The sequence below is a fragment of the Calypte anna genome, chromosome 7, assembly GCF_003957555.1.
Source record: "Calypte anna isolate BGI_N300 chromosome 7, bCalAnn1_v1.p, whole genome shotgun sequence".
NCBI lineage: Eukaryota > Metazoa > Chordata > Aves > Apodiformes > Trochilidae > Calypte > Calypte anna.
Genome location: NC_044253.1, coordinates 11,699,162 through 11,821,057, shown reverse-complemented (window position 1 = coordinate 11,821,057; position 121,896 = coordinate 11,699,162). Strand labels below are relative to the sequence as shown.

The 121,896-nt window shown below is 44.7% G+C and overlaps 5 protein-coding genes across 9 annotated transcripts; 2 read left to right on the top strand and 3 right to left on the bottom strand.

Moving 5' to 3' along the window:
* Positions 1–1,309: 1,309 nt before the first annotated feature.
* NIFK (nucleolar protein interacting with the FHA domain of MKI67) lies at positions 1,310–7,522 on the bottom strand. The gene is made up of 6 exons (XM_030454112.1): positions 7,342–7,522; positions 7,122–7,247; positions 6,151–6,259; positions 4,616–4,827; positions 3,193–3,273; positions 1,310–1,892 (listed from the first exon to the last, which is right to left on the bottom strand). Exons 1-6 carry the CDS (start codon positions 7,486–7,488, stop codon positions 1,716–1,718), a joined length of 852 nt encoding a protein of 283 aa, XP_030309972.1. The 5' UTR covers positions 7,489–7,522; the 3' UTR covers positions 1,310–1,715.
* Positions 7,523–7,696: 174 nt separating this feature from the next.
* On the top strand, positions 7,697–15,691 carry TSN (translin). The gene is made up of 6 exons (XM_030454113.1): positions 7,697–7,946; positions 8,068–8,161; positions 12,134–12,230; positions 13,013–13,128; positions 13,790–13,869; positions 14,187–15,691. Exons 1-6 carry the CDS (start codon positions 7,881–7,883, stop codon positions 14,421–14,423), a joined length of 690 nt encoding a protein of 229 aa, XP_030309973.1. The 5' UTR covers positions 7,697–7,880; the 3' UTR covers positions 14,424–15,691.
* A 6,878-nt stretch (positions 15,692–22,569) lies between these two features.
* LOC103531362 (kalirin) lies at positions 22,570–67,137 on the bottom strand. 3 transcript variants are annotated; one of them, XM_030454539.1, is made up of 8 exons: positions 66,963–67,137; positions 37,748–37,866; positions 34,409–36,125; positions 29,047–29,221; positions 27,940–28,144; positions 26,900–27,522; positions 25,123–25,268; positions 22,570–24,274 (listed from the first exon to the last, which is right to left on the bottom strand). In XM_030454539.1, exons 3-8 carry the CDS (start codon positions 35,965–35,967, stop codon positions 23,479–23,481), a joined length of 3,504 nt encoding a protein of 1,167 aa, XP_030310399.1. In that variant the 5' UTR covers positions 35,968–36,125; positions 37,748–37,866; positions 66,963–67,137; the 3' UTR covers positions 22,570–23,478. The 3 variants fall into 3 exon arrangements, with proteins under 3 accessions (XP_030310399.1, XP_030310400.1, XP_030310398.1); XM_030454540.1 differs by having other exon boundaries at positions 36,098–36,125; positions 66,963–67,041; XM_030454538.1 differs by having other exon boundaries at positions 66,959–67,018.
* A 4,591-nt stretch (positions 67,138–71,728) lies between these two features.
* On the bottom strand, positions 71,729–90,040 carry IQCB1 (IQ motif containing B1). Of its 2 annotated transcripts, none has more exons than XM_030454499.1 (14): positions 89,935–90,040; positions 89,287–89,575; positions 88,306–88,468; positions 86,510–86,639; positions 84,209–84,302; positions 83,056–83,155; positions 82,770–82,942; positions 80,297–80,409; positions 79,074–79,183; positions 75,329–75,471; positions 74,765–74,913; positions 74,063–74,191; positions 73,544–73,700; positions 71,729–72,483 (listed from the first exon to the last, which is right to left on the bottom strand). In XM_030454499.1, exons 2-14 carry the CDS (start codon positions 89,402–89,404, stop codon positions 72,254–72,256), a joined length of 1,809 nt encoding a protein of 602 aa, XP_030310359.1. In that variant the 5' UTR covers positions 89,405–89,575; positions 89,935–90,040; the 3' UTR covers positions 71,729–72,253. The 2 variants fall into 2 exon arrangements, with proteins under 2 accessions (XP_030310359.1, XP_030310360.1); XM_030454500.1 differs by lacking the exon at positions 89,935–90,040 and adding an exon at positions 89,844–89,895.
* A 303-nt stretch (positions 90,041–90,343) lies between these two features.
* EAF2 (ELL associated factor 2) lies at positions 90,344–103,379 on the top strand. Of its 2 annotated transcripts, none has more exons than XM_030454433.1 (6): positions 90,344–90,531; positions 92,768–92,862; positions 93,508–93,644; positions 94,357–94,502; positions 97,826–98,092; positions 102,538–103,379. In XM_030454433.1, the coding sequence occupies exons 1-6, from the start codon at positions 90,429–90,431 to the stop codon at positions 102,582–102,584; spliced, it is 795 nt and encodes a 264-aa protein (XP_030310293.1). In that variant the 5' UTR covers positions 90,344–90,428; the 3' UTR covers positions 102,585–103,379. The 2 variants fall into 2 exon arrangements, with proteins under 2 accessions (XP_030310293.1, XP_030310294.1); XM_030454434.1 differs by lacking the exon at positions 90,344–90,531 and adding an exon at positions 91,111–91,515.
* The last annotated feature ends 18,517 nt before the right edge of the window (positions 103,380–121,896 follow it).

Below are 121,896 nucleotides of genomic sequence, written 5' to 3'. Positions count from 1 at the left end.
TTTATACCTCAACACTGCTACTGGAAAGGCAAGGACTGTTGGTGACCATTGGGCTGGTCAACAGATATCCCCAGAATGCCAAAGACAAGCGTTTGGTACAGACGCACTCATCCAAGTGTTGTTCAGAGCAACAAAGGAGATTGATCTCAGTCACCAAGAGAATGTCATTATAATCACATGATTATTCAAGTGATCAGGCCAGATAGGGCAGAATTAGCCAGGCAAATAATGGTTTAGATTTCTTCTGCCAGGAGTCCAAGTCTTTAACCAAGCACCTACCTGAGCAGTTGGGTTTTTTTACCTGGGCTTTCCCCCGAAATCTGCCAAGTCTGACCTACAGCCAACAGTCCAGCAGTGTAGAGTGCAACTGGAATTTCTGCAGGTCTCAGATTTGCAATATAAACCTAATTCTAATTACACAGTCGAACTGCATTGTCAAACAGGACAGGTAACTGCAGTCAGTTGTAACAGATCACAATAAATAAATAAATAAATGGATGTAAAACAGTTACACTTAGTTCTCTGAACTCACACTACTGGGGACAAAACCCTGCCTGCCCATCTCTGGCTCACCCTCCCAGAGGCCCACGACACCACTGTGATGTGAAGCAGACCCCTGTTTCACACTGCCAGAGAAACTAAAATACAGAGTTCAGGTGCTGCAGGGCCCAAAGGACAACAGAACTCCTGATGCAGCCCATATTGCTCTGATTGCTGGTGCATCTTCTCCAAGAGCTTTACTCAGTCTGAGAACAGCTGAGAGCTGATCTTCACAGTTCACTAACAAGTCCCTCTGAAGGCAGCCACAAAGGTCCTTGAGTGCTTTCTGACCCAGACAGTAGCATGTTAATGGCACACAAAGCCCCAGAGGATCAGCAAGTTACCTTCACTTGTTCAGTGCAGAAGTAAAGCAGTGTGTCAGTAACCTGCACACTGGGGGACCTCTGCAGAGGGAACCACCTTTTACACACAATGTGTGAGGAATGAAAGCACTGCTGTGACTGCAGCTAAGCCACCAGCCAGCACAAGGGTCACCCCTTGTCCTCAACAGCAGTGTATGCCCTCAAACATAAATGTTTTGCCTGTACAGGGAAAGGAACAGGGAAACTGAATGCAATACTCAATTCTGCCTTTGCTCCATGAAGTGCAGGCAGAGTTTCACCAATCACTAACAGAGATAAAACTCAAGGTATGTCATCCTGAGGGAAAATTCCCTCTATTAGTGGGAATTTCCCACAAATTCATATGAGAGAATTCATATGAAACACAGACATCCAGTTAAATAACAGAACCACTACCAAGAGCCAACTCAGTTGAAAAATGTTTTGGTTTTTTTATAGCCCATCATTAATTATGAATGTGATAAGAGCCCACATGAGCAAGCTCTGAATGGTCAGCCTCATAACTTCTTTCTAAACAGTGAGCACTAAAGACAAGTTACAGAAATAACTGAAGGTTCTGGCATAGCTGTAGTTGTGTCACAACTGTGGCACTTGTGAGCACAAGTCAAGAATATCTTCAAAGGAAGACAAGACAACAGGTCCCCTGATGGCTACACAGGAGGGGAAGCATTTGTGAACAGACTCCTTGCCTAGAAAGGACTGAAAAAGTCCAACCAAGATGAACAGGGCCAGGGCAGCAGAACCACTAGAAGCTCCACTTTGCCAGTTTTTGAGTTGAGGAGATACCTGGCTACAGTCATCACAATTTTAAGTCTATTTCTGTTTCTTCTGGTTTGGTCTTTTCCTTGGTTGCTTCTTTGGCCTCTGCACAGCATTCTTAACACTGGCAGGGGGCAGTCTCAGAGTTATTTCTTTGTCTTCTGGGTCATCATCCACCTGGGAAGCTTTCCGGCGCTCGAGCACTGTTGGAGTACAGACTGGAGTAGGATCCTGAAGAGATGAGAAAAACACAGCTCACTGCCAAGCACCTGCCATATCAAGCTGTCACTGCTCCCTGGGGTACCACAAGGCACAGCAGGCCAGCTCTGCTTCAGAACTTCCACGCTAGGGAAAACTGTTGCCTTTCTATAACTGTATTTCTGTAGGCAGTATTGCTCTAGACAGAAGTGTCAACTTCAAAAAGATGTATGTAAACTAAGGTACATTTTAAAACATATCATTATGTCCATGTTTTCTAAACTTTGTACTTCCTGATTCAAAGCACCAAAAAAGCCAAGAAGAAACAAATCAGGAAAAAAAATGGAGACTGGAGAATGGAGACTGTGGAAATGCCACATTGAAGCCCACAGCAGAGCTGAAACATTCCAACTTCATTATTGAAGTTCCCAGAACTCAGCTGACTGAATGGATGAGTTATCCTGTCTTCCTCACAGCCAGCCCTGTCCCAATTAGCACAAGTAAAAATCCAGTAATATTAAAAAAAGAGAAACAAACTCAAACTCACAACAGTGATGAAAAAAACAAAAAAAGTCAACACCTGTCAGACTCTCCAGACTGTCAGTGTCCAAACCTTAGTCCTGAGGACCTGAGCTTTCCTTTGATCCTACTGCTAGTTTTAGCTTCATTAGTGTGCAAAATACTGGAATATCAAACCTGAAGAGCCCGAGGGAGGAGGGGCAGCACAGTATGTAAATGGAGACAGAGCACCAGATTCTGTTCACTTGAACTCACACTACACTCAACTTTCTGTCAATACAGGCTGGTGCTGTAACACAGCACAGACCAACAGAGGGACCCCAGCACAGAGGTGATTTCACATTGGTTTGAAGAACAGATGCAGGTGGTGTTTAGGTGACTGTCCCCAAGCAGAGATGCAGGAGGTGGATAGGTGACTGTTCCCAAGCAGAGATGTAGCAGCTGGATAAGTGACTGTCCCCAAGCACCCTGTGTTTCCCCAGTCCCCAGTCAGTGTTGAGCAGCAGAGACTGACAGCAGACACAGAGCAGCCTGGACACACCTCAGGACAAGCACCACGTTACAAGATGCTGAGTGACAGCTTTTGCTGCCAAACACTCCCACAGGAGAAAGAACTTGAAAGGCTACAACCACCCTCCCCCATTCAGGAGTGTTAATCCATCTCAAAGGAGCTACTTTCAGCACAAAAATCTCTCAAGCAAATATTATTCAGATTTCCAGGTGGTGAAATTAATGCAAAGAAACCAGATGCAGAGCTGAACCATCTGCCCCCCTTGCAAATGGTGGGGCATGGTGCTGGGCTGCTCAGTCTTACCTGGCTGTTCAAAGAAATGTTCAGTTTTGATTTCTTGGATGTTTTAATTTTTTTTCTCTTTATGGCAAGCTCCTGTGCAGCCTAGGAAGCAAGACAGATGAATCACCACAAACTTCCTTCTGTGAAGACACAAATCACTTACAATCCATAAGTTTCTTTGCTTCCTAACTACACCATTTTTGCCACAGCAATTAGGTTTCAATTAATAAATCACAGGTCACAGAGGTGATCTGGTTGGAACAAAACCACTCAAAGCAATGCAGTAAAAGCTGTTACTGTGCATTAAAAAAAAAACCAAAAACTGCACTGAACAACTTTGCTTAAAATTCAAGTACTGCACACAAGCACTCTGCAAACCAGCAACACTTGCTAGGACCTGGGGGTGATGGTTGACAAGAAGCTTGAGAGCCCAGAAAGGCTACCACATCCTGGGCTGCATGAAAATAAGCATGTCCAACTGGTCAAGGGAGGTGATTGCCTCCTTCTGCTCTCATGAGACTCCACCTGGAGTACTGTGTCCAGTTCTGGAGCCCCCAACACAAGAAGGACATGGAGCTCTTGGAGCAAGACAAGATAAGGAGGGCCACAAAGATGACCAAGGGCTGGGGAAGGCAGGCTGAGGCAGCTGGGGTTCTTCAGTCTGCAGAAGAGAAGGCTCCAGGGAAACCTTATAGCAGCCTTCCAGTAGCTGAAGGGGGCCTACAAGAAAGCTGGGGAAGGATTTTTCAGGACATGCAGTGATAGAACAACAGGTAATGCCCCAAAACTACAAGTGGGAAGATGCAGAGTAGACATTAGGAAGAAATTCTTCACTATGAGGGTGGTGAGACATTGGCACAGGCTGCTCAGAGACTGCAGCTGCCCTCTCCCTGGAAGTGTTCAAGGTCAGGCTGGACGTGGCTGTCAGCAACCTGGTCTAATGGGAGGTGTCCCTGCCCATGCAGAGGGGTTGGAACTGGATGATCTTTAAGGTCCCCTCCAAACCAAACCATTTTGTGATTCTGTGAACATGCTTGGTCAGCTGAGGTGAGGTCCAGGGACAGAAGCTCCAGTCTTGGGAGCTGCCTTCACATACCCACCCTGCCAAAGCCTCACACAGGGCTGGTGGGCAAAATCCCCATTGCTGTTCTGTGATCCACAGACAAATGAGAAAACTACAGCCTGCCCAGCTGTTTATACCAACAGAAGAGAACGAGTGTCTTGACTCTGCTGTTACTTATTCCCTTCTCTGAAAGCAAACTCACACATATATCCAGCAGAACCTTGCAACCACACCACACTCATTTCCAGGAGCTCCTCTCCAGTTCTTACCACAAGGAAGTCTCCCTGGTGCTACCATTGCCACACAAATCTCATGACCTATTTAGCACAACCTTACAAAGAAGTTTAGCTCAAAACACCCATCAAACCACGTCAGACTTACAAATCCTGGGAAGTCATACTCAAGCCCCCTTTCAGCCAGCCTCTTCCGCAGGAGTTTCTCCTTCCGCAGCAGCCGCTGCGTCATCTTCGCCTTCTGGAGGAGGGACCTCACCTGGTTGTACCTCCTGACTGCTGGCTGAGAAGGCTTCAGAAATATTCTGTTACTGTTTTTGAAGAGGTCTTCATGGACCCTTTCAGGAGGTATGACCTGACCTGTATCACAAATACACAGGACATCAAGTTATAGCAGAGCTGCACTTCTCACCGAGCAGTGCTCAGTTCCCGCTGCAGCGCAGCTGGAGCACCAGAACATTTTATGAACACAGCAGATGGAAAGGAACTGAACACTCAGATAGTAAGGGGATTGGTAATGGATGGATTGAAGAAAATAAAAGAGCACTCTTTCAGTCAGACACTTATTTTTCAAAAGCTGATGCCTATATAGCTCACAGTCCTTGACAAAGTGAGTGTTGCTATCACCCTGTATGAGAAACTTGCTAATTTCATTAACCTTTTTATCCATAAAGTCCCCTACATCTACCTGCACAGACAGCAGCTGCAACAGTTGCAAACGACAGAGAATTTCCACATTAAAGGAACTGTTTCCACAGCAAACCCACTGTTCCCTGAGATTTCATGTCACACCTGAACATGAAGCTGAACATGAGCCAGCAGTGTGCCCAGGAGGCCAAGAAGGCCAATGGCATCCTGGCCTGTATCAGGAACAGCGTGGCCAGCAGGTCCAGGGAAGTGATTCTGCCCCTGTACTCAGCCTTGGTGAGGCCACAGCTTGAGTCCTGTGTCCAGTTCTGGGCCCCTCAGTTTAGGAAGGAGATTGAGGTCCTGGAGCAGGTCCAAAGGAGGGCAACCAGGCTGCTGAAGGGACTCGAGCACAGACCCTATGAGGAGAGGCTGAGGGAGCTGGGGCTGTTTACCCTGGAGAAGAGGAGGCTCAGGGGAGACCTCATTGCTGTCTACAACTCCCTGAAAGGAGGGTGTAGCCAGGTGGGGGTTGGGCTCTTTTCCCAGGCAACTCTCAGCAAGACAAGAGGGCACGGTCTCAAGTTGTGCCAGGGGAAGTTCAGGTTAGATATTAGAAAGAATTTCTTTATGGAGAGGGTGATCAAGCATTGGAATGGGCTGCCCAGGGAAGTAGTGGATTCTCCAACCCTGGAGATATTTAAAAAGAGACTGGATGTGGCACTCAGTGCCATGGCCTGGTAACTGCAGCGGGAGTGGATCAAGGGTTGGACTTGATGATCTCTGAGGTCCCTTCCAACCCAACCTCCCAACCCAGTCATGACTCTATGACCATTACACAACAAGCACTGTCAGTCTAGAAGAAAACCTGCAAGAGCAAAACAAAAGGGTGCTAGAACATTCTTGACATGAACTGAAGCCTACAGAAAATCCTTCTGGGACAAAACTTCATTTAAATAAAGCCAAGATCCTCTAAAACAGTCCAAAAATGGAACATAAATAACTATGAATTTCCTCTGCCAGTTAAGAAGATTTACTCCTTCATCTTATACTTACACTTGAGCAGTCTTTCAGAAAACAAGTAGTTGTTCATTGTGTCTGCAACAATCTTAGCCACATCATCAGATGCAAACTCTATGAATCCATATCCTTTTGTAGCTCCAGTCTGCAAGTAACAACAGAAAGAAACCTGAAATGATGCTTCTATACCTGAGCAGCTAAACTAAAACTATTTTATGCTGCCAGAGCCAACTCCCAGCTAAACAGAAATCACTTAATAAAATTCAGTGAAATCATGAAAAGCACCATATTTAGTCCTAAACTGGTAAGATGTTTTTGGTCAATATATACTTGAACATGCAACAAAATGCTCACCAAGACCTGCTTGTTAAAAAAAGCTGCCCTGCAGAGCTGCTGTTCTGCTATTGTTACCAACTGTATACAGCAGTACTACAGTGCAATGATAAATCCAGAATAAGTTAAATTTATTGACAACAATGCAACAAGAAAGCTAAAACAAAGTACTTTCATTGACATTTCATGTTCTACCTCAAATCAATGTATTCTGGAGACACTTCTTATTTAATTACGGAAAAAAGCTGTGCTACGCTAACTGTCGCTTGTTTGCAGTCATAAAAACAAGGAGTGTTTTGAGTTGCAGGGACCTTTAAAGCCCCTCCAGCGCTACCCGAGACAACGCTCGGTTCAGAAATATTATTTTCAGGAGAGGCCGCTATGCGTGGTGCCCCCCGCTGCCCACTCATGAAACTGCAACACCACTTCTCCACGTGGAGTGGCCCGAAGGCGGCAGGCAGACGGGAAGGACGCACGCAGCTGCTGCAGATGCCGCTGCAGAAAAGGAGTAAACTCCCTGAATTCATCGTTTCGGCACCCTGCGCAAGGAGGAATTCTCAGCGGCTCAAAGCGATCGCGGGGCTCAGCCACCGGGGCCGCCTGCAGACACACGGCCGCGCCTGAGGAACGCCCGGGCGGTGCGGGCAGGAAAGCTGCGAACGGCGCCGCGTTACCTTCTTACTCCTGGAGAGCCGGAGCCGCGTCACCTTCCCGAACTGCTCGAAGTACTCGCGGAGCTGCGGCTCGCAGAGCCCCCGCGGGAGGTGCCCCACATACACCACGCCCGGCGTCAGCTCCTCCTGCAGCGGGCACAGAGCAGGCGGTAAGGAAGGGCCCAGAGCACACAGTCAGGCCCGGCCCGCTCCACCCCGGCCGCCACAGGGCCCGGCTCACCTTGGCTGCCCGGTTGTTGCGTACTCGCTGCACCTTCTGCTGGAACTCGCGTTGCAGCCGCGGCTCCAGGGCCAGCAACGAGCCCGGTGTGGGTGTTGGGGCGGGCGCCGCCGCCGCCGCGGCCTCCATCGCCTCAGCCGCCGCCATACTGCACACCCCGCCGCCGCCGGAAGTGCGTCACTGCCCTCGCACGCGGTGTCTCGCGGCAGCGAGGACGCGCAGGCGCAGAGCAGCGGGGCGCTGTCTCCTAGCAACGGGGCGCGGCGCTGCACGCGCTCTACCCCCTCCCAACCCGCAGCGCGTCGCGTAGCAACGCGGAGCCGTCACCCAGCGGCCACCACCCCGGGAACAGCCCCGCCGCACCGGGAGGGCCGCCCCGGAGCCTAGGACCAGCAGCTCGCCACGGACACCCGCCCCCGCCGCCCTCCCGTGGCTCCTCCGGCCTGTCAGGCAGTGCGCGGGGCAGTCCCCGCGCCGGCGGAGCCGAAGGCCCCCGTGGTTGCGGGAGGCCCCAGAGGCGGGAGGCGGCGGCGGGCACCATGTCGGTGAGCGAGATGTTCGTCGCGCTGCAGGGCGTCCTCACCGCCGACCAGGACATCCGCGAGGTGGGACCAGGACCGGACCAGACCGGACCGGGTTGGGCTGGGCTGGGCTGGGCTGGGCTGGGCGGGACGGAGCGGGGGCTGTCCTGTCTTGTCCTGATGCGGGCCTGTCCCGTCCCCGCAGGAGATCCGGAAGGAGGTGCAGGCGCTGGAGCAGACGGCCCGGGAGATCCTGACGCTGCTGCAGGGCGTGCACCAGGGAGCCGGCTTCCAGGACAGTGAGTCCCGACCCGCTGCCTTCCCCGGGGCCGTGGGGAGGAGCCGTCCGGGGGGAGCGGGCAGCGCCTCGGGGCCGCGGGTCCCTCCCACACGGGCCCTTTCCCGGGGGTCAGTCGGACCTGGGCGCTCCGGGCTGGCCTGGGTGGGTGTTCAGAGGCTGCTGGGGGGTTTCAAACGTTGTCGGTAGAAAAGCTGCTGTTCGTCCTCGGGGAACACTGTTCTCTCCTCTTCTTCCCTCCCCAGCACGGAGTTTCACCGTCTCGGTGTTGAGGAGTGTGTTCATTATATAGGTGCTCAGTTTCTGGGTTGTTGAATTGGCTCAGAGGTTTCCCTCCAAGTGGGCATGCACGTAGACTTTAATATTCTGATAATTTTACCATCACTTGTTGGACGTTTCTACCTGTATCCACACCCTCACCTCTTTACCACCCCCCCAAAAGCTGTGACAGTGTTCTGGATGGTGTGGGGAGGAAGGAGTTGAGTGTTTGGTATGAGACTGACGGTGTGTGTCTGTGTAACATATGCTTTATGTTGCAAATCATAAAGGGAATTTGCAAAGGCTGATAAAGCAGGAGCTCTGGTTGATTTATGTTTGAGTGGCAACTGGAATCGTTCTGCTGTTTCTGAGGTTCAGGGTGTAACCAGCCTCATTCCTTGCTCTCAATCCATATTTAAGGTGTTTGACATAATGTTTTTAGGCCAATCTGTTTCCTCCAGGTCATGAGAACAGCACTGGCCTGCATCTGGCTCACTGTCTTTTCATTTGATTTTTAAATCCAGGAGAGAGCTGTTCCTGGAACTTGCAGAGTCTGAGATTTGGAATAGCTTAAAAAAAAAAAAAAAAAAAAAAAGTTGATTTTATAATTCTTGTAATACCAAGGATAATTAATACATGCTTAATACATGCTAATAGGTTAGGAGTTAACTCATGGTAATAGACCTGTCAGTTTGTCACCAATTACAAGCATAATAAGGGAAGACAATAAAGGTGTAGATTAATAAAGAATTACAGCAGAGTACAATAGAGCTAATTAACAGAAGGATTGCTGGGGGGATAAATAGCACTTGTCAGATGTCACATACTTAGGCTGCAGATTGATCATGGTTGTGGTTCAGCAGTGTAGTGTGCTGCAGTAGCTCCTTGGCTTTACTGCAGCATCTTGTTTGAGTCTGTACCACATTTTCATTGAGAAATTACAATGATTCTTCCTCAGTAGATTAAAAAGGGCTAAATGATGATTCTTGTAACCATTAGAGGATTACTCATTGCAGCAGGGTTCTCGCTAGACTTTGCAGCATAGAGATTTTTTTTTTAAGCCTTATATTTATTTTATTCCAAGCTGTGAGAAAGACTGCTTACACTAATAATAAAAAATATTCAGCTGTTAAAATTTTAAATGCTAAATAAATTAATAACTAGCAAAAAACAAAAAATTCCATTAATTACTACAAGTTCCCAGGTGACAGAGCAGCTAATGTTGCTCGGTGATGTGGTGGTGTTGCTGGGGATGGTTTGGGCTGACACTGCTGCTGACAGAAGCTGTGCTGCTGCTGCTGCTGCTTGTGGTGCCCCCTCCCTCACCCAGCAGACCTGGGAGCAGAGTTACTTTCTCCCACAGTCTCCTGATTGTAATTATTCTTGCATCATCAGTTGAGGCAGAGTGCTGAACACTCAAGGGGACAAGAGAGCCAGTGAAACAGGGCAAGGGTTTGCAGCAGGCTGAGCAATCCATCCTGCCAAGGAGAAGAAGAAGGTTGTGGGGTGGTGTGAGCTCTGGTAACAGAACTGTGGGGTAGCTGGGGGTTTGATGTGCCAGTCCATGGTATTTCAAATGTCATCATGCCCAACGCCTTCCCACTGTTCACTGACAACACCTCTTGGCCAAGCTCTCCCTGCAGGGCCGCCACCTGCCCACAGACAGCAGCAGCTTCATGGAGCTGCTTCCCTGTGCTCCCTCCCTGCACCCAGCATGAGATGGTTCAGCTGTGGGATGAGCACTTTCAGCCTTTATTCAGCTGTGAGCAAGGGAAGGAAAAGCAGCAAATCCTCATGCAGCAATCTCCAGAACAGGGTCAGAGGATCTTTCTTCCTTCCCTCTGCTCCCTGTCCCAAATGGAGTTTGAGAACTGCTCAGAAAGCCACTCAGGGCAGCACAGGTGCAGCCTGCAGGCAGCTGAGGTGTCTGGGTGCCAGGCAGGGTCTCTGGAGGCTGAAGGTCAGCTTTGTCTTTGCTCATGAAGCAAGTTTAGCAAAACATTAGTGGTGATACACAAGGATGCACAAGGACAGTTTGAAGTTGGGAGGTTATGTCGGTATCACTGGGTACTGATGTCTGAAACTTTACAGTAAAAATTGTTTTTTTCAATCACAGATTCTTTTGGCAGAAGGCCAAATGCAGATGTATTCCTCACTGTGTCCCCAGCTGCCACGAGACAGTTTACACAACTGACACAGAGACCATAATTTGAGAATGGTGTTGGAAGGGCAACCAACAGTGAGCTTCACACATTTCTTTCATCCTGGCTGCCACATGGAGCACTGTCACCTTCTGCTGTCTGAAGCTTTTGTTTTTAAGTGCCCCTTCTTTTTTTTAATATAAATGATGTTTTCTTAATTGAAAGGAGTTTTTTAAACACACTCCAGTGACTCCTAGTAGGGCTTGTTTGATAAAAATCGTTCATCATAGCTTTCAGATTTAGCTTCTATGGGTCTTGTTTAAATAACCCAAGATTGTATAAATCAAGATGCAGGAGAGCTGTCGGGTTGATCTTCTGCCTTCCCTGTGCTGTGATCAGGATTTCTGAGAAGGCTGCAGTTAAGTAGTGGTTTTGTTTCTGCCAGGCCCTGGTGCAGTGTTGGTACATAAACAGGAGACCATTGCAGGGGCTCAAACCCTTCAAATGCATCCCTTGAAAGCAGGAAATGCAGTTTCCTGAAGGGATGTTGCATCTCATCTAACCTAACTGACAGAAAAGAAAAAAACCAGAAGATTTTGAAACAGAGAAAGAAGTTTCTTTTCCTTTGTACAAGTCTCTTAGTGGTGCTGCTCAGTGTGTGTGCTTTCTTTGGGTCCAGCTGCTGTGCACAGTGCTCTGCTGTTGCTTGTCAACTTTTTTTTGTTGCTTCTTCTTTGAACTGCTGCATTAGGGCACTCTCCAGTGCATGCTGTTTCTCTCTTTCTCTCCATGTAACACCTGTGCAACCCAGCTGACCACTCTGGACTCTCACTCTGTCCACACAGTTACAACTCAGCCCTGTGGTCAGCTCAAGACCACATGTGCCACCCCCAGCCCTGCCACTCCTGAGCACTGGTTCCTGGGCAGGCTCGTGGCATGGGGCTGTGACTGTGTCACTGCTGGTGCTGGCTCCCTCCCTTGCCCCCATGATCTGTTGCCATAGTCTCAGATCCTCAAATGAAGTTGTTTCTCTGCTACCTCAGATGAGGTCTTGCATTCAACGCCTTTTTCAGCTTTTCTGCATCTCTGTTTCTCACCTCTCCTTCAGCACTGCTTGTGTGTCACCCTGTTCCATGTCATCAGGTTCCTATTCTCACTGGTTTGACCATAGCCAGACACCACATCCACTCTCTCTTCCTCCCTGTTTGATTCCCTGTTGCCTCCTGCTCTGTAGGCTGTGTGACATTTCCAGTGTTTTCTTCTGCCAGTGTCCATTAGAGGATGGGCAGCAGGTATGTAGCAGCAGGGATTAGTCATGATTCTTAAATCCCACTGGGGCATCCTGTCTCAAGATCAAAACCATGGACTAGGGCAGATGAGACAGGAGTACTTCTCCTCTACCAGGGGTATTTCACTACATGTGTGACCCCTGTTGCAACACTGAGTATTTCTGAGGTTGGCTCAAATGCCAGTGCACTCTCTGGGGTAACAGAGGAGTGCTCTCTACTCTGGAAAACTGTTTACAACCCCCTCTTCTCTGTCAGGTACTGAATGTTGCACTGTTTCTTTTTCAGTACCAAAGAAATGTCAGAAGGCTCGTGAACACTTTGGTACAGTGAGGACACAGATGGAATCTCTGAAGACCAAGTTTCCTGCTGATCAGTATTACAGGTGTGCAGATCACACACAGCCAGATGTGGATATGGGAACAGTCTGTGTGTATTTGGCATCATTACTTTGAGGGAATGATTTAAAGATTTATGGGACCAATGCTGCTTTCTGTTTGAAAAGTATATTGTGGTAGAGAAGTGTGAGGTTTTTATCAGCACAAATAAAAAGGGTTTTGCTCTGATTTTAACTTTTCACTAAAAATGTTCAGCATTTAATTCTCTTTCCTAGAAAAAAGGAAGTTTGAGAAATTGATGTTTTATTGGACCTATCCTTGTTTCTGCAGGCAGAACATTTGCTGCTCCATTAATTTCAGTTAAGTTGTTAGATTTGGGGCATTTCTGAAAACAGCTCAAAATCCATCATGAAATGTCTGTGTGATACTGCAGGCACTAAATGAAGTTGTCACCTTGGCATTTTTTTTTGCCGCCAGAAGGGGACAGTGTCTAGCAAGAACATTTCAAAGAACGAGAACGTTGTCAGCTCAGATCTGCTGAGGGCAGGAGGGAGGGAAGGATGTGGTTGTCTGGAGGGCAGGACAACCGGAAAAACAGCCGGTGAGCTGAGCAGGTTTGTGAGGTGTCCAGCGTAGGATCCTGGGGGTGAAGTTCTGGCGTGCCAGGGGGTGACTTTAAGCTACTGGTGTTTTGATAAGCCAAAAAATACTGCAGAGTGCAAAGGTGGAAAACATGTAAACTGCAGATATGTAAAAAGCTTGTTGCCTGACTCTTCAGTAATAGATGTTACTTATTTATACCTGGAACTGGTGGTGTTCTCTTCAACAGATTCCATGAGCACTGGCGGTTTGTGCTGCAGCGTCTGGTGTTCCTGGCAGCATTTGTTGTCTACTTGGAGTCAGAAACCTTAGTGACCCGAGAAGCTGTAGCAGAAATACTTGGGAGTAAGTTAATGCTGGAACTGACAAGAAAAAGCTTATGATGAGTTTAGACACTGTAGCTTTCAGAGGGAAAAGGGCAACAGCAGAACTTTATTTCTTCCCCCAGAAATCCAAAATGTATTTTTGGTATCTGATATCGCTGTATAAAGAGTAAATTATTTTAGAAGGTGGAAATCAGTAAACCAATATGAGCAAAAGGATTTATTCATGAGTAAGTTCTTCATCAATGAAGCTTGTTTGCTCAAATTGCCTAAATTTACCAACAGGATAATACGAAGATGAGAACTTATTTCTATCAGTTTTGTGTGGAAAATATCTATTTTTTTATGCTGTAAGTGAACTCCGTCCTCCCAGAGCAAAGGATTGGAAAACAATAAATAGGAAAATATTTTTATAAAAAAGGACTACAGAACCCCTTCCTATATATTAATGTAAATTAAATTATTCTGATTATAACCTATTGCATGACCAGTTGAGGCCCTACGAGATGCTAAATCAAAATGCTGAGAAGAGGCAGTAATTACATCACATACAGGAAAGGGCTGACTTCTATTTTGTAATAATATTTCATAAATGTATTATTTCAAATTATCTCCAGTAAACAAATACAATTTCAGCTCTCTGGTTTTGCTGCTGTTCCATACCCCTCTGGTTTTTATCTTAGTCGAAGCTGATCGGGAGCGGGGCTTTCACCTGGACATTGAGGACTACCTGTCTGGGGTGTTAACTCTCGCCAGTGAGCTGGTAAGAAGCCATCCATGCATTGGATTAAAACAGACCTTAAAAATAAGTAATGTGTTTTCTAACTTTCCCAAATTTTTGCTGGAACACCTTGATCTTAACTTCTAGCAAACCGCCTCTCAGTATGCCAGAGCTGCTCCTCACTGGCAAAATTTTAATATTTAAACTATTCCCTTGATTGACAATCAAGGTCAACAAAAAGGTAGAGCTAAGTATACATAATCTGACTGCCTGGAACAAAACTGGCAATGTGACTGATGGGAGTAGTGACCTGGTTTGGGTGGGTTCCTCTGCTGATGTTGTCCCTCTCTCTCTCTCAGGCCAGGCTGGCAGTGAACAGTGTCACAGCTGGGGATTACTCGCGCCCTCTCCGCATCTCAACTTTTATCAACGAGCTGGATTCCGGCTTCCGCCTCCTCAACCTGAAGAATGACTCCCTGAGGAAACGTTACGACGGCCTGAAATATGATGTCAAGAAAATAGAGGAAGTGGTTTATGACTTGTCGATCAGAGGACTCAATAAGGAGGCGACAGTTGGAGTGGGCGGAGAGAAATGAAGGATGCTCAGTTTCACAGCATCATCGATTACCTCAGATGGTTGCCAATTGAGGAGGCACGCTAGCCACGCCTTCCTACAGTAGTTTAGAAGAACTGCAGCTGAAAGCTGCTCTCTATTTTCTTACCGGTGTTGTAGTACGGGTGTTAGATTTCAAAATGTTTTGTAAAATCATGTCTAGATTAGGGCAGGCGGCTGTTTCCAGTGGAATTCCTCTGTCAAAACATGGTGCTGTTCTGTGCACAGCAGCAGCAGTCGTCAGATTCTCATTAGTTCTGTAGTGCTGTGTCACTGCCCTGGCAGTGATATGCTCCCCCTGTCCCTCCTCACACACCCTCAGTGCAGATACACCTGATGGTGGTTTAGAAACCACAGTGTGTAAATATATGGGGTTTTTTTTTAAGACACAGATTTTTGCCTTTTTGTTTCTTAAATTTTCACTTATGTCAGTAAGTTGAACAGACCTGCATAACTGTTTATTAACAAGAGCTTTTTTTGTCTTCTCCTAATGTGTCCCCCTTAATGGACAAACTAGTGAAAATATTATTGGGAGTTTCTCCATTGGAACTGGTGTATTGCACCCGGGCACATCTCGCTCTTGCTCTCTCTCTTGTGTTTTTTCCTTTCCTCCAGGATTTCAGTTGCCAGGGAAAGCCAGGCTTTCTCAAACATCTGCTTTCACTGGCTGGTATTTGTTTACTGACATGAGTAAGTGCTGATCATTTGCCTTGAGTACTTGCTGTAACCAATTTTATTATTATTTTTTTAAACTACCAACATTTCCAAATAGAGAAATGGTAACTGGTAAACTGAAGGTAATGTCCAAGTTTTAACAACTTACATAGGTCACAACTGTTTCTGTGTGCTGGGATTAAAAAAAAAAAAAAAACCACCAAAACTTCATGTAGTAAAATGTTTGTATCTTCAGAAAAGGGGAAATTCCTGGTTTCAGATACTTTGCATGTAAAATGTTTGCAAACACCAACAGCCTCTTTCATTGTTGTGAATGGACAGACTCGTACCTCCTGGGGCATTTGTTCTCTTGTCCTAAATGACTTGGGAGTTTTGCTGTTCTTCCCCTGGTGGTGCAGAAGGGGTAAGGAGAAGAACAAACTTCTTCAGGAGGATTAACAGAGTCACATTTACATTTGTTGGTGTCTCATTTTGTTAGCAAAGATCTCCCACTGTTTCAGTTCAGGTTTTGTTTATTGGAAGAAAATAGTTTCTTGGTTTTTTTGGCCAATAAAATCTGTTCTTCGGTTTTGTTCATTTGGTAATTCTGCCTATTGTCTGTTGTTGTTTGCTGCCCTTCCTGGGAGCCTGCACTGAAATACCTTCATTTAAGCTCTGCCTTCAGTTGTACCTGGACTGTAACAGAATTCCTCACTGGCCGTGCTGCTCAGTGGCCCACCCTGGCCCGCTGGCAAGTGGTGCTCAATGGAGCCACCAACAGATTTCATAGACTTTTTAAAAATTAATTTTGACCTATTTCACTAAAACATGAGACGTGTGAAGGAGTTTCTCATTACCAAGTCAGTCTTTTATGTTTCTCCTCATCCTGCATAGTATTGTGTGTCACATAACGCAGGGAGATGGCAATACCCATCCTTCACAGCTACAGAAAATGAAGGTGTGACTTCCTGGGCCCCATGGCAGTGAGAGCAGCTTTCAAAGTAGTTCTTGCTCTATGCTACTGTTTGCTTCCTTCTCACTTTAACTCTGTGGAGGTGGGAGGAAGGAAGGAGCTTAAGCCAATCCCACTGCCAAAACCAGAGACTCATGAACCAACACCCAATGGCTCTGAGACACAGCTGTGCAAACCAAGGTCATGCAGGAAATGCGTAGGAGCAGGGGAATTAGAGAAAGGTTTTCTGAGCATCAGTCCAAGTGTCCCATGGTTTGGAGGACTCCTGGCATGCGGGACTGGGATGTGAGGCCACGTGGCAGGGCAGGTATCTGGTTGCAGGACAGGTGTTTGTTAAGGCTTTGAACTGGCGTGTGTCCCAGGTTCTCGGGTTGCATTTGGTCACGTAAAAGGTCTGCTTCCTGACGTGGGATCCCACGTGCCTAACGCAGCTTTTCAGGTTTTTTTTCCCCTCATTCTGCCAGCTCTTGCATTTTACATGGTTTCTGAGAGCTGATGACAATAGAATAGTGCTGTGCAGAGGTGCAGATACTCAGGGAGGGACAACTGGAAGAACAAGTCTCTTACATAGGGCTCACAAAGTCTGCAAGGTGTGGGATCATTCTGTCTGGGGCTTCAGAGTACTTGAGAAAGATGATACTCCAGTGTTGTATTCCTGGAGGTTAGTGAGCAAACACTTTGTTCCTTCCTGTCCCTATGATTTGGAGAGCCCAGCATCTTTCTCTGAAAAGGCATCCTTCCTGAGAGCCAGGGTGCACAGTGCCCTCCCGAATGAGATCTGGGGAAGCGAAAAGAAAACCTCAAACCTTGTCCCTAGGCTGCAGCAGGGAAAGCCAAGGACTTTCTTTTTGTGGCTTCCTCCATGCAGAGGTAGCCTGTAGGACTTGGTGGCCTTGATTGTGAATCTGCACATTATTCTGGTCCTAAATGGTAAATTGTGTTTCCATCCCAGAGCTGGGAGCAGAGGGAGGTGAGACCCAGAAGTCTGGGGGGGGGGGGTCTCTCTTCTCTGACTTTTCCCATTCCCAGCGGGAAACAGCAGTGAGGGAAGGAGCTCTGAGGACTGCACAAGCTCGGTGGCTCACGATGAATCAGATGCACTTGAACACTGAACAAATAACTCCTGTTGGGACTGAATGGAGTGCACAGCGTGTGCTGGCAGCTGGGAGGGAGTGAGTCAGCTCAGGAGCTCTGGAGAGTCTGACTCAACAGCCAGCACAGCCATTCTCTGAGCCACTTCAGCCTCAAGTATGTCCCAGGCAGCACTTTCTTGGATGTCTTTGTATTCACTCCCTGGTGTGGGCTTTCCCCCCCATCTTGACGTCGTTTCTGTGGGTTTTTTTATTTCACTATAAAGGGCACTTAAATAGTTGATTAGTTGCTCTTTATTTATAGCACAGCCTGTTCAACCCCCGCAGATCAATAAGAGTGCTGACCTGAAACCATTTGGGAAATAGGGGCGAGCAGAGCTCTGCAGCACAGGATGCAGAGCAGACCTTGGGCCTGGCTGTTGAACTGGGCTCTGTCTGATGGAATTGATTAACTGCAGCCCAAGACCAGCAACCTCTTTACACTGGCACTTGTTAAAGGACACGTTATCACCTCCAGGCTGCCCTTTTCTAGTGCCAGCACACGTCTTTGTGCAGTGAACTGGATCAAGGAGCTGACTTAGCTGAAACAATCTGTATTTTTCAGTAGTGTTTGCTTCAGTCCAATTCACTGCACAGCCCCTCACACACTGTGCCAGTGTGAGGGAAGCTTCTTCCTCTCCCTGCAGTGCCAGCTTTACAGCTTTCCCTCAGCTGTAACACTACGTGGTACATTGATTTTTTTTGCAGCAGTTTAACTGCTTCCAGTTCTGTTAGGATTGCCAAGGGTAATTTTCTCTTTGGGTAAATAACTTGCCTTCATTGTGCAAAGTGATGACTTGTGTGCTACGGAGCCTCACTCATATCTTTCAGCTGATAAGGTCATTACACACCAAGGCAATTAACAAGAGCAGAAAGGGGATGACTCCTGGGGTCTGTGCATGAAGATTGACCCGTTACTCACCAGCAGTTCACCTTCCCTCATTAAGTGCTGACTGTACTAAAGTGTGTGCAGAGGCTGTTCAGAGAGCCTCCTGCCTGCTGAATTTGTGGAGGCTCATTAAGCAAGTGTGAGATTTTGAAGGGAATGGTCCTTTCTGGTATCCAGCTCCTGTACACATGCTGGAGGTCAGGCATGAATTACCTGAGGATGAGTAATTCCTCCTCTTCCAGGTTTCTCTGCCTGTTTATGGTCACTTCAAACTGTGGCACGTCTGGCTTGTACCCTCATCATCACTGGAGGGTTGCTGTGACCAAGGGGAAAATGGCTGTCCTAAACCCAGCCCCTTCTTGACACAGGGGGGAATACACTCTTTGTCTGACTGCTTTTTCCTCTGCACATTAACACTAGAGGTGTGCAAACAACTAACCTGCTTCTGTCAGGGAAAATAAAAGTGCCTGAGCCCTGCAAGGGCTCCATCTGCTCCCCAGGAACTCTTCTGGCTCACATCCTGGTTGGGAGAGCTGTGAGGCTGCTTCTGGGTCTTCACCTGAACCCTGTGCAGCTCCAGTGCCCATGACAGCCTGCTGAAGCCTTCAACAGGGATTGCAGAAGGCCTCAAAGGAAGAAAAAGCCTGGGATTTCAGCCTTTGTGGAACAGTCCAGGGCTATACAGGCCTTGTGCTCTTCACATGTTTTGGTTACTCCAGGCATCAGTCATGGCACGTGCTCTGTGACTTTTTTGTGACCTCCAGGCTTCCCACCCTCAGCTGCCAGCACTTTCCACACCACCTAGAGACGTTTGATGCAGATCCTCTCAAGGATGTGACTCTCGCACTGCAAAGGAGGATCCTGCACTAGGAAGGTTCAAAACCATGTGGTTCCTGAGAGGGTTCCTTTGCCTGCTCCTACACACAGCACCTTCTGTGGGAAGGCTGTTTGCAGCCTGGGTCTCATCTGCAGTTGAGATCATTTCTCAGGGCTGCCTGTGCTGCTGGACACTGCACTGGGGAAGGATATGAGCTGGGAAGTTACAAATTACCACTACATTCAGCCCTGCTAATGGACCTACAGCCCAACACCAGCTTCTCAACTTTTCCCAGCTCTGTAGCTGCTCCCAGTCAAGCCTGGCCAGAGAACTGTGCTGGAGGATGATCCACTTCTGTTCCCATTCCTCATTAGGGTTCTTCATTCCCTGTTCCAGAGGCCCCTCTGTGTTCCTATCACTCAACTTTTCCACCCATCTTGTAGAAAGGTTGCCCTTAGTGGTCCACCTTCAGCTTCTTGAGGGAGATGCTTTCTTTCCTGAGTGCCCTTGGGGCTTGTCTAGAGCTTTTGGACTGTGCAGTGTTACTGTCATAACCTTTATTTTTTTTTTTATTTTTTTTAAATTTGCTTGTACCGATCCCTAGTCATATTGGTTTCATGCTTTTTCCAACTTCAGGTTGGAGAATGTCAGCATAATTCCAGCACACATTCAAGAGGAGACACAGCTGACATCACAAAATGAGAGTTACTACAGCAGCCTCATCCACAAGCAATATTCCCTGAAATTCTCTCTGACATGGCACTAGAAGATTTCAATTATCCTTCCTTCAAGGATGTTAGGGACAAGCAAGAGAGTGCAAGATTCACCTGAATCTCTTGTTGGAGATCTGCCTTCCTTGGACTTTAGCTCCATAATAGATTAATGTGCGTTGAATGACTTAGTTCCCTGAGGCAGAAGATCTGATCCTATCTCAGAGCTTTTTTTCCAGGATTTGGGATGTGCTGAGGTCAATGTTTAAGTCTCCCAAGGACAGCTATGATAGCTTTGCACTGTGAGACCAAAGCTGGTGTTCCCTTTCAGATGTGCTCTTCAACACATTGCAGAAACTCCTGCTGAAGGCTCCTTCCAGATCCTCACTTCTGTTAAGGACAAACAGGAATGTACAAAAACACCATAAAAGAGAAGATCTGTTCAGAAGTCTCTGCCCTTTAAAATACTTGCTCTTCATCTCTCTGTAGTTTTTTTGGGCTTTCCCAGCCTGCTGACTCTTAAATCAGCTATTCCTTCTTTCCTTGGGACCTGATCTCAAAGGGGGCTCTTAATCCACTGTTTTGTCTTGTGTGTCGAGCTTGAAACTACACTTGATGATGAAGACTGCCTGTTGTTGCTTGCTTCATGAATGACCAGTAACACTCATCCTTAATTTCTGTTAAAAGTAATTTGTGTGTCCTGATAAACCAACAGAGTAATCTGACATTCTTTTTCTTTTTCCCCCAACATGGTACTTCCAGAGCAGCCTGCCTGTACTAGCCTAGCTCAGTAGCCAGAAGTCTTGAAATGTAATCTTAGTATTGCCAGTCACGACTTCTGAGAAGCATAAAAATATCAGGGAGCCCTAGGACAGCCAGTTTGGAACAAATAATTGCTTTCTTGGCTGATAGACAGCCTTGTTCCCAAGTACCCTGGCTTATAATAGCATTTTGTCAGGTTTTTTAATCAGAAACGGATGGAAAAATACAACACAACTGAGCTCCAGAGCAGCCAAGTAAGAAGTGTACATGTGATCCTGAAAGATGTGGAACTCCCCAGGAGAGGGAAGCTGAGAAAGGTGCCCAGGGATTATGGAAACCTACTGCCTTGCCAGCCTGCTGCCACTCCTCAGCCTTCCTGTGCAGGCTCACCCCATGGCACCAGTGCCTGTGGGGCTGTGGAGGTTGTGCTGTGCTCGTGCTCCCTTTCAAGACCCAGAATTCAAGGGCGAGTGAGCAGCTGAGTATACAGCAGATACATAAAAGATAAATAACATTGGAAGCACAACCTCTGTCTAGTTTGACAGCTTCAACAAGCGGGCTGTCACTTCCCCTAGCAGGCTGTCCCAGATCAAAGATCTTCCATTGCTCCTTGGCTGTAGGTTTTTTAGGACAGAGCTACAGCACCACGCACACATCCTGCTGGTAACTCAACACCCAGCGATTATTTATGGACTTTGTTTTGGGGAGGGTTTACTTGGTTCAGAGGAAATAGGTAGTGATTACTAGGAGCCTGGCAGGCAGGTGTTTCCTGTGATACCCAGAAAACCCCAGAATCTCACAAATCAAACAATCACCCAAACACAAGATTGATGCTAAATATCAGACCTTTTACATATACTTATTGTTCTCTAACCTTTTTGAACAGGCAGGGTGACTGAAGGTATCTTGATTTAAAGATACGACTGTACAAACAGACCACTGCTGGTTTTGAGCATGAATTGGTTTGGAGAAAATCACTGTGCTGGAAAATAACTGAAAACTTTCCAGAAAACAGCAGCTTTCTGTGGCTGTGAAAGCCATTGGCTGATTGGATAAATTAAGCTATTAGGCTCACTGTTCTTAAGAATTCCCTTACCAAAACTGCCACGGGAGGTGAAAAAGGCAGCTGAGCCATTTTGATCTTGGCAGAGAAAACTAAGGTGCTACACTCTGTTAGTTTTGGGGTTTTTTTGTGAGGTGAATGGGCTCGATGGCTATGAGAGGCAGATCTGTCATGACAGCATCAGAGAAACCTTCCTGCAGTGTTTGTAAAGCCTCCAGTGACACAACAACTCCCTTTTCCCTAAAGACAAAATGAAGCAGTAAAATGCTGGATGGTGCAGATGGAGATAAAATCCAGCCAGTATGCACACATCTCTCTGCTGGTGTCTGCCTCAGTACCCAGAGCAGTGTATGCACCCCAGCAGCTGTGGCAGAAGAACAAAGGACCAGGCATGGTTTTGAGGCCCTGGGTCAGTGGTCCCTCACACAATGAGGGCCACCTACACGAAGGCAGCCTCTGTCTGCCTTCCTCTGTGCTCTCGCTACTGGTGGTTCATCTCTGGAGACATGAACAAATATGCTTCCTTGTGTGAGTCCTCCTTTAAAATAAATGCCTGTGACAGAAACATTTAGTTGGGAGTCAATAATACTGATTTGCTTTGTCTTTACCTTGGGGTCCAAAGCAACATTTACAGGTTGTCCTCTGAGGTCCACTGACCAAAGCTCAGGCTCCTTTAATTTAGCCTCTAGGGCTGTGATCTGGCCTTTGCTGTGTATGTCACAGCGTGACATTTTGCTGATCTTGTAATCACAAGGTCACCGTCAGTGGTAACGTCAGGCTGAAAAGGTTAAACCCTGTTTGCCTTTCTACCATTGTTCAGTTTGGAGTCAGGTCCCTGCTGAGGAGCTGAGGCTGGACTTTACAGGGGAGCTCATTGTGGCCTCAGCTCTGACGTCTGGTGTGCTGGGCCTGACCTGGGCAGCCAGAGCATAAGATTTTGTGCCAGTCTATTGTTGTCTAGTGAGAATCAGGGTAGCAGGCTTGTACCATTCTCTCAGTCTTGTTAGGAGTAGCCCCTAAATTCTTCTCAGGGGAGAATAGACACAATCACATGTCAGCAACTCTCAATGAAGTATCTACTCCAGAAAACAAATATTAAAAAATATATAGCCACCTAAAATCATTGAAACATAATTATTAAAACCTTTTATGTTACTCTACAGTACAATGTAAATTGTTCCTCTCCATTAAATTTTTAAATACACTAGATTACATATTTTAAATAATTGCAAACTTTGAAGTTCACTATTTGTGGTAGCAGAGCTATATTTACATACACTTCTGAGATATTTCAGATGCAGCGTTATGTTCCAGTCCCCATATCAGTTAAATAACAGTGGGGGTGTACTGCTTTTCTACATGTTCTACACGTAGTTTGTGTTTGTGTCAGAGAGCAAGAGCTACTTTTAATCTTGTCTGCTTTTTGTTTTTTACTTTTTTTTTTTTCTGTGTGCATGCAGCTGCATTAGAGCAAATTGATACCTACTTGATTTGGATTAAAGATGAAAGATCTTTCTTTTAAAACAAATATTTTGAGTTAATATACAGATGTGAATGATGAAATCTAGTCCTTAGGAGTAGTGGTGGAAAACATAATTTTCTCTAACTTTCCCTCTCTGTTGCATAATACTGCACCTAATTTTAACCCTGACTTTACCTAATGTTGATGAAATACAGTCAATGGTGAAAACCTCTCTCATGTTGTCAACACTGGCTTTAAACACAATCCATGCAATGGCAAGCATCATACATCATTCTCCCGCAGCACAATATTAACAAGTTAAACTCAGTGTTTTCTTCCAGAGATCTGCTCCTCGAAGGAAGCCCATCTCTCTATGTACAACAGCCACAACCAGGTTGTGAGTCCTGGGGATGGAGACCACAACATTTGGTTCCAGTGTTGCTAAGAGTCTTTGTGGGCCAGGCTCCTCCCTGTGTTGTCCATAAAGCAAAGCAAGATTGAGCCACCGAAGCTCTTGATGGTCCTTTGCACTTGGCACCAGCCAGGCCAGGTCTCCCCACGTGCTGCCCACGCAGGGCTCATGGCCTGGTGTGAGGGGTGCTGATCATGATGTTGGGCAGTGCGTTCCGACGCTTCTTCCAGGAGCCCAACTCCTTGGAGTATCTCCTGATCTGCCTGAACCAGTGGTGAGTCCGTGCCCGGTCGCTGTCCCGGAACACAAACGCCTCCCGCCTGATCTCGATGAGTTCAAAAGTGTCATCGCAGTCAGGATCGGTGGAGACGATGCAATTACTCAGCCTCAAGGGCTCCCTGAGCAAATGGAACTTCCCATTATTTTTGTCTCTGATGAGTACCAGCACGGCATCCTTCACAGGTCCTGGCTCGGCTGACTCCAGGCTGGACTCGGACACGCGCTTCATGTTCACTAGGAGGAGGACCTGCATGTTCTGGAACTTCAGGGTCTTGCTGCCCTTCTTCACCCATTGGCCATCAGGGGGCTGGGCCAGCTGCAAAGACCCCTCCATCACAAATCTTGTTTCCTCCCGCAGCCAACCTACGGTCTTGAGAGCAGTTTCTCTCATCTCAATGTTGATGACTTCTCTCTTCTTCTTGCTATCCTGGCGAAAGGAGCGGAGGGTCCACGTGTTCCCCTCCTGCTTGGTTTTCATGTTGATGTGTTCCAGGTGGGACTCGATGCGGCTCTTGGCCTCCCGCAGGCTGCCGTGATCTGGGTGGTACTCGGTGGTGGCTTTGATGATTCTGCTGAGTAGCAGTGGGTACTTGGTGACCCTTTGCAAAGGGGCCATCAGGAAGGACCTCAAGTTCATTCGCCGCAGTGCTGTGTTGTCATTCTGGGAGACATTGAGGAATATTCTGCAGGGATTTAAGAAGAGGAAATGAAATGGTGGCTGTTCTACCAGCAGGTGCTGCCATCCTAAATGTGACAGAACAGTGTGGTGCTGGCAGCTGCTGGGCACTGCAGCCTCCCCAGTGGCTTTAACAGCCTTGTGAATTCTGTATGCTCAAAAACTATCCACGATTTCTGCTGCTGTGCTCAGCTGCAGAACCATGGTGAGGTGCCTGGGACACCAGCACAGAACATCCTAGCAGTTTGCTATTACACTGCTGTAAAATGAGGGTGTGACCTTCCTCTGGTACATGCTGACGTAGGCCCAAGGCAGATGCATCAGCTTACATCAGATTACATTAATGTGTAGATCCTTTCATCATTAGATTACAAAGCACTCTAAACAAGAATTTGGTACTGTCATCATTTTAAGCTCTTGCAGAGGAAAGGAGAGAAGTGACTTGCCTGCCATTGCCCAATAGGCCAGGGCTAGGAAGGGGAAACAAATGCAAGTTATGCATGCTTCACACAGTTGCTTTCCCAGCTGGAATCCAAACCATGCTCTGGTGCAGAGACTGAGAGCTGTTACCAGCTGGGTGCTATTTGGTGACAGTTCAACCCAGTGGACAGTGGGCAAACGCTGGTACCACAAAATAGTTTACATCTGGGGACCAACATGCTGCCTCAGTGGAGATACCAAGGGGATAACATTTTTTGGAGAGTAAATTACTCTCCTCACCCAAAGAAAGAGCAGCTCATCACTGAAGTACATCAGCATCAAAATTTTGATCTAATTGAGCTGACACAGCTTTGCCCTCATCCAGGTGCCTTCCTGCCCTCAAAACCTGGAAAATATACTCATCCCTTTTCTCACCTGAGCAACTCTTTCTCCTTCTCCAGCGCATTCAGCATGTTCACAGAGGAGGACTGCTGGAGACAGTAGGTCTGAAAGGCTGGCAGCATGTTGACAAACTCTAGAAATATTTCACCGATGCACACGGTCATCAGGTCATCATCACCCTGCAAGCATGCAACACAGCCCCAGCTGGGTTAGCTCAGGAGAGGCACAAGCTCAGAGCCTGCATTCAGACCTATTAGCATGAACCTGCTGCAGGATCTAGAGAACACCAGACCAAAGGTGGAACTGGGCTCAGGTTTCCTGGTGGAAAAGCAGTCCCTTCAAGTCCAGGGGGAAGCAGAGCATGGGCAGAGGAAACAAAGCTAGCCTGACTGCCTGCTCTTTTACACATACAGAGGTGTCTTCTCTGATTCTGCAGGCTTAGCCAGAACACTGGAGCAGGGGCTCTGAGGCCAGAGTGATCCTGCTAGTCAGAAAAGTGTCCTGGGAACCTTCTTTCCAGCAGAACTGTCATACAGCTAATGCAGCAGTACATAAATTAACAGCCAGTGTTTAAGAGCATATGGGCAAGGGGGGCCTGTAATTCAGGTAACACACTCTTAACAACTTGTGCAGATGTTGTCAGCAGCAGACTGTTGGGGAAGCAGTGTCTTTCAGTTGTGCTCTTACTGGCTACTTTGACGCCTCAGTGAAAAATAAAATTTTGTGTTGAACTGATCTCTGATTTCTGGATGTGTAATAAAAAAGGGAATAGTAAGATTCTGGTGCCACATAACACTCCTAGCTGTGTGGAGCTGCGTCTGACATGCCCTGCAATCACTGCTCTTTTGAGCCAGGAGAGAGGGAGCAGCTCTCTGGCTGGTGGCAACTTTTTGGTGCAGTACTGAGCTCCTACTGCAAAGGGCAATATGGAGGTGGACATAAAGAAACCCACAGCTGTTTGTAGAAGCCATTGTCTCAATAAATTATTCACAGGGAACATCACACCCACACTGCACATCTGTCTTCACTGTGCCAGGTGCATGAGTGTGGTTGTCAAAGTTGTCAGTTTTTGAGACATGAGTCACTCAGTCTGACATGCAGGGAGGATGTGAGATGATGTGAGAGAGAGAGATGTGTATCCTAGAGAACAAAACATCCTGGTGAAACTGATACAGCAACAAGTGGGTTTTGGCTTCTTGAAGAAAGGAGGGTGTGGAGCTGTGCATCTGTCCTTTGCAGTGACTGTCTGCTGCTACAGAGGCTTATTTCTATTTCTCTGCCCTCTGACCACCATGCTAGTGGGGTAAGGAAGTCCCATATGCAAGGCAGGGTGCATCAGTAGAAGCCTGGTATACAGAGCTGCTACCAGAGCAGGGAACAGCTTGTGCTGCCTGTCCCCACAGTTAGCCTAGAGGCAAGCTGCAATGAATTATAACCCAAGGCAAACACCAGACCAAGATGAACTCTGTACCCCCATGGTCACACTGATCAGTGTCCAAGCAAACTGCTTAAAGCTAACTTTGGCAATGGGACGTTTAGGCCCTGTTGATAGGATAAACCAGCTAGACTGCTGGTGGCCTGCTAACATTAGTGGCATCATCACAGCAGAGAGTGAGGCCAGCAGCTGTGATCTGACACAGGACTACTGAAATCACTGGTTTATGATAGCTGAGGAAACAAGGGACTAGGTAGATGACTGGAATCCAGGTGTCCTACCTCCTGATCCTCTGCTCCATCTACGCTGCCTCAGTATTACAAAATCTATTCCTGTCTGCCCCGTCTGTCCCCTTCAGATCATGCATCATCATACCTGGTCAAAGGCCTGATCAATCTCTTCCTGGAGTATCTCCAGGAAATTGTCATTGAGGTCGATGAGTTCCTGTATGTTGCTGAAGACGCCCAGGAGCTGCTCCTGGCTCAGCAGCCCAGCTGCCTGCATGGGGAGATAGAACTCCTCCTTGATGATGCGCAGGTCCTCTCCATAGCTGGCTTCTGTGTTGACAAACTCCAGCACAGATTCCTTGCGCTCTGTTCTGCGCTTGCGACACTTCTCACAGAGGTCAGCCCGCCTCTGATTGCAGTTCTGCACATCAGTCTCCACTGGGAGGTCTCTTTCTCCACAGTCAGTGCAGGGCCGGTGGGCTTCCCAGGCCTGCAGGGAGCTCAGTGTTTCAGATGCCCTGTTCCTCCACTTTCTGGCTGGCATCTGGCCAATGCCACTATCTGCCCTTTCCACATCTGCTGACTTGGTCCGGGTGGCCTTGCTGGGATCCAGGTCATCCCGGACATCGTTCATGCCAACAATCCCACTGTCTGTGCTCAGGCTGCTGACATTGCTCCAATGATGTCTGGAGCGGAGGAAGCCACGTGGGGTGCGGCGGGTCTCATCAAAACTGCCACCGTGGCCAAGGTTGGCTTTTGCCACCACTGGACCTGAGAACAGACACAAATAGTTACAGGCACAGAGTTCACCTGAGAGCCCAAGCTGGTACCGACGTGAGTGGTAGAAACTCTGGAGGGGGAGATTTGGTGAAAGCAGGACTGTTAGCTGTCTCCCCTTCAGTTTTGCTGCTAGGAAGTTCAGGGGTCAAAAGTAAATGGTTTCCAGGTGAAGCCTGTCATCCCTGCTCTGCCTATACCTGTGAACTCATTTGGTCCCTCTCCCCCACTGCCACCCACCAGGCAGGCACAGAGATGCAGCAGAGCAGATCCCCATTTCTTGCACACCTGGGTTCAACCCAGAACACTTCCCTCCCCCAGGTCAGTAGTGTCTCACTCCATATTTACACTAGTGTAGCAGTGCTCAGCATGCAGCCCATCACCCCCCTGTGGGTGTGCAGATGTCAGTACCGTAGTCTCGCTCCTGCCGGCGCTTCTGTGCGTGCTGCCGAGCTGCAGCCGCGATCTTCAGCTCCAGCTGCTTCCTCTTCACTGAGTCTGCAGGCATGGGGTCACTGAAGTGTGGCCGCAGCCTCACTTCCCGCTGCGCCTTGGCACCATCTGTACTCTCGTGGACAATGTCAGAGCTGGATCTGCGGCAGCTGGGACTAGGGGTCTGCAAGAAAAGCAAGTAGGTTTGGAGCATAGCAGTGGCCAAAGCAGTGCTTCGTTTGCAGCCACTGGACTCTGGTTGCCAAAAGAGAGAAAAGGCAGCTCAGCAGTGTTAGGGCTGTAAATGGAGGTCTGCTGCACAATCATTAGGAAATCAGTCACAGAATCATCTGGGTTGGAAAGCATCTCTGAGATCATCAGGTCCAACCCTTAGCCCACTACCACTGTGGTTACCAGGCCATGGCACTGAATGCCACATCAGTCTCTTCTTAAAAGCCTCCAGGGATGGAGAATCCACCACCTACCAGCTCCCTCTGTCTTGCTTAGTCCTAACAGCATGGACACCCCATGCTCTGCTGTTGTGCATCTCCGAGTACAATGGTTCTGTGGTGGCTGGAACACAGCTACTGGATAATCATGAAGAAGTGCAGAGACCTGGCTAAGGGCCTACAGGGGAGGCTGAGCCTGTCCTCCAAGGATCTGAGCTAGCTTGCCTCTGCTCTGTGAACATTTCAGTGCTGCAGGATCAGGAACTCCAGCCTCTGTGTCATACCAGTAGTTTGATCAAGTAAGGACTGGGAGGGAGTCTGTCTGCTCTCCCAGGATGAGAAGCAACGAGGGACTGGTGGCACACTGCAGGCCACTAGGGGTTACTGCTGAACTTCTTGCAAGAGAGGCAGCAGCAGATAGGTAAGGGCACAAAACTGCCTCTTGTTTTATTAACTGTACTAAAAGATCCACGAGAAACCCTTGTAACACAGTTCACTTGCTCATGGGAGTTGGTGTGATTTCAGACCTCAGGCTCCCAATCTGACCAGTTCTTACAACAAAGGGATCCTTTAGAGCTTCAGAAAAGAAAAAAATCCTAAACATGCTCAAGATGAGAGGGGAGCTCCTCTCCCTTACATTCCCTGCAGGTGGAGTGTTGCTGGATGTTTCACTGCTTGGCTTTGCCTCCCAGGTCTCTGTTGCCATGGACATGGCTGTGGGCTGCTGGCTGTCCTCTGGAGGTGGGAGATCAGATTCCCTCAGATCACACTGTCCCTCGGAGGGGGATTTGGCAGCAGTCTCGGCATTGCAGCTGCAAGGGAAAAAGCAGACTCTGATGAGCATCACATGTGCAGTTCACCTGCCATTCCTGACACAGATGAGACTGAGAACAAAGCCCTGGTTCCAACAACCAGACATAACAGTTCAGGGAAAGTGTATGCAGGAATCTAAGACTGGTCGGCACAGACAGCTGTGCGTGTGTTTCAGGAGCTCTAAACACAGCTCAATTACAGCAGTGCAAATCAGATAATTGCACTCATGTCAGCATCAGTCTGGGATATCAAGTCTCGGGTATTCGAAGGGTATTTTTGTGTCCATAAAACATTATATTAACCCACAGGGACCAGAAAAACCTCTTTCTAAGTAGGCCACATCCATATTTGCTGCTATTTAAAGAGATACTGTCAACACAGAAACCGTATTGCTCATCTGGAAGAAAATCACCTGCTAAAAACCCTAATACTCTGAAGAGATTACAGGATTAAAGGAGATTTCCCTCTGTTTTTCATCTCATATGATCCCAGGTCTGCTGAAGCCACTGGAAAAATTCCCTCTGCTTTAGTGAACTCAGGACCAGGCCTTCTGGTGCACTTAAGAGCCCTGAATAGATTAGCAGATTCTGTTGTTGTCAGCTGGCAGATCTGAGATGCTCCTATTCATGGCTGTGTGGTGCTGGCAAAGGCCTGGCCTGGCTGATGCAAACAGCCTTCTCCAACCCCACTTCACCCTCTCTATAGACAACATCACCTCTCCAGACAGATACAGTCAGGTGCAAAACAACTGACTTGACAGAGAGGTTGACAGACCGCAGTTTTTGATACTACTTTGGATACATTTAACAGACTAAGATACCATATTTCCATGCATAATAAAGCCTGCTTGGAATAATATTAATTTCTTCATTTTAGGTTTACTTAATTTTATGGGTTTGGATTACTTTAAAAAGAAACATTAGGACTGAACATGGATGCTTGTACATAGAGGAGGCCCACGTCTGGAACATATTTCAGATTTTGCATGTATTTTATGCCTAACAGAAGTCTCCTATGACAACAACCTACTTCTTAAAGGCTTCATTTGTGAACTTACACTGGTAGGTCACACTGCTAATGTACAATTCCAACACTGTTGTCTACAAGTAAACACATAAGACAGGTGTGCATTTTCCTTACAATTATTGACAGCTGGTTCTGATAACAAACCATCAGCCAATACTGAAATCACTGAAGAAGGAATATATCTACCAGAACACAAACTGGCTCTGTTGTCAGGCCAGAAAAGTTGGTTTGCAACTTTCCAGCTGACACTTTTTCAGCTCCCTGCTTTCACGATTGCACATCCCAGCTAACACTACCAGAAGAATTACCAGCTTAAAAAGAGTTTAGCATGTCTGTTAGCACAGTGCTAACAGAAGGCTTCTGCTTTTCCTTTTGCTCTGCTAACTCCTTGCCATGTGTGTTTGGAAGCATCACTTCACCCCTCCAGGCCTGTAGAAAAGCAGTACCAACATCAGTGCTGCCATGGAGCAGTCTGCACTACAGACTGCATTAGCCTTTTACAGGGTCGCAGGCCCGATCCTGGTCTGGTCCATGGCAAGAGGCCCCTGTGTCCCTCCTCCCCCCTGTCCCCAACCACATTTAGGGTACCGTTCCTTCAGCCAGTCCAATGTAACTGTGTGGCCATGACCTAAAATCAGTCATGAAATGATCTGGGATTAAACAAATATCTTCCCTCACATACTCCCAGCCAGATAATTTCATCACTGTTTCATTCAGTTGGGTAAAGCATGAACAGTTCAGCTGAGCACACCTGAGGGAGAGAAGGTGGAGGTGAGGGAGCAAGAAGGCTTCTGAAGAGGATCTGCCACTGCCAAGAAACCACCATTTCCAAATGCTACTCCTACTCAGACAGCTTCTCGTTGAAACATGCCCAAAGAAGGGATCATGCTGAAGCACAGAGAGGCAGTGGAATGTGTACACAGTCAGCAGCAGAGCTCAGAACTCAAACACTGATTTCTCTTGATCACATCAACTCCCAGCATCCTGCTTTAATCTTTGCCTCTGGCTTAAAAGGAAAAAGGGGCATTGCCAAGAAGGGATTGTGCCCCTTTATCCAATCCCCTTCCCCTGGGAAAGATCTGGGCTGCCAACAGGTTCACAGCCAATGGCTATTCAACCAGTCCTGTCTGCTTTCATACAGAGCTGCAGAAAGGTGAGCTCTGGGATGTTCCCTTCTGTGGGACCAAATCACTTACTGGGATAGAAGCTTTCTGCCTGGAGTTTGTGTCACTTTTCCCTGTTCTCCCCAGGACAGATTATGTGCTTGGGCCAGCACAGGAAGGACTGTAGTCCATTCTTTCTGATTGGCTTTCTACACCTCTGATTCATCATCTCTGAATCTCATGGAAGGACAGGCACTGGATGTGTGGTGTACAACCGGAGGTGCATTTGCTTTCCTTCACAATCTCTATAGTATCATTCATGGTTTTATCATGGTACAGGTTGGCAGTTCTCTCCTTTCCAGGTGTTCCAGACTCTTTCTGACTAATGGAAACATTTTTGTCCACTCCTTCCCTGGCTTCCAGACTTGGAATCCTCTGCTATGGGAAGCTGTTATTCTACCCATCATCACAATGTCATCCCAATCACACTCCATCACTCTTTCCAGGAAGCGTTCTTTCTTAATCATGTCCTTTGCTTCCTTGTGCATCATTTTGTTGTCACCTTGTCACACATTTTATAGACAAGAATGCCAGGTCCATACACGCCCTTATCCTGAGCAATTTGCTCCTTAAACAAGTTCAGAAAGTGGACTACAAATGCCTACAGGATTTCCATCTAGATCTCAAAACCCTTTTCCCAGCCAGGACTACAATTTAAGTTAAAGGAACCCATGTTAAAGTTATCCACTAAGTTAAAGTGACCACTGAGGAGGCTAAAGCCACCATAACTATGAAGCTGAAAATCAAATATTCACTGATGAAATACCGAGCCATTTGAATGAATCTTAAGTAATTAACTTTTAATGGTTAGGGAGGCAAGTAACTTACCAAACAAAACTGCTTTGTAAATCTGTAACACTTACACAGAACCACCAGAAAGAGAAGACAACTTTAGCTATCTTATTCTGTGATGCTCCATCACAAATTCTCTATCAAAAGTTTGCTGAGGACAGTATCTGTGGAAATGGGACCAAATCCCCAGCTTTCAGCTCATTTCACTTGAGACTTAAAATAAACGTGGCCTGGATGTCAGCAAACATAACTTAGGACCTAAAACGGCCAGACAAAAAGTCTCCCACTTCTGCAGTGAGAATCAGTTTCAGTTATAAACGAACATAAAAGCACTCTGCAGTCTCAGATGAAATGATGGAAAATTGAGAAATTTCCAGCCAAAAGAAACTGGAGTTTGCCACTAGCCAATACTTTGGAACCGCCAACAGACTTGTTTTCCTCCTGCTTTCCTGAAGAAAATACAACCTTTGCCATTAATTGTTACTACTACGGAAAATAAACAGGCCAGGGTGGTTCCTTCACATGAAACAACCTCTCTAATACTGGAACCACTGTCATCCTCATTTTTAAATTTATGAACATTTTGATGTTAATAAAATCACCTCATATATGTTAACAAATACAACTAGGGAGACCGAATACATTCATAGAAACAAAAACCAATGTGCATATTAAAAGAACAGAAACCACACTGAAACTGTAAAGACCCTGGGCAGAAAGTGTCTGGAGGCTGGGAGAATAGTAGGAAGATTACCCATTACCCATTCCTATATACTTTGCTAAGCATGCACCTCGGGCTCCAGACACCAGTGAAACCTCTGATCTGCCCCAGACAGCTGTTCCTATGCTCCTACTCACAGTTTGTCCCACTCTGTGTATTTCATTTCACGTCTATGATAAAAAGAGTCCTACTCAATAAAAGTGACTGCATACCATGGCTTTCTCATCTGTTTCTCCGCTGGGTTTTCATACTTTAGAACATAAGGGTGGGCTGGACAACTGAAGGAAATATTTAGGGCTCTGACACCATGTACTTCCATTTGGATTATAAAGCTGTAGAAGTATTTCTGCTTGTTGCACTGGCTCTGTTTACATGGGGAGCTTCAGCTCCACAGAAGTTCTTCCAGATGAATCTCACTCCTGTGCAGGTCACTACCATCTCCTCTAAAACCTGAGTTCAGCCTCAGAGCTCTAGCATTCCAGAAATACCAAGTCATGGTATGATGCTCTGGCATTTCACACACCACAGCTGTGGATGCCTGAAGCAGCCAGGAACCAAGTCAAAGACAATTCTTTGTAAAGTCAGTCCTGAACATCAAGTGTATGGAAACAAACCACTCCACTAACACTTATGCCTCCATTTCTCATCAGCCTTATCTAGTGATAAACAATAATAACTGACCCCAATTTCTAGCTTCCAGAAATCTGTTGGTTCCTCTTGGTCCACTGCTTGCACACAAAGGGACCCCCATTTCTTTGGCAGGAGGCAGGTAACAGGATTGCAGTGTCCAAAATCAGAATAGAGAAAGCAGCCCTTGTGAAAATCTTACCCAGAGAAGGGGAAAGCTTGGTTGGAGAAGTCGAAGGATTTATGAAAATATTTTCTGTTACTATATACACTGGCTGAGGTGGCAGAACAACTGTTTTTTGCACGTACTTTCACTCGCTGCATGTGCTGGTCTCCAGCTTGTGGTTCAAGACTCATAGGAGCCATCTTGCTTCCATTTGCTTGGCAGTTCACTACATAAAGGCAGCAAGTGAAAGCACTTACTGCCACATGTCCCACTACCTGAATTCATATCCTGCAGTGGTGGGATGGACTCTGCATATCCTTTCCAAGGAATCATATTAGTACTTTGTAGCTTCTTGTTGTCCCCTACTTTTAACAGAAGTTTAAAGATAAAATTAAAATTAAAAAAAAAAGGATCTTTCAACAGTTTCTTACAGAAATAAAATGTGTGGGCTACTAATGGGTGCTGTCTGGACAGCATTAAGGTGTACAAAAAGGCAAAATCTAGATGTTTTTTGTGTTTAATCCCACGTAAAGAAGGAGTTTAAGCTCAATTGCTTTATGACATATCCATGTTTCTATCAGAGACCCCAAGATGAAAGACTCCGCCAACAGCGTATTTATGCTACAGGTGTTAAATGTATGCATCAGGGGAGACTGGGTCACATTTCAGGTGACCACACAGAGCATGTTACCTTTTCTTAATAAGTTCCAGAGCTGAACCTATGAATTCATCCTTCATTTTTTGTAGCTTAGCTCCATAGCTGGATAAGTCTGTGGCTTCTAACAGCAGCGATGAACAGCAAGAGGACTGGGCTTCAGAAGCCAGTGACTGCCCTGCAAGGTGGAGGACATCATTTAATTGTCTTATGTCTCCTTTCTGCTGCTCATCACTGAAGATCTCCTGTGAAGCAATGTGCATTGCTACTGCCTGTAAAGGTGATCGTGGAATAGGGCTAGAGCAAATGGGGTCCTGGGATATATCCGAGCTGGAGATCTGGTCCTTCACCTCAGGGTTACTCATTCTGAAACCATCCCATGAAGCTGAATATTGGGAAAAACCAGCAGATGTGTGGTTTTCAGGGAACACATCATCATCATCCTCTGCTGTGACAGTGGCTTCATCCACAGCTTTGGTCCCCAGAGCTTCTGTACAGACATTCTTATCCTTCTCCTCCAGTGTCTGGTTTGCAGGCAGACTCTTATTCAAGCACTTTGTCGGCCCAGTGCTGCTGACAAATAAATTTGCCTCCTTACTTCTCATTTCCTTGAATTCCTCAAAGGTGGGTATATAAAGCCTCCCTTTGCAGTGGTCTTCCCTGCTCTGTCCCAGTGTGGTTTTGACATCTGTTTTCCCACTGTATTGTTCCAGGGCTTCTGCTGTTCTGGATTTGGTCATCTCATGGCTTTCCCCAGCTTGTTGGAGGGGCAGATCTGGGGAGCTGTTCTGCCTTCGGAGCTGCAGCCTCCTCTGAGTCTCCTGCTTGATGTTTTCTGGACTGATGATCCTGTGTGTAAAACACAGTCTCTGCCTCCCTGTGAGGCTGTGCCTGAGAGACGTGTGTTCCACCAAAACTGTGCAGCAGTTGACTGCACAACCATTCTTGTACTGCTGGCACATCTGGCATTCAAAGAACTCCTGAGCCCTCAGGTCAGACAGAGTCCCTTGTGGACACACTGGCTTGCAGGGCTCTGCCACCTTACTGCTGTGCAGCCTCAGCTTCTCCTTCAGCTCTTTTTTGGCATCCCCATGTAGGGCTCTTTCCTTGGCAGAAGGGAAAAGCCACTGAGGCACTTTGGCAAAGGGAGGGAAGAACACATTCTGTGCTGATCGAGATGTCTGTTTCACATGGAGAGAAAGGTTTCTCAGAGAGTCCGATGTGCTCTGTACTGAAGCCACATCCACAGAGCCTTCTGTCCACTGACTGATGCCTCTGGAGCGAAAGGTGATCTCGTTATCCAGGCTCCGGAAGTGAGAATACAGCCCAGGCTCAGCAACTGTTGCCCAAGGAAGGTTCTCCACGCTCCGATACATCCGGTTTCCCACAGGAGCAGCCAAAGGTGCCTTGCCTGTGTGGCAGGAGTCTAGAGTGTGGAAGTCCCCAGAAAGAATGTGAGTGTCTAGGTTCTTTAGTGGATGCATGCTGCTAACTGAAAAATCCTTTAAGCCATGCTGTGCATAGAGCTGATTATTTTGGCAGCTCAAGATCACCCGGCAGTGTTCCTGTGTCTCATCAACACTGATGTATGTCATAGCAAATGCACATGGAGGCTCTAGGGGAGAGGAGGGAGCTGAGCTGGGGTGCTGCTTAGATGCCAGTCAATGTCCACAGACCACAGACAGCAAAGTCTGCTGCTGGGTACTCACATAAGAGAGTTCTCACATGGGTGGAGTCGCCATGCGTAGAAGACCTGTGAATGGAAGGAAAGATGAGTTACTGAAGCAGCCTGGTGATGACTCGTAGGATGCAACAGCAGATCTGCTTCCAGAGAATGCAGAAGCCAAACACCAATAGCTTGGTTAGAAACAGAACAGCATAAGTAGGAGATGAGCCACAAGGCCTGGGGCAGGGAACCTTTTCCATCCCTAGCCAAGGCAGCAGTGGTCTTACACTACCCTTCTGAATTTGGAGAAGTTTATCTTACCTACCCTCAGCAAACCCTCACACTAACACTGCTTAACTCCAGTGAGGGATGCTCAGAAGTGCTTGCTGCAGGCTCAGCTTACTCACACAGCAACACCAACAAGATGGGAGGTTTACAAGAGATATCGAAGTTCTTTCCCTCCAATGGAGTGCTGACAAGAGTATGTGGGATAAGGAAGAGGCTGGGTGTGGTAAAAGATGACATGACAGTGTGGTCTCCTGAAAGGTTCAAGTAGCAAGGAGGAAGAAGGCAGCTGACTGGTGGTGGCTTTGTCCCTGAGTCACACTGCTGCCCCTTAACACTCTTGACTCACCCTTCACAGGGAAGATGCATATGGTTTAGTGACTGATAGCCAAGCTTGTCCAAGGCCTTTCCAGTGCAGAGACAAAGGTACCTCACTGACTTTCACAAATGCATCCTCCTCACCACTTAGCAACAAGTCATCACCAAATGATCACCCTCTCTCATGACAGCTCAGCAGAGGCCCAGGAAGAGGTGTGGCTTCAGTGCTCAGTATTGTAAGGCCCAGGGAAGCTAAGTAACTAAAACACATGTTCAGAGCAACATGGAGAATTAAATCCCAGCAGTTCAGTTTGGGCCAGCAGGATGTAGGTCGAAATCATCCTTCGAAGTAGAAGGTACCTCCTTACACTGAGTGGAGAGATTATGATTTTCACTTAAGGATTTAGGCCTCATGGACTTGCTTGCAGTCATGCAAGACAGCAGTGGCTGTCCACTCTCTCCCTTGAAAAACAGAGGAAAAGGGAACAAGTGAGTGCCATATGTAAAGGAGAGCAATACTAGGTTGGAGATGTGGGGTTAGCCTGAAATTCACATGGGCAACTTAGAGCTGGGGTGGTGAGGCATCAGTCTCTGATAAGAAGCCAGGCAAGAACCAACTAGGTTGACCACACAGGAATAGGTCTTAGTAAAGCAAGGTAGGAACGTGTAAGTTACAGTTCAGACTGTTTGTAGTGCAGATGGTTCTCTGCACACTACTAACCATTCAGGCAGCACAGCCACCTCAACCAAGATGAGAAGGAAGAGGCTTGTTACCCTAAATGCTGGGACACTTCATGTTGTGTAAGCTACCTACAGACATCTTCCATCTGAGGAGAAGTCTGAGGCAGCGTACTGCTCACAACCAATCTTGGTAAGTGGCTGGCAGCTTGATTCACCCCTTGCTTAGACAGGTTCAAATTGATGTACTTTCCCTACATCAATGAAACTATCTCTAACCTAATTCCATACAGGGAATGCAGAGTTGCTCTTGTCGATCACCACTGAATGGAGAACATTATTTCACTCTGTCATAATTGACAATAATAAAAATTAAAACTAGCTCTCAAGGTGTGGCTGTTCCCCAAGTTGTCATAGGCACTTCTCACCCAGTCTTCTCATGGTGGGGCAGGACCTCCCCCATCTTCGTGGCTCTGAAGGAGCCCAGAGGTGACAGCAGGGAAATGTGAGGATCAGGACTTTCTGTGATCATAGGTTATAACATCATCTGTCAAGAAAGAGAGAATGAAAGGATGTGAGAGCCAGTGACTGAGTAGAGAACAGGGCTCCAAAGGCAGCACCAAAGGGCTCGCATGAAAAACTGCATTTAATGAGAGATGCCATGGCCTGTCAGGTTGGTTTGTGATCCAGTCACAGCCACAGGACTGAAAACCACTGTGCTTCCAGACCAACCAGAAAGAGAAAACAACCATTGCTGTAATGAAAGTTAAGAATAAAGCTGTCCTTGCCCAAGGCAGGGAGTTACACACAGTAAGGACTGAAGAGAAACCAAGGCCCTTGTGCAGCAGGTTCCTGAGCCACACTTTTGCTTGGCAAGCACTGCCTGTGTGTGTGAGAGAGCCAGCCAGCCAGGACAGGGTGCAGGCAAAGGGAGAAGGAGCCATGAGAAGAGCAAGGCAGCAGAAGCACAGAAACATGAGAAGGAGACCTGTCTGTGGCTGCTCCCTTCACCAACAGATGGGGCAGCACTAAGAATACCACTGATTGCATCCCCATGGTCTCTCTTCAGGTGGAAACTTACTGCCAGGGTCCATCATGCTGACCCCTCCTTGGGCTGCAGGGCAGCTGCAGTGACACCAGGGATTGGAGCCCACAGGCCTCTGCCCGCTCAGGTGCATGGTGCAGACCACACAGGTGGGCTGTGTCCCTCCATTACATGGGAGAGCACCTCAAACCCAGTGACAGGAGAGGGTCTGTCCCTGCTCCACAGGAGGGCAGAGGCTGATTTCCCCAGCAGGTGCGGCAGGTGCCAGTGCTCATGGGTACTGCTGGGCGGCACAGAGCTGCTGCTGCTTTGCCAGGGCAAATTCCAGAAGATGTGCATAGGGCCACAAAAGTTCCTTTCATGGAAGGAAGAGCTGGGAGAAACCTCCTGCAGGTGGGGCAGGCAGAGGGTGAAGGACAGAGAAGGGCAGCAGTGGCAGCTTTGCAGAGTGGAGGACTCAGAGAAGACAGAGAACAGACATAGCCAGATGCAGAAGACAGCAGGAGACAGAGACTTTCCAGAGGAGGCTGGGTAGTTTGTTGACATGTAGGCAAGCACCACCAACTACTGGATTAAGTGGAGGAAGGGGGGAATTTTGTTTCAAAATATTTTTTTTTAATCCTTTTCACCCATCAGAGCTGAATTTTCTTTCTCTCAAAAGTGACTTTTTACTCCAAGACACGGAAGGCTTCTTTAATACTTTCAGGAGAGCTCAGAGGAAAGGTACACATGAATGTAGCTCAGAATTGGGTGTGCAAGGGGGCTCAGGGCAGTGAGGGTCAGCTTCAGAAATCCATGAGCTCTGTTCCACATCACATCTGCAAGGCAGCTGTGAGACAGAAGCACTGGTCTTCCCTGTCACTCCATCCTTGAAAGGACCATTTTCCAACTGAATTCACCTAGCTTTGCCCTTTTCTAACATGTCATTACCCTGAGGATTGTGGATGGCATGTCAGATAGCAAAGCTTAATTTCACTGATCACCCAGGGCAACTGTTGCCCGAGTCATGACATATGAAGGGGAATGAGCCCTTCTCCCTCCTTCTCCTTCCCCTTCTCCTTTGCTCCACTCTTCATGCCACACACCAAGTGTCACAGATTCAGCTCAGATGCTTGCATTTGCCAGGTCAGTGGCACTGATAAAATAAAGCATATGTCTACACACTCACCTCTAAAGCAACCTGACCACAAGCATGGTCTAGGAACTCTGCTGGAGGAGAACATGAAATGGAGTCTTATGACGACTCATCGAAGAAACACTGGGAACTACAGCAAGATGAAGGAGATGGTCCTCCTACATCAGAACTCTAACTACAGGCTATAATGACAGCAGCTACAGCAAATGCTAGAGAAGTGTGAGGCAATGGAGACAAGTATATGCTGATTTCTGTCACAGTGACACAACTCAGGGTCCTCACTCTCTCCTAAAGATACACTGCAATCCTAACACACCCTGTGTTCTCCTCCAGTTAAGCCAAACAGTGATTTGTCAGTTCTTCATTTCTCCCCAGCATATGTGAGCACCGTGGGTTGCTGCTGCTCTCCTTCATTTATCCACCTGGGTATTCCAGGCAGCCCAGAGCCAGGGCTTTATTGTAGCTCAGCAATCCTGCAAGACAGTGTTGACTTATTCCAGGCCAAATAACAAAGAAGAGCTTAGTGTAGGCTGTTGCTTTGGGAATGATAGATTATTACTCTTTGATCACACTGTCTGAGCAATATTTGCCTGTTCCCAGGCTTGAGGGACTGAAAAGCTCCTGGTGGTTATGAGCTTCACACCTTAAGCGAGCATAAGACTAAAGGCATCGTGTGCTCAGCTTATTTTCTATCTTGTGATTCTGTTTAATCAACTTCTCCTCCAATACTCTGTTAAGTGCTTGCTTGGAGACTTGCCACTAACCTTCATTTTCCTACAAAATCCCCCCCAAGAACTTATTTCTTAAGGATTAAAGCTTGAAGGATAAATTATTCCTTTCCATGCACATAAAACTTGTTTTGCCTGGCTGACCTTCACAGCAAAGCATCAAACGGTCAGTAGGATGAAGCAGGCAGGCATGGGATAAGTTATTCAATATGGTGAAAAGCACTGGGGAGAGGATCAGTGTTGCCCAAGGACTCTGGAGACATCAGAACAGGGGACAACAGGGCCTCACACAGCCTCAGGAGAAGAGGCCACCAAATCTGGCAGGGCTAAAGAAGTTTGCCAGTGCTGCTTCACAGACTTGACGGCAGCAACATGTGTTCAATAGACTTGTCAAACAGAAAAGGTTGTTCCACAAGGTGGTGAAGAGCAGCTTGCTACTGTCTAGCCTCTCCTGACTTGATCAGAGAGATCATGTAAGTCTGGTACATTTTCCACTCTGCACATTTAAAACATCTCAGCCACAAGCAAATTAATTTCTGACTCAGAGCCATCACACCAAACTCCTATTTAGAGGGGAGGGGAGGGACCAGAGTTACTTTACTCCATCTTGAAATAGATTAAACTAACCTTTAGGTCTCACTCTAATTTCTCTGCACTGGGTTTTGCAAACTGTGCAACTGAACAGAGGTTGGCTTACTCCAGAGTACAGTCTGCCTTCTATTTCAGAGATCTAACCAGCTAGAGGGATGCAAAAGGCACATTTCAAAGAACTGTAGAAAGGACTTTAACAAGCTGCAATACCGCTCTGAGTTTTTTGCTATCTGATACAGCAAACCTCATGGACACAGCATGATCTGTCTACTGCCATGTCATGCACACCACTTTAGCACAACACCAGCAATCTCAAAGGAAAGAATGCCAGATACATCTATTTTATCAAGTTAAAGGTTAACAAGAAAAATAAAGATGCCTTGGCTGTATTTTCTTTCTTAGCTGTTCACTTAACCAGAGCTATGCTGCAGGAACTAGTTGACACAGTAGGATGATTAGGTGATTGCAGTTATATTTCTCAGGGGTTTTTTGTCTATTATAGCAGCAGAAAAAGGAACAGCGCTTATGTTAACTATGTTGTTAACAGCTCATCCTGTTAACTATAGCAGGAGAGGAGAGATAAAGCCATGGTAGTTACGTAAACCAGCACAGTTTCCTTTGTTTCTTTTCCTCCCTAGGGTAAACAGCTGAGCATCACTTTCCTTGAGTTTACAAGATTATCACTGCTTTCACTGTCTGTTCCATAGCACAAAGAAAGATCACTAAAAAGAGGAACCACCATGGTTTCAAAACTAGGTAATGCAGAAAACCATAACCTCTATAGTCTGCTCACAGTATTTATAGTCCCTTTGTTCTCAGCTTAACCATAAGCATGGACAGAGCATGTTGACTCAGGCTGACACATGGAACGAAGTCTCTCTCGAACCTCTCAAGAACCAGTGCAGCTCAGGGTCTATGAGGCTGCTAAGAGCACAGGCAATGGCAATAAATTTCTGCTGTGCAAAGAGCTGCTCGCCTTGTCACATGATATTGCACAACCATTTTCCCCCATTCACACCTGTTCTTCTCATTCTTGTTTTGTTTTGTTTTGTTGTTTGTTTTTTCCTGCTTCCCCAAACTTTCCTCCATCCCACTGCATTCAGCACAAGTTTACAGAGTCCATCTGTGGCTGCTGCTGAACAGGTACCACTTTCTGAATCATCACCATCATTACCATTGCTTCAGAAAAAGACCAGGTCAGGCCTGGCTGATCAGAGCAGCCCAAAGATATGCATATCTGCCAGATATGCCAGAGAATAATATGTCCACATTATCTTTTGTTTGTCATGGGAACATCCTGCTATGGCACACACAATTCCACCAGAGAGTATAGGAATGATTTTAACTTCACATAAACTTCTGTTTTGGTCAGATTGGTCTTCTAAAGTCTCAAGGAAGTGGAAAAGCTATCTCAGGATTTTATGGAAGCACTTTAAGGTCTTTAACATTCTTGGCTCCCTTTCTGTGGAATTTTTAAGCTGTTTGGGATCTTGGCTTTATTGACATAAAAGTTTTCACTTGAGAAGCCCTACTGTTGCACACACATGTGGTCTTGGCAGCAGTGCCTCTGATGAATTTTTCTAGCTGCTCTTTAAGCCTTAGCAGCTTCTTCTTCTTGTGTCACACCATGGTTTTCTCCTTGTGTTACTCTTTCAGAAAGGCTGTGATGACATGATACTTCCAGCCTACTTCTAAGAGTAGGCAGTCCAGTGCAGCATACATTTAACGTGACCTGTATTCCCTCTTGATTCCTTGCTTTGGGAAAGGGTATCCACTTCTTTTGTTTCACCAATGCACCACTCCATCTCTTGGGAAAATACTACTCCAACAGTCCTGCAGATGATGCACCAGAGGAAAGGGAGCTTGAGAGGATGAGCATTTGCCTTTCAGCCACGGAAAACTAAGTATGTTAGTTACTGTAACAAAGGTTCCTAGAGACACCAGTGTGACATTCCCATCATGTGTCCCAGCTGGATCTGAGCATGACTCCTTCTCAGGAGGAACAAAGTCCTATTTGCAATAAAGTCCTCTCCTGGCTCACACAGAGAACCAATGAACCTGAGGGATGCATCTGATCGATAAGATTCTGAACTTCCCTGTAACACCATGAGACACACTCTCCCCTCTTACAGCTGGAGAAGGAGCCCATGGGGGTTATAACCAAGCAGAGCCAATGCTTAGGCTTGAATCAGCTGCTGTTCATGAATCAGGTGGTTTCCCCAGCCCCATTTACAAGTCATGAACCAAGCACTCCCATGGCTTTCAGGCATGAAGAGATCTGGCCCATCACCTGCCTTGGTCTTGGCATACACACAGAGCAAGCACTATCTGCCTCATGAGGAACAGGCATGAGCTGAGCACAGCCTTCAAGAATGATCCACTCGTGGCTCCAAGCTCCCTCACTCAGACAAGCTTCTCAGAGGCAACCCTGAGCCAGGAAAACCTCTCTAGCACACTGTGAGATCTGGGAAATATAAAGCCATCCATATGTGAGCCCACTTTACACTGGCGGCACCTCCATTCCTCCAGATGCCTACTCTGCATAGATATAACATCAGCACTAACTGCAGAAAACTATCACAATATGGCTAGAAGTGAATTTCTAATTCCTCAAGGCATAGAAAAGGTCAAGGCTGTCTCCTGAAGCTCAGCCCCACCAAAGGGTCAATTGTAACTTCCCAGTGCTGTAGTGTAACAAGGCAACCAGGTGCCACTAATTGCCAGGGAGTGAGCATGAGCTTGTGTCAAGCCCACCTGTGCCCAATTAGGGTGGGCCCCCACTGCCCATGAGCAGGACCAGGGGGCCAATAAAAGGCGAGTCCTGAGACACAAGCTCATGTTCACTCTCTGGCAATTAGTGGCATCTGGTTGCTTCGTTACACTACACAGTGCCATCTCCAGACCCTTCCCCTCTGGCTTCCAGCTGCCAGCAGCACACCCCCGGCACACACCCCCCCAAAGCTCAGCTGACATGCCTTTGTAAGCCAGTAGATGATTTTGTAAAGACCAGACAGAGCACATCTGCAGCAGGTAGCTGATGAGGTGAAGAACTGTATCTCAGATGATCTAAAACTGTCAGGTGTACATCACAAGCTTCTGCTCCCTGTCTTTTACCAGAAAGACAAATTTTGCAGCCCAGCCATAAACCCCAAACTTTGAGTGCATTAGTGGCCTTACTGCATTGTTCTTCCCCACAAGGCAATATGAACTCTCATCTCACTAGTGGGGAAAAAAAAATCCCCCAACCTAACTCTATTGGCCTCAGTTCATTAACTTTGCACCACAACCTAGACCAGCACCCCCCAAAGCTGATGGTGGAAGGTGGAGAAACTGAGTCCCTCCAAGGCAGCAATGCATAATCGGCAAGCTCAGAGAGAGGCCTAGGGGAGGGAGAAGGTGTTCAGGAGGGTGAGGGACATGGATTATCTCATGCTGTATCTTGTTTGGTCACATCCCAAAGCTGTCAGGCAGTTGCCTCTGGCATACTGCTGGCAAAGGTGGGTTCAGAGTGAGGACACATGGATGGCAGTAGTATCAGCAGTCCTGGCCAGGGTGTGGATGGCCACAAGCAGTCACACTTCCCATTCCTTCAAGTGTGAAGCCACACAGCAATGCTTCTACAGAAACCTGGGAGAACTGTAACTATCCCAGTCAAGAGGTTTGCTCTCAGAAGGTCCAGAGCTGCATTTTTTTTGCTACCAGGCAGTTAGAATCCTGACAGAGAACTGGTGCAGCTGGCCAGGCTCTGCCTCTGCATCAGCCCCAGGGAACATCACAAGCTTTTCCCTACCCACCTAGAATTTATTTTCATCTTTTTTCAGATTTTCAACTCCTCAATTCACAACTCCTCCCATGAGCCTCTCTAAACAACCCCCTCCCTTTCAGATGCTGATGCTTTTCAGCTGATTAGACTGATGGTGGGCCAGACCATGAGCTGGGTGTAAATCAGAATAGCTTGTCAATGCTAATTTACACCCGCTGAGAATTTCCCTTCCTTCACCATTTAGCAGAATTATATGACATGACTTTTATCTCTCCTCACAGTTTAGTCTGCTGTTACCCCTTCCTGGCCTCCGAGCCTCCTGCTTTGCTCTGAACTCCCTGTTGGTTTGCAGGATAAGTTGCTTATTTGCAATGTAAAGTGTATCTCAGTGCCACAGCCCTGCGCAAAGAAGCCCAAGAGAGGCACATTTATCCTTACTTGAGCAGCAAATCCAGCTCCATCTTCTCCTGGCAGCACTTCCCTACAACACACACTGCACACAACTCACTAAGGGAAGAAATATGTCCCTTATTGCCACTGGGCAATGCAGGCCCTCTCTGGGGAGGTGTAAGGGAGTGAGAACAACAGGCAGGATGGATCCCACGGAAACCCTGAGCTCCCACCTTTCTCCTTGCAGCTGGTGGTTATGGCTTGCCACCCAGCTCAGCACTCTGTGCTGTCAATAGGCAGGATCCCATTAACGACTCCTTGTTGCTATGGTGATATTGATGGCTATTCCCTGGGGTTGGTGGGAATTCAGGGAGAGCTAGCAAAAAAAAAAAAAAAAAAAAAAAAAAAAGGTGGGTCAAAAAAATTCCCCAGGATTATGTGAGTTTGCCTACAAGTGGGCAGTTGTGTGACACCTTAGATGAATTCAGTGGCACTTCACACTTCCTGACACATCCTCCCCTTCACAAGAACAGCCTGGCATTCTTCAGAGCCAGTGCCATCTCTCCTGCTCTCAGCAGAGCTCTGGCACATGGGCACACTGCTGCAAGCAGATTTCATTACCAGGCGTTATTTTTGCAGCTTCATCCTGGCAATTCATTTCACTTACAGAGTGAAAATCTTGGCTCCAGTGAAATCGCTTGGATTTGTGCCAGCGGGCAAAGAGCCAGGATTTCCCCCAGCTCTCAGAATGCCTTATCACAAGTGACAATTTCATTCAGCTGCCACGATAGCCGATGGGAACCCCCTGCCTCTCCAGAGCTGGTGGTGTGGAAAAACCACTGATGCACAGAGTTTTTTGCTCTGTTTTCCTGAGGCTCAGCACCGTGCACTCCCCAAAAGTAGCATCACAGATTCCCACAGCTTCTTATTCTGCAATATGCAATTTAGAGTAATCTTTAACCTGTCATCCTAGCTGAGCAATGACTGCTGGCAAGGACAGGCTGCACTCCAGTCACAACTGAGTCCTCTTACCTTGCCCAAGTGTTCCAGGGATCTGGGGCACAGGAGCAGACTCCCTAAAATACCAGTTCTTCCTCTGGCCTTGCTTTCTCTAGGGAAAACGTTTCTAACTCATGTTTGCAACCTGCTTAAGTGATAAAATTGCAGTGGGACTCCTTCTTCCTCTGCAAATGCCCACCAAGGGGCGTAACAAACTGCAATATACCTTGTTTGTTTGTTTGTTTTTTAGGTGGGAGGGGGTGTTAGTACGATTAGAAAAACTGAGGGTATGATTTTTTTGTTCTAGCAAAGATTCTCATTGTTTCTGCTCCAGGAGTTGCCCTACATACATACAAACTTACTAGAGAACTTCTGATTCCAAACAGTGGTACAGCTCCAGGCATTTATTGCAGAATTATTTTGGTTGAAAAAGACCTTTAAGATCATCAAGTCCAACTGTTAACCCATATACCATTCCATCACTTGAATGGCACAATTTCATCTCCAGAAAGTTGTTATCATGGAGGAGTATATCTACATGGGAGAGGTATCTGTAGCAGTATCATTACGTAGGCAGTTTTGCCAGCAAATGTCCCAGTGTAGATCAGATACAACTGATGTGTCAGCTTTCACATCTACTTGTGTGTTCAGATCCTTTGCCTTCCTGTGAACTGAGGATAAAATTACACTGCCCCTCTCTTTTGCATCTTTTGATAAATGTAGTTTTAATGGATTATGGAGTCTGAAAGCACTTTACCTCAGGAAGAGACCCCAAGAGCAAAATTCAGCTCTTCATCAAATTTATCAGGCAATGTTCCTAAGCACATGGAGGCTGGACCAGCACTGACAGAGGCTCTCTCTTGTATAGCAACTCTTTGATCAGACTGTCAGCATCATTTATTTACTTGTGTTTCCTATTCATGAAGGCTCCAGTAAGTTATTTTTCCCAGTGGACTATGAGAGGCAAAGGCTGCTCTTTCAAGTTGGATTTGCACCTATTCTCTTCCTCTCCATTTCAATTAACTATGAAAATAATTTTTTTTTCCCTAGCCTGACTGTATCAGAAGCTTTAGGAACACCAATGGCTGGAGATGCCTCCAGTCGGTGCCTACCCTGTAGGAATGGTTGTGGTTGCAATTATCAGGCCTAATTGCCCTGCTTGATCTGCTGCTGGCCAGGGTGGAGAGTGCAGAACCAGCTGCAGCATCTTGCTTTCCCCCAGCTGGAAGTAAGGGGATGTGGGGGCTGTGAGTGCTATGGGTGGAATAAAGGAGGTACCACCACAAACAGGTAGGGCCAGACAGGGGCAGGAACTGGTTTATTGCACTGGGAGACACAGAAGGCTATAGGAACATAATGGTTTTTTGAAAGTGGATCTCTGCCTGTGGGGAACTTGTTCTATTGTGTATGCAGTTATTCTTTTTCTGCTAATGATTCTCTGACTGTAGAGACATGGCAGGCACTGAACTTCCCAGAGCAGCTTGGGGCAGAGTAGAAGTGGGTATTTTGCAGTCCTCCTCTAGACTGACTTCAACAGGTCTATGTCTTTCCTGTGATGGGGGTTCCAGAGCTGGACACAGTATTGCAGGTGGGGTCTGAGCAGAGCAGAGGGGCACAATCATATCCTTTGACCTGCTGGCCACATTTCTTTTGATGCAGCCCAGGACAGAGTTGGGTTTTTTTGGCTCTGAGAGCACACTGCTGGCTCAAGTCCAGCTTTTTATCCACCCTATCATTACTTTCATACCACTCTGCTAAATGTTCCAATTGCCTCATGAAGGCTGGTACTTTCTTGTTAAACTTCTTAAATTTTACCAAGAACAAATAAAGACACAGATCCTCGAAGCTGACAAGTGCCCTTGCAAACACTTTTATATTACCAAGGCTGTGCTAAGAACTGGACTAAGAGCATCACATCTGAGTGCAGTCCAACAATCAACTTTCTTCTAATAAGTTGGCTCCTTCACAGCACTGAAGTCTGCAGCCTTTGTGGCTGTCTCAAAGCACCCACACCTACCCAAAGCTGAACACACTAATGCAGGAAGAGACAAAACCACTCCATAGATCCAACTTGGTCATTTCAGTCAAAAGAGAAGAAACATCCATACAGACACCTAGTGATTCATGGAAAACAAGTAAGATTTCTTTGTGAGCACCTTATTTAAGGAGACCTTTGGGAAGACATGGTGGGGATGCTGCAGCCCTTGTGATGGTAAAAGTCTCATGCAACACAGCACCTCAGAAAAAGATTTAACTTCATAAATACTGCCCATCAACTATTCCTGCATATAGCTGTAACACCTCAAAAAGCTTAAATACCACGTAAGAAATGGATGACAAAATGAGCTATGTGACCTTTCCCACCCCAGATCGTGTAGGTCAGCATTATTTGAGACAACTGGGAGGCTAAAAAGCTAAACATTAGTATTGGCAGTTGAACAGATGGATGGATTGCTGCCAGCATAATCCATCTTCCCACTTGCCTCTGTAGGACTGGGTGACATTCAAAACTAACTACATCCCTATGCAAAGAGAAAAGCACGCAATGCAATGAGCAGGCTTTAAAATGGATTCATCAGCTGGCAGGACCAATGGCAAAATGTTTTATGGCTGTTATTATGTTGCAGGCGAGGCTGTAAACAAGAGCCATCAGGCTGTGAGAGGAGAATGTAGTGACCAAGTGGATTTGCTGTGAGCCAGCCTCTGAGCAAGCTGCAAAAAACTGTCACGATGCTGTCATTTTTCCTTTGTGTATAAATGCTCGAGATCTAATTAACCTTTTAATCAGAGCAGATAAAATTAGAGTATTACCATCAAACAGGATGCTCTTATCTGCAGTTTCATGAAAAATTTCCATCTCTGCTCAACTCAGATTTTTTTCTACTTGGGGCTCTACAAATAAATCCCCTAAACACTGAAGAACAGAAAAGAGTGAAGTCCATTTTGTAGATGATTTCTTAGCATGGCCAGTTACTGTGCAGACACCAGCTTGCCTGGAAGTTGCCAGGTGAGATTTAGTCCAGAGCCTTCAAAACAAGCTCAAATACCTGCTGCCAGCACACAGAGAACACTCCTGCTCCCAGCCTGGGGCAGGCACAACAGGAATTGTGACACACTGCAGAAGAATGAATCCCATTACCACCCCGAAGAGAGGGCAATGGACACCCTGGAAAGCTTCTGATGCTAAGCAAGAATTCAAAGTTAAAATAAGTTCCTTCACCTACTAGCTACAGCAGATGTTCTGTCAGCTATTAAAATGACAATATGATTTTTCTGAATTGACACAAATAACTCTAACATGTATATTTGTGCCTATAGTGCCTCAAAGGACAAAGATCTCTGGCTAGTCTACAGTATCACCCAGATCAGACTATATGCTGTGAGTTTGTTATGTTTTGGTTTTTTTACAATGCCTGAAGTCTTCAGGGATTCCTACAACTGCTGGCAAACATCAACACTGTTGACAAAGTCATCCAATGCAGCCAAGTGCAGAAATAACCCCAATTAAGATCTGAACCTGAGATTCCAGGTGAATGAAGCTTTCTATCTAACCCTTTGCAGCACTTGACTTAACAGAACTTTCCTGTACAATCTGAAGAAAAAAAGCAGTCATTTCCACTTACTATTGCCCATATGTCACCTCTAAATATACTTACATATTAGCATTTATGCAACGTTCAGTACAAAATCCATATGGCTCCTTTCAGCAAGCAGCAAGAAGAGTGAGTTGCAAAGAATCTGGAGGTAGAACTTGCAAAGATTTCTAAGCACTGCATTACACTCATTGCAGATGGACAGTGATAGAAGAGTTGATATGACCTGCTCCAGATGGGACACTTTTTTTTTTTTTTTTGTACGAAGCTAAAAAGGATTTCTTTTATATGAAGTGTCTGCTAGTGATCTCTGTGGAACAGAAGCTGAGTAGCAAAGCAGACACAGGCCTAGGCTGAGGAGCATCGAAGTCCCTGGTACAGCAGCCTCCAATTTCCTTGAGCAGCCTCATCTGGGATGTCCATCCTTGCTCCTGACACTGATTGGCAGGACAGCTGCATTTTAGTCCTTGCCCTGCTCCTTAACTGAGGGGAGGTGTACACATACTGGTTCTGGTCTAACCAGATTGACTTCTTGGGTGACATCAGAGCCATGTTGGGATTATGGCTTTCTCTGGTGCTTGTTGGGACTGTTGGCTAAACCAAGATACAGTCATGGGGACCACTCTGCTCTTCTCACTTGGGTACTGTGGGACTGTACCACTTGTTCAAGATTCCTGTCTCAGCATGCCCTGCTGTCTGGCTTCCACCTCACCTTGCCTTCCAGAGACATCCACCCTGACTGCTCCCTCACAAGTTTTCTGAGCCCTAGAGTTTTCCAAGTATTCCTTCCCTAAGATAAATAGAAGAAAGAAATGCTTACATGGCACAAGAGAGTAGAAAATTATGAGTTTTCAAAAGTCCCATGCAGCAACCACTGCCAGGAGACATTCCAGGATGCAGAGGCAAAGCAACTCAAGGCTGTCACAAGTCACCTTGTGACCTCTGAATGGCAAACCACTCAAATGAGAGCCTTTGAATCCTAAGGATTCATTTAAACAGATAAAGGGCAAAAATGTGTTTGCTACCACTGCCTGAATCACATAAGAAAGGTGGCACCCAATTAACTGCTTGTGGATAATGCTTACCTTAGCCATCAAAACTACAAGAAGATTAAATATTCACATCCACTAAAAGAAGGCTACATGCCTGTAAAAGACTGCAGTCAGACTGGTAAATCTAGGGCTTGATGCTGCTATTACTCCCAATCTTATAGATCATGGGTTCTTAACTCCGAAAATTGTTGTATCCCTTGTGGGCTCATGCTGTGTTAGACTTAATCTTGACAGATAGCAAGAAATTGTTCACAGAATTAAAAACATAACTGGTTGCTTAGTTACCAATGATCACCACACAGTTACATTTGCTGTGTGCAAACAGAGCCCAGTAAAAACCAATTATCCATCATTAGGACTCTAAAAATGTCAATTTCAGAAAGCTGAAAACAACTGTGAGCCAGGAATTGGAGTAGAAAAATACAAATTATAATTGTAAGCCTATTTTTGTATTAATGGTCTGATAGCCACAATCCTGTGGCTGGGGAAAGTAAATATACTGGTTTGGAAAAAAGTAGGGTTCTTGTTTATTGAGAAGGTGAAACCTAGCATGTTATGTGTATAAACACTGGGAAAACAGTCAGAATAAAAATTACAAGCTAAGAATTTACAAAACTGATAAGGGAAAAAAAGAGTTAAAAATCTTCAAGATTAACAATGGCATGAAGGAGCTGAAATACACTGGGTCCTAAAAACTGCATGGTGTAATTCCAGTAACTAAGTGGAACTACAGTCAGTGCCACAAATGTAGAGTAAGTAGAAAGCCACCTCTATCAGCTGCTCAGCAATAACTGTCCTGGGAGCTCCACAGCATTAATCTGAGCTGACTTTTTAAAAAAGATACCAAAACATGAAATAAAAGTGGCCTTAGATTTAGGTCAGTCTGGAAAATACATTTCATAAAGAGAGCACCTTCCTGTCAGTCAAGAACTGAAGCTAGACAAAAGCAGACTACACAAGTGTATGATTTCATAGTGAAGATATTTAACCTCTAGAACAATCTTCTGGGGACTGTTATAATTAGTGGGATGGCCCAGTGTACAGGAAACAGCCCCTCTGAGTAAGGCAGAAGAGCCAGCAGGTGCAAAAAATGTCTCTCCCACTTCTTGAAAGACAGATCTATGAATATTGCTATTTCAAATACCGTGAGGAGCCACATTCCTATTTCTCACAATTAGGTGTCATTCTTTCATGTTCCATCCCCAAAAATCAAATCATTGAATCTCTTATAACTGTGACTTTCCTTTAGCAAGGTCTTTCATCCATCAATCAAACTGAGGCTTGGTGACAGCTATATGGATAAGCTGCTGTGCTCAGCCTTACCAGCAGCACATTCATGAGAGTATCCCCTATGTAAATGCTGGCAGGTTAGATATTCACAGGCTAACCCATGGACTGAATTTATCACCATGTCTATAAACAATTTGTGCTCAGTCTCTTTTCTCAGCAGTTCATTACCTAAAATACATGCAAGCAAAAGCAGCTGCAGATTTCAGCCTTCCTTGGGTGTGCTGTAATGCACAGCTATGCTATATCTGATCATGTCCTCATGGCAATTTAAGCTCTCTGAAGATAGGAACAGTCAGGGCTGGATGCAGCCACAATAGGAATGGGTGCAGGCTGAAAATTCTGCTCCTCTGCTGTAAAAACTATGTCCTTCATATGTATGTCTTTCATATAAAAAGAGCCATAAGCACTATACCCTTTACAAGACTTCAGGTGAAGACATTCCCTGCCACGAGTAACTTGCATTTTACAGAGGTGGAGAGAAAGAAGGAAATAGGTCAATCTGATCTTTTTATGCAACACAGCAGAATGTGGTAAAAATAAACTCGATAGGGTACATGCAACATCTTTTTGCCTTTGACTCCATTATAAGATTGCTTCTTATTTGGACAGGAGACTGGAGGCAAAGAACAGATTGAGAAATTCCGAGGCTGAGAGTGAATGAGCAAAGTTAAGTGCTCCTGCTTACTCAAGAGTTGTACAGAAACTCCTACGAGGGCTTCAGTGTCAGAAAGTATTTTCTGTTGTTGAGTTAAAACAGCAGCTCAGGAAAAGACAGGTTATGAGAATCACCAGATGAACTCTGCAGTTGCTGCAGCAGCTACTGCACTATAAAGAAGTTTATCAGGAGCCTGGACATGATGCACACAGTGTATGGAGGGATGCTGCTTGCTATGAGCTAACAGTAGTGCTACACAGAAGATTGCCATAGTGTATCATGTATAAGATGGATCCACACAGATGCTTACTAAATGGGATTGGTTCAGAAACACCAGTTTGCCTGCTCTGGAGAGTATTAGAGATCTAGGAACAATTCCATGTGAGCGAGTCTATGTGAAGATGGGAAATGCTTCTGTCAGCTGTGGTGGCCCCCAGGCCTTCTGTCTGAAGGGTTACACTCTGCCCAGAAGGTCAGCATGTACCAGCTGAGTCCACTTGTGTACATGCCAAGTCATCTTCCCTGAGTAAAGACAGGGCTTTGCAACCTCTTGAGAGACAGGGGAGTTGTGTTGCCTCTTCTGCTCACTGTAGATCTACCCCAAATTAGCACTGTGCTACTAATCTCTTGTTAACCATGAAAGCCCTCAGGTATGTAAACCTGGACTAAATGAAAAAGGCCCCAGGAAATAATGGGCTTACCTCATCATATCCCAGCTGGGAGCATTGCCTAGAACATGGTAGAAAACTTGATTTATTAAAATTAATGAAGGAACTGGCTAGTCTTGAATAATTTATTATACATCAGCTGCTGCTGAGGTAATAGGAGCTTTAGTACTGCATAGTGCCTAAAATATTTAAATAAAATGAAGTAAAAGATTGGCTAAAGATTGAAGGGGTTTCTCCACATTTAGTGGGAGGCCCTGGTTCCAGTCATTGAGGTCATACAGCTGCTATCTGTGAAAAATGACAAGGTCTTTCAAATGGAAGCCAGCCAAATAACATCACTGATTTTTGCCAGGGCATGAAGCATTCTGCCTTAGCCATCAACTTCTGCAGAATATAGTGGCTCCACTTTTTATCATTCTAACAGAAAACAAGTTTAGTTGTTAATATTTACCATACGCTAAGGATGTCTAGAGTGTTGGCTTGCTTTTCTGATTATTACATATGAAAATAAATCAACTGGACATGCAAAGAAGTAGGCACTACCATCTGAGTATGCAGCTCTTAAGGAGTAATTTCTGCTGCTCAGAGCTTTCATCATTGCCAGCAGAATCAAATTACCCACAGCCTGGGCAGTGTCAGGGTTGGTCAGGCAGTATCAGGACTTTGGAAACATGTCAGAAGCCCTGAACAGAATCCCATTAACTTAATCTAGTACCACTTGATGAAACAAGGACTCTCTCAACTGCTGAAGTCAGTGGTAAAACCTTTCACAAATGTGTAAAAGCAGCAGCAAAATTAGGCACCGTAATTAGATGGCCAATACTCCTCTTCCCATATGTCCTTCCCCTGCAGAGGTCAGAGGAACTGTAGTTAACAAAGAAAGGGGAAAAACTGACAATGCAATGAATGCTCTCCTGCCTCCAAGCTGCTGGTACAGGGTCTCCTAATGCAATTACAAAGCTCTCCACCAGCCACACCTAAAGACCCTCCCTGAACTCCAACACTTTTTCCCTTTCCAACTGCTTATGATGGGAACTGGCCCCATGGGCCAGCACTGCTCCTCTGTCCCCCACTGGGCACCCAGGAATTTGTGACACCTTGATGTTACAGCAGATCTGGGTCATGTTAAGACAGTTGGATGAGACTGGCTTTGACTCAAGATCCTGATGCCCAGCTGAGTGCCTCAAGCCAGATTTTACTTCCACAAGTCATTCCTGCTTCAGCCAAAGCACATGACTTTAGCCAGGCCTCAGTGTGGGAAACATTTTGGTAGAAGTACTGTGATGTAGGTACCTGGCATCCTGAGACACATGACCTAGCCTCAGGAGACTGCCAGTTTCCTCTCCAGAAATATTGCTTCATCTATCACTTGTGAAAGTGCTTTAAAACGTAAAGACGTCTCCCCCTGCCTCAAAATGAAGGCAGAAACTTCTCCTCTTGCTGTTTTTTAGTAGCCTCTCTGCAAGAGGCCACAGGACACTGATTTACGCTCCCAAGCTTTTTGTGGACATAGGTTAAGATCATCTGGAGAAGCCCCAAACTGACATTGTGACTTCTCACTCTGAAGTGAGTGAATGAAGCCAATACTGTAACTCCCACAGCTGGGGAGTGGGAGATGGTGTGAACAAGCTATAACTGCAGTCTGGTCCCCAATCTCCTGGGGTCCTCACAGAAAAGATACCCTAATTCCTGTGTTTCAGCTCAATATCTGTAAAATGAGATCTTAAAACTATTTTCCAGAATCTGCAAGAATGAAGCCCTTCCTCTTCTGCAGTTTTTGAGTACCAAAGAAAGTTAAGGTTTCCCAGAACTGAAATACAATTATTTGGAACTAGGTGAACTCTAGGACCTATGTTCAGGGGCAACAGCTCCAAGGCACTGTCTGAGCGTGAGCTGGTATGGCTCTAGCCACAGGCTCTAGAGGACACAGGTGCCTTTCCCTCTGAAGCTGCAAGGAAATGCAGGTGTGTGGGCAAGGACAGGACTGTGGTTTCAAAGGACCAGCCCATGAAGCACACATGCCACCAAGGTAACTGTGTGTGTGGTCATGTCTGCAGCTGCTTTTTGTCTTTTACCATTGTTTACTTCTGCTTTTCCTTCTTTCTCTCCACTTCTATTTTTTTTTTAAACCATCATCTGTTATCTTCTAGAAAGGGCATCTGACTAGTCATGATGAACAATTGCTCTGGGAACTGGCTTAGGAGGCCCAATGGCCTTCTGACTTGCCAGACAACAGCAATTGCTATGTGGCTTCCTTTGTTTTATTCCTTCAGGAGACCAGTTAGTATTTACAGCATTTTCTCTAAGCAAGGCATTATCCTTGAGATATGCTTACATCAGAGTCCTTCAGGGAATTCCAGCTGGGAGGTGAGAGTAGAGAATTTCATCATTAAAAAAAACACCAACAAAATGAAACACCACACCACAAAAAAATCCCACAAAACCCCAAAGAAATCCTGGAGGAGATGCTGTTTCCTTCCAAGTGACTCCATTAGGTAGGGCCTGTAAGAGTAGAAGGGGTTTACCAGTTCTAATAAAATCACATTTTTATCAGAAGGCACTAAAAGTGCACTTCAATGCAAACCAGTGCAAAAGGGTGGAGCCTGGAGCCTGCTCAAAACATTGACCCATTTTCCTCTTTTCCAGCCCAAACAATGAAAATAAGAGAATGGCACAAAGCAGCCTAGTTCTTATTCCAGAGAGAAAGGAAGGCAAACTTAGTGTAAATCAAGAATAGCACAGATGCTCCTGTTAAGTTTGTTCATTTTTTTTTAAATCTAGAAGATACAAAATAGATGTAATTGAGCCAGTTAGGACTTGGGGGGACACTGGTGTGGAGGAGCTGGGATCACAACATGGTCTGCAAGCTGCTTGAAGAGACACTTGTTTCCCTGGGGTGTGACAGTGAGGGATGAGAAAGCCCCCTCTCCCAGTTCTGCCCTCAGTTACCTAATGCTAAAGGCACACTCAGGGTTTTAAACTTGGCTTAGTGTATGCAGAAAAAAAAAAAAAAAAAAAAAAGGAAGCTAAATGTTTTTTATTTTCTCTAAAGATATAGTGGAACTAAGCCAAAAGTGTGTGTATTTCTGCTGCTTTGCCTAAGGCAGCATAAGCACATTCTCTGGTGAATCACTAGGTCCCCAAAGCTTTTGCTTCTCCTAAGTGAATGCCAAGTATCCTGGGGAAATGCTGCCAGGTACAAGGACACTGAGACACTGCTGGGCTAATGCACAATGGGTGGCTGTGACTGAGGGTCTGCATGATTCTGCTCCGTAGGGTGATGATGTCTGAGATCTAATCCCCAGTATCTGACTTTTCACTGTACCCCAATTAACCTCAGTTTTTCTGACTAGTGCTATTTTCTGGTCTTCCAACAAGCATTTATTTTGCCATCCTGTTGCCTGGTATCTCTCAGGAAGCTGGTGACAGCAACTGCTTGCTGTTCAAGGGCCAACATGAATGTTGGGAGGTAGGTACACAGGGTAACTTTGGAAGTCAAGTAAGACAAGAGACAGACAGAAGATTGATGCCACCATGATACTGTGGACAAATCATACACAGCGAAGTTTGGAAACAAAAGTTGTACAAGATGGAGATAAAGGAGGCAGGGCCCAACCCACTCAGATAAATCTGAGGCTTCCTTGCAGCTACAGCAGCCATGTTAACAAGAACTAGATGAAAACCAGGCTCAGCTGTTCTGATGCTAACTGCCTGGCTGCTTTAATTGGATATAGGCTTCTAAGTCCTAAAATCTGCTGTGTGACAAGACAACTGATACTTAATCTCTTAGTTCTTTTATCTTTGCTAGCCCAGCACTGCACTTTCAATGCATATGTTCCTATGCATCAGAATTGTCCATAGAGCTGGTGGAGTTTCTTGCAAGAGGAACAAGCAGTGTTTTACATCGTTAGTGATTGTTCAGACTCCGCGTTGAGGCAAAGCTACCCTGGTCTGAGTTGTTTCTGCTCCAGGGAATGACTCCAAGGCAGGGATACCAATTATCAAAAAGCAGCAATAATCACTAAGCTGCAGGGATACTCACTGGCAGTGCCGTGCCTGCACTTGGATACCCAGCGGCCTCTGGCAATACAACACTTGCATTCCTCATGCACTCAGTGTCCCTCTGGACTTGCTCTGGGACACACTGGGCTCACACTGCAATGAGACATGGAGCTAAAGGATCAGTTACCAGAAAGTAGTGTTTTGAGGTGGGAGGTTATGAGCATGTCTGAGGATGAGGTAGCTAAGAGAGGTCTTGGCACACTGGGCTTCCTGCTGCAGTCTGCACCAAGGGGCTGGCATGCAGAGGGATGCAGGGCTGTCAAGTCCAACTTTTGTGTTTCTCCTCCCTTCCCTCTTTGGCTCTTTGCTGTAAAGGATGATGTAGGATAGGCAAGCCACCAGCATCCAAGGAGCAACAGGCTGTGTGGTTCCAGGCTCAAGTTGGCCATGCACTTCTACCAATTCCCTGACACACCCAGCCTGGCTCCACTGGGGCCTCTCTGAGCACTTTGAGCAAATTTCTGCTCAGGTGGCTTCAGGTCATCTTGCAGTCACCCGTGTTACAATCAGCAAAACATTGCCTCAGACTCCTTATCTCCTCCTCTGGTAGGTCTGTGTATTAAGAGAACTCAGGCTCCGTCCCTCATCACCATTACAGCTTCAATGACACAAAAGCAGAGGAACAAAAGACATTAAATACTCTGCATCAAGGAGTGGGGGATGCAGAGAAAGTGAGGTAAGATCCCTCAGTATCTCACTGAGGGAGTCTTACACCTCAAGCCTCACTAGGAGGGAGGCCCTGAGGCTGTCTCCCTGCTGCTTCACAACCTCCATGGACATCTGGGCAGTGGTGCAGTCTGCCATGTGCAGAGCCCAGCACATGGGGACAGAGGAAAGAAGCTGGCACTGACTCCTGAAAGGGTTCTTGTACAGGTGTATTCCTGGAGGTGTGCTAAAGGAGGACACTTCTGACTGCAGCTCTCCTTCCTCCTTGTGGGACTGTTCTCAGTGAGGACCACTCCTGTGTGCTTGGCATAAAAGCAGGTTCATCTCCACAACCTATCCTCACAGTATACTGTGAAGAAGCTGAGATACCTGAACCATTTCATGTGGAGAAGCAGTACCATAGGCTTGAGTTTATCCTCACTTAGATGGATGTAAACAACCCAAGTTACCTGATTTTGGCTACTGCCAGAGCAAGAATACTCCATGGGATACAGAGCTACCAAGGAAAGCTGCAGTGAAATCAGCCACCTCTTCAAGCCATTTACCACGTCACGAGGCAGGATGAATCAATAATATGTATCGAGCTGGGAAAGTTAATCTGCATCCAGCGCATCGTAACAAATTAAAAGGAAATAACATCAGTACAATCCCACTGGCTCTCATTACTAACACAGTGGAGAGTAATTAAATCCATGGGCCAAATTCAATGCTGGAATAACTCCTGAAGCCAGTGGTGCTGTACAAGGGCACTGCTTTTCCCAGATGCTGTGTATTTCAAACAGCAGCAGGGATGGCAAAAGGGTCAGAGAGGACAGGAGTGGGTAAGAAGGGAACCTGTTTAGGAGTGAGGCATTCTGCTTCTTGCTCATCACCCAGAGTCTTGCTGCCTGCCTGTTGCCGGATGGGCATGAATTTAAAAAGCTACAGGCATGTGTGGCTCCTGCTCCAATTACAAGGCCTTCCCAAGCCAATACACAACTACCATTCACTAGGCTTGGGTTAACACCTCTGCTCTGCTGTGTCTTCTCCCTCTGAGCATCTCCCTGCTCCTCAGCACAGTCACCCCTCCTCTTCCTTGCTACAAATTTTCCTTTCTCTACCAAAGAACACCCTCTGCTATCCTGTTGCCTGACAGGCATCTCACACATCTTTCTGTGCTCTCCTACATACAGCTCATCTTTTGGCCCTCCCAGGTCCCTGAAGAGTCAGCTGAAGGAGAACTCTTACTCAGACTATTACTTGCCCCCAAAGCCATAGCCACTTGCATGCCCATTACAACTTTAATCCAGCCCTGCGTGAGTTATGAGCTGGAGCTGTGCTATGAAGCAGGAACTCAAAGCAGCATCTGCTGCCCACACTTTGGTACAGTGCCCCACATGGCTCTGTCTCAGCAGCTGATTCCCATCGAGTGGGAGGAGAATGTGGGATGCAGAGGAAGCACATCCCTTGTCTCTGCCTGCAACACTGTCCAACTAATCAGCACTGCAGCATGAGGTGGGGTGCAGCCACTGCACAGACACCCAGCAAGGCAGCTGATGGTGACACTGGCCAGGGGAACTAGGGATGTTAATCCCAAAGTTTGGTTCACAGGTTGGAAACAGCCATTAAAGGAGAGGGGCACTGGACACAAGAAATCAGTTTGGGGAAGTCCTACAGCTCGTGTCTGGCAAAACGTTGCATCTCATCATTTTTGGCAAGCCTTCAGGTTTATGAACCTCTTATCTCCTATTACCACACCCTGTGCATGGCTTCCACCTCTGGAAGCTCTGCTGGCATCAGCAGAATTATGCAGCTGCTAAATACCATGTGTGGCAAACTGCAGTCTGCACACATGTAGCTGCTGAGGACTTTTACACATGGACATGTTTACTATGCAATAATTATGATAATCTACAGAGATAAACCAAATAGTATTTTAGTAATCAAGGTAGTATGGTCCTAAAGGTGGAACCACACACTGAGAATTGTATTTCCAGACATACCATGATCTTGTTCACTCCCAAGTGGACATGTCACTTGACCTAGCTTTGCCTCACTATACATTTCAAAGATTCAGTCACTCTGCTAACACACATTCATCTCTGTAACTAGATTCAGATCTCTTAATGTATCACACAGACGCCTCATTTTCAGAAGTGTTCAGCACCTATACTCATAGCATATTACCACAGAACATGCTACATCATTTCACCAAAAATAAGTGCTCACATCTTTCAAAGCAATTCAGCAGGGACTGCAGAAGCCCTCTGGTCATATGTGCCTAAAGTAAGTACCTTTCAAGAGGCCAAGATCCCTAATTTCTCTGATTTCCATCCAAAAATAGCAGACCATCTCTCTTGGTCCAGAAAGCTAAGGCATGTCTGCTAGGACACCTTTTTAGCTAGCCCACAGAAAACAAGCAGCAGGAGCTTCTGCTGTGTCATGCAAGCAGGTGCATTCACCTTGGCTTAATGTGGGAGGGAAAGGCTGGGGGGAAACCAGAAGGCACAACATGGTAAAGGGAAGTATTTCTTCCACAAATCCCAAGAAGGGATGGTGGGCTTAATAAATCATTAAAAGTAATGTTCCATTTATCATATATATATATATAATCTTACAACAACTTTGAGTTGATTTGTGTAACATTTAGATAATCTCAACAGGATTGTTCTCCTGTTGCTAACATTGTAATAATAGCTTGAGGCATAACTTGAGCTTCATCCTAAATATGACTCAAAACCAACTGTGTTTTGACACAGTCATTATATGAGGTTAGATACAGCTAAACTCAAAACTCTTCATGCAATGAAGAAGTAAAATTCCTGACTCTTACCCCTCTGGACAGGCCAGAGGGAGTAAGGAACTTCTTCCCAGAACGGTTTGAAGCCGCTCTACAAAAAAAGCCAGGTTACTCACTAATGTATACTGCACTGGTGAAAGCACAGAGCGGGGGGCTGAAAGTGTCTGACATGACTGCCTTGCTTCTGGTCTGGGTTAGCTGTTTTATGGATTTACTTCATGCTACTGCAATAATGAAGAAAAGGCTGAGGAGTGTGCCCAAAGCCAGAATAAAAAGTCTTGCAGAGTTATTGCTCTACTGTTTGCATGTGACCAGAAATAATACACTGCTGTGTAGATGAGGACTGACTGTGTCTTTTGAGGATATGTCTGTATGGCAGCCAGGTAGGACAGAACCTGGAATAAAGGGCAGAAGATCCTCCCTGAAAAACACAACTGGCTGTGGAGGCACTTTTGTGTTAGCAGACCTGGTTTTCAGAGTCAGGAATGGGATGTCAGCTCTTCCCATGCTTGCTGGAAGGTGCCTGAGATTCAAGTGGCAGATCAAACAAGCAAGCTATGCACCTTAATCTTAAAAAGCAGATGAACTCAGGAGCTGCTTATCAGTAATGATAAGCCGACTCCCTCCTCTTTCAAAACCAGATTTTTTCTATAGTGTTTTTTTTGTTGTTTTTTTTTTCCTGTTACTTTAGCTTATGTTTGTTCTCAGTGATACCAAGCTTTAAGAGAAGCTGAACAAATGACTGGTGAGGTCTCCCCACTGCAGGCATGGCTTCTACAAGCATGAAGCACCAAATTCCAGAACCATGCCTTGCCTTAAAACTATGAAGATGGCTGCTGCATTGGGGCTCACAGAGAGGTTGTTTTGCAGAAACCTGAACCTTAACTGTCCACAGAGAATAGAACTGTTGCAACAGCTGTAGTTAAAAAATGGGGCACATCAGTGCAAAGCAGTTAAGTACTGCAAGCCAGGGAGTGCTCTCAGATCTTCTAACTGAGAGGTCTCAGGTCAGTTCAGGCCTGAGGTTTCTCCAGGTTTAACTACCACAGCATGGATTAGATGTGAAATTGTATTGACCTTTTACAAAAATCAGTTACTTCCCTGGTTCTTGAAAGCCGCTTTCTTAAAAGGGGTCTTTCAAGAGGGCCCTCTTCTTGGAAAAGATTGCTTTGGTCTACTCCCAGAAGCAGGCTGGATGGATCAGCCACACCCCCATTAGTGTCAGGAATACTTCAGCACAGAGCTGATTGATATTCCCAGGCACTGATGTTCTGTTAGTCCAGAGGGTTCAGCTTCAATTCCACAGCAGTCATGGCTAGTGCTAATTCTGCTCCAGGCAAACACTGAACCCCTGCTTTGTCTCTGGATCTCTCTGCAGAGTGGTTTTATTGAGCAAGGTGCCTGAGATGCAAAGATCCTTAAGATGAGCAATGACTTGATTAGAGAGAATGGCAGACAAGCTGTCCTTGAGAGAAGCTATGAAGTCAGCAGATAAATCTGTCACAGCAGCTCTGACTGGCAGTGACAATAGGAACAAATGCGTATCAGTTCTGTGCTCCATCTGAATGGAGTGTCACTCCTCAGTGTCCAGCGATCTTTAATTCCCTTCTTCCTGGGGGAAGAACCTTGCATGAGGAGTTCAGCTGTGCATACTCCCAAGTCTTGTGAATCAGTTGCTTGTGGTCAAAGGCACTGTCATCTTTCAGTCACTAACTGGCTTCCTAAATATGCCTACAGAAACAGACTGCTGTGCTGCAGACAAATGGGTTTTGACAGGACACAACCAGCACTGCTCCCAGACAGTGGGGAAGCCACAAGATGGGCTGCAGAGTCTGACTGGAGCAGCTCTAGTGCTGCATCCATAACTAGTGCAGTGCCTGGCTGCTTCTGCAAGCACTGACAACCAAGCCTGTAAACTCCCACTAGCATCTGCTGAAGCTTCATATCCCAAAGGAAAAATGAATTTTTGCTTACACCCATCTTTAAGCACTTCAGCAGCAGAGAAGGCAAGGGCGTAGACACCCTCTCTAGCTAAAAACAGAAAGTTATGTTTTTTTTATTAAAAAAAAAAAAAGAAATACTGCTGCTTCTTGACTTCGTATCTAGCACAGGAGAAGGATTTCAGAAGCTTTAGACCCTTTAATACCTTCCAGGAGAGAAGTCTTTAGCACAGGAGCTGTTTTAATTCCTGATTGGTTTATTTCTAGAAGGTATGGGGACTGCCTCAAAACCAGGATTCTAAAGGTCTGCAGAGGGACCTGAAATGTTCCCCAAGCTGTTCCATGGCAAAATGACTACCAGCAGACAGTGGCGATTTTTTTTCCCCTTTGTGCTTCACCTTGGAACAGCTGTTAGCAAAGTCAGAAAACTCCTCTGCCCCTCAGTGTATTTAATACAGCCTTGGCAAAGCGACTGCAGTCTGTCATCTCATGAATATGGGAATTGCCTAATTCTCCAGCTATTCTTATTACCTCAGCCTGAGGGTCCCAGCTTTCCATAACTAATTCCTAAAATCACAGACTTTCCACTGTCCTTGCTGTCCTTGAACAGCAAATTGCTGCTTCTCACATAACTGATTCTGGTGTCTGCTGTGGTGACAGGTTTTCCCAGGGCCCTCCCTGAGTAGTGATGGCACTGTGGACAGGGCTAGTGACACCAGCTCTCCTCTGCAGTTCCTGGAGCTGCTCACCCTTTGTTGCTGTGACCTACAGCAGGGCATTTTGAAAATAACAAATGCTGCATGGCACTCTGCAGTGGCTCTGAAGCCTGGGCAGCAGGCTGGCAGCAGTAATACAATCCATCCCTTGCGGCAGAGAAGATCCCTCACCCTGTTCCTACAAGCCACAGAGTTTCCTGCCTCCTTCTGCATCCCACTGCATCTGTAACTCTAGCAAAGTCTAGGGATTTGCAGGGCCTTCCACCTGTCACTTCATTCCCCCCTACTTGTCACATATGTACAGCCTACCTTCCCTCTCTGTGCCCATGCACCTGTTTTCTGCTCCTGTGTTATTTTTCCTGTTATCCCTTCTCCTGCCAGCCCTGTCTATCCTCCCAAGTCTCAAAGGTGAAGCTGTTCCTGTGCTGGAAGGTGATAAGGGCTGCCAGGAACCAGCAAACTGCAAAGAAGCAAGAAGCTGAGGTTGAGCTAATTATGAAACTTGTGTAGACTCTGGCCAGAGACAAACAGGCTCATTCTTCGAACGCTGGCAGGTGATGTGAGCAGGAAGGTCACCAAGCTGTGGCCAGATTTACCATCCTGGCAGAGTGCTGCATGTGATGCCTCCTCATCTCTCAAACACCCACGACTGCTGCTGCCAAGCTGCTCTGGACAAGGAGAATGTGTTCACTTGCTGCAGTAGCAGCTGAAGAAGTCCTAATGTTGGTTTCAAGGGCTAGATTCCCGCAGAGCACAGGCAGGTAAGAGTTTCTCAGAGGCCAAGAAGTATCTACAGTAGCAGAGCCAGACTGAGTCAGAGTCATAACATGGTGGAAAAAAACAGTTCTTCCTGTTTCTTTTGTGAAACAGGATTTTTTTCCTAGAGTTTGCCAAAAGGGTAATTGCATTAATGGTAAATAAAAACTGGATCATACCTTCTAGTAGCTAATTTCTTCTTTGTGGTTCAAAACTGGCCTATACAGAAGCAACAGAAGGAATCACCTTGGAAGTCCGTGGGTTTGTAATCAGAGCCTCCCTTTCAGTTACTCATATTATACGGCTGTAAATACAATAATTCCATCAATACTATGGAACAGTCATGCTGCATTTGTATTAACATAAACAGGTCCTAATGTGCCATAGAGCTAATCTGATATGACAGTAATTGGCTGATGCCCAGTCATGGAGGCCCTGGAGCTACGCTTGCTCTCTCTTTTCCACAAAAACTGTCCTCTAAAACACAGGAAGGGAAACAGTGATACCAGATCTTGCCTGCCAGCAAAAATGAGGCTTCTTGCAACTGCAGCACCAAAGGTTTTGAGGACAGTGTATGTTTCATTTGGGTGGGAGTGTGTTTGAAGGGGAGCTTGGTCTCCTACAAACTTCAATATTAAGAAATCAGGATTTCCAGAACACCTTGTAAGAATAGATCAGACTCAGCAAGCACCCAATGGCTATTAAATGATAGCCCAATGGCAGAAAAGCCATAAAAGCACTCAATCTGCTCCTTTCCCTTCCCTCTGTGGCTACTGGGAGCTGTATATCATCAGCTTAGTCTGCAGCAGGCTTTTCTTACACAGATGCAGCTTAAAACTAAATGCTTTGGGGCTCCTGTTGTTGTCTTGTGCAACACTCTACAGACAGGGCAGCAAGACTTAAATCTGGGACTGCAGCTGGGTAAGGCCTTAAAAGAGATCAACATAAGCAATACCCAGAAGGGTTGTTTGAGATCTGGTTCCATCTCCTGTCTGGGCCACAAATGCAAGTGGGCAGACTCAAAAACAAGCTAGGATCAGGAGTCTTCTGGGTTACTGTCACAATAGGAACCACTTATTTTGCTTTTGGAAATATGACTTGCAAAGAGAGCCTTAGTGAGGAGAGACCTTTTCTCTTTTGTGAGGGAGGCATTTAAAGAAGTCATAGCAGATACCCAGGCTTTCTCTATTCACATCATGGGCTCTGTGCATGCCTTGCTGTCAGGCAGCACAATGCTTAATGCAGCCTCATCCATGATGGAGATAATGAGTTCTGCCCCAGTACAAACCAAAGAACAAGTAGTGACTTGCTTTAATCAAAACCCATTCTTCTCAACATTATGGCACTAAAGGCACATAATTTTTGGTAATATGCAAGAGCAATACTCCAAAGTGTGCATGGTCTGCCAGTGCCCAAGACAGCTTCTGGAGCATCCAGTGAAATTACCAGTGAGTTTTGTTAGAGGAGGTGAGAAAAAACACCCTAAAGAGGGGATTTAGGATGCATGAGATAATTGCTTAGATTCCAAATTTGACTTACATCTTTCTAGGTCCCTAATCTGCTCCTCCATCTGTAAAATGGGATCAATAAAACCTCCCCAACTTGCAGCAGGGCTCCCAGTCTTAATTGATATCTGTGAAGCGTTCTGAGAACCATGAATGAAAGAAACCATTATCAAGCCCTCAGGCCTTACTATAACACTAACAAACAATGCAGAGTTGTTTACAATGCCTTCAGTGCCACAATGACTAGGAAATGAGGGAAGGAAAAAGTATAGATGCACCCAGCACTGTGTTTGCTGTAGTGTAAACAAAAATGGTAGGGGCAGGTTTTATAGATTTCCCTCCAGGGAATTCTGTCATATCTACTATTTTCAGTCATGCAGTAAAACTTCAGCCTCTGTGGATTCAAAGAGATGCTAATAGCTTAGGTATCAAAACCTTGTGTGAATTTGGGAAAATGCATCCTGTAGTTGAAAACGTTATGAATCACATGGAAACGAATTAAGAGATGACTCGATCGCACTCCGCAGATTTAAAGCGCTCGGTGCTGCTCAGCCACCCCTTACAACCATCAAACTCAGGCTAATACCGTACGAGCACACAATATTCCACCTTGCATAGGACAAAAGCCCCTACCTACGCATCTAAAAGGCTCTAACCTGCCAATTTCCAAAGTTCTCTCTGCGGGTGCTTTTTTTAGGACCCAGAGGAAAAAAAAAAAAAAAAAAAAAAAAGGAAAAGAAAAAAGAAAAAGAAGCCAAAAACCCAGGGGTCTCAGCGAAGCCCCGCTCCCCTGCGCCGAGACGAGCCATCGCTAAGCGCTGCGAGAAGCCAGCAAATGCAGGGGGTGGGAGGCATGCGGGTCCCCCAGCAAAGAGCAGGTGTCAGCGGGAAAAGCGGTGGAAGGATTTGGTTAGAATGTGCCACCCTCCCCGCTCCCGGGCTGGGCGCGGAGGTAGCGGTTTTATCCGAAGATACCCGACGGGTCAGGCAGAAGGACCTGGGGAATGAGACCCAGACACCTCATCAGTACGAGAGGCAGCGCCCGGTGCCGCTCCGCGTGCCACCCCGAGAGCGGGGCGGAAGCCGGGCAGCAGCGGGGTCGCCACCGCCAGCCCCGCAGCCCTCTCCGGCTCGCAGCCATTCGCCTTTGTTGCAGCCCCGCGCCCGCAAGGTGCGGCGCCGGGCCGGGGCTAGGGCCGGAGCCCGCGTCCCGGGGCGCTGCCCCCTGAGGAGATGGTCCCCTGAGAGCAGCCGCCCTGCGAGAGAGGATCCCGAAAAGCACCTGCCCGCCCGCGCCCGCACCTACCTACCTGCGGAGCCCGCCCGGGACGCCTCGCCTCCCGCCTTTGTTGTGCATGCCCCGGCAGCACCGAGCCGGCAGCACCGAGCCGGCAGCACCGAGCCGCCTGCCCGCTCCGCACTGCACCCCCGAGCCGGAGCCAGGCCCCGGCTTAGACCGTCGCCACGGCAACGGCGAGCGCGTGCGGCGCGGGTGGGGTAACGGCCGCCGCGTAACGGCCGCGCGGCCCCGCCCGCCGCGCTCCCGGGGCTGGGGGAGGTGAGGGGGGGGACAGGCACAGAGGCGGTGTCACCGCGGGGCAGGGGGCAGCTGGGTCCGCAGCCCCGGCCCAAGGGGCGGGTGACTTCGGTGAGGGTGTGGGCAGCGCTTGCGCTGCGGGAAACGGAGAGGGCGGCAGCCCTGCGTGCCCCCCGCCGCGCCCGGCGGCACCGCGGCGGCTCTTGCGGGCGAGGCCGGTGGCTCCCCGAGCAGGAGGCGGCCCGGCGAGGCCCGGCTCGGTGCTGCAGCCACCCGCCCCTCTCCCAGCCCCGCTTCCCTCCTTGCCTAGCGGACTGGTGAGCTGTCAGCTTCCTACTGCGTGCTCGGGACGCCTCGTGTTCCATATCCCGTAGCTTTCCCTCGGGCTGAGCTCCTCGGCGGTCCCTAACATCTGGTCACAGGTTGCACATCCTTTTGTCCTGAAGCAAGCGTGGCTCTGGTGACTTCTGTGGCTGCCTTCCTCTACCCGCCTTCACAGGCTCCTACACGTGACGGGCAGTCTCGGTGGAGCCAGTGGAGCTGCTCAGAGAATAAAGCCAATGCTTTCCTTTTCCCCTGAGCTGAGCCGTATCCTGCATTTGCAACTAGTTTGTTTTAATTTGCCAGTCATTTTAGGGGTAGCAGTGCCAGCTTGAACACCTTCTTCTAGACCGTAAAGAGTTGGCAAATTTAACAGTTGCTTTGATTGTGTCGAGGATTAAGCGTCAGGGTTCACTGGTTCTGTCACCCAGTGCTGGATTGAGCTGGGTCTTGTTATCCATCTTGTACGTGTGTATGTGCAGTTTGTTACAAACAAGCAGGTTTTGGATTGGCAAAATGTGCTAAATGAAGCTTCCCTGATCAGAATTAACTTGCTTTAGTGGATTTTATTAAGTCATCAAGCACAGGTAAAGACATTGTTTCTGTTTGAGGATGTAACTGAACAGAGTAACTAAATCCTGCAGGGAAAAGTTGAATTCAGAAATTAATAGCGTGGCAACCCCTGAGCTCACTCTGTGTGTTCAAGATATACAAATGTTTTGTTTTTCTGGGGTCTGTCAAACTCCCATTTCACCTTACTAGAAGAACATTATAGTGGCACTGATCTCACACAGCATCCTCCATGAAGGCTCTTAAACAAATTACAAACGCCACATATGAAACCTCCTCAGTAAGCTTCAGCCGAGAGAGGAAAAGACAGAGGCAGAGACAGAATGTGCTCAAGGTCACAGAGGAGTTCTTCAGCACAGCTGGGAAAAACTGACAGAGCCACACTGTCCTCCCTTGGTCCTCACCCACCAGGCTTTGCCTCTCTCTCCTAAGAAGGCAGTGGGAGCAAACCCAGCCCTGCCTTCAGTGGGGGCAGAGGAGAGGACACACCCACCCTTTAATTCCCCTTGGTAAAGCTGGGTCTGTGTATTGCTCATTTAGAAAACAATCTCTTTATTTAAAAAAGAGTTTTTCGCTGTACACAGTCATGCCCGGCAGGTGACCCAGTGTTACTGTGCTATGAAGAAGGACAGCGAGAAGAACTTGGAGACTGACTGTGAGCTCCCTCTGCAAAGAACTGCCTCAGTTTCTGATGCATGCTGATTTTATAAATAGTCCCGATTCTGCTACTTGGAGAAAGCTTTCATTTCTCCTTGTCCTTGATGCACATGACACTCCGCAGTGGCGAGCAGATGTTTGTAGCAGATTCTGCTCCCATGGAAGTCAGCAGTGGAAGACGCTGAGGCGAGAGGTGAAATAGCATCGGGGTTATCTCCTGTCCCCGGCCCAGAGCTCCTGTTACAGCCAGGCTGAAAGGCCAAGAGACGCCCTTGGACTTAGCAACATCGTCTCAAGCGCATGCCTGTGTCTGCTGGAGATGAGCATCCTGTTGTGTGCAGAGGCCAGTCAGACCTAAAGATGACAGGAAAAAAAAAAAAAAAAAGTATCTGTCTGCATAAACAGGAATTTTCCTCAATTGCAGAAGCCAGCAGAGGACACTGCTTTGTCCCCAGCTCTGAAAGGGCTAAGTGATTTTTTTTATTTGTTTGTACCTTTTGCTGCCTTCTTTCTTCCTTCTCCATGACTCTGGTGTCACCTTCAACAGAAGAACAGTTGCTGTCCCTTCTATTTTATCTACATCCATTACAAGATTTTGTTTTCCAGAATGTTTGCTGCTGCTGTAGCAGTAATGCTCCTGTACAGCTTTACTTAAGGGGGTGGGAGTGGGAAAAGAAACAAAACCACAAGACAAATTGGTCCAATTTATCACAGCAACAGAAACCTGCATTTCAGCTAAATCGCCCCCACAGGCCAGTTTAGGCGGTGTCAATATTTAATGACCTGAGCACCGGCTGCCTTTGCAGCTCTGACTTCACCTCTGCCCCTCCTCACATCAGTGTCCTCCCAGGTTTGTCACCACGCTGGTGGGGGAAGGCACCCTCTTGCTTCCTCTGGTGTGAGCAGGGTTTGTATTCAGGCTGCCAGAGCTGGGCACGACCATATTCTGCCCCTTTTCCTACCTGGCTGTACCACCCACCTTTGTGGAACATTTATGCCCAAGTAAAGCTCCCAGATTTCTGGGTATACCTATGGTCTGCAAGAGCAAGACTGGACCCAACTAAGCTCGCAGACTTGCCTGGAGCTTTTTTTGTTTTTTTTTTTTCTAACCCAGACAGGGTTAGACACCTGGAAGCAGGCTGGAGGTGGCTTCTCCTCAGGTGTCTGCATTTGTTCCCATTACTCAGGCAGGACTATTTTAGCCCTGAAGAAGCTGCAGTGAAATAAATCACCAGCAGCAAGTCCTGCACATGGTATAAGAGGACCTGAAAAGAGGAGGAGCCAAGTTATGCCAAATGCCTCCCACCCATGAGTAAAGGGGAGTTTGGAGATCTCCTGCTGTGCCCAGATTCCAAGGTGGCTGCAGTGATTGGCACCCAACAGCATCTCCCAGCTCCAACCTGGCATGCTGCAGCAGCAACAGGAACAAGTGACAGGTTATATGTGGCTACAGGCACATTCCCTCATGGCTCCTTTGCTTCAGTTTCCCTGGTCTCTAAAACAGAGATGACTGAGGGCTCCTGGTGAAAAGCACAATGTAACAAGAGGTATTTGTTTATTTTTTTATAAGAGCAGTGGCAGGGGAATTTGTACTGCTAGGTTGGTAATGAACAACCCAGCAGCTTAAATTCCTCCAGCAAGACTGCACCTTCAATCAGGCTCTCTGTTCACTTGAAACAACAACAACAAAAACAACAACATTATCCAGATAATTCAATATTATAAGGGGGGAGTTAATGATCTTTTCCAGTGGCATCGAGTGGCAGAGGCCATTACCATTACAATAAATGTTTTTTTTTTGTAAGATGGCCTTATAATTCACTTGTCATTTAACACTGGCCAGGGGAGCTCATCTCCACATCAAGTACATTAAGTAAAGCACCTTCCTGAACATCCCCCTGTTGCTGAAGAGCTGTTATAATGAGGGTGATTAGGAATAAACACGATGGCAGAGGCTGCTGTCTCAAAATACTTTGGGTCAGTGCTGTACAGCAGAGGTGACTGTGATGTGCACAGAGGACTTGGGTATTTGTGAGGGAGCAGCTGACTTGCTGCAGTTCATCTGGAGACACTGGGCCTTTTCCAATGCCAGAGCTGGGCAGCTGCTGAGCTTCCATCCCCTGAAGCACTGGGCCACTGTTCCCCACCCCCTCCATTTTGCTGCTTGTAGGGAAAGTCTCCTTTTAGGGACACAGCCTATAACTAACACCAAGGCTGTGCAGAACAACATGTAACTCAACAGACACTTGCAAGTGTCCTGGCAAATACTTAATGGATTGTTCCACCAGTTAACTCTTCAGGAAAGAACCTGAGAGCCAATTCAGTGCCTTCCAAATCACAGCTTTTCTACAAAAATTAACCTGGAGCACAGCTCTTCTGCTTGGCAGCTGTCCAATTATTATTAATTTCAATTTATTAGATGCATCTGAGGGGGCTTGGGCTTCTGCCCACTATTTGCATTTATTTATTTTCCATTCATCTCCACTAAAATTAAAACTCAAAGCCTTCTAGAGATAATGGAAAACAAATATGCTGAACCAGTATTGCTGCCCACATACAACTGGCAGAAATAACTGTGTTTTTCCCTCCTCTGCAGTGATGTAAGATTTAATCCTTAATATTCTCTGGGCTTTCATTTAAAAATAGCACAGGCACCTACAGCACTAGCTGCAGCCTTGAGTTCTGCTTGCTTTCTGGGCACATTGGTAAGCAGCATCACTCAGCCTGACTGTAGGTTTTTACCCTGCTCTGAGTCCCAGTGACCACAGAGGCTCTGTGCTGCAGATCCCTCTAGATTAACCAGCATCTGGATGGTTTAAGTAGATGGATGGTCCAGATGGTCACACTGAAGCTATAATCCATATATCAGTTTGTACTGCACTTCTGTTATAATGTGCTGCAATGGCTGTGGAAAGAGCTGTCTGCTTTCAAAGGAAAACATAATCCAAGACTACTGGTATTTTTTTCTCCCCTTGCTGCTATTGAGGCTGGTGGAAGTTCCTCAGGTCAAGCCTGCTTGTGCATGATGGAGTTAGCTGTTCTACCCTGCCATAAGCACCCAGCCTGCCTAGTGCTTGACTTCTTACTGATGTCTTAGTTTGTTCTGAACCCTTCTGAGCCCTTCTTTACCTGAAAGCACATCCCCTGACAGAATGTTTTTCTATAAAAGCCCAGGCTTTCACAGTGGTGTGAATCTTTACGCATTCGAGCATGAATAAGAACTGAAAAGCCAAAGGTTGTGAACTTATTTTTAAAGTGATATAAATTACAAAGTATATTCATTTACAGCTACAGTATTTAAATCCTATTTGCAACAGCACAATCAGTAGGATCTAACTGTTGAAGTACAGGAAGAAGTTATTAATAAGGTAAATAAAATGCACCAAAGAAGGCTTTGGTCTTTTTTCAGTGCTTTGTCTTACAATTCAAGTGTTTTCCTTCCTTCAAAACACACCCAAGTGAATGCACAGTGCAAGGCATGAGTCTGGCTGAGTAAGAAATTCTTCTGCCCGTTACCTAAAAGGATTTCCTGCCACCAATAAATAGCGTCCCCAGTTCTGCATTTAGGACATCATCAGGAATGACATCATCCTCCACAAACTCCTCTCCAAGCTTCTTCCACCATGGCCAGCGAGTGTATTTCAGCATCGTGTTGTGGGATTGTCTTGCCTTGATAGCAACAGGGACTGACCGACTCATAAAGACATCAAGATCTTTTTCTGTGCTCTCTTCTAACTGTGGAGCATCTGTAAGAACAAGAACATCAGGGCTCTCTATTTTGTTTTGTATAGTGTTGTTTTACATGTGTTTCAAACAAAAACCAAAAACAAAAAAAAGGAGCACTATCCTCCCACTTCCCACTGTCCTAGGCCACTCCTTTCCCCATGTTGGTAATTAGAGTTTTACGGCTGCATGACAAACTTGATTGGACAAGTAATCCCAATTGAGGCTAACAAAAAAAAATTCATAACGGGGCAGGAAGAAGATGAGGGGAAAGCAGGACTACTTCATTCAGGTGCAGTGGTGGCATCCACCAAAATTACTTCTTGTGAAACCATGACCTAAGAGAAAGGTGCTGCTTGTTGCTACTGCCGGATCAGCACTCCTGGTGCTGATCCTGGGTGACAGCAGTGTAGCATTTCCACCTCCCTGCCTGGGGTACCCAGCAGGAGGTGTTGCTGACTGCCTGGTTAGGAGGTGATGTTAGCATGTGACAGACTAAGTAATAGAATTCAGTTAACTTGCTGAATTTCGTTCTGCTTGGGTGCTCTCTGATGGCTGCAGTTTGCTATTCTCACTCTTTCACTCCAAACTACTTGTCTGGAATTAAGATAACAGAAGAGTGAATTCTGTTTCACTTAAAGCCAGGCTAGAGTAAATTAAAACATGACTTGGAATTCATTGCTCAAAGATTTCCCTCTTTATCCGGAAAAGCTGAGAGCACTTCAACCAGCAGCTTATTTACAACACACAAAACCAGAACAAAGCAAAATAAATGTAGAGGAAGAGGTTGTGTGAGATCCCCTTCTTAGAAGTGCCTTTTACAGGTCCATTCCTTTTCTTGTGAATGCATCAGAGAGACTTCCAGCAGAAGAGTAAGCTGAAAAGCAGGTGTGTGTACTTGACCTATAGCAACACCTGGATAAACTTTAACAAAGTCTGAACCTCAAGATAAGACATTTGGCAAAGAAAGAAAGAAATTTCAGTTTTGGAACAAGGGTTTGCCACTGCTCCCTCTAATTTTCTCTCTGAAGTAGTTTTTTCAAATTAGTGGTAATCAAAGCTATGACCAGAGCAGTCACATACTCATTAGCAGCTCCACGTCGGTGTTGACCTGAGCCAGTAACGCCTTTCTCCGCTGCTCTGCCCTCCTATCCAGTCTGCTCCTTGACAGGAACTGTGCCAGCCTCTCCTGAGCCTGCATATGTAATTCCTTACTCATTTCTTCTGACATTTGGGAAGCCTAGATGAAAACAGCAGTTTGTTATCATTAGGAGCTATTTTAAATCTTTTGGGAACAGAATAAAGTCTAAACAAGGGATGCAAATACTGTGCTTAAATTGTTAACTTAATAATTCTGCTCTCTCTCCAGTTATCTCCAAAACTATCATCAAATATATAAATTTTCCATTTACAGCTTGCTTTGACCCAGTTTATTAGATTAATGGTTAAAATTCCCAGTATCCTAGCACCTTCCTCTCAAATAAGCAGGGATACCTCACATGGATTATCCTAATCAGATTTTATGATGCTGAATATATTTTATCTCTACAGTATTTTATGTTGCATCATTAACGCCAATTACAAAATTACAAAGAAACCAACCGGATGCAATTTGATGTAGTCATCCACCTGCTGCTGCAAAGCTACTCTCTGCTCATCAGTCAGTCCCTTGGGATCTTTCCAAGGAGAGAGAGGTCTTCTCCTTCTTCGTTTTTCCAAGAATTTACAAGCCTTTGTAAAGAACATATGACAATATGACAATGAGAGGCAGGAAGCTTGTCTTCTCCCTTTGTTTGTAGCAGTCAGCAAGGAAAAAATGTTTTAATACTGCAGCTATTAAAGCATAAATTTAGCTATGATGCTGAAAGACAACATACAACAGTCACCATGAATGGTAAATAGTAACAATAGGCATAATAAATTACTGACTCATCTTCAGGGTGGTGAAATTCCAACCTTAGGTTTCAAAGTGGCAGCTCTTGCATTTTAGTTATAAGATGGTATCTGGCTTTGTAACCTTTGCAAGGTTTAACCCATCTAAACAACTTGTGGCTCTAGACTATCATACTCTGAGTAAGTTTTAATGTAGTGAAATGAGGCAACCAGGTGCCACTAATCAGGCACAGGTGGGCTTGACACAAGCTCACGACCACTACCTGGCAATTAGTGGCATCTGGTTGCCTCATTTCACTACATTTTAAAGTAATGGCTACCTCAACAATAAGAGAATAAACAGAGCTTTTTAAGGCACTGTAATAATCCACTAGGTCCTAGCCATTCTCAGGACAAAGTATATGTACTTACTGCTCTCTGAATGGTGACAGCTGCTTTGTACTCCTTAAGAGACTGTCTCTGTTGATGAAGATTTCTTCTTGCTCTATACCCTCGCCAGAATCTCTGGATAGTTAATGCTGATTTGCCCTCCATTTCCTCCATGTACTTATTTACCTGACCTATAAATGAAACAAAAATCCAGTTATATGACCGACCCAACAATTTCCATTTTTAATCCTCAAACTAGACAGCATCAAAAGAGATTGGGTGCTATCAGTTAGAAAGCCCTCTTCCTGCAAGGTCCACTGGCTGTGGGCCATGTCTCAGAGACTTGTAGCTGCAAAGGAGCTTTGTAACACAAGAAAACTGGGTCTCTATTTCTCCTGTGCCATTTTGAAGGCAGCAGCTCTTGATCAGGAGTTAAGGAGCCCTTGTAGAATTAGCATGTTCTCTGTCAGATGATTGGGTCAGAAGATAAGACAGTAAGACTACAGTGCAAACAGACATGCAAGGTCAGGAAATATATCTGGGGAAACTGTTCTTAAGGAGACCCAGGCAGTTTAATCTTCTGATATAGTTTAATATAAATCATACTGGCATGGATTATTTCCAGAAAGGCAAGCTGTCGTTCATGGAAGAGTCTCATGGCCCTCTGTCTCTGCAGTTTCATTTGCAGTTTCAGAGCCTCTTCTTCCCTCTGTTTTTTAAAATGCTGCAGCTCCTGTTCCCGTTTAGCTCTGTAATACACAAGAACATGAACAATTACCTAAAGCTGTACATTTCTTAAAAGCATCTGTCTTTCTCTTCGTGTTGAATGGTCCAGCATCAAGAGAGGAAATTCACAAAATAATCTGCCATGCCAGCTGTTGGCTTCAGGACCACACCAAGCAATGACAAATGCCCTGCAAGCTAAAAAATTTCCACACTATCTACAGCCACCAAAAAATCTGAGCCAGTCACTCAATCTCCTATCAAATCAAAGTATGTATTTTTACTTATGATAAAGTTCTAAGGACCCTTACAGGGGACAATGCTCCATGTGGGACATTCAGAGCTAGCATGAAGTAGAACAATTTGATTCCATTATCTGGGGAAGAGGTAAAGAAACATTAGCCCTCTGCTCCAGTGTGCACCTTTTTCCAGTGCATCCATCAGCATGCATGGTACCTGCTGTCCCTAACACACAGTATTATTTCAGTATGGACTGCAAGAGCAGATCAGAATATTAGCTGTTAAGGCTCACTGCTGAAACTTGGAGGATTGCTTTTCTCCAGGAAATACACACTGATACATTTTCTCCATCTCTAGCTTTGTTAACAGAACACTAGGAAAGAATTTTCTTGCAAATTTTTCCTGACCTGTACTAGTTGTAATTTGATGTTGGGATGTTGCCTCCTGTGCTTGGAATTGGAAAAGCCCCAGCAGCTGTTTCTCATATGAGAACTGAAAACTCTGTAACTAGCCCTGGAGTGTTTAAGTTAATAATAGCCTGTGTATCAGTTACATACACCCTAGAATATTAATAGACATAGTAATATATTAATAATAATAAGACTGATGTATTAATACATCAGTCTAATACTGAGACTGCTTGGTTCCAGTGAAGCACGAGGAGCTGTGAGGTAGGGCTCCTCCTCCCTTCAATACTCCTTCTAATCCCAGTGGAACTGACTGCATGCTTGAAATTTACAAGTTCACCCTGCAGTGGGGTGATGATGTGACTCTTCTGTTCAAGCAAAATCACTTGCCCACTCAGGATCTGAGTACCTCCACTGGGCCCACAGCCCTGAGTTCTGCTTTCCTGTAGCTTTTTGCTAGGGACAGTGAAAGGAGGACCTTAAGCACTAGGAAAGAGAACAAATGGACAGAGCAGAGGCATAAGGGCTGCCAAAAAGGGGGCAGAAAAGACTGTAGACTAGAACTAATATCCAGAAATTCTGGTATTGCTGCATCTTGCATACCTCTAGACTCACAGTACTATTAAGTTATTCATGTGCTTCCCATCACTAGGACCAGTTGAGCTGTAATTTTTCCACCAACCATTCTTTATCCTCTGTCTCTGTACCTGGGTAGGAAGATGGGTCGGAAGCTGTCGTGTAAAAGAGATGTGTTGGATTTAAAACTCTGGCCCTAACTGATAAACAGCCTCCACCATGAGCTGAGAAACCATAATCCTTTCACAAAAGCAGTGCAGACTTGAACCATGCCCACACATCTACCAACAGAGACAGATCATAATCTGTGTGATCACATCAGAACAGTCTCAAGGAAACTAGAGGGGTTCAGCCAACATATTTCTGTCAAAGGCTGTAAATCTTTGCCTTTTTAATCCAGGGAGGCACATATTATAAGTGAAATGATGTCACAGGATCAAACAGGACTTTTGCTGACATTTTCTTGATAACACTATTAATAATTTCCCCTAGAAATCTTTATCTTTCCACTAGGTGGAAAACTACAAGAATTTTTCATTAACTTCTCAGATGTGCATCTGTAAAACTACTAGCAGTGTCTGTCACGTATTTAAAAGTTTATTTGACAGTGATTCTTCCCAATGTAGTCTTCAAATGTGTTCTTCATTCTCTCTTCCTCCTAATACAAGACATATTCATTTGCACAAGACCAGACTGACAGCAAAATGCCTCTGAAGTGAAGCAACACACACACACACAACAGGATCCAAACTTTCTGTGGTAGTTTGTGGCACAGATCAACCTCCCTCTGATCATCTCTTTATATATAAATATACATATACACAATGGTTTGATTTACACATGACTAGAACAAATTACTGCTATTTTAGCAGTCCTACAATTAGCTATGTAGCACTGAACAAAGCTCAAGGAAAGATTACAATATTAACTGAGGAGACTTTTCTGAAACCATGAAGTTTCAGAAGTTTATAATTTGCAGAGTTTAGGAACTTCCACTGCAGCTGCAGGTGAGCAGAGTTTGGAGTTTCAACCTCAGCAGTATTTAACCGTGCTTGTTCTAAAATAAATCTGTGAATATAACAAAACCCCAACTGTTAAAAATTCAAAAATACTCTTGAAAGCTTTCCTAAAGTCACACTTACAGTATTCCATACACTATTTTTCAGCATAACACTAACTACAGCTTTGACCTAGAGAGAAAAAGAACAGAGAAGCTGTACAGTTACTATCATTATTATACTACTTTCATAATACTATTACTATTATCAATACATTAGGACAGACTGAGCCATGAGCACACAACTGTAAGGATATTAACACATTTCCATTCCTCTCAATACTAAAAAAACACATTCAAAAGTCCATTTAATTGACTCAAGAACTCCCGAAGAGGCACAAACTAACACAATACTGAAAATTACACAAGGAAGTCCAGTAGCTTGTTGACTGCAAATAGCCTGGCTCCCTTTCCCTTCTGCTTTACAGTGTTATGTCTTAGCCCATAATCCAGATTCCCTGGGCTATAACTGTAGCTTGCAGGTTTGCAAAGTTCCTGATGAGGGAAGGAATGCTGGCTCAGAGTGTATGTAATACTGGCTCCCAGTGTATGATGGAGTACAAAGGAGCAACAAGGATGTAATTTTTGGTGTTTCAGCACAAAAGCTGAAGTGTCTACTGGCCCTCAATGGACACACTGCTTGCACCTCCAGGTTTTCCAGGATTTTAAGATTACACCTTAGGCTGTTCAACATTTTCTTAATGCCATTCTAGATGACAAATCATAACTGTCTGCTTTCTAACACCTTGATCATAATGCAGTGTGACTTAATTAATTGATTTGTAAGATCTAGTTTTGACAGAGTAGCACTCCACATGCAAAAAAAGGCTGAAAAAACACTTCTGAGGAGCTCAAACTTGATTTAAATCCCTTAACCTATGTTACATCCACACTAAAATTTTAAAAATAGTTAGCTTGTATGTGGTGTTATCACTGCTGAAATCCTACTTCAAGTAAGAAAAATATTTATGTAGCTTCATTCATCTGTGGAGCTCCAAGTCAGACGATACTGTTGCTAGATCATTGAAGTGACACCATTTTGCACAGTCAAAAATTTAAGATATGAAGAACAAGGTCTTGCAAGTGCTATACTGACCAAGCACTGTGGTCCTTGGTTTCTCTAGCACTCTAGTACGGCAGATTGGAAACTTCAGGACAATTCTCCATTCAATTTAGAGTGGAAGTTGGTACCAAGTTAACTGTGAGCCAGTTCACTGCTCCACCACAAGTACATCATCTTCAGTGCTATCCCATGCTACAGTGTGCCACATTTCAGTTTTCCACATGCCAAAATTTTTTACACTGAGAACATACACTCCAGTGCCTTTTACAAAGCCATGCTGTTTACCTGAAGCTTCTCTGTAAAGCAGTTACTGCTTGGGGTAGTTTTTTCAGCCTTTTCCTTGTTTGAAATCCTCTCCATGTAGCCTGGATTATACAAGCTGCTTGATGCTGCCTCTGAAATTAATTAAGCAGTTGGTAGTATATTTTCTTTGCATATAAACCCATTTTCTTACTGCTTGCATATTTGAAACAATCTCAACATTTGGCCAAAACCTATCAGTTCTCAGATACATGAAAATTCAGTATTTGTAACAGCTTGGGGAATTTAAGGTCCTTAAGACAGTTATTATCATGAAACCTGTACTTGCCCAAAAGGCAGCTAATCTAACCTGGACTGATATCCTCTGTGGTAAAGAAATGAATCTACAGCACATTTATAAGATATATATTAACTGCATTACTTGATGTTAGTAATTTGTTTTTAAAACATCTGAAACACTTGATATTTCAGATGGTTATGCAGTGAAAACACCTACACGACTGAGGACAGAAAGACAAGTTTAGAGACATAGCAGCTGGTTACATTTTCAGTATGATCAGAAGACACTGAAATGCAACAAACATGAGAAAAAAAGAATCAAATCTATTATCTTAAATGGAATTGAAAAAACAAAACAAAACAAAAAACCCCCACAAACGCCACAAGACAAAATACCCTGTTCTGTGGAAGATGAAAGCAGGTCTCTACAAACATAACTCTGATTTTCTTTAAAGTACTGCCTCTCAGAAACTTCAATGTAAAATTTTTCTGTGAAGTTCATGAAACACACATAGTTTCTTCTATTGGGAATGAAGCCCAGGTGTTCTGACTGAACGTTTTATCTATATGATTTAATTCTATGTGAATGCTTCCTACAATACAGAGATCTACATTTTTAACATTGATGTAAGAAAAGCAGATGCAGTTATTTTTCTTCTATAGCTAGCAAAACTAAATTATTTTTTTCTCCTTCCCTGTATAGAAGTCTATAGTGAATCTACAACAGAAAGTCAATTTCTTAAGTCACAGTCCCATACCTTAATCACCGGACAATTTCTTGATGTTTTCAAAAGTTATGGAGGGGGAAAAATTAGTAAATAGGAAATTTAAAAATCTATTAATATAGTGAAACTGTAACACAGGCTTTGATAAATGTAATTGAAATTATACAGTAAATCCATTCTAAAAATACATTTAACACATATAACTTGGATTTCACACATAGAAGTCTCATTAAACTTCAGCACCTCCATTTCTCCTTTTCCACTGGATTCTTCCAAGGACAGCAGGTCCAAGAGTTGACCAAGATCCCTGTCAAATCCTTTGCCAGTCCACTGCATACTTAAAAGCCTTTTTAATCCTAAGGGAGAGAAAAGAAGCATATGATACCTCTAATATGAATTTTTCTTTTCAGTATTTCAAACTAAAAATTTTCAAGTAAAGAAGTCAAATCTGATTCTGTGTGCACAGGAATACTAGATTGGAGCTGAACATATATATATATATATATAACTGAATATCTGGTACTCCAGCCGTCACAGAGAAGTATTAAACAATGACTGTAATTTTTTATGTCCAAGTCACTATCTCTTGTGTCTACATAACTGGCAGTTAAATTATCAATGCACTTTCTGTGTCTTATCAGTAAGTCATTGTAAGGTACTAAAAGGATGTAAAACACCACGCTCGGTTTTATTAGCACTGCTTTCATATCTTTCATAATAACATGTACTTATTTATAACTGGGATTCTTTGATGTCTTATCTGTATAGCATAGTCTAACTGGGAGTGCATGTGCATCCAGTCCCTGAGATAGCACAGCTTTTAAGGTTCACAGTAGCTAAAAAGCATACTGTGCTCTCCCCATAACATCCACGCTCCCTGTACAGGACTCAAGGTGAGAGCAACACGTGATTTTTAGCTTTGTATCAAACAAACCCAAGAGCTTGAGAGTTCTGCAGTGAGTTGGAGGGAGAAGGAAGCAGGACAGGAATTAGGCATGTATTTGGATAGCCTGCTGGAGAACTACAGATGCAAGTAACTTTTCCATCCTTGAGTCATTGTTCATAAGCATATTCATACACTGGGGAATTCCAAAGAATAATCCATCAGATATGATTACAGGACCTGGATATACAGCACAAAGTCCTTCATGCAAACAGAAACAGCACCTCTGTTCAATCCCACATGCATTGGTAAAATGATGATGGTTAAAGACTTGAGAGAGACAGGTGAGACTACAAATGAAGTCAGTGGCTGCCTGAACTCTGCAGAAGCTGATAGTTTGGCTACACAAGGCAGTCTCCTCACAGGAGTCCTGTGGGTCTGACACAACTGTCTGCCAGTGTCCAGACAAACTACATATCCAAATGCACCTCTCAGCTACTGACAGGGCACAACTCAAGTGTACCTCTGAGGTGTGTCCAGCCCTGCAGACAAAATGACCAGGCCCTCCTGGAAACCTGATGTAAAGACAAGTGCAGGTCATGCAGGTGTGAGGTTCAGGCACCTCTGGCAGGCTGCCCTTCCTGACAGGAAGTTTACACTGAAACACCTCACACTGGCAATGGCTCTGAGCTGCTGTGGAGCCAAGTCATTTCAATGAGAGGGTCAGATGGTAGAAATGCTATCATACGTTTTTTGCTGCTGTTCCTCAAGTTATCTGAAGAATTCCAAAGCCTGAGTGAAAACTAACATACAGAGTCTAACAAAAAAAAAAAAAAAAAAAAAGTTCTGTTTTTTTTACTTAGTGGAAACAGCAAACGTGCAGAAGAGAGAAGAGTCTCTAAATGACTGTAGCATATTGTGATTCAAGGGCAAAATAAAACATAATTCTTTGGTGGGAGACTTGCAACTCTTCAGAAAAGTCAACATTCTACAGATGGGATGATCAGATGACCACAGCAGCTTCACAAGATTCTACCAGCCTTAGGCACATTACACTTTCTTTCAAACAAAAAGGATGCCCTTTTCTCTTAATCCTGTGTGCAAAAGGATGACAAAGCTGCCCATCTGGTCCAGAATTTCCCTGGCTGGCATTGCCTAATAAGTAGTCAGCACAAGCATAAAAAAAGGGAACAGGAGCTTTTTGTCTGGCATATCCACTTCTTGCTGTCCTTGTCCCCAAAGGACTGAGGCTGCCCACAAGTAGTTCTGACCATCAACAACATATGAAAGACTTGGCAAATATCAAAGCCTCTTTCTTAGTTTCCATGGGCATGATAGAGGACAAAGGTGTTTCCTAGGGCTCCCTGATAGGTTAGACACAGAAACATTAAATGGGACACCTCATTAAATAATGAACAACGCAGAGGAAATTACATGAGTTCTAAGCCTCCGAAGGCACCAAGACAAAATGATAAACTCGGTTATGAATTATTGGAAAGAGTTCATTCCAATCACTCAGACATCAAGAAACACAGCAGAAGAGATGCAGAAAGGAAGAAGCATAGTCTGTAAGGTTGGAAGTGACAAACAGCAGTTTAAGAAAGCTGCCACATGCAGAGTCCTCAATACACACACAATAAATCTGAGAAACAAAAGGAGGTGTGATACCTTCAACTACTATGGAAATGAAAAGTTCTTTTAAAAAAAGCAACACAGCACTGCAGTTTCCATCTCTATTGGATAGTTATTGAACCCAGGGGGGAAACCTCCATCTTTGTATTTTTGCAGTGAATGTAAGAGGAGGCCAAGGTATTGTTCCCACACGTTACAAACCTTTGTAGCGATCTGTGAGTAAGCCCAGAAGCTGCTTGCAAAATGTTGCCACCAGCAATAGCAGTTTTGTAGCAGCGTTTCCTATGACAGGATTGGTGGTAGAGGAAAGCTTATAAACAAGTTCATCCAAAACAAAGTGAAGGGTCTCTTCATCAACCTGAAGCAAGACAGAACTTTAAATGCAAAGGAAAAAAAAAGAAAAGGTGAGGGGACAGAGTTGAAGTGTTATTTTCAAACTACTTAAAATTTAGAATTCAGAAAAATCAACGATATAAAAACAACTAACCTATTGACCCTCAAAATATTGTGTAAAACAGACATCATTATAATTGCTGTTTCAACATCATCTGTTATTAACAACTGCAGGAAGTGGTCATTTTGCAGGACTGTAAAAAAAACCAAACAAAAACAAAAACCAAACACAATAATAAGTAAAAAAGGAACCACACAAACAGAACCAGACTTGAAAAGACCATAAAACAAATACACTTCATTATGGAACATAAGCCATAGCAAGGAAAACCAGATACTGTTTCTGAAACAAACTCTCTCTTTTATAATTTTCACACTGAAAACATTTTTACTGGAGTAAGTAAACTACATCAACATTGAAGCCCTGTTTTTCTGCCTTCGGATACCCCACAGGCACTGGTGCTACAATGGAATAAAAGCTTTCAAACCTTTCATGCTACATTAGTGTCAGTTTCTTAGTACAGCAGAACAACACTGGGACAACAATATCCAGAAAGGACAAGGGTTTCACCTCAGCAGTTTCTAACATCAGGTTTATTTAATGCAAATTCATTGATGTCATTAAAGCACCATCTTTTTTATTCCAGTGTATCACTGTCTAGGTATTTAGTAATTTTTCTGGCTGCATGGGTTTTCAGTTACACATCTTGTGATCTTTAGATTTTTGTGCTCTATGTTAGAAATAAAACAGAATTCTGCTTTTTAAAATCATAATTTAAAAATATTAACCAATTAATACTGCTTTAATTACAGGTTATTTTGGTCAGATGTGTATCGTGAAGCTTTTTAGATATTTGTAAAATTTCTTGGCATAGCAACAACTTCAGAAATCTGCTTTCAAGTCTAAATTCCTGCCTACGTTAATCACACACAAGTTAAAAGACATCACCTGTGTCTTATCAGAAAAAGAATCAGGCTTTTTTTAAAGGTATAGAATTACACAGGGAAATTACAGGAAAACACTTTCAATGTTAGTGTCTGAAAGACTGGCAGGGGAACTCTTTAGTATTTCCCTTAAGTGGATCTTTTCCATTTTAGATATTGCTGTTTCTGTTGAGTAGACTACTTTAAGAGGTTGATTTAACATCTATTCCAATTTTGAAAACCAGGTGGTGATCAGCTGAAGAGTGATTCTCGATACCTGTAGTTGCCACAAATAAATTTTCAGGTGTTTTATTTCCCCTTACCACATGCTGCAAGCTGAACATGCCCACCGAACAGCCAGCAGATGGCATCAGTTACTGTTTGGAACCAGTGTAAAAAATCTTGCTTATCTTTATCCTAAACAAAAAAGAAATAGGTAAAAACCATGTATATGAATCTTCACTGAGGACTTCAGCTTTATGTAGTGGCAAGGCTTCTATGTTTCAGGAAGCTGGACACCAAAACTTCATAAAATTCCTGGATGAGGCTGATTAAACTGTAGGAACCAGTCAAAAAAACCCAAACTTGGAAGTCCTTCAAGGCCAGAGATCAAGCAAGAAAATCTAAACATACAAAAAAATAGAGCATCTGTTCCTGAAAAAAAGGTGTTACAGGGATAAAAAAGCCTTGTTTACTCCTTAAAATACATTTGATAGTATAGGAGGACAAAGAAGACAAATAATAGTTCAGTACAAATGCAACACAGATTTAGTCCACAAAGTAGGAAATATATTCTTTAAGATTGAAGCACAAGGAAAAAACAAAAAAGGTATGAGGTGTCCAGGGACACAGTTAAAATGGAAAAGGCTCCTAAAAACTGTTATGGTGATGCTTCAGATGCAGCTCATAGTTGTATGTCTGGGACCAAGCATCAAACCACTGTTAGGCTCAAGTCTGATCAGTGTCAAACTGCCTGAATCCTGTGCTGACCTGTGATAACACTGGCCTGGAAAAAAATGACCAGGAAGAATCCAGGTTTGAATATGTGAACACACATACAGACATGCAGTCTGCAGTCTGAATTCCAGGTGTGAGCCCAAAAATCTAAATTTGGGAGATGGGACAGCAAAAGGGCTTCTAATAGTGTTACACCACTGACAAATGTTGCTGTAAAGCACTTGGCCAAACATCTCCCACATTAATTGGTCCTCCACAAATAAAACTCCAGAAAGCCTATTCCTAGAGCCATGCTGTAAGCCCAAGCTCTCAGTCACAGTTTAACTTTGCATTTGGTTCTTACCATGAGAGATACAAAATCACAGTACTAAGTTAAGCTGTAATATTATCTGTTCTCTGTTGTGGCAACACGTCAGTTTCTGAAAGCTATTTTAGTGCTTCCCTTGACTTCAAAGACTTACACAAGAAACAGATGAGGGCAGAATAAACTACAACTCTGGGAGAGTGGGATTTCCAAAGTTCCACTGAGCAAGCACCAAGTCTGGGTGCCCAGTCACCTCTGAGACCACAAGGTCTGAAAGCCAAAGTATGAATTACAATGTAGACTGAATTTGCATTCAAAAGAAATCTTTGCCCACAAGCATGACTCAAGTGTGTAGGCTGAGACATAATAAGAAAGTGTGGGGGAAATTACATATTGTGGATAAGACTGGAGTCTCCTGAGATGTCATTCAGGAAGCTTCCTTCCTAAGCACTAAATGCTCTTTCTGAAGTATTGAACTAACAGAAAATACACTACTTTACTGATGCTTTCTGAGAACTGATTGATTCTGGTGTCCATCACAATACTCAGTAAGAAAACTGACTAAGTGCAAAAAGCCAGTGAGCCAAGAAATGAGATAGTATGAAGAGACTGAGATACAAAAAGAAATTATCAGAATCCATGAGGTTGGTTATTTATATTACTCATGAGTTTCATTTGTTGGGTTTTTTTCCTTCTAAATCTGGAACTCAGTGCTTCAAAAGCATGAGGAAACCTTGTTGGGCAAAACCCTTCTTCTCTGAAATGAGAAATGTGAGAAAGTGTTCAAATCTACACATTCAGTCTGCCTTTGGGGTTCCCAACATGCGGGTTCAGAAGCAGCAAGGATTTTTGGAATTTTTTGCCCATTTTGTGGCAGAAATTGCATGGCAAAACAAACTTCAACAAAACTGTTTTAAAGTCTTAAGACTTCCTAAACCTTTTCTGTAAAGCTGAATAAAGCAGTGGGAACAGAGCCTCTACAAAGACCAAACTAATTAAATGCAAAGTTAAAGAGACATTACCGTGACTAGGATGCTGCTTTTTGTAAGGCATTCCTTTCTGTCAAACCGCTCTAATTCTTCTATCCTGCTTTCAATTGCATTCCTGCCCCCTGCCTTTACTTGTGGAAAGCAGGAGCCAAACTCTCCAAACAAACCTATGGTAACAAAGTAGCTTTGCACACCTAATGGCCCCAAGCTTCACAAGGACAGATTTCAGTTTCGAAGCTCCAAGGCATAAGAAAAACTACTGTAATACCTGGAAAATAAATTTTCATAATACACTATCCCCAGAACAATATCCTATTTATAGCTTAGAAAGCTTACAGAAGTTCTCTGCTCTTTTAAACATGAAATTTAAATACCTTGATCACTCGGATAAATCGTGCCTGCAAGCGTCTTCCCAAAACCAGCAGGTTGTCTATGACTGAAGGAAGGAATTTCTTGTAAAATTCCTCAGGATCTTCTTTCACATCTAGTCCTACACAACAATGACTGAAATGGGAAGAAAAAAAAAAAAAATCAACCTGAATAGTCGAGGGCCTGTTTGAACAGCTTTGAATGAATGTCACGTCACAGGAGCAGAAATGCTTCACTGGCATGGGACAATTCAGCAGTGAACAAGAGGGAACTGCTGTGACTGGCTCCAGGGGAGCTGCCTCAAAAGGAAGGGGATCACTGGCAGGCTGCAGACAGCAAGGATATTGCTGTTTGTTATAGCATGGCTCAGTCTAAAACATAGCCAAGGCACTTTCTCCTTTGGCTTCATCAGATCTGCTCAGGCTTGTTCCACATGCTAGGGAAGGGCTCTCATGGTCATAAAGAGGGGAAAAAAAAAACCCAACCAAAAAAAAAAGACAAAATGGAAAGGTAGATAAAAGCCTGAGAAAGGAAACCTGATGATCCCACCCCCCTGCCTGGGGGGCAGATCAGGCATGGAACCTGTGTACAAATAAAACAGTACTTAGCACAAAATTTTCAGTGTGTCTCTCTATAGCTTCTCTCTAACAGAGGAAGACACATGGACTAGAAATCAGTTCTTCAAATCTCAATCTTCTTTTTACTCAGTGCAAACAGGTTGGTCATTTCTTGAAGACATTTTACCAAAAAAATGCATGTTTTCTACTGTAAAGTTTTTCAGTTTTGCACTCTGCACTGATAGTAGAGCAACACATGAGCTTTCCTAAATTCTCATGAGTTTTGCTTTCCACACCTTATCTAGGCTTTAACTTTTTGTGAATGCACACATGTAAAGCTCTGATTACCAATGCCCTTGGAAATCAAATTCAGGGCATGATGCTGAGATTCATCTAGTTACAAAAGGACATTTTTATGGCCAGAATAAATGTCAGTTTTCTCTGCAAAATTAAATAGTTTACAGGGGGTGATTTAAGTATCACACAATTCCAGTGATAAATCTTGCATCTCTTAGTGAAAATCCTGGCATTAAAAATTCATAATGCAGATATGGCATAAATAAGTGGTGGCTGCCTAATTGCTTCATGCCTTAGCATTTTGCTCCCTAGTTAAGCAAAAATCAAATACAGCTAGGAGAAAATTTAAAGCTTCTTATTTTTCCTGACATTGAAAACTGAGATTGGATCACTGGGGGGTTGAGTTTAAAACTTGTCTTATTTATTAGCTAAGAATTAAACTTAATTATGTCTTTTTTGCAATATCAGTACATCAAGCTATCTAGTCTGTATGAGCTATTATGTTTAAAATGTAAATTGATGTTTAAAACAGGTATATTAAATAGATATTTAAATATCAAGCCAAGCTGTGAGTCAATCAGGCTGAAGACTTTTGCAAGATGAAATCTCAGCAAACAAAGTTTTTAAAATAACCACAGTTCTGAGTAAGAACTATGACACTAATGAGTACTGTTCACAAAATGAGGTAAAGCCCAAACAAAAAGTGTTCCCACCAAACAGTTTACCCAGCTCCATGAAACACAAAGCCAATGAATTAAGCAGGACCAATTAGGCTATGCCTGACCCCCTGCTCTTGACTGCTCCCTGCACTTTAACCCTGGCCTTTCCTAAACAACAAACCCTGCTCTGGATGGGAGCCAATGTATTACAGCTTGAAAGAAAAAGAGCAAGATGAAACACCAGAAAGAATACAAGAAGAAAACTTCTTAGTAATTTTTTTTTCTTACCTTAGGATCTCTGCTAGCTGGGCAGCAGTAGCCCAGCCTCCACGCAGCCTAGAGTGGTCTTGCCTAAGGACCAGCATGCAGTACTGAGTAAGTTCGTAATCATATATATCTTGCTTAATTTTTTTGGATTCTTCACATCCCAAGGAAGCATTGTGTAAAATTCCTGTGTGAAGGAAGCAGGAGACAAAGACAGTGTAAGATTTTGATGTCCTAGGTTGTTTTTTTTTTTTTTCTTTTTCCAAACTCTTAATGTAATTGTAAAAGTGATAACAACAGCATAAAATATTTTGTCAGCATTTTTTACTTCTACAGCTACAATCCATTTGTTAAATTATACTGGAATTTGAAAGGGTCACTAAACTTAGGTTGCCATTTTCTCACTACACGTTTAGTAGTAAAACATACATTAGCTGGGATATAGCCTATTTGTATGAATTTCCTTGGCCAGATAAAACCACAACCACTGTGAAGCATACAGCTTCCTTATAATTACATCCCAATTTAGAACAGGACCTAACTTGTTTCTACCATTTCTATAAGCAGTGGCTATGTGGCAAAAGCAAAGACAGGGGGAGACACACAGGACTCTTCTTCACACACTCTCTTCTTCATGTGATTGTGTTTCTCTGTCAAGAGGTAAAAACTGAATACTGACAACCATTCCAGCTCTGTGCCCACAAGCACTGGGAGAAATGATTTTGACCATGTCTGAGATCCTTGCCCACATCAGCAGGGGTCTTACAAACACAGCTGAGTTGGGAGAAAAGACTTCCATTTGCTCCACAATTCCTCCTCTTTATTGTTGGAGGAACAATAAAGATACACACGATACCACTCAGGATAAGCCATGTTATCAACCCTAGAAACTCTCCAGCCCTGCCAGAAACATTCAGAAAAACTTTCTGTATTTGAGAAGGTGAACGTAAGGACTGCTCATACTTCGCTACCTCATCCTTTTAGTTTAGAGACGGTATTAATTACCCTTCAATTTCAGAAGAAGCAGGGGGATGTCCTGTTCTCTGCTCTCTCTGACCTGAGCAGCTAAGGCCTGCACTCGGGGGTCCGTAGCTGCCAGCTCCGCGCTGCGTGCCCTGGCCATAGGAACCAGAGAGGGCCCGCAGTGCCGGCGACTCGGGCTTCTTTCCCTTTTGAAATGGTTCGGTGCAGGTGCGGGCTCCTTAAGCGCCACTACTGCCACCAAACCTCCAGCTCCTCCACCACCAGCTGGAAGCTCAGGCGCTGCTCTACGCCTCGGGCACCGGGTCTCCCCCTGAGGAAGGACACAAAACACGGAGGAAATCGCATCCGCGCTCCCTCCCGTCGCTTCTCGGAGCCGCGGGCCTGGCTCTGCCGGCAGCGCAGGGCTCCGGCCAGGCAGCCCCAGAGAGGCCCCACGGGGCGGGCAGCCTCCCCGAGGCCCCCGGGGAGAAGGGCGGGGGGGAAAGAGGCCGCGGAAGGGCGCTGCCCGCCGGCAGGGTAGCGAGGGAGAGCTACGCTGTCCCACCAGGGTCACCTCAGTCTCGTCACCCCCACCCAACCTCCGCCAGTGGCGGTCCCGATGCCCCCGATCCCCGGAGCTGGGATGCTCTGAGAGGCCCCTTCACCCCCACACCCCCCACCCGCTCTCACCGCCGCGCGGGGGCTTCCCACTTCAGCGAGGGGGGTGGGAGATAGGGAAGGAGGGGGGGGGGGGGGGTGCAGTTTGTGAACCCGCCGGCTCTAACCCCACCGCCCCCCCACACCCCACACCCCTCCCCTCTCAGCTGTGTGGTCGCGGCCGCTCTCCACCAACCAGCGCTCTCCCCTGCGGGAGGAGGGGCTTATTTGCATATCCGCGTGCGGGCTGGCGCCGCCGCCTCTTCCACTCGTGGAAATCTACAGAGGGGGTGCCCAATCCCAGCCCTCGCTTCGTGTGACGTCACAGAGGGGAGGCGGGGCTCCGCCGCCTCCGACCAATGGGAGCTTGAGTGGGCGGGGCATCACCCCGGCGGCGGGGGGCGCGCCCACCCTCGGTGGGGGCGCGTGGGCGTGTCCCGGGCGGCGCGAGGGATGTTCGGCGGCGGCGGCTGCGGCGGTGGCCGCTCGGGCTCGCCATGGTCTGAGGCGCGGTCTGAGGCGCCGCGATGAACGGGGCGGTCCCGTCGGTTTTCGACCCCAAGGAGCGGGTGTTGAAGCTGGGCGAAACCTTTGAGAAGCAGCCGCGTTGTGCCTTCCACACCGTCCGCTGTGAGTGTGGGGATGGGGGAGCCCCTTAGGGCAGAACAGGTGGGGCCGGGGCCCACCGGTTGCCTGAGGAGAGGGGAGGGGAGGACACTCGGTCGGATGCCGTGCCCCGGCTTGGCCTTGCTTTGAGGCCCAGGCGGTCACCGGTGTGAGGGCAGGGCAGGGCACGGCGGGCAGCCGGGTGCTGAGTAGGGGTGTGTGGGGGGAGAAGTTTTTAGCCTCTCCTGCCGAGTTTTTAGAAGTTAAGCACAAGTCAGCAATCCAGGGTTAGGAGCTGTATTAATCACAAAGCTGGTGTACTCTCCCTGAGTACATAATTACTATCTAGAGAGGTGTGTGTGCTCAAAGATTCTGAGGGTAGCTAGGAAACAAATGCTCTCAGGATTATAGTTCTGGTAATTTAGGACTGCTGCTCCTGGTTTTGATGTTCTCATTATTTATAGACTGATTCCCCGAAATTCAGTCTCACGTACGCTCTCTGGAGAATGTCCCGTATGCTTTCCCGCGGTGCAGTGAGATGGGTAATGTGCTTTCTGTGGGCAAATGGAACGGCACTTTTAGAGGATTGTCTGCAGCTGTGGGAGGGGAGGGAGCAGGCAAAAGCTATAAATGGATTTAAACAAATGCTGTAACTTCAAATTTACCCTAATTTTAAAGAGCACTAAAACCCACGTCTGGTGCCTCCTATCCTTATGACTTCTTGCTGACTCCGGTAATCTGATGGTTTATTCTGAAATCTGTTTTGAAATCTCTCTTCCTTTCCAACAAACGAGACCTAGGAGCCGGCACTCTCATCAGTTCTGTCATATGCACATGCAAAAGCATCCTTCTGTGACACCTGAAGCTTTCATTAATAAATGAGTAAAGGGGAGAACATCTGCTGTCTAGAAGTGAGGATCAGAAGTCCCTTTATAGACATGGGAATCAGGCTCTTAATTTCCCGAAGTGCTGTGGCTGTGTATTAAAACAAACGTTCTCTAATTCCCTGTGAGAAACTCTGGAGCTATTTCACGGGTGGGGTTTTGCCGTAAACGAGGTTAGCTGGGGCTCTTAACCTGTGCCTTAGCTCCAAGCTTTCTGCTCTGTGCATAGTCCTGCCCACCGGCTCCCGAAGCTTGGTTTTCCTGCCCGGTCGGTGTGCAGGCTGGAGCCAGAGTTCCCGGCTGCGGTCTGTGCCGCCCGGCCAGCGGCTTGCGGGCAGTGCTGCTGACCTGGGAGGCTCCCGGGCCGTGGCAGAGCTCAGTCCCCCGTGTCTGGGAGCCGGTGCCGTGACGGGTTGAGCGTCCAGGAGCCTGTGCCGTGCTGCGGCCACGCCGTGTGCCCTCTGGTGGGTCCCCTTCACGCACCTGGTCCCTCTGTGTCTCTCTCCAGCTGCGGCAGGATGTCGCTCCCCAGGGTGCGGGGCAGGGCACCGGACACCCCCGGGGGTCCCAGCCTTACCTTTTCCCTGGTTTTGCTGGGTTGAAACCTTCATCTGTTACCACGTGTCTTGGTAGGGCCTCTTGATGCCGTCCTATCTCCAGATCTGTGCAAGCAGGCCGTTTAGCTGGAGCCCTTCCCAATTCATTCGTGGTGGAAATATTTTATAGATAATGTTATGTTACAAAGCTGCAGTTCTGCTCCTTGAATATGTGTTTGTTTTCGATGTCTCAGACTTTTGAAGAGGACCAAAATTGACTGGAACTCACTTTAATGCTTTAGATGTTGAAAAAGAAAAAAAGGAAATTGATATCTCAATTGAGAAGTCATTTTGCTTTTGACAAAATTATACAGAAACCCAAAATTTTTTCAGTTTCTGACATACATGTTACAGTAAAATCAGAAATTAATCCAGAAATGGATTAGAGAATTGATGTTGTTGTTTGCATTTTCAGGCAGTTTTCTATATCCCCCATGTTTGGGACTGACATTTTCAAGAACCACTTACTGATTTTTCTGAAAGTAATTATGTGATAATTTATATTTTGAAATATAACACAGCTCATTCAGACTCTTTAATCATTAAAAGCTAAAAGCTTTTTTCTACTTTTAACTGAAAGGTGTTGACAAACTGAATCTTGAGAAAACCACTTGACTTTGAGGAGTTCTGGTTTATGGAATAACCTGCACAGGGGAATGGTAGAGGATACACTAGCAAAAAAGTGTTTAACTTAATAGCCTCCAACTTCAATTAAAAGGTTTCTACATTTCCAGCATTCCTGAAAGGCCTGTAAATAATCCAGTTTGGTTTTATATTTAGATGACTTCAAGCCTGCATCTATTGATATGTCCTGTGAAGGAGACCTTGAAGTTGGCAAAGGTGAACAGGTGACAATAACACTGCCAAATATTGAGGTGAGTGGGGTGGCTGAAAAGTGGTGGGCATAAGGGATTGATTTATCTTGTCATGAAAGTATATACTGAATATAGAAGGATATGAAGTTTCAGTGCTATTTCAGAGCAGCAGATGTGATTTTAGAGTAGAAAAACAATTGCTCTAACAATTACAAAAGACCTAAATGTTAAACAGCTGCACTGTAACTTTAAATGTATTCACTGCACTGGAAATATGCTGTAGGATGACCCAGAAGTGTTGCGTACACAGCAATGCTTCATGTGGATGTTGGCAGTGCAAGTTTCCTCTTGGTATTTACTGCTCTAGTGCAGTTCTAAAGCAGGAAAGACTGGAAAGGGAAAATTTACTACCTGCTGTGCCTTACTGCTCTGCTGATATGGTAACCTAAACCCCTCTTGGTAAAAGGGGTCCTACACTGAGCATGCTCTCTCATTGGGAAATAAAATTTTCATCAGTTTCAAACAAAGAGTGAAGTCCTGTTCCAGTCAGTCGTCAGCTGGTTTTGGTTGTGGCAACCGTGTATCTAATAACATTTTTCAAGGCTAGAAGTGATCACTTGTAGTGAATTTGTCATCACTGGGGTGGATTGTTTCTAATAAGAAAAGACTAAAGCAGGACCACTGACTGGACCTCTGATTTAATAGGGCTCAACTCCACCAGTGACTGTGTTCAAGGGCTCAAAGAAGCCTTACCTAAAGGAATGTATCTTAATTATCAACCATGACACTGGAGAATGTCGCCTGGAGAAACTTAGCAGCAACATCACTGTGAAAAAAACCAGGTGGGTGATTTGCCAGAGAAACAACTGCACTTTACTCTCTCTGAAAATCTATTTGTTCATGAGTCTAAACTGAGATACAGGGCTACCTCCTGTTACTATTTTTAGTAAAATGTCATTTTTAGAAAGTACCTGGCCCTGTTCAATAGAGTGAAAAGCCTGCTTTCTCAGCATGCTGACTTCACAGCTTTTGAATCTTGACAAGCAGAAGAAATGGAAATATATATATATATATATTTTGGTTTTAAACTAAAAATTGTCACATTATTGAAAGAGATATAAATATTTTCTGATGAGTTGTGAGTGGGGAAATCTGTTTGGAAAGTACCTTGTCTACTGTCTTCTGAATGAGAAAAAAGATGAATCTGTGACACACTTCAGTAACATAATGGCTTGTCTTTCTCAGACCAAGTTTTTTAATACTTTTTTCTGCTGCTGAGTCCAGCAGAATTATTACTAAATTATCCTGGGTAGCCAGTTATAAAAGCAAATCAACTGACAGATTTAAGAAATTAATAGCACTGTATTAAAAACGTTTTAAACACATCTATATAAAATTGTCAGTATAATAATTTACCTAGAAATCTAATGATACTGTTTAGAAAGGCATGACAAATAATTCCATAACTTAAGGGACTGTATCCCCTGTGTTCCTGTCTATTTCCTTGCATCTTGTCTTCTAGAGTAATAACAAAACTTCTGCTTTCACACACAGAGCTGATGGAAGCAGTAAAGTTCAGTCTCGCATAGAGCAGCAGCAGCAGCAAATGCGAAATGCAACCAAGGCTCCAAACAACATAAAAAATTCTCCACCAAAAGAAAAGATGTTTCCATCTTCTCCTGTGGATGATATTGAACGAGGTAAGCTGCATTGTCACAGAAGGGTTTTGTTTGTTTGTTTGTTTTGATGTTGGTTGTTTGGGTTTTTTTAATGTGTTTTTTGTTTTATTTTGAGATTCATACTAGAAGCTGATTATGTGAACACTTCACCCTCATCTGGAAATGACAAAGCAAAGCAGTATTCTAAACCTACTAATGGAAAAAAATTAGATGAATTATTAGGCTTAATAGTGCCAGGGGTCTCACTGCTCTCTTTCCTCAATTCTGTCCTCCACTGCTATTTTAAACAAGTGTAGTGGTGGTTGTGCTGGAGCCAACTGAACTTCCATTTTGACATCACTCCTCATTCTTTCTCTGCACTCAGCAAGCATGCAGGTTACAGTGCTTTACACCTTCAAATACATTTTTTAAATTACCAGATGAAAGATGAAGTGAAAGATGAAGTCCCAATGAAAAAGACACCTAAAAACCTCAATAAATCAACACTTGAACAGTGCTATGTACTATATTCTGGAGAAACTCTGGTTTGGTGCAGCACTCGCATTTCACTTAATGTGAGGCCTCATTTCCTCTTGGAGGCCAAGGAGGATGGCAGGTGGTAATTACTTGCTACAGAAATGCTGACAGGTGGCAGTTTCATTGACTGGAATTGACATCTGCCTCCCAAGATGTTCTGAATTCCTTTAAACATACTTTTTTAAATGTATCATTATGAAAGGCTGTTTTTTTTTGTTTCCATTTTGGTTTTAAGCTCTGACCAGAAATCTATACTACAGAACAGTACTAGAATGCATTTAAGGTTGCAAAGAGGAAAAAGTACTTAAGCTCATGGAATAAAGTGATGCTTTTATTTGGTGATCTTTTGCTCTGGGAGGAGTGGTGGTGTCAAACATATTGCAGGTGAGCAAAGTGGCTGTCAAAATGTATCAGACTTTTGTGTAGCACCAGCCCAATTTTGAGTGCTAAAGAATGTGAAATAATTGACAAACAGGGACAGTAGGGACCTTTTAAAGTGATCTACTCCATCCTTCTATCCTAAGGTCAGATTCCTGACAATTTTTAATGTATTGTTTGAGCTTTCTGATGAAAAGTTTTGTGTTCTCTCTCTGGCAATCCATTGTAGGGCTTTGCTTTTCTTACTGTTCAGGTTCTTTCTAGTAAGTAATCTGACAGTAGGCCCATTACTGTTTTCATATTTATCATGCAAGTATAGACCAGATTGCTGCTTTTGAGCAGTCCTTCAAGTACTCAAAAGCTGCAATATCTTTTCTGTTCTTCACACAAAATGATGCCAGCTGGTTCAGAGCTTTCCTTGGAAGTTTAAGTTTTGTAGGTCTCTGATTCCTTGTCACTATCTTCCACTGAGTTCAAAAAAGTTCTTACAGTGCCTAAATATGGTGACTGTTTAGCTAAGGTTTTAGCAGTGCTGAATTGTCTTTCAGGCACTGTTCATCTCTGCATGCAGAGACCAAACACTATAACATCCCAGTATAACCCTTGTCATTTCTGCAACAGTGCAGGCTGGTAGAACTCTGCATGGTGATCCACTGTAGCTCACAAACTCTTCAGAAGTGTGGCCTACTTAATCATTCTTCATCCCATGGTTGTGTAACTAACTATTCCAGCTTAAGTACATTACCTTGAACTTGTTGCTAACTTTGTTTTCTCGAGTGGGGGAAAGATCACTCTACCTTTGCCCTCCAGTAAATGTATAGCCCTTCCTTCACTGTTTGAAAATACTTACATTAAGTTTTTAATACTTCACTTAAGTGTCACATTAAATTGTGTCAAAATTCAAAACTAATGGGTATTAACTGATAGTCTTTCACTTAATTTTTTTTTCTCTTATTAGACATGAGTGAGAGCCAGAGGAAGTGCAATTAAGTGCATAGGGCTTGAGTGATATCTTTCAGTTAGCTGACTAGCCCTGGCTTCCTCTCTCTTCTCCCTTCTTCTCTTTCCTTATATTTGAGTCAGCCAGTGTGGTCTTTTATTGTATTTTTTTTTTCTTTCTTGGCATTGGGTTAGTTTGTCCTTGTACCCATAGCCATACCATTTCAGGTGCCATTTCTCCACTCTTTTCCTTTGGACTGGCCTTTGATGAGGCTGAGTGGCCCAAGTACCTCTCATCTAGGGTGACCTTTGATAACTCAGAATTGGAAGGCTTTATGGAAGTTGCTGTGAAAGCTTATTCTTTTGTTTGCCCTTTTTTCTCTTGATTGAGCTCTGAGCCATTTTGAATCTTGGTGACTTTCATCTTTGGATCTGTTCTATATTTGAAGTGAGGATGAGCCACTCTCCTACTTGCTTTTCATGTCTGTTGTATCAAAGCTGTTCCTGAATTATTCCAAATGGCTCTAACACCATCTTACAAAATGTCTGGCTAGTTACAGTCTTGTGTAATGATGCACTTGCACTTTGGATAACTCCTCAAGTCACTGTATAAAATCTTCATTTACCACAGCTCAGCAGAACTCCTATTTTGCACGATTATTAGGAGTACCCTTCCTGCAAAATCTAACTTTCTCTGTACCTTGGACTTTGGCTAGTATGTATGAAAAGGTCATACTGTGCAGCACAGTTTATCCATTCATACTCTCCTAAATATTATTGTATTCAGATGAATTATTAAGAGTGCATGTTGGTTGGGCCAATTTGATCTATTAAATTTCCAGTAGTTCCTGTCTCGTGTTCCTCTTTTTTTTCGTGCCCCTCAAGAGAACAGGGATTTGGTGGTAATTTTACCATGTCTTCCTAGTAGTAAACTATGAATGGTTGCTTTGGATATTCTTCATGCTTAATCTGGATTGCAGCAAAATGTCACTCAAGCCAAGCAAGTGTATTGATTGTAATGCTGAACTGCTGGGAGGCATTTTGGGTGCAGCTGTAGACATCTTGCAGCTAACTTATCTGTGTGATTGTAAGTGCAGTTTTTAGTCAATGAAAGACATCTTTGGGGTTGCAAGGCAAAGACAGAAGACTTGCTAGTTGCAGAAATTAAAGGCCATGTGGGATGTGTTACCCTGTGGAATGTGGGGTTAGCATTAGGGTTCACAATCACCTTTGTTCTAACACTTGGCTTGAAAGGGAGAGAGCTTCCAAGCTACAAGAGAAGAAAACCACATGACAGGCTGGATGCTTACTTCTGCCCTTTTCTTTGTTCTGAGGCCTTTTGGTGGTGTTCATTTGATTTTTTGTTTGTTTGTTTGATTGGTTGGTTTTTTTGCTTTTAAATGTGTACCTGATCTCTGTCACCTTTCCTTTTCTATTACTTTTTTTCCTCCTCCTTCTTTTGTTCCCACTATGATAAATATTGACCAAGAAACCTATCATGTTGTTTGCAGAGTTAAAAGCAGAAGCCAGTATCATGGACCAGCTGAGTAGCTCTGACAGTTCATCTGACTCTAAAAGTTCTTCGTCCTCTTCATCAAGTAGTGAAAATAGTTCTAGTGATTCTGAAGATGAGGAAATGAAGCCCTGTCTTCCTCTGTCAATGCCATATTTGCAGTCACAGCCTACTGTGTCTGCCATACCACAACAGGCTGTCCCTGACAAAGATGCCAGTCATAACAGATCCCAAGAGAGCAGTGGTCATATGATGAATACACTACGTAAGTACAAAGGCTGTTCTTTTCTTAGTGCACAGTTCCAGACATCAAGATTCCGAAAGGAAACCATATTGTTTTTAAGTATGTCTCTGTTATAATTAAAACTGTGGGAAGTGATGCTAGGGTTTGATTGTTCAGCAGTGGTCTGAATTAGATGCTGGGCTTGAAGGTTCTTGGTCCCCAGAGATACTAAATTAGAGCTGATGCAGTTGAAAATATTTCCTAAGCTCTTCTGGCTTCCTCCCAGTTACATACATTGGAACTGGAGATCAGTAATTTTGTATTGAAAATACTTGAACTAACTTCCCAAAACATATGCTTTTAATTTCTTGAGTGGAACTATGGGAAAGGTACTATGCTGTTGATACTCTGAATTACAGAAGAGATGCTGTATTCTTAGCTACTTCAGTAACTAATATTCAGGGCACTGTTACACTGGACAGCATGGCAAAACTGTCCTTTGCATATAAGGAAGGAGGTGATTTGCTTTCAGGTGGTACTATCTTAATCTACTCATTTAGGGAACTAGAAAAGTAATTTGAAGAGTAGCTGTGATGATCTTCAAGAAGTGGTTGCTGTGCAGGCTGGAATTGAGTGCTCAATCTATTCAAAAAAGGAGAGTCTGGACAGAAAAGAAAAACACCACTAGGTAGAGAACCTTAAATTTGCTACCTGAATATCAGGAGTATTCAGACATGGAAGTGAATTTTAAGCAATGGTGACTGTTCAAAAATGATTACATTTTTGATGAGTTGCTTAGCTGCAGGCTCTTGGGTTGAAGAGTTTCCCACCAGTCCTGGTTTGCAGCCTAGGATCTTTGAGGTTTATCATGTTAAACCTGTAACACTGAAATTCTAGACCTCGTGTATTTCTACTTTCATATCAGTACTTAATGAATAACACGAACTGTTGGTTTTATTGTTGATTTTTTTCTGTAGATAGTATTTAAATACTTTAATAACCAGCACAGATACTTAATTATGTACTGCATTAGCAGATAAGATCAGACTGAAAAGTCCTGTGACTTTGTGTGCAAAGGACTAAATGCTACTTTCATTTTACTGTCTCTGTAGAGAACAATGTTTTCATGTTTATAACTTGTGTGACTCTAGAGCATGACATTTATTTCAACCCTTATTCACAAATGGGATTTCCTGTTCTCCATGCTTTAAATAAAACTGTTATGAAAACGAGATTAAGCTCTATCTCCAGTGACAAAATCCCAGCTGGCAAAGTTTCCACTGAGAAAACAGGTACAGGTGTCCAAGTCCACCAATTTTAAGTCGTAGTGAGAAAACACTGCTTAAAACATGACAGCATCAAGACTTACAGAGGTTGGCGGCTTGATGGTGCTCAAGAACCAAATTGTCAGGTAGAACCTCTGTCTGGAGTGCCAACCCTTGGGCTTGACTATCTGAGCTTGCCTAGATCTTTAGTTCAATCCCATTTTCTTCGGTTATGGCTACAGATTTATTTACTGTTTAAAATTATTCAGTCCCCAACTTCCAGTATAGTTAACACTGAAAATACACTTCAGCTAGATGGAGGTGTAAAGAGTTACTTTCAAGGAGAATGTGTTTCTCTAGCTCCCCTGCTGAGGGAATTTGGCAAGAGAGTGAAACCTGGAGAAACTAAATGGATAGCACAGGGTTCTATCCTGAATGGCAAGAGTTCTCAGTTGGGGTCCTGTACAGTCATTTCTTCCATCTCAAATCTTTTACAAAAATAAAATACTGAATCAACAAATGTCAGCACAAGCTGTTTGCTTGTCTAATCCTGTTTTGAGGTTTGGCCACTTCAGTGTGTGACTAGTTTTGTGCACCTCTGTAGAATCAGGGCCACAGCAGGTAATTAGTGAAGTTGTTCTTTGGCTTGCTGTGTGCAGGGAGAGGGCTGGGGGAAGGGTTAGAGCAGAGCTGCATCTCGTGTGTAGAAATCTTGCAGCTGAGGTTTTGTGGAACTTGGAAAACACAGAAGGTGGTGTTTAGACCATGGCAGCCAAATACTTCTGCCAGATATACATGATCTGCCTCTTCAGGAATCTGGGATTCAAGGTTGGCCCTTGTCTCCAAAGTCCTGCTTCTTTCACGTTTTGGCTTCAGCTGATTATATAGGCTCATTTGCCTTATAACCAAGTTTGTAAATGGTGGCACAAGTGTATCTGTCCTTCATAAATATTTTATTGTATGTTGCTTCATGTCTACTTGTTTAAACAAGAGTTAGGTTAAATAGAATAACTTTCCAAAGAAAAGCCAGCACAGATTGGCTCTCCTAGAGGTTTTTGTTATGTACATAATACTCAGCACAAATTCTTTTGGTACTTGGTGCTGGTACAACAGGTAGGCATGAAATAATTTTCCCTTGTATTAGTTTGGTGTTGGTGTGACCACCAAGATCTGTGAAACACGGCTCACTCCTATGAGTTTCCTTATCCATTCAAATGAATGCATTAGAATAATTGACTTAAAGGTTTAGAAAATGTTATAATTTGCAGTGCAATCTATTTCCCTGATTAATATTGCTCGTAAGCAGCTGGCACTGTGGAAACAACATCAAACAGTTTTCTGAAGTTATTGGTGCCTCACAAGTACAATAGAGTCTAGATGTTTCTTCCAAGTCCCAGTTAAAAGAACTTTCTGTTCTTGCACCAAACCCATCTGAACACTACCAGCTCTGCCCTGTGTTATTTTACCTTTTCTGAAGGTGTGGTTTGGAGGTAGGGTTACAAAAATAAGGTGGAAAGTTCTCCCTGACGTAAATGCTTGTGCATTCTTTCTGTCTCTGGAACTTGGAGTTCTTGCTTTTTCCATCTGTTAGTTTTCACAAGCATTTGTGTTTTTGGCTGATGTTAATAGTGTTGGTGCAATTTCTATTAACTATGTTGAAATAACTTTTGAAGGCTGCAGAATCAGTATTTGGAAGGTTATCTTCTTGCTCATGCTTCCAGTTCTTTCCTAAAGTAGGTAGTCTGTAACAGGGCTGGGATTTCTAAGAATTTGCTGTAAGTTTTCCTCTGAGTTACAAATGCATGTGTTTAATTTACTAATGCTACTCTCTGCCTCAAAATATTATTTCTCAGGGCAATATATTTTTCTGAATAATCACTGACAAATTACTTGATTTTGTTATTTCAAAGCTGCTTTTTAAATTTATATTCAAGTAGTATGGCTGTAGATGTTGTCTCCATATAGAGAACTGGAAAAAAATTGTCTACAGTGGTACTCTAAAGACTGTTGGAAACAGCCATCTTCACTATTCTTGCCTTTTATAAAGTGTTTTCTGTTTTGTTACAGTGAATTGTGATGACACACAATTTCTAAGCTTTAGTGATGACATAGTGGAAAACAAAGGAAGGCTAAATGCAGCCGTATTAAAGACTTCAGTGCTCTGGCAAACATTATGTGCCTGATTGAAAAAAAAAATCCAATCTGAGTGTCCTGTTGGGTTTTCCCTCTTGAGGTTACTTTTTTACCTATCTGAAAAAGTGACCAGTGAAGGGTGCTGCAGCTGAGGAAAGGGCGTGGAAAAATAGTGTGCATACTCAGTTTCAGTGACTTCTTTGCTTTGCTTTTTAGGCCATTACTGCACAACTCGAGATGCATTCCTTTTGGGTTTTTGTTTGGGTTTGTTGCTTTTGTTTGTTTGTTTTTAAATGGCTCTTTGGCAAGTCAGGTGTGAATAAAAGCACACTAGTTGGCACAAAGCATGCAAAGTTGTTAGCTACAATGTAGATTCTCTATAGCATGCTGCTGGGGTTTTTTTGTTATTTACCTGTCATCCTGGAAAGCTTCTCCACATCCATTGCAAGCACAATGTAATCTTCTTTTTACTTCCCCACTTTGAAATATATATAGCCACCAAATTAAAGTGCTGTGTAAAATTTCTTTTGATGTTCTGTTTGTTCACTTGTTCCAAAACCTGTTTGAAATAGTAGGTCACTGATACATCTTTAAATGGTACATCAAAGAGCTGCTCCTCTTGATTGAGACACCACTTTGTTTTCAAGCACAGCTGAGTATCATTCAGATGTGTTTCAAAAAACCCAACTCATTTTTTACAAAGCTGCCTTCACCAGCAGTTTCCCACTTATGAAACATGAAAATGTGGGTGGCAAAGATAACTAGGTGTTGTATTTTGTGGTGTGGTGATATTAAATAAATGCAGTTGTGACTAATAAGCTAATGGCTCCCTTGCCAAGATTGTAAAATTGCAGAAAAGTGGTCTCCCTAAGGTTCTGGTACTGGGGAGTTTGGTTCTACACCTATTCATTCTCTTCTTACCGAATACTTTGGGTTAGAAGGGACATTTAAAGATCATTTAGTCCAAGCCTCTGTTGGTGACCCGTTTGCTATTAGTTTTTGTAAGCCTTTAATTGGGAAAGGGCATATCTTGAAAGAATAAAAGTATTTCCTTGAAAATGACTAATACAATGACTCTCTTTCTTCTAGGAAATGACTTGCAGCTGAGTGAATCTGGAAGCGATAGTGATGACTGAACAAATATTTGGCCTTAATGTATCACCTTTTTTGCTAAATATGTCTTAGCATCTGTTTTGCACTAAGGTTAGATTACCAGAGACTGGAATGAATGTCCTCAATTTTGATAATAGACATCCTAATTTTCTACTGACACATCATGTCTATAATACAGCAGCATTGATATCCTGTCAGTGCTATGGTTATGTGTTTATCTTTCAAGTTACTGTATTTACAGTAAAATTGTATATGATCTGATTTTGATTATTTTTGCCTCAGCCACCTGTTTTACTTGAAACTGATTTGTAACAGCTAGTTACTTTATATAAATAGTTATGAAATGGAGAAATTTCTGATATTTATGGAGGCAAGTTTCCTTCCTATCATTTAAATGCTGAATGCTGACCTCACAACTTTTACTTGGAGGGAGTGAAAGGGAGAACAACTAAATGAGGTCTGCTGTGTCAGCTATGCTTTTTGTTCTGTTCACAGTTCATACCTTTAAGGAAACTGCTGAATAATGTGGTCCACTAGTGCAGTTACAGTTTACAATTGTTCAACACATTGCTGAATTCCTAATTTCATTGTATTATAGGACTTTATATTTCTGAGCCTCAAGATTCCCAAGGGAACTTGTCTATTCTCTGCCTTTTTTATGTAACTTGAATAGGTGGGTCTTTTTGCAACCTTTTTGTATCTAAATTTAGGTAACTGCAGAGACAGCAATGAATTTCCTTCATTTGATTCTGTAACGGAAATCAGAAAATTTCTTTGTAGGAGTATAAAAGTAATTTAATAAAGCAATATTTATCATTTTCATGCACCAAAGTCTGTTTTTTATCATTAAGAATTCCCTTAGTGTACCCATAGTAGTCATGCCAATGAAAGAGTTATGCAAAGAAATAGAAAGCAGTGAAATGGTAGCTAATACAGACTCCCCACTCTGTCTGCAGAACTTGGCCTACATTGAGTCGAGCCCGAATTAGAGCTCTCCAAAATTTTGTTTGTTACAGGTTGTATCTCAATGCCATTGGTAAGTGATACTGTGTTAGACGAGAGAAGTTTTTTTGCCTAGTCTTATTTTTCTTTCATTTCTCTCATTTGAAAAATTGTATTTCCAGACCCAAAGAACTGCAGGTAGGAGTCCAAATTTCATCCTATAGTTAACTGCTGAAGAGTTTTGTAACCAACTGTAGAAGAGTCTGTAGGATGAATTCTGATGAGATTAATCTGCTCAGTCTTGCACAGGAGTCTCCTTTGATAGATTGCAGTGATTGAATTGCAGCTCTGTCTAAACTGTGAGGATTGGATCCTGTATGTGAGCCTGAGTATGCAGACATGAAAAAATGCAGAGTCAGTAAATGTATACATGAGATGGTACCAGACCCCTTTATTCTCTCAACTGTTCTGTGAGGACCAGCCCAGACTTGCAGGCTTTAAGAGGCCCAAACCACTGTCATACCTCACAAAGGAACCTTGGAACAAATTGGTATCATCAGGCAGAAATAAAATATTGGAAATGCTGCTTTCTGAAGCTTCCCCACTTTATGCTCTGTGCCCCAAAATATGGCGCTGTTATTTGCTCTGCACCAGGTAACAACTTGCTAACTTTCCAGCTTCCTGAAGCTGGTATCTTAAAAAGCAAAACATTTCCTTGTTTATACCTGAAGGAAAAAGCTCAAGTTAATAACCATGGGGGAACAGGTCTTTGAGGAGGGCTAATGAGCAACCTTGAGGAAGGATGCTGTGTCATAACCACTGTAGGATCCTTGGAACTTTCTCAAGGGAAGGTGTAGTGAGTTCTCTGATGGATCATAGCTGTAGGTCTGGGAACTTTAGTAGAGTACTTAATTCTTGGCACCTACTGCTAAATGCAGTCTGCTAGGCTGATGTGAGGAGCAGAGGTGTTGAGTTAGTCCTTAGGACTAAGGAGTAGCCTCGTGTGCTAAGTAAAGGGCTCCATGATGATGCAGTGTCCTGAGCTGAAATGTCCTCCTTTTGCTTTCTCTCCTGTGAAGTGGTTTATTGCCATCAAAGCCTTCCTTCAGGCTAATGCTGAATTTTAATTCTAGCCAGAATACTGCTCTTTTTTCTGAATAATCATGCATTCAGGGTGTATGGGGTGAGCAGGTGTATGGAAGCACTGCCCATGCCAGGGTATAAATCATTGAGGGGATGTGTGTACTCTTGGATTATAATCACTCCTTCAGGGATAGAACTGATGAGTACAATCTACCTGTATCTGTATAATTGCACTTGCACGTATACAGGTGCTTAAATATAGCTCTGGGAGTAAAGCAGATTTCCAAGTTCCCAAGTCTCAGGACTGTAACTAAGCCTGTGCTATCTTTAGGATTTTATCTTTGGGTTGAAAGCTTTCTAGGATGAGAAGAGTCTTGGGTAAGCTTTGTGTACAGAGTAATTAATGGCCAGTCAGGTGCTTCCCAGTATAAAAAAGTACATTACCTAGATGGATAATTTCTGTCAAATGCACAGCTGTGATAATGGGGAAAGGCTCCCTTTAAATATCAAGATAGGAGATAAGATTCTGGAACAGAATCAAAAGGGGAGAAAAGTTCTCAGAAGGGGAGAAAAGATAATAGGCTGTAATTGTGCAAAGGAAAAGAAGCTCCATTTCTGGTTTCAGCCCAAACGTGTGTGATCTGACCCCCTTCTCCAGGTAAATATCAAACAGGCAAGTGAGCTAAAGAGATTGTGTTGTACAGAGGGGATTGGCTTGGATCTTCTTTGTCAAGCCCTAAGGTTTGTGTCCCCAGAGCAGTGCCCCCATATTCCCTACTGTAGGGTGTTCCCCATGGCAGGAGTGAGGAGATGGTTGCATTGAGATTTAGAAGCATGAATAAGGGAGGTATTCCAGTGAAAGAAAACCAGATCAGGTTGTCCTTTGGGAATTGTTTGTTTGTTTGTTTGTTTGTTTTTAACCCTTTATCTCTCCATTAAAAAGTTTTATTTTTGTCATGTCAACTGGCAATTAACAAAATCAGCAAATGCTGTAGATTCCTATGACTTAAAAGTGCTTCTTTCAAAACAATTTTTTCCAACACATTGGACTCTATTTTGTTGCTTTCAGCTGTTTTGTCTTCACATCCAGAGATGTAAACGTGTGTATATGTCTCTGTAAGCAGTAGATAGATTTGAAGAATATTTTTGGTGACATTATAATTAAGCTATTGTATGTGTTTTGGAACATCTGCAGGCCACACTGATAAACAAAAAATGCCTTCCAAATGCAGCTGGAAATAACAAATTTTCTTAGTTTTCCGACTCCTGTAGTGCTAAGGACCAATGTAGCCACAGCTCACTGAACCCTCCTCTCTGCATGGCACATGGTATGTGGACAATTTCTCCAGGAAGTACCTCTTCAAAGTACCCACTGAGTACTAAAATGGTGAATATTTGTGATTACTGATTGTAACTACCTTGCCTGGAAGCTTCCAATTTTTGTAAGATTACTGTCCCACTCTTGCTATTTATGAACCTTGCCTTGGGGCAGGTGATCTCTTCAGGGTAGCTTTGGCACCATGGTATTCCTGGACTAACAGTGGGACTGCCATTTACTTGTAGTTTTCTACCTAGCTGTAGGATCTCAAGATCCTTGCCCCTAATGCTGTAATGGGCCTTTTGGAAGTTTTAATTTATAAGCATCAAACTCTGTATAATATCCATGCATCTTCTAATTCTTTGTTAATTATTTTTTTCCACGCATAATCTCTGAAAATTACTTTGATGCTTAGGCAAGGATTACTGAAAATAGCTCCTCATCAAAATCATGGTATCATCACAGCTCATTGTGGACTTTATTGGCAAAGCACCTGATATGATCAGATTTATTTCCTGAGCTTTGGTTTTTATTTTAGAGGAAGGCAGGAGGTAACAATTTTTCCGATTAAAGAACTTCAGTAAATAATTTCTGTTCTAACAGACAGTGAATCATCCTGAGAACAGAGCAACAGAATTTCTAAGAAGAATTATTTGTTGTGTCTTTCTTGAGTGATTTCTGGAGAAGGATCATGAAGACATCTCAGATAACAGTTTGCTTTGGTTCACAAGATTCTGGCCCACAAAAATCAAATAATTTCTGGCCAACAGTTTTGGGGTATTTTTAAGAATTTCTACAGGAGGGTTTTTGAGAAAAGCCAGGCAGGTTGTTGAATTGTTCTTAAATAGATGAGGATACCTAGGCTGGATAGAAATGAAGGCGGCCCAGAGAAGGAAAAAGATGACTTGGCTCATGATGGTTTGTTCCTAGGCTAAATGCTTGCAGTAGATGTAAATTCCTCATCTCACCATTTTTTGAGGTCATTCAGGTAACCACGTGAAGTGCTGAGGATACTCAAAGTAGATGTGGAGTTGAGACAATAATTTTGAAATATAAAAAGAAGAATGAAGAAAGAGAAGTTTTGAATAAAGGTGTTTTCATTTTGATAAAATATGTTACTGCTGCTTTGGGGGGGGGGAGGGCTGGGGAAATGCTAAAAGAAAGTGAAGATGTACTGAAATGAGGAGAAAAAAGTGGGAAATGGTAATTTCTTTCACAGTATAGACCTGAAGGTTGATAGGGGTAGTAATCCACATGTCAGGGGAGTATTGAAAGACCTATGTGTCTCAGCTATTACTCTGCCCAGCTCAATAAGACTGGTGACAGCTTATATTGGTAGTTAACTGGTCAGCATTTCTGTCCCAAGTGATCTTGGTTCCCCTGCACAAGGATAATTCGTGATGGCTCAGGTACCTGCAGGCAGCAGCTCCTTGCTTACCTATATACCTGTAGGCATAGGAATGGGCTGAATTGGTGGGGAGCTCTGCAGACTCTGTCCATGTGGCTTTTATTTCACTGCTTATTCTGGTGTTGGAGAAAAGCTCACAAAGGGCAGATTCAGCTCAGAGTTTCTGTCAGCAGGAAGAATTATTCAGCTTCTAAACAGAGATACCAACTTCACAGAGGGTTTTCATACAACCCATGCTACATCTGCTGTAGTGAAGGGCCTGGTCTACTGGGAACAGCACGGGCTTGCGCTCTGGTTGTTTCTGTGGTTTTCTGAATCCATAGAAGAAATGAGTGTGTTCTCAGATTTTCCTTCTCTGAAAAGCAAATCCCTCTGCTGTGGTGAGGAAGGAATGGGGGTTAGAGGCAAAGATGAAGGAGCCTTTCATTCAACAGAGAAGGCTTTGTTGATGTACAACACATACCTGGTGAGTTACCCGCTGAGACCTCTCCTGACTTGCTTTGAACAGGGGCCCTTGTTACAGAACCTGTTCTCCATCTCTCATCTCCCATGTGCTGTCTTTTCTGTGCAGCTTGGGTTGTCTCCTGAAAATTCATTCCTGGCTTGTTCTCATCAGCGTGCTTACGCATGACAGAGGATTACTTGCTCCCTCCAAGAAATGAGGCCTTCTTCATGCTGTTATTTAAAGTTTAAAGAAAAGTGGAGTGTCTTAAAAAGGTAATTAAAGAAGACCCAACAACAACCCAAACTGTTCTTTAATCTCTCCAGTTTCACTTCCACATGCTGTGTATCTTGTTCTACCAGTTTCAATGCTCTTGCAAAATAGTTGCACAATGACTTCCTCTTAGCAACAAGCAGAATTAAATTGGAGCTCACCTAATTGGCTGCACCTTTTCTAAGACCCTCAATGTATTGTAGACTAAACTCTACATAGCCCCCTTTTTCCTACACCTTTTCATTACCACAACTTTTGGAATAAATACTTGTGAACGTCCTCATAAAGAGCTCTCAGAAAGACATGGGAGCTGGTTGCAGCCTGAAATGCCAACTCATCTCTTAACCAATTTTCACATTTATGATATATTAGAAGATCAAGGCTTTCACCAGTTTTGATCCAAGTGTTCACAGTAGTTTTGAAAAATCTGCCAACACCAAGTGTTCCTAAAAGTTTTAAAGGCCAATGTCCAATTGATATTCCCCCCCAAATAAAAAGATAGGGTTTATGCCAGTTTCTGATTTTACTGGAATAACAAAGGCACAAAAGAGGCAGTATAAGGTAGTGGGGCACTTGCAGCATTAAGGTCAGATAAATTATTTTGGAATTAGCTGTCCTGCAACAACTCTTCTGGAAAGGCTTGTGTGCTTTACAGTCCTCTCCCACCACACTGTGGAACATTTCCACTCCCACGCTGCATGATAACCCAGGTCTTGGGGTTTTTTTTGCCCTGTGTGAAAGTTACCATCAGAAACATTTAGCTAACATTTCACAAATGTTTTTTTAATAGATTCTACCTACTTTTTAATAGATAATAGGTCATAAAAAATGTTCACCAAATGTGACCTGAATGTAGGTGGGAAAAACTCCATGCAGATTAGCAGCTATATTTCTGTTGCTCCCTTATTTAAGCTACTTTCCACCTTGCAAGCCAAACTTTGCCTAGTTACCTTCCTCAGGATAGGCTTTTTGTCAAGAATACCAATGATCAGTCACTGTGGCTTTGTTTGACAGAACATGTAAGACCACTAAGCTATTTAAGGTTTTGCCACAATGAATGTACTTTAGAAACTACCACCTGGGAAAAGTGTACTGAGCTTAGAGGGTACTTTTCATCCCTGTTAATTTGTAAAACAAAATGACTGCAAATAGCTTAGAGCCTATCCTTGCTTTTGTACTTTCCATTTGAGTCTCTCGTGGTGATGAAACAACAGCTACTCACAGGTGAATAATTGAAGTCCCCAAGAGAGAAACTTGTTAAAATTTTAATAATGTCTCAGCTATATTTATAATTCTGTAGAGAGTCTCTGAGCTGAGCAAGCCAAAGAAGCTGCCATGTTACATCAGATCCTTTGATCCAAATGACCTCTGCTCTGGAAACAAGAAGTGCTTATGCTGCACAAATCTCTCTAAACCTAACAAAAGTATGCGTGAGATTGTCTGTGCTGTACAAGAGAACGATCACTGTCAGATAAGTTCAGCTGCTGTTAAATGGGTAGAACTCTGTGACGGGAGGCTGGCAAACAGCCAGTGTCTGTGGGATGTGTTTGATGGTGCTGCTGGATTGATCTGATGCTTCCTGGGACCTTGAGAGCAACCCCCAGGCAGGTGCGTTGGCTGCTGGAAGTGCAGAGACTGCAAACTGCTCCCTACAGCTTGTGAAGCTCCTGGGTCTCAATCAGCAGCTCCTGCCACACAGGGACCTCCTGCCTGGTACAGATGCTTGGAGGCAAGAGACTGCTTTGCAGCTGTGTCTTCTTCACCTTGTACTTCTTTGACAAGAAGGAGAGGCTCTACAAGTGGTATATTTGTTTCTTAAGCTAAATTAAAGCTCTAATTTCAAGCTTGCTTGCCTTGGCACCTCTTAAGCCTTTCCAGTTTACAGGGATAGTGGCAGCATGCTCAGCAGGGAAGGAAATCTTTTGGTCACCTCACAATAAGGTGATGCGACTGCTCACAGTTGCACAGTGGCTCAGCTACAGGACTCCTCTGCACTGGACTCTTCTCAGGTGACAAATCCATTTAACACCCATCCAGCTTGCTGTACTACTACAGCCTTCCCAGTGCTGTAGTCAAAACAGTTCCAGTGAAATCAAGCCACTTGGTCTCATAGGCTTCTTTCTGCCACACTTGCATGAAATTCCATCCTCTCTTCCTACCTGAGGAAGTATTTAGGATTGTGTTAACTGCAGCAGGTGTGGGGAAGTGACAGCATGCCCCTGCTCTTTCCTGGCTTTGCTGAGGCCTCCTTAGCCTGGTGCCATGGGCTAGAACCACTGAAGTTCCTTCCCACTTCATCAGAAAAAATTAAAAGCACCTTTTGCAGTGCATACAGCTGCTTCGCTCACTTTGACTGGATGAGGTGGAACATTTCTGATCCTCAGCCTCAGTGGCTTGGACCATAGGAGGTACTTTGCCTGAAAGCACAACTATGCTGAAGTCAAGCTGGAGCCCCAAGGGAACATCGGGATGCTGTTAGAGGGTGCTGTAGGGTTGAGTTGCCCATGAAGTAAAAAGAGAAACAAGGATAGCCTAGTCTCCCATACCTCCTTGACTTGGCCCAGGACAGCTCAATAGCACTGCTTTCCTTGCAGACATTCACCTGCCATGGGCAGCAGGTCCTGTGTTGTCCATAACCAGTGAGCATGACTCTCCCACTCTGCTTTTCATGCAGCTGTTCAATACTGGGCCAGTTGATGCAGTAGTACTTTATGCCATTGCTGTGTCCCCTCTGACAAAAGGGAATGAGACCCAGCCTTCCTAAAGGGGCCACTTTCAAAGCACAGAGAACCTCAGAAGGGACACAAGACATGCAAACCACACCAGGCAATCCTTTCCACTCTGGGCCTGAGTTAGTCACACATCCAAGCTCACAGTCCTGTCAGGGCATAACCCACCCAGCTGCATGGTCTCTCAGCCTCAGGCACTACCGTCCATGAGGAAAGAAAAAGCATAAAATGCAAATGTTTGAGTCACAAACATAGGGTGGGTGAGTAGGATTAGGTGAGGCAGTGCTGACTAACCCACCCCAGCACCAGGCAGGTATTGCTTCCTATTTGTCCTGAAGGAGAGGGGTCTGGTTGTGCTGAGGCTCAAGTTGCTGTTGGAAGGTGCTGCTGCTGCAGAAACGTCTGAGCTCTGATCCTGGGAATGGGATCCCAGGCCCTGGTCTGCCTGGATTTACACAGGGACATCACAAAATTGATGATAAAAAGGAAACCAGGGATATATTCTCGCTACTGTTGCATCTGACAAAGGAAGAGTCAAATCCCTTGAGGCAAAACCAATTTATCTGTGGCATGAAGTGACTCATTAGGAGTTGTTTCAAGAAATTGGTATCTCTGTATTGAAAAGGCATGTCCTGATGAATTTGGCTAGGACGTAATTTCAGATTATTTTGTTGTCTGCTTTGTAAAGCTGTTCACAGGGTTAATGACAGTTTAGTATTACTTGTGTATCTGGCAAATTACAGAGAGACTGACTAGAATCTCATTTCTGCTTTTAACATTTTTAGTTCTTGAACAGCAAAGCAACTGGAAATTAGAACACTGCTTTCTCAAAAGGTGTTATCTGAGGTTTTTGGGGCATGATACAACTAAGCATTTAATTGTGACATCCTATATAGATGGTGTAAAATTTACTCATCCTCAGTCACTGTGCAGCCTCCCCCAGACCAGAATGTGCTGGCTGTTTGTTAGTGACCACAGTAACTCTTGGGAGAGGCAGGCAGCTGACTGACGCTGGGCTGGGGGAAAAGAGACAGTCAGGGCATATTTATCAGTAAACCAGCTTACCTGTTCAAGTCACACTGACAAACAGATGCATAAATACAAAAGTATGGCTTCTTATCACAAGCAACATAAGTGAGTGTGGTCTGAGACCTGTCTGCTTTGAATTTCCAGGAATTAGTTGGTAATGTATTAGCTGTGTTAAGATAAAACCATGTGTCTGCAAGGCCTGCTGTTAACTCTGTCTTGTGTGTGGTGCTAAGATACAGACAGCTCTGGAGAAAAAGCATCTGGTGCTGTAGATTCAAGACAACTGTTACACAGCAATTGTTGGGTGAAGGGCACTTGTTCAGTACAAGGGAGAAATGGTTTACAGTGCCTCAGGGTACTAATATGGATTTTAAATTCTGACCATCATTTAAATTTATTGCAAAATTCTAACTGACTTCAGTGGGAACCAAACGACAACTTGAATTTACACATCTCAAAGCAGCATTCTTCAGGGCATGGAAAAATAGTTTCCCTGGGAATTAGATACACACAACGCAACTTCCTGAGTTGCCATCCCCACCTTAGTTTGAATGACTGGTGTGGTTCAGTTGGTCTTTCTGCAGTTCACCTAATAATCACCAGCAGGACTGTTGATCCCTACACATTAACAATAGCTTGGCTGTCGGTGGGAAGAGTGTAAAGGTCCTCAGAGCATCCCCTCTCCTGGGGCTCTTGGTACCTGGACTTGGGCTGAGTTGAAGGCAGTGGGGCCAAGGGCAGACCCCTTCCTTTGGTGATGGTGTGGAGAGGGTCTCAGACAGCACTGCGGCATCTTACTGACCAGGCCACCATCTCTGACAGCTGCATTATCACACCTGAATCCTGGTTTCTCATCCCGTGAGGAGCAGCCGGTCAGTGCTGCTCTCCAGCAAAGAGGAAATTTAAATCCAAGCAGGTTGTTGGTGGTTTTTTTGTTTGTTTTGTTCTGCTTTTGAAGCCCCTGCTATTAAAAGACATCCAAGCTGATGCAAATACTCACATTTCACATGCCTGCAGGTTTCAAGCCTAAACTTGACATGACAAATAGTTCAACCTATTTGACCACGTTGACTCTGAGTATCATTTGTACCCTCTCTGGGCCAACTTTTACTTAAGTTTCAGTTCCTGCAGATTAACAACTTTTTCCAGGAGTTTGCCTCACCCTGAAAACTTACATTTACATACTGGTGATACAAATAAATAACATAAAAGTAGTGTTTCAGCACGTGGCATGGGGGCATTTGTGTGAGAGATGAGATAGCGTGTTCAAGAATAGCTTCATTTCCTGGACTCTTGCTTTACAAAGAAATCTTAAGCAATTTGGTTTGGAGACTCTTCCCACAGTATTGTATTAAATCTGGGGTTTTTTGCATGCTATGAGCTTTTCTTCTTTTTTTTGTTTGTCGAAGAACTCACCTTTTTTTTCCACAATCCCTGACTGAGAGTGGAAAGATACTCTGGGTCTTGGGACAGGAACCAGCACCATGAGAGCTGGTCTGGGTATTGATTAGGTCTCTAGAGGGCTCAGAGGGCTTCCCAAGGTTATTCTAACCTTTCACTGATAGATTACTTTTTGTATTACAATTGCCCAGAGGCCAACAGATCCTCTAACCAAGAAACTAGGAACTGGGCACCTAGAAGATGAAGCTGCTAGTATTGTACTATCAGGGGTAGACAAAAGAAAAGAGTAGAAAGCGTTGAGCTTCTTGAAACATATCCCACAGAGGGTGTTTCCTTTGAGGGAACTCTTGACAACAGTTGTACAAATACTCAGAGGGCAGCTGCATGTGCCTGCCCTGCGTCCAGCGGGCTCAGTTCTTTTTCAGGTCCCACAGAGCCATGACAGTGAACTTTGCTACACTGCTTCTCCTCAGCTCCCACTCAAAAACTTTACCCTGGCTCACTCCTGCAGAGGGGATAACATGCCTAGGAGCTCAGGCCAACTGCCAGGCAAGGCAGTTGCCCAGAATTTGCATTCTTTGAAGAACACCGGTAAAGAACACTCTGACTCCCTTTCAAAAAGTGATCTTGATGTTCAGGTAATTTTGTGATGCTATTTGCTGCCGCAGAGAAACCAGGCTTTGCTGTTGATTTATAGGCATATGTCTATGTAGAGGTGAGGTGAGAATAACTCCCAAAGGCAACTATTTCTCTCCCCAGTTCCACCACAGATTGCCATGCACCCTAAGGATCACTTTCTCAACAGCCCTGAAAAACTTTTCCAAAGAGCCAGCCATGTAGAAAACAAACAAACAACTTCATACTGCAGTTTTGTTGGTTGTAAGTGAATATTTTTCACTGTGTTTCCTGAGGTCTGTTCCAAGTACCCAGTCCCTACTGTCAGGTCAAACCTCCCTCAACAGAATTCCAGGTTGGCACTGAGCTGTTTGGCAGTCACTCAGCAGTGTTTTCAAGATTCAAAGTTAGTGACTACCGAGGAGAGCACCAGGGAGAGCGTGTTACTTCTCTGCAGCCTGATTCAGAGGAAAGATAAATATCCTGGCCGCAGGTCCAGGCCTGGGCCTTCACAGGCCGCCTCACCCACTGCTGTCCTGGAGTGCTCTGTCTGGTGCCGGGAAACTTGTTCTTCAGGGAACAGATGTCCTGGTGTCCAGAAGTCATGGTTTAACCCTGTCTACTGAAGGCTGCCATAACAAAAAAAAGGGTGTTTTTCCCTCCCAGGGGTGACCTAGTGCGTTCCTGTTCCCTCCAAGTACCGTGTGAGCAGGGCAGGGAGCTCTGCCCAGGCCGTGCCGGGCTGGAGGCGGCCGCTCCACGGAGGGGCAGCTGAGTCCCGAGGTACCCTCTGCAACTCCGGCTCTCGCCAGCGCCCTGGAGGCCGGCAAGGAAGGGTCACAACAGCACCCGGCTACCGAAACATCGGCGGGGTCACGTCCCGCTGGCGGCTGTTGCTTGCGGGCGTCTTTCACGCTGCGACCTGCGGTGAGGACCGCGTGGGCGATGGCTCCTGCTCCCCTGGGGGGATGGCAAGGGGATGTTTTATTTTCATCTCTTCCCCCGGGGCACACAGAATTTCCTCCATCCTATTTCAACTCCGCGCCCTGCAGGTGCTGTCCCCCCCTCTCCGCCCACCCCCCAGCCCCGAGGCTTCCCAGGCACGGAGCGTGGCGATGGCTGAGGGGCAGGCGCCATCTTCTGGGCTCCTTCGCATGGCGAAGAGGGCAGAAGGCCGGGCCGGGGAGCGGCGGGGAAATGCCGCTGAGGGAGCAGTGGAGATGGGGAGAAAAGGAGAGCCCAGAGCAGGGGCTGGGGGCACAGTGAGTGCCGGTGAGGACCTGCGAGAGCTGCCAGGGCTTTCACGATTTTTCCTGCCCTGAGGCCACTGCCTTCCTGAGGAGAGCCCCGTCCTTCCAGCCGTCCCGGGGCTCTGCTGGACCCGGAGTTGGTACTGGAATGAAACACCTGCATGGGGGCTGGAAGGGAAAATTGTAAGAAAGCACAGGTGGTGGTATGGGTAGAACCTTGCTGAAAAATGGCACTGGGAAGCAGCCTGGGCAACCACATCTCTGCCTTGAGAAACCCTGGCAGCTGTTTCCAGAAAGAGGTCTGCCAGCCAACAAAGCACTCAATATGTTGTGGTTTGGATTTGTTCTTATCTCTTTTTTCTCACTGTGTAATGTGGGCTTTTATCCTCTATAAATTGTGTTTCTCAAACATCTCAGCTGAGGAACAAGAAACCAGCTCTGTACATGTTCACCAGTTGCTGGAACACGCTGCCCGCTGATGGCCCAGAGGTCCTGTGTCCAGGCTTTGTGCTGGGCAGCACAGTGCCACACAGTCCCCATGTCCCTGAGACTCCTTGGACTTGCTCTGTCCAGCAGAATGCTAATGACAAGAAAGCAGGAAAGAAAATATACAAATCTTATTTGTGACACAAGCCACACGAAGGGTGCTTTGTCTTGGTGAAGGACACTTGTGGTGCTTGGTACAGGCCCTCCTCAGACGCAGATTCTGGGGGCTTTGACGCTGCTCTGAGAGAGAGCAAGAGTTTGTTTTATATATATATATATATATATATATACACACACATATAAATATATATATATATAGCACCTATCACCATATTGATAAACATTCTTTAGAACCACTCTGACAACAGAGGTAAGAACAGGAGTCAGCCTATTGGTACCTCAGCTCTTCCGTTTCCAACCCAAAAAAAAAAAAAAAAAAAAGGCCACAAGACTTTACTGCCAGCCTGCCTGGCTGGTGGTTTATACTGATATTCCATATTCCATCAAGGTTGGAGGGAGACCCATTGTGAATGGCAACTGTTTGCACTGTGACCTCTCCAGTTGTGCTGCAGACCAGAGCAGGTATCTGAGAAGGGCAGTGGGACATGAAGGCTCAGAGCCATCACCAATCAAAACATTTCAGCAACAGGGAGCTCCTTGGTGACAGCAAGGTAACTTTGCACACAAAGCTCTGGTTCTCTGTGATTACAGCTGTCAGGGACTCTTCTGGGGTCTGCACTACCTGCCATCTATTTCTGGGCAGGATTTGTCTTGCATCAGGTGGGTTGGAGCTTGGGAGTTGGAGCCTATGTCTGTCTATGCAGACATGCTCACAGAGTCTGGGGAAAATTTAAATACAGGTCTTCCTATTTGCACATAATTTGGTGCCCCCCGGGGGAGGAGGGCATAACCATCTCATTGCTGAGGCTGGGCTTGTGGGGAATATGATTTGGCAATCATGCAGTTATTTCACAGAGCTGTAAGAGTTAGAAATAGAGACAAGGTGCACTGCGTCCTTGTTCTCTCAGTTCATGCATGGGCAGCCTAGAGCTTTGAATAATTTTTGTCTGACAGATCAAAAAAGAATCTCCTTGGCACAACCTTGCCTTGATCCCTTCTGCTTTGCATGGATGGAGGCAGAGGAAAGGAAAAAAGTCTCAGTAGTAACCAGTCAGAAATGGGGGACTCACACAAATGAATTGTGTTTTCTTGGCTAACATACGTTAAGGAAGAAAGTCTGGCTTAGGTAAGCTGTCAGACTTCAGTCTTCTGCTCTGGGAATGCAGAATGAATGCCATGGAGCCACTGTCTCTCTGTGTTTGAAAAAGGACTCAGTTCTCATGGTATCCTTGTATCTTCCAGCTGTCTTCACAGCCTGCAAGCCCTCCACTCCATGGTTTGTCTCTCACTAGGGGCAGAGATGACATCTTACACAATGCAGTTGTTATTGTGTCTGGTGTTTTTAGGCATGACTCTGGCATTTCTGCTAATGATCATTCCTCACAGTAACCCCTGTGGTGGTGCTTCTGTTGCAAATCAGGAAACTAGAAATAAATCTCTTCCTCTGAAGGGTTTTTCTGTGGTTCAGGCAGAGAGTTGCAATGCAGGAGATCTCTTTTGCCTTTACATTGGCTTGTGTAGGCAAGTTCCTGTATCTGGAGGAACTTCATGTCTCTGAAAGCCTGAGGAGCCTGTATCTAACATGAAATAATGTTCAGGAGTGGATTTGCTTGTGTAGTGGTAAAGTACCAAGTGTTTTGTTCTTACTTAGTTGTCTTTTATGACATACCACATCAAAGAATAAGATGGTAGAGGTCATCAGCATAGGGGTAGTGACTCTTAAGTAATACTTACTTCATTTAGAAGTACAGTTTTGCAGAATATAATTATTTGGGAATCTGGGCTGAAATCAGTGAAATTTTTGTGCCAAAAATGAAGAGGAAGAACCTTTCCAAGGAAGATTTTGTTTTGACAGCCTCAGATTAAGTTTGACACATTTTGTTGAAAGTGAAGTTTACTTAAATCTACAGTTTCTAGGGAGGAAAAAGTGAGACATTTAGTGTGACCTGAAGGAGAGAAGGGCTCAGAGTTGACTGAAAAATCCTGAAAAAGCCTGCAAACTGACTGAGGTCATCCTGTTTTATGGGTTTATGATAATTTTTTGCTCAGCCATCATCCAAAGCTCCAGGTTCCTCAGGATGCTAATCCTGGGCTGATGACAGTGCTCCTTGACACTTTCCTTATCTCAGAGTTACAGTTTGCTGCTGCTCTTACCCACAGGAAGAATTTGGCTTGCACCTTGGTGAGTAACACAGAGTAGTGGTAGCAGTTTCCAGACAAAGAACTACTTGAAACTGGTGACTGTATCCTACAGCTCCTTAAGACACTGAGCAATCCTCCAGAAGGGCTGCCTGCCTTGCTTTCCCTCTTGAGGAGCAAGTCCTTGACATCATCATCTAAGTACCTACAATGACACAGAACTTTGTGTAACTCGAACAACCCCAGAAGAGAGACCCAGTTTCTAAGACAAACAGTTCCAGATTGGAACCCTTTTCACTTAAGATAAATTGTGTTTCATTCATGCTGTGTTCTAAACTGTTTAAATTGTAGATAGACTGTCTTACAAAAAAAGCTCCTAGCAGGCAAACCCTGTCTATCTGTTAGTTTGGTCATGAGCCCTAAAGCCCTGGAGGAAGAGAGAAACTGCTGCAGCTCTTTCCCAAGTTCTGGTGGTGACTGTGAGACATTTCTCTAAGGAAATGCCTGGTTTTTTTTCTTTGAAACTCGAGGAGAGTGCTTGGTGACTGTAGTTATTTATGTTCTAGTGTGCTGGTGGGGAACAGGAGGTATCCTCTAAGGACTTTGTTAGTATGGTTCAAAAGTGATAAAATGTCTGGAAAATATGCCTGGCTTATTCATGAAATTGTGAATGTTTGTGAAAAAGGAGTTTTTCCTGCCTGCTGCACTGCTCCTCCAGTCTGTCAGCACACCTGTAGCACTGCTGCTGGAGTGGGCTGGAGCCAGGTTAGTGGAGCACATGCCGGTCCCCGGGTTGGCCAGGGAGTGGCACTGAAAGCAAAGCTAAATCCCGTATGTCAGCTCTGGCAAGGTGTGTGCTGGTTAGGAGAGAGGTGCCGGGCAGGCTCTCCTGTGGCTGGGAGGATGGAGGGGGCTCTGGAAGGAATTAGGCAGCTGCAGTTTGCAGAGCATAGGGGACATGCTCAGTCCTGTGCTATTTGGGAGTTTTCTCTGTTAGCCCATTTACACACAATATGCTCTGCACTCCCAGCTGGCTTTCTGGGGCTGGATGTCACCAAGGCTGTTACCACAGGAAAGTGAGGGAGGGTCTTTGTTGCTTGCTGGGCTTGCCTCGCAGAGTGCCAGGTTTCACCTTTCACTTCTGCAAGAGTTGTATTTTCACATCTCTAATATTTCTGCCTCATCTGCCCCATGAATGAGATGCTGCCTTTCTTCATGAGTGTATCTGCAAAGTGCATGGAAGCAAAGAGATGTTGGAGGCAGAAGTGTTGTTAAAAGAGCACGGAAAGGGGGGAGTCTGTCTGAAGCAGCAAAGGTTCTTGTGGTACCTAGTGACAAAGGCACAGATTACCTATTGATCTGCTAAATTGCAGAGCATGCACAATGCAAAAAATGAGTTTGAGTTGTTGCTCTTGAAGTGGCTGAAAATATTTTTGTGAAATAGTTTTGCCCAGAACATACTTTTCAAATGGGAAGTGGTTTTGATAAAACTCCAGTTGGGCCAAGGATGTACAGAAAAACAATCACTTGCTCTATTACAGTGCATAACATAGGAGTTGTGGTGCTCATCTGCATGGCAGGAGCTGTGAGAGACTGCTAAATATGAGCTTGGATGAATGGATCCCAACTTCATGCACCCAGTTCATGGGTATTTTGGGGCAGTTTTTTACCAACTTGTCCCATTGGAATTGTTCTGCTTTGTGGAAAAGAAATATTCATTAGCTGGGTTTTCAAAAAGCTGGGTTCAAGTCACCATTTGGTTGAATCTGTGATATTTATGTAGTACAAAGAAGTTTCAGCAGGAGAGATGGTGGCTTGCCCAGTAGCCTGCTTCCAGGAGACCTGCTGAGAAGTCAACCTGGACTTGAAGAGCCTCCCTTGTCCCATTTGATAGCCCCTGGTCACTGGGCTACCCCTGCATTTCTTTTCAGAAAGATTTTGAGCGGCTTTGGTTTTATTCTTTTGTTGCAGAACTATCTGTGGCTTGGGAACCCATTTCCTACCTAGTACTTGTTTCAGCAGGGCGTCCACAAGAGTGAAATGCAGGATTTACTGTACAGTGTGGACACATGCATGAAGTAGCTAATGGAATAGGACAATTAAGCTCCCAACTCAATAGGTTTCTCTAGTTTCCTGATAAATTCAAAATTGTGAGCATTTCCCAGAGGACTTGCTGGAAATCTTTGAAAATACATGAGTGTAAGTTTCCTTTCAAACTGTATTATCTGTTAAATAAGTAGGCAAGCACAGAGCAAGCTGAACCCCTGACCTGCTCAAATTAAACAGTTCTCTCTGGGTGAATCTGAATTAAAATAATCCTGCTGGATGGGAAGGCTCCCATTCTGCTTTGGCTTTGCAGATCAAACACTGTGACAATAAACAATCTTTCCACCCTCCTTCCCCTTTTCAGACATCACCTGCCTTGTCCTTGTGCATTATCTCCTGCACTGGTACTGCAGCTCTTCCCCTCCCATGCCTCCATGGACCAGGCACAGGTGTACTGTGTGTTGCCTGTTCTCTCCACTGGCAGATAACCCAGTGCCCCAGACTGTCTGAGTTCATATGCAATATTGTTCAGGATGTGCTTTCTGCAATATGGGATTATCATCTGCTCACATATCTTTGGTTGCCTCAAAGCACTGTTCTTTCCTCAAGGTGTCTTTAAAGAATGCAGCAATTGCAACTCTACTTCCTCTGTTTTTGCAGCCTCTGAGCAAGAAAAATAATATTTGCCTGGTGTGTTTGGCCTCTGAATTGGTGGAGGAATCATAAAGCCTTCAGTTATTAATGATCTGCCATCCAGATGTGTCCCTGTTCTGTGATATATGATGTGCACTCTGCATCTGCCACCTCTGCAGCAGTGAGGGGCTGTGGGGTGCAGACAGATGGGGAAGAAGCCTCTTCTTCTTTGCCCTGTTTAAGCAATAGGTAGAGAGTCCCTGAGATAGGAAGGGATGGAACCAAAGGGGCTAAGTCTGTTTTAAAATACAAGCCAGACATGCAGAATGCAGTTTTTCTTTCAGATTTACTGCTACTTAATACCCCCCTTGCCAGGCAGCAATATACAGGCTCAAAGCTCAGCTCCTGTCAGTCACAGTCCCCTCTGTCTGTGCCTTCCATCAGCATTCCCCTCACCTAGCAGGTATATTGCTTTCCTCCTCTGCTGTCTGGCTCTGATTGATGCTGTCATTTGTGTATTGAGACAACCAGAGCCTATATATCCTTCCAAATAACCTATTATTAAAAAGGGATCTCACCTTCAACTTTGGGGTGGTGAGAAGGGCTCATTATGCTTCTCTTTGTTAGCTGTGCTGGTGCAGGCAGTGTCTCTTGGGGCCAGAGATCAGGCTCTGTGTGTGGTGTAACACAGTCAGTGACAGGGTTGTATGCATCAAATGGTGTCTCAGAGCCAGGCAGAGCTTTCAAAGGCAGCAGCCTGCAGAATCTGAGATTTTTACTGCTGCACTGTGAGGGCTGGTGATGTGGGGATGGGTATTTGTGACTTCCAGGAGACAGATCTTTCCAGAACACTTTGGAGTGGTGACAACAGCCTATTGTTGGTTCCTTACCTATGGAAGTGAAGGTGGCTATAAAACTAGAGGGGCTGCTTAGCCAGTGCTAAGCCTGACTCAGGGAGCCTGTTGCAGTGCTGCTGAGGGGGACAGACACAACCAGTATAAGCAAGGCAGGAGCTTTCTTGAACTCCTGAAAGGCTACTCAACCTGCTCTCTCATGTGTCCCAGGAGCCCCACTTGTGTAGGGGTCAGCAGGCATGGACCAGCCAAGCACAAGCCTAACCTACAGGCCAGATTATGAAGACATCTGTGAGAAGCCATTCATGTACAGATTTGGCAGTATTGACCAATTGTCTACTCCATGTCACCTCCAAAAATAATAATGCTGAGGTAGATATCTATCTCTGTGCCCAATTGGAGTGAGTTTTCCTGCATTCTGGAGGTTTTTTTCCCATTTTTTATTCTTTTGCCTGAGGCTGAAGGGCCTTTTTTAGGGCCAGCATAATAACTATCATAACTTTGTCAGAATGACACATCAGTATGGTGCCAATCACAGTTATAGAGACCCTGGGACCACTTCATCAC

Coding starts and splice junctions, on each gene's coding strand:
- NIFK (XM_030454112.1), bottom strand. CDS start 7,488: ATGGCGGCGGCTGAGGCGATGGAGGCCGCGGCGGCGGCGGCGCCCGCC. Junction 6,260..7,121: donor GGCTCTCCAGGAGTAAGAAG/GTAACGCGGCGC, acceptor TGTTACTTGCAG/ACTGGAGCTACAAAAGGATA. Junction 1,893..3,192: donor ACATTTCTTTGAACAGCCAG/GTAAGACTGAGC, acceptor TCATCTCTTCAG/GATCCTACTCCAGTCTGTAC.
- TSN (XM_030454113.1), top strand. CDS start 7,881: ATGTCGGTGAGCGAGATGTTCGTCGCGCTGCAGGGCGTCCTCACCGCC. Junction 7,947..8,067: donor CCGACCAGGACATCCGCGAG/GTGGGACCAGGA, acceptor CCGTCCCCGCAG/GAGATCCGGAAGGAGGTGCA. Junction 13,129..13,789: donor TGTAGCAGAAATACTTGGGA/GTAAGTTAATGC, acceptor TTTTTATCTTAG/TCGAAGCTGATCGGGAGCGG.
- LOC103531362 (XM_030454539.1), bottom strand. CDS start 35,967: ATGACATACATCAGTGTTGATGAGACACAGGAACACTGCCGGGTGATC. Junction 29,222..34,408: donor CTGGAACTTATTAAGAAAAG/GTAACATGCTCT, acceptor TTTCCCTTGCAG/CTGCAATGCCGAGACTGCTG. Junction 25,269..26,899: donor TTGATCAGGCCTTTGACCAG/GTATGATGATGC, acceptor GCATGCTTGCAG/GGTGATGATGACCTGATGAC.
- IQCB1 (XM_030454499.1), bottom strand. CDS start 89,404: ATGGCCAGGGCACGCAGCGCGGAGCTGGCAGCTACGGACCCCCGAGTG. Junction 80,410..82,769: donor ACTCACAGATCGCTACAAAG/GTTTGTAACGTG, acceptor TCTCTCCCTTAG/GATTAAAAAGGCTTTTAAGT. Junction 74,914..75,328: donor TCTGGAAATAATCCATGCCA/GTATGATTTATA, acceptor TTTCATTTATAG/GTCAGGTAAATAAGTACATG.
- EAF2 (XM_030454433.1), top strand. CDS start 90,429: ATGAACGGGGCGGTCCCGTCGGTTTTCGACCCCAAGGAGCGGGTGTTG. Junction 92,863..93,507: donor TAACACTGCCAAATATTGAG/GTGAGTGGGGTG, acceptor CTGATTTAATAG/GGCTCAACTCCACCAGTGAC. Junction 94,503..97,825: donor TGTGGATGATATTGAACGAG/GTAAGCTGCATT, acceptor TGTTGTTTGCAG/AGTTAAAAGCAGAAGCCAGT.